This window comes from Malurus melanocephalus, unplaced genomic scaffold (genome assembly GCF_030028575.1).
Source record: "Malurus melanocephalus ecotype Western Australia unplaced genomic scaffold, MMel_1.1 scaffold_146, whole genome shotgun sequence".
In the NCBI taxonomy this organism is placed as follows: Eukaryota; Metazoa; Chordata; class Aves; order Passeriformes; family Maluridae; genus Malurus; species Malurus melanocephalus.
In genome coordinates, this window is record NW_026623378.1 from 432,654 (window position 1) to 576,832 (window position 144,179).

At 41.7% G+C, this 144,179-nt stretch overlaps 5 protein-coding genes and 1 long non-coding RNA gene across 7 annotated transcripts; 4 read left to right on the forward strand and 2 right to left on the reverse strand.

The window, feature by feature from the left end:
* Positions 1-7,402: 7,402 nt before the first annotated feature.
* On the forward strand, positions 7,403-17,352 carry GHITM (growth hormone inducible transmembrane protein). Of its 2 annotated transcripts, none has more exons than XM_057371381.1 (9): positions 7,403-7,490; positions 8,868-9,027; positions 10,555-10,654; positions 10,903-11,014; positions 12,252-12,393; positions 13,430-13,538; positions 14,398-14,586; positions 15,157-15,328; positions 16,142-17,352. In XM_057371381.1, exons 2-9 carry the CDS (start codon positions 8,899-8,901, stop codon positions 16,227-16,229), a joined length of 1,041 nt encoding a protein of 346 aa, XP_057227364.1. In that variant the 5' UTR covers positions 7,403-7,490; positions 8,868-8,898; the 3' UTR covers positions 16,230-17,352. The 2 variants fall into 2 exon arrangements, with proteins under 2 accessions (XP_057227364.1, XP_057227365.1); XM_057371382.1 differs by having other exon boundaries at positions 7,429-7,508.
* Positions 17,353-25,359: 8,007 nt separating this feature from the next.
* On the forward strand, positions 25,360-30,740 carry LOC130576602 (uncharacterized). The gene is made up of 3 exons (XR_008965678.1): positions 25,360-25,624; positions 27,656-27,718; positions 30,239-30,740. It is a non-coding gene; the product is annotated as an uncharacterized LOC130576602 (long non-coding RNA).
* Positions 30,741-41,902: 11,162 nt separating this feature from the next.
* CDHR1 (cadherin related family member 1) lies at positions 41,903-83,802 on the forward strand. The gene is made up of 17 exons (XM_057371384.1): positions 41,903-42,268; positions 43,055-43,150; positions 50,602-50,747; positions 51,573-51,623; positions 52,956-53,045; positions 53,531-53,617; positions 55,304-55,420; positions 56,965-57,108; positions 59,344-59,422; positions 62,320-62,420; positions 63,644-63,847; positions 66,902-67,054; positions 70,712-70,876; positions 72,885-72,952; positions 75,472-75,700; positions 76,578-76,832; positions 83,181-83,802. The coding sequence occupies exons 1-17, from the start codon at positions 42,208-42,210 to the stop codon at positions 83,730-83,732; spliced, it is 2,598 nt and encodes an 865-aa protein (XP_057227367.1). The 5' UTR covers positions 41,903-42,207; the 3' UTR covers positions 83,733-83,802.
* A 4,441-nt stretch (positions 83,803-88,243) lies between these two features.
* On the reverse strand, positions 88,244-91,659 carry LRIT2 (leucine rich repeat, Ig-like and transmembrane domains 2). The gene is made up of 3 exons (XM_057371419.1): positions 91,550-91,659; positions 90,376-91,157; positions 88,244-89,037 (listed from the first exon to the last, which is right to left on the reverse strand). Exons 1-3 carry the CDS (start codon positions 91,657-91,659, stop codon positions 88,244-88,246), a joined length of 1,686 nt encoding a protein of 561 aa, XP_057227402.1.
* A 6,242-nt stretch (positions 91,660-97,901) lies between these two features.
* LRIT1 (leucine rich repeat, Ig-like and transmembrane domains 1) lies at positions 97,902-108,073 on the reverse strand. The gene is made up of 4 exons (XM_057371420.1): positions 107,812-108,073; positions 104,903-105,369; positions 101,324-101,629; positions 97,902-99,099 (listed from the first exon to the last, which is right to left on the reverse strand). Exons 1-4 carry the CDS (start codon positions 107,916-107,918, stop codon positions 98,120-98,122), a joined length of 1,860 nt encoding a protein of 619 aa, XP_057227403.1. The 5' UTR covers positions 107,919-108,073; the 3' UTR covers positions 97,902-98,119.
* A 10,870-nt stretch (positions 108,074-118,943) lies between these two features.
* On the forward strand, positions 118,944-130,633 carry RGR (retinal G protein coupled receptor). The gene is made up of 7 exons (XM_057371422.1): positions 118,944-119,022; positions 121,638-121,794; positions 122,500-122,621; positions 127,560-127,713; positions 128,237-128,354; positions 129,140-129,253; positions 130,126-130,633. Exons 1-7 carry the CDS (start codon positions 118,944-118,946, stop codon positions 130,267-130,269), a joined length of 888 nt encoding a protein of 295 aa, XP_057227405.1. The 3' UTR covers positions 130,270-130,633.
* The last annotated feature ends 13,546 nt before the right edge of the window (positions 130,634-144,179 follow it).

Sequence of the window (144,179 nt, forward strand, 5' to 3'; positions counted from 1 at the left end):
TGTAGAGAGCTTTGGTCGTCTTATTTTCCCAAAATGAATGCTTCTATAGAAAACATCCATTACTGCTTACTCTTTAACTAGACGTTATTCCCAAGTGCTGTGTAATCATTAAGTGAGCTTTAATTTAACAAGTATGCTGCTCTTAGCACATTTTMACTTATGTAATAGTAAATTAACTATAACAGATTGTAACTGTTCTCCATCATTTAGCAATAAGTAAGTCTTCCCATAAATATCYTTAAAACTAAACCAAGGTATTTTTATGGCACTTGCTCACCACTCATTCTCATTTCTCATCACAGCTTAAACAATACTCATTCCAAAGAAAAGATTATTTTTCATGCTGAGATTCAAAATTTCAGTTCATTTGCTTTCTGGTTACTGGGAAGGAAACTGCACCACCTGAGGTGTGTCTCACTTGACCACCTCTGCTAGATGAGCAATGCTTGGAAAACGCGGATGGGAACACTTCAGTGGCCTAAGTGAATTTTCTGGATCAATGAGGCATCGCTGCATTTCCACTGGGATTTCTTTCAGTGTCTCATAGTGTCACACGTTTATATTGCAGATTTTGCTTTAGTAGTAATCAGCAGCAGGTTTCTGAATGGCTACAATGCTAAGGGCCAAGTCCCAGAAATACAGTAACCAAACCAGAGCCTGTTATTTAGAGGAGCTCATAACTTTTTTATCTGCAGCCTGCTGAGTTTGTATGTTACGTCAAGCTTCTATGCTTGTGTCTAAAGGGTGAAAACTCCTTCTGAAAGACTGTCCTTATATGACACTTCTTTTCTCTGTCTGCTGTCTGTAGAGATAGGGAATGACCATGATTAATTAGAATAGCTACTAAAGGAATTTCTTGAGAACAATGATGATATTTAACTTGAATATTGTTTTCTTCAGGGCTTTGCCTTGATCCTTTAGGATTGTGCACTTCAAAGGGTAAAAAAATGGATCTGGCACTTACATTCATGCTAGRCTGCCATTGTTGGTTTGCTGCCAAAGAGGCATATCACAGAGGCACCAGCTGAGGGACCTCAGCAACTGAACCTTGGTGCTAGCCTTACAAGAAATCACTTCAATGGTGACATGGAATATCTCTGTCCACTTTGTCCTTAAAGTTACAGAAATGCCMTCCCAAGTAAAGTTAAATCACAGCTTTCTCATAAAGTACATGACCGTTCAGAATCAAACTGATGCCCTCAGCTTGTTTCACACTTCACAGCCTGAAGCAAAGTCTTAGAAGATGAAAATTTTGCTTATAAAAATCCTGCTCTGGCATCACCCTCTTACTGCCCCTTGCATATCACAGACTTCTTCATAGGACATTATCCTTTCTCTGGAGTTTTCTGTATTGTGACTGTGTTTGGCTTTTTAAGGGCAAAAATAAACATGACATTAAAAATAATTGTTATTCTATTGATCTCAGGAAAAAAATATTTTTCATTTAAATATTATTAATTTTTCATATGAAAACTGTTTAACCATAATGATCTCTTGTCAGTATTCTCACTAAGAAATGTTCTTCTGATTCTTTGACAYCTCTTTCTCTCCCAGTTCATGGGGATTTCGGTCTCTAGCAGAAACTAGCAGAGAACAAAACAGCTAAAAGAGGCTAGTGGAGTTTGAGTTGAAGGGTGTTACATTATTTTTCCAGTAAGTCCATATGTTCTTCCAAATATGCAGAGTTATGCCATTACACAGATAATAATCAGTGATTTCTCTCCATTTTAGCTGAACTGTGAGACAGAATTGTTCCCTGGAAGCCTSTTTTTACTTGGCAAAAGGAAATACATTCATCCAGTCAGGCAACTGCAAAAGCAAGGCAGAAGAGAAATTTGACCAGAATTTTCAGCAGTTCCATTTTTTAACATGTAGAAACTTATCTTTTCCTTTATATACATCATCCAAACAAGGTCTTTTGGAATTTGGGATTTTTTTTTTGAGCGAGAGTGATTTGTACGTACAACAGTACTGTCTCCGCTGTTAAGGATTTTATTTCATCAATCCATGTTATTTGGGTTTTTATTATTTCAGCTCTTATATTATTCTGAAAATGGAGARAAACATTTGTAGAGCATCTTATTTTTTCAAATGTGAACATTTTTCATTTGTAAACAGTACTCCTTAGAGTCTGTAGAGAAAGGCAAATGTGAGCAAGTCTAATACCAATTGTTTCACTCCTGCATCTCCACAATGTAACCTTGTTCTCACTTCATGTGATGCCTCTGTCTTGCCCCAGCATAYTAAGCTATGTCAGCAGAGGTATGATCGATGTGTTTAAAGTTATAAAAGGGAAGTTTTTTAGGACAGGATAGTACCTATGTGTWACAAACTTCTCTCAGTAGTGATGCTTGTTTTAGAGTATTTGTTTCCTTCTCAATCTTTCRTTGATAGCCATATGTCAGGGAGCACTGCAAGCAGATAGCCCAGAGTCATTACAGCTATCCTGGTGATAAGATGCTGTTATGACTCTGATTGTAAAAACATTTGAAATTTTCATCAGATATGTAATATTAAAAGCATGCTGGTTCAATTATGGAAAGAAAACTGGAAAGTAGCTGAATTAACACCTTAAATAAAAGTAGAAAAAATAGGTAGGTCAAAGAAGACTAAAAAGCAAGTTTGTTTGCTCTTTTTTCATCAAATGTTGCTTAGATCCGGGGGGTTTCCTTTATCCAAATGGAAAGTATGGGGTTTGTTTACCAGAGTGCCAAGGCTTACACTGCAATGACAGCCAGGGCTGCCATCCCCATGGGATGGTGTAKGCAGGGACATGGGCAGAGGTGAGCTCAGGGCAGCCTCACCTTTGGCTGGGATCCTTACAAGCCCTGCTAGCACATATTCAACTCTTCACACTGTGTTTGCTCAGCACTTCATTGAGAACAGCGCCTTTGACTGCAAACCCCTTTAGCCAGCCTTTCATTTCTTGTCTGCACCACGTGGCTGCTATCAGTTTACAAATAAAGAAAAATTAAAATTGGTTTATGAACTGTTATTATAACTATTAGCTAGGTCTGAATGCTTTCATATATTCCACACCTCTATTGCCCTTTGAGATTTTTAACTGTTGTTTTCTTGTACATTAATAATTTCCTTGTATAATTGTTCCCAAGAGAATGAGCTGTAAGAATTATGAATTAATTTGCATCTTTCAATGTACTAATAAACTTTGCAAGAAGAAAGTTTCACTTCATCCAGGTGGAAACCAATCTCTTTAAATCAAAGCTTACTGAATTTCAAATAGGGGTTTTTTTTTCAAGAAGTTGCAGAAGAACAGTGCTCTGCGTGTTAAAAGCAATTAAAAAGCATAAACAGCAATTTCAGAAAAAGCTCWGTGTCTTTTTTTGCTGCAGCATAGAGTTCACAGGCATTTAGGAAAATGAGTATTTATTTTATTTAAACAAAATGAATAGCAATTTCTTGGAGGTTGAGAGGTGTCAGGCTGTAAATGTAGATTTCATCTTTTCATTGAAAAATATTTTTAAATTCTTTTAGCTTTTTTGTCATCTGATGTAAATAAATAGTTAATGCTATAGCCTGTAAAACAGGGTTCAAGAAAAAGAAATGTCCTTTTATGTACTATTTATTCAAATAGAATCTTGAGTGAACAAAATGTTCTATCTTATCTATTCATTTATAACCAAACAATGTCAGGTCCTTGTTCACCAAAGCACTCATTTTCATTTATCTCTGAGCACTTGAGAAACACAAGCTCTTCTCCCRAGTAACTAAAGAAACAAGTTTTGAGCATCTACTCTAAGTTTAATATATGAGGGTGTTACTCACATAGTTACTCACAAGCTTAAGCTATTTACTGAACTGCTGATTGGCATCTAAGTTTGTTTACCATCATGTATTTTAACCTAAGCTAAAATTGAGAATAGGAATGAATACTCTAGGCCCCATTTTTGAAATGAGACACAAAATATATCATTGATGGACAAGATAGGTCTTGATATCAAGCTTCTGATTTTGGAAGTTTATTTTAGTAGTTCCTGAAGTTTAGCATTATCAAATTTCAGTGCAATGCTTTTTAAAACTACCAGGTGCAAACTTCATGACAGAAAGGAGGGAAGACACCTCAGAGTCAGCAGAGTTCAGTACCACTGAAATGAAGCTACTGTCTATTTGAAATGTTCTGAGTTTTGGCCAAACAGTCCAAAACCCTGAAAATGACCACACCTGTAGAAAATATGGACACTGCTTCACTTCTGGCACATCCCAGCCTGCCCTTGCTGCCCAAATTCCTGCATGGAAGGAGTTATTCTTCCATGGTAAAGTAATACTTTATTTAATGGCATTCTTTTCTTGCCAGGCTTTAAGAAAGTCACCAGTACAGTCTCCCCAAATTTCCTCCACATTGCAGTGTTTAATGATACCTAATCTAGAGTAAGAACATGTTRCTTAATGAATATGCATTTGTCACATGAATACCAGCAACAGCTTAAGTCCAAAAGTCCCCTCTATTCTGCTGGGAGAGATATGTGGAGTGCTGGAGTCAGCACAGTCAGAAAACCTTCAAAATATTTTTCTTCTGCTCTAATTTGAAAACTTCAATGGCAAAGTTTACCCTGAGGAGAAATGGTGCTAAGCACAGATTTATTTATTTCCTGCTGATGAACAGAGCYGTATGAACAACGTGAGATGTTTTTTTCTTGCAGGGGGGTGCCAGAGCTGCTGAGTTAAAAGCTTAAGCTTCAAAATTGACATTGACCCTATTTAATAGCATAATAAGGGGCTTGTGGTGGCTCCCGTGGCTTTCCAGGATTGCAGAGGGCTATAGGGAAGTGTGGTTTTGCTGACTTCCMAATGAAGGTGGCTGTCAAGGCAGGGTGCATGGTTGAAAATACACCCCGAGGTGTCTCCTGGAARATGACTGCATTGCTCATGATCCTCATTTTTAGGGCAAGGAAACAAAATCCCTTCAAAGCTATCTATCTCTAAGAACAGGCTGACTTTATTTTTGAAAATACATGATGTTTCTCATACAGGACGTGGGGAGCAGAGCTTGGACGAGTCTCCTTTGGAGTCAGGCAGTCTGTTCAGCTTTCCCTTTGGGCAGGGCAGCTGGAGAGCACCATCCCTGAAGCCCTGGCATCAGCCATTTATGGGAATGTCACTGCTGGGAACTGGCAGGGCTGGGAAGCAGGGGAGGAGGAGCTGTTCCTCACCTGGAAGAGAGGCAGGGCTTGGAGTTTGAAATTCCCTTCAGGATACTCAAACCCCTTCACAACGGCATTTTCTGATCTTGCAGAATTTCTTATTAGATTTTAACTCTCTAATATCAAATTGTATTTGATCTTGTCTAGAGAAATGTAAGATTTCCAACACATGCAAAACATGCTGGAAACGTGGTCTTATTGAAAAAAAGATTGTAAAAAAATATTTTGTCAGTATAAATTTTCCTGTTTACACTTTGGATTACTGAGGAATTGTTCATCTATTTTCAAAAAACAGTATCTTCATGCAATCTTTCTTTTCTATTATTATTATTATTTTTGCTGCTCTGAAAATAATTTTTTTTTACAAACTGTTTTCCAAGCACCTCTTATTGGGGCATATCAGTCTCAAAAAACCAAAAGCACTTCAGATCTTTTAGGAATCATCAATACTTCACAGACTCACAGAATAGCTGAGGTTGRCAGGGACCTCTGGAAATCGTTTAGGCTAAGCTTCCTGCGTTCCTGACTATGTCCAGTCAGCTTTTGAAAGTCTCCAAAGAAAGACACCACAATGCTCTGACCAACCTGCTCTACTGCTCAACCACTCTTACAGTAAAAAAAGAAAACAAAACACAAAAAAATTCTTACTTTTTAAAAATTGTATTTCAGTTCAGGTAGATTGGGGTTGCTTCTGACAAAATTACCTATTTAAGAAACAGTTTGGGGAAAAGCTGAGATAAGTATCTTATTTGAAAGTCTCAGGAGAGTTCTTTACATAATTATATGCTGTAGTAAAAGAGATAAGTTKGATTCCTTGCATAAATTATTACTATTAATAACTTAATTATAAATTTAAATATTAATTATTATAATGAATCCTTTAGTACCTAACAATTACAGAGTGTTACAAACTCTGAAATAAGCACTACAAATCTCTAAATAAACAACATATTCATGGCCCAAAACTGACTTTTTTTTTTTTTCTTGTATTGTAAGAAACCTTGGTGCAATAGACACCAAAACTCTGGATTTTCACTTACTCCAACAGAAAGCAAGCAAGTGTCAAAGTAAGAATCAGATCTCAAATCCCAGTAGACCTAGCCTCCTCTGATGGAATTTCTACCCTTCTGTCATGTATTCTTCTGYTTCATTCTTCTACATTCAAATTCTTCTTTGTGATCTTATATGCTGGTGCACTTTCAGACCTCTTCCATATCTGATCTCTCTTATCTTAACTTTCATTTTRTGAACTAGCAGGTCGTTGTATTTCCTTTCTGACCATTAAACAAGGAGGCTCCGAGATACAGAAAGGCTAATCTTCCAATTCTCAAAAGCCTATCTGTAAGTCTCGTTCTATTTCTGGACTTAATTCTAAATTCAACACATCTTTTTTATTGTATTTGTCTTTGATCCTGCTCAATTCTCACAGTCTGTTTTACTTGGCAGCGAAGAACCATGGCCRTATGTAGCATTAAGGTTGAAAGAAACTACAGAGCTGTGGCTGGAGTGGAGCTGGAAAGGGGCTACCAATTCAAAATTTCCCTGAGGAATTGGCAGGCTAGGGAAGTGCTGCTCTGTCTTTCATAAGGCTCAGTTTAGGATTAGGGTTAAACTTAGAAAAAATCTGAGCTCTATTTGGATTGAGGCTGGAAGGAACCTGCCAGCAGAGAAACAGTTTAGCCCAAAGCGGAACGTTTAGCCCCTGGCAGGGCTGTGGAGTGTCCCTGCAAGGCTGGGATTTCAGCTGGCATCATCCATTTCTGTCATTTACGTACACAGCCCTGCATTTTGTGTTCATCTGGCATGTGAGTGCCAGCCTTAGACCATGTGCTATATCCACACAGAAGAGAGGCTAACAGAGGGAGAGATTTACCTCCCACTTCTAGAGTGCTGTGTTGTAAGGGAAGSAAATGCAAAGGTCCTGAGCTTTAAATTCACAGACAGCGAGTAGCCATAAGACTGGSACTTTAACATTACACTCCGAGGACRYTGMTCTAYCCKAWGGCACGGTTAYTTTGCTATATTCCTSTCGCACWAACCCAGCGGTGCCTGAGGGGCCGCACCYTCAGCTCCGGGCCCGCCCCGCGCGCGCCCCCTACCGGCCCGCCCCCCGCGCCCTTCCAGAACCTTCTCCGCCCTCCCCAAGATGGCGCCGCGCCCCGCCCCGCCGGCCAATGGCGCCCGCGGACACCCSGGTCACGTGACGAGAACGGGCCAATCGCGGGGAGAGCGCGGGGTGACCTGGCGTCACTTCCGCTGCCGGGGCCGGGCCGAGCGTGAGGGGCCGAGCGTGAAGGAGGTGGCGGGGACCGCGCGGGGCCGGGGCAGGTGCGGCAGACGGCAGACGTGGGGCCGGGGCAGGGCAGAGATGGGGCCGGGGAAGGGGCCGAGTGTGGACCGAAAGCGGGGGAGGGCCYGGCCCAGGCTGAGGCGGGCACCGGCCACCGCCCTCCGTGGGCTGGGAGGGGTTTCTGCGTGCTGTGGTACGGCAGTGATTCCGCAGCGCTGCGTTACGCTGTTGCCGGTTAACATGTGGGAATGTTGTTCTGTTTTTAGCTCTCGCCTCTCTCTCGTCCTTGCTTGAATTTATGTTGCTCTAAGTACCAGTTTTGAAAAAGAAAAGTTAAAACCACTGAGTTGGCCTTGTAACTTCTTGCAGACCGTGTCATCCCCGTGGAAGTGCTGCGTTAAGTGGCGCAGTTAGGATGTGCCTCGTAAGGTACTTCCAGTTTCAAAAGCAAGATTTTCGTAACTGCGCTGCAGAGCTAAGTGATTTCCTAGAAGGAGGATTATGTTCTCTGTCACTCCTCTGTGGTTAATGCGAGCTGTCCAGTGCTCTGCGTGCTTGTTTCTCGCCTGTGTTTAAAGCTGCCTTTCTTTAGAACACTCTTAGCACAGCTAAGATGTGACCGGTAGTTTTTAAAAAAAAAACCCTGATAGTTGGGGTGTTCCATGGTATCAGAAATTGTGTGCGATTGTAATTCAGGTACACGTACTTCCAAGGCCTTGGGGCTTTTTTTTTCTATAATGTGCACCATTTGTGGCAGTGAACTGGCAGTTTTTACATGCTGSCAGTGGAACACACAGGCTGGTTCTGCTGGTGCTGTCGATTTACCCATGAGTAATATCACTGTTTTCTGCTCAGAATTGCTCAGGATGATCTGTGACCTTGACTGAATGCTGGGCCCATAAAGCTAACCAGTTCTTTAAAAKAGGCTTAAAATTTCTCTCCAAGTATTTTCCACCACATATATTGTGCTGTTTGCTCGTTTGGCTTCCTACTTAAGTGGAGTTTTAAGTAAATTTGGAGAGCAGAGCAGTAATGCAGTGTTATGTCTCAAAACAAAAGTTAGTTGCCAAAGTAACTCAAATGTAAGTGTATAAAGGGCCTTGAAGTAATTTATATGTATGAAAAAATGGTATGTTCTCCTAGTTTTGAGTGAATTGTGAGAGAGCAGTCTCTGACAGAGCTGGCAGACAAATACAGGTAAAGTGGAGTTAAACCGTGTATTTAAGTAAGTTATATCTGCTGTTACAATACTTTAGTGATAATATGTTTTTTACTACAGGCTTTCTTTTGTTCGGTGTTTTGGGTTTCTTTTTTTTTTTTACTACTTTTTTTGCAGTTGGGAATAAGTAGTAAATGTACCTTGTCTGAAAAATCATGTAAATGGTAAAATATGTTTTTTTTTTGTGCGTTTGCAGGAACAGAGTTTATTAAATTATCTCAGCAACCATGCTGGCTGCCAGGCTGGTGTGCCTGAGGGCACTGCCATGCCAGGCTATCCGCCCCACCATTGCTCAGGCTCCCCCAGCCTTGAGGAGCTCCAATATAAAAGCATACAGGCTGTGGCAGCCTAGCCAGGTAAGGTAATTCTCTTTCTGACAAAAAAGTTCTTTCTGCCCTGTCTGAACGTACTTTGAAGAGTTAAGTGTGTTGCTGAACGAATTTGCATGGAGTATCTGCTGTGAATGAGCATAAGCCTTCTGCCTGTGCGAGGTACCTGCGCTAATTTACTGAAGGAAGAATAGTGCTCAGTCAAAACACAGGGGTTTTAGAGCAATTGAAGTGAGATCTTCTGTTCCAAGGACTGACTTGTGTCTTGAAATTAAGGGGAAAAAGAGCTTAAAAGAGGTAGTTAGAGATGGACAGGCCTTACTAAGTAGGAGGAACAGAAATTTTTGCCCTGATTCTCTGTTCTCAAGGCAGAGTCTTAAATACAACATTAAAATACTTTCTTTTCAATTAATTTAGTCCCAACATATGCTTAGAGCTGTAGCCTAGATTAGAGCAATTTCTGATTTATGGCAAGACAATCTYAGGTCTAACCAGCATTTTTAAAAAACAGGCTGTCCTTATGCCAAGACACTTTTATTCTTCACTGAGAGAAGATGTGGCAGACATGCAATTCACAACTATTAGGGACTATTGTTACTCTTCTGTCATCTTGATGAAAGCAGCAGTGGCAAAATCTTCACCTCCTTTGTGTTTTCCTCTTAAGCACTCATAAGTTTGTAGGTGCATTGTGGGATTTTTGTGAGTGGGGGCTTTCTAGCATTGGGCTGGATTCCATTAGCTGCTAAACGCAACTAAACTGAAGGGCTCTGGTGAACCTCCTGAAYTGTAGTTTGCCAATGGCTGATGAGAGCAATGCTTGTAGATTTTATATTTTAGTGTTAAACTCACAGCTTATTGTGAGTCCTTAGTTGCTCAGATGCAATTTTAGTTTAAAAATTCCTGCTAAAAATGGTCAGAAAAATTAAAAGTTGTTTTTTAACTTAAGTATGAACTTGTTCTGTGTTGCTCTTACAACTTACTAAGACTTTGAGCAGCATACTATAATTACTTAGAGCTTGTCAGCCTTAAAACCTTGAGTTTCTAGGCCTTCRTTTCAAGGTTTTTTCTATACATCTAGATTAGACTTGAAAGCAAAACATTAGTGCTGCTTTTCCAGCTTTAGTGTCTGTAAAATGTAAGTATTGTGCAAGAATGTTTTTTAATTTGGAGTGTTTGCATGAAGAGTGTTTTAATGTGGAAAGCCAAGTAGTTTTTTGAAAAATTAAAAAGTAAAGATTACATTTTTATATTTAACAAAAAGGCTTGTGGCAGTGTTTAGTACATTGGCTCTAGCGTTGAAGAAATGCAGTTTGAATATTTCAGCTTCTGGAATTCACTGCATTGGTTCTGTACTTCAAGAATATGTGAAACGTTTTTCACAAAGGTTCCTAAKATTAAATGTTCACTTGTTTTCCTTGAGCACAGTTGCTTCATATGTTTGGGGCTAAGCAGAGAATAAGAGATATGTAACAATTTTAAGTGTAGCAAGTAAGTTGATAATATATTCTACTTTATTTCATCAAATTTTTCTTTTGTTATTTCTGAATTTAACAGAGTTATTCCACCAGAGTAAGAACGGGTTCAAGGCGTGGAAAATTTGGCCAGGAAATGAAAGATGCAGCATTTGAGCCATCTGCAGAAGCTGCACTTAAAGGTAGAGTAGTTCTGCTTTAAATACTGAGATTCTTTGAACCCTAACTTAAAACTTCCACAAAGGAATAAGTTTTCTTTTCCGTTGAACCGTTGAAACTGGTAATGAACTGACTTGCAATTATGTCAGTCTTTAAGAAGAAAGACTGACATAAATCAGCTATTGCCGATAGACCAAAATTCACATGAGGATGTTGTTAACTGTCCAAGAAAAAGCATTAATGAGTGTGTATTTTTTATTTCTTTATACAGCTGATCGCCTGGGGAAGTTTGTTGCTGCGGGAGGGGCTGCTGTTGGCCTGGGAGCCCTGTGTTACTATGGAATGGGCATGTCTAGTGAGACTGGAGCTATTGAAAGGGCTGCGTAAGTAAGAGGCCTTACTTTTTAATGAAGCAAATCTCCTCCTCTTTATCCAGCTCTTCTTTAGCTGTTATCATCCAGTGTACACTCATTGTAACCTTTTCTGAGCTCTGAAGAGAAAACCCCCACCTGTGTCTGTGCAAGTTTTTAAAGCAAAATTAGAATTATTCAGCCTTGAATGCATAGTAACCTAAGTGAGTTTGTCTTGCTAAATCTAATGTGAAGAGTATGTAAACTTGTCTTACGAGGTGTGCTCCAGAAAACTTAGGAAGTGTGACCTTCTGAAAAGCATTGCTAAGGCCACTTTGCCTGGTGTTATATAGTTCCTATGAGACTGTTCATTAAACTTTATTACAACTGTTGAAAAACAGTATCCATTAAACACAGTATCTTGGTTTAAGTTTTGATCTGAGAAATGTGTTCTTCTTAAAACTTTAGTGAGTTGCTTTTTGCTCAAACAAACCCTGGCTGATGGCAAAACTGTATAGTTAGACTTAAAAGGTGGGTAGTAATAAGCATGGGCTTGGAAGAAATGTGTATTGGAGACATCTTGTTGTTCTTTGTATTTGGAAGTGGCTGTCTGCTTTTATACTGAATGTGTGCTAGTTGTGTCAATGAGAAGCTTGTCATATATAGAGCTACGTCCTGTTCTTTTCTCCACGAGCCTTGAAATAATTGGTCAAAAGAGTGAATTTAGTGTTAACAGGAGTGTGAGCAAAAGATACTGCAGAAACTCATTTACGTCTAGGTCTGTTGCTATTGTTAGAGCTCTCAAAATGACGTTTGTGTCCTGCAGTGTCAGATAATCATGCTCACTGTGACTCAGCAGTTTGTGAGCTGCTCAGCAGGCTATTTAGTGCCCAGTACACATTATGCAGACCTTTTTCCTGAAATCAGTTTGTGATCTATACACACCATTCTCTTATTTTTTTCTGTAGTTAAAAGCATTCTTTATTCTGTTTTCCATGCATGCTTCCTCATTAGACTTGAATTATAGTTAGCATTATTTGTAGTTTTCAGTTTTTCTACTGAGTTGACATTAATTAAACCAGCAAGATTGACAAGTTGAGTCCACACTGTAAAATAAACTCATGGCAGAAGTTGCTAGACCACATCACTATTATGAAACCTCCCTTATATTCATAGCTATGAGTGCATTGAACAGCTTGATTGTGTTTTTGGCTGCTCTCCATTTTGAACCAGGTAACTGCATAACTCTGTGTGACTCCTTCTTTTTCAGTATTTGGCCACAGTATGTGAAGGACAGAATTCAGTCTACGTACATGTACTTTGCGGGCAGCATTGGCATGACTGCTCTGTCTGCTGCAGTAGTGAGCAAATCTCCAGCACTTATGAACCTTATGACAAAGGGCTCCTGGCTGGTAAGCTTTGTTATAAAAATAAAAGTATTTATTGAGAAATGCCCCCAAATGTAATGGTTGATATAAAAAAAATAAGAAGTGTAAACTGCTTGGTGGAAAGTAAGGCAAAACTTGACCTTACATTAGTGTCCTGATCCATGATATTTGGGTATCTTAATGAATCTTTCTGATGTAAGATTTGGTGATTCTAATCACTTTCAAAGATGTCTTTTCTGTGCAGCTTTGATGGTTTGTCAAAGACAAACTGCATGAGCAAAAAACATCATGCTATCCTTACCAGTTGTATATATGCATGTAAGAACCTCTTACAAATCGCTACCTAAAGCTAGCAGTTTCTGTTGCTGTCTGTGAATAGAAACTGAGATCCCTATGTATTCTTACTSCTCCCTGTGCTCTCCTGTGTAGCTCTTTGAAAGCTGTCTCCTGTTTGCCAAGGGTGAAACAGCAGTGGTAGGCTTAGCACTATTTAGTGTGTTAAGTGGGATGAAACAATAACAGTTAAATGCCAACACCTACAGAACTTAAGGACATTAATTTTATAAAATTAATCACTGGTGATAACAGTTACACACTTCTGACCAATGCAGTGGCTGCTGGATGATTCTGCTCAGAATCATCCCTAAGAAGAGGCAGTGAGGTTAAAAAACCATTGGTAGCAAAAGCCTGTAAAATTTGTGTTGGCTTTGGGTGGAGAAAGGTACACAAAAAGAAGGAAGGCTAACATCTTTTAGATACTTTAATGCGAATGAGGGGCAGTACCATGGGTTTTCCTTCTCTTAATTTAAGCAGCCAAGAGATTGTTGCCAAGTTAACTGTTAAATCTGGATTTCTAGAAAACTGAGTAAAAATAAAATTAGTGTAAGCTGAGATATATAAAGATTTGACTGCAACCTTACAGGAGTAAAATCAATGAACATTCCAATTGTGAATTAGATTGCTGTTTTCAGATTTACAGTGTTGMCTTTTAGACTAGGAGATTAGAACAGAGAGCATAAGTCCATATGCTAATTTGAGCTGTGTAATGCTGTTTCTTCAGGCAATTGGTGCAACTTTTGCAGCTATGATTGGTGCTGGACTGTTGGTCAGGTCCATATCCTATGAAAACAGCCCAATAGCTAAACATGCAGCATGGATGATACATTCAGGTATGTGATTTTTAGTGTTTGTTGTAGAGATGTCTGTGCTTCAGTGTGACCAGACTCTTAACAAAACTTGCRCTTTAAAGTAAATTTTTATATATTGCTGTGGGAGAGTTTTTTTCAGATATCAGTGAGAACTCAGGGAAGGATGTCTTACGTGTCCTTAACAGAACTACAGTGTTTTTCATAATCATCTAAAAGTCATGGTCAAGTTAAACTTGAGGTCTGTTTACTCCACATTGTATGCAACCTAGATGGTTTCATAGCTGCTTTGGTTTTGTGAAAACTGTTTTGCCAGGAGTATTTTATAGTTCAGAAAAGACATGCGGAATTGAGCACTGGAATCATATTTACCACTCCAGAGCTAACATGTCTGCCAAGAAGGAATTGTGTTTATTGTAGTGATTATTATTAAGTGAAACGACCTAATATGATATTAAAGAACTAGATAGACATTTCCTATAGGACTGTAGCAAAAAATCTGACTTACTTGCCTAACTAATTGTTGTATTAGGAATTTCAGTGTTGCTTGCACCTAATGCTATTATGTAGTTGATCAGTCCCTGCTGAGTATCTCTTCTTGCCAGCTCTGTTTTGAACCAATAATCAGTATGTTTACTTTCATTAGTCTTTTTTCCCAAGATCAGCTCCTTGAAGTACTCTAGCGCTAGATAAAAGTATATAATGGAATTTAAGGTTGCTAATTTATTGTGCTCCCCTCTAGATAAGAGGACAATCAAGTGCATTGGTATTTGGCATGTGTGGATTAGTTTAAGCCATGTCATCTGACTGGAGATGAAAATATCAAGTGGCTTTGACATGCGGTGTGCCAAGTCTTACATGTGTTCTGTTTTCCTTTGCCTAGGTGTCATGGGTGCAGTGGTGGCTCCTCTAGCCTTCCTTGGTGGTCCTCTGCTGATCAGAGCTGCCTGGTACACTGCTGGAATCGTCGGGGGACTCTCAACTGTGGCCATGTGTGCTCCCAGTGAAAAATTTCTGAACATGGGAGCACCCCTTGGCATWGGCTTAGGTTTTGTTATTGCTTCTTCAATCGGTAAGATACTGTTTCTTTGCTGTCATATAAACTAGGTTATAAATTTAAGCTACTAAGTTGCAGGTCGGAGTTAGTTGCAGGCTTGTCTGAGTGGTTAAGATTGGCCTTAAATATGGCCCTTGGAACTCCCGTGCCGCAGATAATATTCTGTCATGTTTGTTGCTGGAAACAAATGTGAATTTATGGTTCTGGCAGATGTTAGTCTGGCAAACAACTGACATTGCTGCCCTGTATTATTAGTGAGTAAGGAAGGCAGTAAATGTGATCTTAGTTCTTGATCCACTTTTTTTCCTCCRTGTGTTTTGAGGCATTGTTGTAGTCACAAGGGAAAGAAGTACCTTCACCTGAAGAAAAATACACAGTTCCTTRGGGTGTTCAAAATTACTGTATCAGATTATGTATGTGCCATTTTCAGTGTGCATGTTAAAGCTCTTGGTATCAAAAACACACCACAAACTGAGAAGTGAATGCTTCCTGAAAAGTGTGTGTTCCAGCAGCTAAGTTTGACCTAACTCAAAGTAGCAGATACAGTGTTACCTTTAATCAACACTGTTGCATATTCCTKTCCAGGATCCATGTTCTTGCCTCCCACCTCTGCTTTTGGCGCTGGCCTGTACTCGGTGGCAGTCTATGGTGGCCTGGTGCTCTTTAGCATGTTCCTGCTCTATGATACTCAGCTGGTGATCAAACGGGCAGAAACTCTGCCCTTCTATGGAGTGACAAAATACGACCCCATCAATGCGTAAGTGTTCTGTGTTACCACATCTGATCTCAGTGTCTGGGAAGGAATTKGCCTGGAGTTAGATTGAGGTATGCTTTAAAAATAGCCTTTTGCTTATTGTTCAAAAGTGTATTGCTGTTAGATGTGAAGAATCATAGGGTTTGAAAGCAATGAGAAAATAGGAACTGAAGTTAAAAGTAAGATAATTTTGAGAAATAGAATGGAATATGTGGTGTCACATGCCTCCAGCAGTAGATTGTAAAATGTATTTTTGTTTTCTGAAGCATTGCTGGCAGAATTTATAGCTGCTTTCTGGAAATAACTGTCATTATTGGTTGAGACAAAAAATGTTAATTTTTCCATAGTCATTTAATATTTATTAGTCTTTGTCACTAAATAAGAAAGCTGCAGTGGTGTGATAGGGAAGGAAGGATTGACTCTCAGTGAAGACCAAATCTCACTAAAAAGTAAGTTTTTTGTAAATGTCTGATCTAGGTAAATTCTTACCTCCTTGGTTCTGTTTTATAATAATTAGAGTAATACTGACCTCCTTCAAAATTCTTGGAGATAAAGAGATCAAAGTATGATATGAAAGCAGAGACTCCTATATSAGAGTAGTGTACTGTCAGTTAGGACTTCTGTAAATAGTTCTTTCTGGTAGAGGTGGGCGAACAAAATACAGATGTTCTTTCACATACAAAGCACTGAGGACAGTCATAGCTGGGTTTTGGTACAGATGGTTCATGCAGGCTCTTAAAATGAAGTAGAATGTGTGAGACACCAGACAATACTGTGTCTGTTTAACAATACTAACTGTGATTTCTTGTTCCCTAGATGCCTGGGTATCTACACTGATACACTGAATATCTTCATTCGGGTGGCCTCCATGCTTGCAGGTGGTGGAGGTGGCAGGAAAAAGTGAACAGAGACTCATCTTTGCAACTGACTGCCTATCTRGTGCACATATTAAATAAACAGTCATGGTTAAAGCAGTAATGCTCCAAGTGAGAATTTTAAAGCATTTCAGCATATTGGTTCAGTGCAATGTGATTCAGTCTTAGTTTTTCTTCAGACACTTTCCAGCTCTATGTTTAAAATAGTCTGAACTGCTTCTAATTGTACATTATTTTGGTAAATTATTTTTAATATATGAATAAAATAGTCCTACCTGTTTTTAATGGGTTTGGCAGTTCAACTCTTACTTTCCCTTTTTTTTACTGTTGTTGCGTAGTAAAGAAAGTAATTTTTGAACTGGTATCCCATAGGCAGGTAGGAGCACAAGCCACTTCATGAAATGCTGCTTAGATGCATCAGTTTTCAGTTAAGTTTCGTAAATTTTATTTCAGTGACATCTTCAGAAGAACTGAATGAATTGAATATGCCACTAAATGCAATAATGACTTTGACCTGGGCAGAAATTTCAGAAAGGTTTAAGTAGTTGTCAGAAATGCATTGGATTTGATGGCTTAGGTGACCAAAAAGTGTAAAGGAGACAAGATGTGGAAACTATGCAGCCCTTATCCCGCATGAACTTCAGTCTCTGGAGTACACGAGAATCCCTTGCTTTAATGTTGACTGGCTATAATAGCTAGGTTATTTTGATACTAGATTTATAAAATTGTTGGATGTCAATATAGCTGTGTCTTTCTTCTGGTGGCTAGATTTCTGCAACGCAGATAAAGGCCTGTCCTTCGGAAAGGCTCCTAGTGCTCATCTCTTGGAAGCTTGTACAATTGGCACATAAACTGGGAATTGAGGATGGCATGCTGTAAACCCCAGGATGATAAATTGTGTGCTTTAAACTGTTCAACTTTACTCCAAATTGGCATGTTAAATGTGGTTTAAAAGAAATGTTCCCTCACATTGAAATTGATTAACAGTAAGAAATTTATACTTTACAAACTCCATTGCTTATGTTGGAATGAAAGGTGAGTTCTTGGGCCAAGTAAATTTTGACCTAATGTCAACAGCTCCGATTTTGAGTTTCTGGTAAATATGCTATGTTTATGTATTGACCTATGAACAATAAAATTCTAGCCTCACAAGCTGACTACTCTCACTTTCCCTGTGTTAACAGAAATATTTTAGTACCACTGCACTAAAAACTTACTAAAGAATACCTCAAATATTTTTTTTGTTATGGTTATTTACAATTTCCTTTGCAAGACAGTACATATTCCTCTAAAAATCTGCAAAGTTGATTCTCAGTTTTCACTGGCTAGCATCCTTTTGGGTGTGTTTCCCAGCTGGAAGGTACTAGCTGCACTTGACTGAAGTGGTTCCCATGGTGTAACCTGTTGGYCGCTGATTGCAGGCAATGCTGCTTTTATATGTGTCACACAGTGTAGTATTTTTTGGCTCTTCAGAGGGAAGAAAGTGGATTGTGAAGAATCTTGGTGCAACTCCCTTCTCCCAAAGATTATAAGGCAAAATGTAGTTCCTGACACTRATAGAGCTGGAGGAACATCTGTAGTTCTTAGAAGGAAGAACTTTCTGGATCATGTCAGTTGTAAGTAGCCTGTTCAGAGAGTTTTATCTTTTTAAGCAATTTACAACCTTAATTCCTACATGTAATTACAGCAGTGTGCTTGACCTCAAATTCTGAAATCTACAGGGAGCTGTATTAAAATTCTAATATTTGTGCCTTGTACAAAGGAAAATTTAGGGAAAAGACCTTTTGTCTAGATTCTGAGGATTAAGTTTTAAAGGCTGACAATGAACCAAGGGAGGGATTGCAACTCTTTGAAATAGTGAGGTGTAGAAACCATCACACTGCCTGCAGGAGGTGTTTGCATAGAAAGTGAGACCRAAGGAAATTAGTAGCTGTTTGAGCAATAATGCCTGAAGAAACATGAGCATCACTTGTGCTCAATCTTGTGGAAGGGTGTGGCTTCTGGGGATGAGATTACAGCACTAGCAGTATTTTCCAAGGGTTGGTCCTTGATGCCTAGTGTTGATCTCCAAAAAAGGAAAAACAAATCTGTTCCTTTACGTTTGAAGTCTTAAGTCAAAAATTTAGATTTATYTTAAGTAAGGCAGCTCTGTTTTGATGGGGGTGAAAACCTAAAGCCAGCATTGCAGTCAGTGCTTCTGTATTGTCAGTTGTATGTATACCAAGTGGCACCTGGCACACCTAGTTATGACTGAAACTCCGCAGGATTTTTTGCAGGTCCAGACATGGCTCATCAATATGTAATAGAATTTGGTAAAAARTTCCCCACATTTTACAGTAATTCCTTATTATGTGTGCCAAAGACATAAACATCATKTTAATCCACATTTTAATTAAATTCTGATCCTTAATACTGGTAATAGCTGGTTCCTAAGGATTTTCATGATGTCTCAAGTAATTCTCCTTTTAAATCATAATCTAAATAAGCAGCTTCATAATGTTTAATTATTTRCTTCAATTTTATCAAGAATATAAACAGTTATTTTCCTAAGGAAGTGTTCTTCACAGTTGGCTAGTATAATTAAGAAGACCAGATCTAACTGACGCACATTTTAAGTTTGCATAGCACAATGACGTTTAGATCTGACCTTGTGAAAACATTTAATGTAGTTAGCCTGCAATTTTTGTCTGGCTTGTTCCACCTCTAATGCTACTGAAAGCTGTCAGGTAATATGCACTTACTCATAAAAGCTATATAATAGCTCACCTGTAACACAGTAATGTGACCAGCCTGGTCTCTTTATGCAACTTGAATTCCTCCCAAGATTATTCCTGCTGTCATTAAAGAGCAAAACGGTTTTTTTTTTTTTTTTTTTAAGCTCTTCAATATTTGAAAATAATTTAGTAATGCAGCATWATTTTCCTTGAACTTCAGTTTATACCAAACTTGGAATTTAGAAATAATTGCCATAACTTCGCTTCAAGTTTTGAAACAGACCATCTGGAAATTAAAAAAAGGAATGYGTTTCGATAACCCCCTCAACATCGTATTGAAGTAAGAACTAGATTTTTATTTCAATATTCAGCCATCTCAATGACCATTAGTCATCGTAAGAAAGTAAGATGGGGAAAGTGAGACAGGTTCTTGCAACACAGGAAGCAATCCATCAGTCTGTGKAGCCAGGGTAGGGTGGCTGTTCAGACCTGTCACCTGGCACTGGAGGGGCAGCTGCTGCAAAGGCACATGACCTCATGGCACATCGGGTGTGACAATGGGCACTRGCCCAGCACTCGCCCACCCCGTTTTGCCAAATCCGAACTGGCACTATGGAAATACAAACCCAGCATGTCTGAGACGGATGGCTTTGAGATCTAACCACCTCTCCTGTGCCAGTGATGAATAGGAATAAGTCCAGAAAAAAACATCTTTCTAATTCCTTCACTCAGTTTTGACACCATTTGGTGTGTTCTCGCAGACATCATTAAGTTTCTGAACAAATCTAGCACTGCTGTAAGGCATTTCTTTTATGAGCTTGTGCACAGGAGCTAAGCCTTTGCTGAAATGCAGTGGTGWTTTTCAGTGTATGGATGAGCAACCTTGTAATACATTATGTATTACATAATTACATTTTATGTTCTTGCTAGTGAAGAACACCAAAAAGAACTACTGAAACTGGTTGTTTAATTGTCACAGTTTCCTTTAAAGAAAAAGCATTGTATCATGTTCTTGGAAAGCTGGTCAACAAAAGATTTAAGTGGGACAGGGGAAAAAAAAAGCTAACCACTATCAGAGAAAAAGATTACTAAAAATTTTARCTGGAAAATCCAATATAACTTTATGGAAAATGTTAACTATACATTTTTATAAATTTCATGGTGGTCTTGGTATCTATGGAAGTACCAGACTACTTCCTAGACAATAACTCAGCATCACTGTAATGGTGAGATAGCAGMGGTGTAATGTACTTGTATCCAGGTAATGGCCTTTGAGTTACAGGTCTTCCTTTACTGTGTGCAAGTCTAAAATCACTGCATCATCCCACCTAGACCAGACACAAGATGCTTCACATCTACTGACCCTATCAATTCACTTATTCCTGTCTGTATTAATGGTTTATTCAGAGWTGTGGGTCACGTATTTTCTTCCTAAGCAGTGCAGTACATCCTCACCCATCACTATCTGTTCTAAGAAAAATGCTACTACAGCTTGAAAAAAACAACCACCTGCAAAACCAAACACCAGCTGCACGTTTTATAGAACCACATTCCTTCAGGACTTCMGAAGAACTTGTAGGAGCAAGAGCCACTGATCAGATTCTTCCTCCCACCCAAGACAAGGTAAGAAAATAAGATTGCACATCTGTTTACAARTTATGCTTGAATCTGAAGGGGATGAGAGGAACTACCAGCTAAGCTGAAATGCAAAAATTTCACTCTTCTGATTTTCTGTCTCATACACAGATGGATTCAGACAAAACTTGGGCTCTTAAAAGCTTCAGTCAAGTTATCCTGTCCCATCAAACTTCTACTTAAAAGTAAAGCCATTGCTGCTGACGTCTTTTTGTTTCTACTCTTGCCTAGTCACATTTAAGTACAACTGAAATGACCCTAAATGCTTAGGGGGACAAAATGTGTTCAATGCATTGGAATGGTGCCCAGTGAACTGAATCATGGGATTTTAGCAAGCTGACACTAGGTCAACAATGTAACGTTCTMCTCAAACATCTCTCTGTAGGAGGTGGCAGGAGGAAGAAAAGTTGAAATTCATACCATTATAGAAATGGAAAGAGCTTTAGCCTCTACATTCCTTAGTTCAGGTTCTGGACTTTTTTACCAACTAGTTTTGCTTGTATTAAATGATCAGCATATCTACAATGTACAGGATAACCAGAAAGAGGTGACAGTGGCCCAGTTACCAGCATCAGGACAAAACACTCATCTCTGCAACCACCTCCTCTCTGATAGCAGAGACATGACTTATTGATGTTTTTTTTTAAGAAGGAGATGAATGTGCAGATCTCAAAATCTTTCCAAAAGCCTAGGGGCTGACATCTGCGCAGTATTTTCTGTTTTGGAGGCTTGCCAGCTGAAGTAAACACCTTATCTATTCAGGAAAAAGAAGAGATGCCTGCCCAGACATCTGTCATTGTACAACTTCCTCTTACTAAGTTTTCTGGAACTAAGCATTGGGCAACCAGGTAGTTACTTTGTACAGAAGACCAGATAGACTGGGCTACCACAAGAAAGAAGCGTTTCCATCACGGTCTGCACCCAGCGTAGTTTTTGGCCTGAACCCTTGCCTCATTTCATTACRCTGTTTAGGAGCCTTTGGCAACCAGCTAAACTTTATCACATCTGAGGCTTTGAAAAACTAGCAAGAGAACATGTTCAGTAAACAGGAGTAAAGGGAAAGCAGTGTTTTTCCACCTTTACCCCACTTCCWGCAGGAAGAAAAACCAAGCAAAATAAAAAGAACTGCAAGTTCCACTTTAATAGAACTGTGTAGGACAGTGTCTTGTGAAGAGAATGGAGTGAACACACAGAGCTTAGACACCCTGAACAGCACACATAAGATTCAGACACACCYGCTGAGACCTCTGCAGAGGCTTTACTTGCAGGCACAGTCTGAGGAGTGGCAGGACACTTGTTGAAAAAGCTGTGTCAAAGATGCTTTAAACCCTGCTCCAGGATAATGATCAAAGTGATTATATCACTCATCATAAACTGCTAGGAGAAACTATAACCTTAGTCTTGCTCTTCATTCTGATCCTTGTTACTATATCCTAGATGTCATCAGTGCCTGTCACATAGTGACATAGTGAGTACAGCCTCTACACTACATTTCCTTCTTCAAAAACAGGCCAGCACGTGCTCCCAAATAACTACATTGGTTCATCATAACTGGTCTACATTAAATTAAATTAACTTTGTATCCTGAAAGTTCTTAATGTTTCCTGCCTTCTCACAGCTCTAAAGTTAGTTTCATTTAGCTTTAAATTTAACAAGACTGTTTGCACCAACCRTATTATTCTCCTTATGTCACAAACAGCTGCTTCAACCTGGTTAGGAGAAATTTTCATATACAAAATGCAGATTCTTCTTAGAATGGCATGACCTTTAAAAAGTTATAATGAATCTTATATTACCATACTACCTCCAGAAATAATGACTCTATGAAGACTGCAAATTAAGGAATTTATCTAGTCTATTTTTGACAAGTACAAAAGGAGACTCTGGATCATGCCTTAATTTAACATTAAGAAATCWAACTGTTTTCTTTAGGATTTTGAGAGACGTCCTTTGTAGCTTTTGAACACCAGGTATTAATGCAAACATAATGCAAATCTCAGGATACATCCCTTATTTCCCTGGATGATGCAGAAATAYCTCTGCACTCAATTTCTTCCCCAGCCTTTTTCAGCTGGAAAGATCTACAACAGCTGCTGCTCCTTTCATAAAATTAATGTTTTAAAGAAGACTATCATACAGATGCCTCAGACTTCCAGCTGACAGACTCTAAGGGCACAGGTTGGCAGGTTATTTAGTAATCTGTGTTTTTATTCCATCTCCTGTCTCTAGCCACTCCCTTGACACAGTTCTGTTTTACTATTTTGTATGTTCAGCAATCTTATGTGGTAATGGCTTTTATATTCTAAAGATTATGCTACATCTTTGCTTATTGTCTTCCATTTTCAATTTGCTTAATATTTCCTGTAGCATTAGCATTTATAGAAGCATATGAAACAGGGCATTAAGAATTAGAGTCTAACCACAGCATTGATCAGCTTTTCTAGTCTGAAATTTAAGATATAAAACACCTAAATTTCTTCTGAAACTATTCCTTTTAGGAGAAAAAAACTCTTCCTCAGCTATGTTTGCTCTCAAAACTGCTAGGCAAGACATCCTGCATGGATCCCAAAAATACCTATTCAAAAGAATCTCTCAAGGTTGGTATTAGGCCTCTCAGCTGGTGAAAATAAATACATTGTTTACAATATCATCACCCCAATAATTTCTATTGACAAATCCATACAGTATTTTTGTTCAAGAAAGTTTTCAGGTTTTCTGTTTGCACTCCAAGAGCAGCTTCACAGTAAGCCAGCACAAACTCTTAAGCAATGCTGTCCTTTAAAAAATGGGCACCTGATCCTGTTCCTATCAAACCCCTCTCTGGGGCTTTTGGGTGTGCAGTGATGACTGCACTGGTTATCCCCATTTTCCATCATAGTAGCTGGAAGGCTTAGATTGTTGTAACAAGATCAAGTAGCAGCCTGCCTCTTCCACGCAGAAAACAAGTGGGGCATTCAGTTAGCACATGCTGTTTTCTTGCTTGGGGTGACTGGTAAAGTTACAGTGTAGTTATGTGTGTTTAGAAAAATAAATCTTTGTAAGTACTTTCATTGCCAATATTAAGTAGTAAATACTTCAGAAGAAACATGGGGGGTTTTGAGGTAGGTGTTGGCAGCACCTGTGGTACATTTAATGTACCAGCCCTTTTTTGTTTAAATGAGCATAATTAGAAATGTCAGTAGCCATCATCTGATGTTCTGTTACGCAAATCGTCTCCCATCTTACCTGGTTACTTTTTTCTTCTGTATTCATTTTTTATTTCTTATCAGTCACAAAGATAGAAAAGGTGRTGCTGCTAGTTAAGGTTAAAAAGATAAGAAAAATTATTTGGGCATTGTTGTCGTTTAATCCCAGCTGGCCACTAAGCCCCACACAGCTGTTCACTCACTCCCCTTGGTACAGSAGCTTGCCTAGAACTTTATCAGGAAGTGTAAAGGAGATAAAATACTGTAGTCACCAAGTGAGATACTTGCTTCAGTGCTACCATTCAGACTGCCTGGTTGAATGTTGTAGAAAAAATTACTCTCTTACCAACCCTTTCATGTGCCTTATTGACATTTCAGATCTGCAAACCTTTGTGAGTAGCTGGAGCTGACCAGYTCCAGTTTTCATGCTCAGTGTATGTTGGGATTTATGTGATTTGATTCGGTGTTAACCAGCAAAAAAAATTACTTTAGAAGTACAAGATGAGCGCACCATGTTTCAATATTCAAAACAAGCCTGAGATCATAGAAACAACCTTGCTGCTCTGTTGTCATTCATTTTGCTCTGCACCAACTGAGCAGTAAAAGTCCATTCTGAGATGCTCAGCAGGGAGGTGAACTTACTACAACAGGCTTACTACAGGCTGAACAGCTGAGGTGTGCCAGTGGTGAGGCAGGGCTTTCATAAAGCACTTTGAAGATAATCCTATCTGTAGCAAGTTTGTTAGTGATTTGATTCTTGAACCTTGCTAATGCCAGCCTTGACAAACAAAAAAGGCTGTCAGGTATTAGCAATCTTCACCATATATGGATATTGCTAGATAGGAGTGCAGAAGTAAGCTTTTGGGGTTAAGTCTGGTAGATAAAGGGGTGACCCAGTTTGGAAGACTGCTGAAGCAGTGCAAGAAACAAGCCAAATCCCAAACCTGAAATAGTAAACGTTTGAAATTGGGGCTGGGGGCAATATATGTGCACCAGAGTGCCTATGTAGCCTTCTATCCTGTCATTCCAAGTCTGGGTGGCTTGCAGATACTGCTCCTACCTTTTAAGGCTATAATAGCTTGTAACATATTCTGCTATTACAGACCCAAATATTATCAGAAGAAGCTGTGAGAATTGGATTCTGACAAATCTGAACATTTTGCCTTTTTGAGGAGACTCAGCTCTGCAGTTTATTCTTCCTTGAAGGTTTTTTTTTTTAAAGTAAGTCTGTGAACCTTGATACTATGTTGAATCTGATGACATCTTAACTGTTAGCTGGAATCTCCATGRCTTAATTATTCAGATATAATAGATACCGAGAAGTAAATAATAAACTCAGAAAACTGCTGTTTAACCAGCTGTCTTGTTGATTATGTTAATCATGCACTGGCAATTGCGTTGATTAAAACAGCCTGGGTTTGGTTTGCCTTTTCAGGCCCCATCATTGTCCAGATTGAGTTCAGCTGTGCTCTCTGCCTTTCCAAGCATGCAGAGGAGCACACCAGGTCCCCTGAAGAGGCTGCTCAGGACAAGGACTCGGCATTGGAGCATCCCTGAGTACTTTAATACTCCAAACCACCTGCTCCTGTATAACTGGTAGGACACTCTCTAAGCTGCCTGATTCTGAGTAAATTGCTTCTTGAAATAGAAAGTGCTATTACTTTTCATCTGTTGAAGTGCAATACAAAGGCCAAATCTCCACCCATTCTGATGAACGTAACATTCCTTCGGCTCTATCTTATAAAAAGGTGAGGTTGTGCTGGAGGAGATCAGGACACTCCTTCAGCCTCCTTGGAAACATCTCGTGACTGGCTGGAAGGATGAAGCTCCTGACKCTTTGTGGTTTTTTGTTCGTCTGTCTTTTGTTCCTCAGTGTCTTCACTGCAGAAGGTACAGTCTTCTAACACAGCTTTCTCTTTTCCTGTTCGTTCCTTTTTTGTTATAAAACGCATGTTGGTATGCATACATTGATTTTCATAAAAGGAAACAAACAGAGCTTGACAACTGAAAAGGAGGATTGAACTTAGAAAAGGACTTAGACTGCAGAATGTGGTAGCAAATCAGTGCTTTGGTTTGTACAGTAGTGTTTCCTCTGTTATTGCCTCTTGCCTGTAGTACAGCATGATTAACTTTACTTTAATCTGTTCTGAAACCTGCTCTTCTGAAAATACTTCCTATCTACTAATGTAAGAATATTTTCATTTTCTCAATGGTGGAAAATATTTTAATGGAAAAAGTTTCTTCCCTTATGAAACAAGGGAACAAGGGAAACATGAAACAGTCAACAGAAATATGAGAAGTTCTTTATAGAACAGTGAAACAGGTGAGAGTAACTCTTCTGACCTTCAATCAGTCTACACCTTTTTTTCCTTTGTTTTTTTTTTTGGTTGGGTTTTTACCACTAATGTTCCACACTTCAATTGTATTACCTTGAGGCACTTGGTTASCATTTTGCAGTATTCCAAATTCACAGAGCAGTTGAAATCTTAGGAGCTGAGAATTTTCCATTTGTCAATAGCCACATCTCTGTAGGTGTCATTCTACAGGAGGGCAGTTCAGTACAGCTTTTAAATTGAGAGGTGCAATCTAGAGTTACCTGTGCAGATTTGAAGTTCGGTATTGTAAATCTCAGAGACTTACCATGATTTTTTGCAGTGTGTATTTTATAGAGAATAAATGTGWGATAAGGAAAAACAGATAAGCTAAATGTTCAAAGGTCAGGAACAGCAGACTTGCCATGCTTGCTACTTTCTAGAAACCTTGAAAGAATCGCTTTCTGTGTAAAATGAGCATGGAGAAACATATGGAAGCTGTCTTTCTAATTGGTTTAGTCAGCTTCCAAGTTCTCTTATTTACTGGATTCTGTTCTGAATGCTAGAGCTATTTGACAGAGCAGTGGCACCTGAAGTCCTTCTGCTCCTTTTGCCTTTTCCACTTCTTTTTATTCAGCTTTTTCYGTGACCCCTGAGGAACAGTGCAAAGGGAGCTGGAGAATTTCTAGATGTGTCTTCAGGAGCATAACGGAAGCCTGTCCAGGAAGGACAGGAGATGGCAATATCTCAGTAACACAAATGAATACCCACAAGATCCCCTAATAGCACTCCCTTTTTTATGTGCATGGTTCTTCAGTGAGTCAGAAGGTGAGGAGGAAGCATGCAACGGACACTGTTCCTTATCTGTAAGCACTGATATGAAAGTAAAAGTGTCTGGGTGTGCAAAATAAGTGTACTTTGCATGTTAAACCTGTTACATCACACTAAATTATAGTGACAAGGACAGCTCAGCCACCATCACTAGCTTTGGCTGTAAACTGTGCCTCAGGGATTTCCAGAAACATTGGCCATGTTTTAGATTTTGAGGTAGATGAGAAATCCTCTACCTCTGTCCTTTCTTCTACACCTCATTTCCAGAGTCAACCTTTCTTTTCCCTTTATTGTGTCCAGCACATACTATGTCAACTRCAATCAACAGCTCACTTATTTAGTGGTGGTAGGGAGAGAATAATTAAGTGACTCTGCATATCCAAAGCAATTTCTTCCACACTCCTKTGCATCTGGACACAGAGAGGCTGTTTTTTTCCTCTTGGTAATTTTTTTAATATTTTCATTAAGTGGTGTAACTATAATTGTATTGCCTGCCAATGTGGCATTTCAAAGGATAAAAAAATCTTCACRACGTATCTGGTGTATTTATGAGTAATGATGAAAAAGAGTTCTTCCTGTTCCACACTAGAGACAAAGCTATTTAAATCGATTTAAATCTCTGTCATGATAATCCTTTGTTTTACAGATCTCTCCATACAAGAATGTCAGTGGTAAATACAGTAATCACAATGTCTGTGGACTCTAACACATTTCATGTATATGAATAATTACTTGCATTATCTGCCTTCACTGATAATGTATTATTTTTCACCYGTAGGCCAGAAGGTTAGAAGAGTCTGCTGCTCAAAGGGACCCAATCAGAAGAAAAAAATTCATAAAGGTAAAAAGRTTTACAGTTTCATTACATGAATTAGGTAATCTTTAGAGATAAATCACAGCACTTTGAGATTTTTCCATCTTCAAACTTCATAGAATTTTTCATATAGGTAAATACTATTTTCATTGTATCACTGAGAAATTGTTCTCCTTTCTCAGGAAATTTACTGAGTATTTGGATTGTTAAGAAGTAAGATTAGAACAGAATCTATGCCCACAGTATAAAACAATCAAGAGAAATATGATCTAGTTTGATTAAAGGAGTATCAGTGAGTAGWTCCTTATTGGTAAGAAAGAGTTGCAAAAGTGAAATATTATCCTGGCTTTGCCTTGTTGTATGCCATCACCACCAGTCTGTGGCTGCATTCATCTTCATGCTTTGAGAGATCAATAGAAGTGTGATTCTGTAAGTTCCCAAAAATCCACTTTTTGAAACCACAGCTCTATCAGGGACAAGAATTAACTGAGATTGAATTTGCCCTAARTATGTGTCTAAAGACTGCACAAGTCAAAGTCCATAATATCCCTGGTTTCAGTAGACCCCAGTGAAAAAAAAAAAAAAGCTAAACCATGAACAAGTCTAGGATAAAAGGATTAGTATGCTCTTTAGAATCTTAGCATCTTAAATCTTAATGTTTCTAAATTCAATAAAATGTCTGGCTGATAACTTTTGTTAGACTCTAAAGATAAAAAAATGATCTAAAATAGTCTGTTTCTTATTTCTAATCTTTTAATCATAAAATGACTAATTTGAAGTTCCAAGCAAATTCATTCTAGMTGATAAAATATCTTAAATGCTTTATTACTTTTTGCATTTAGATAACTTAAGTGGAAATCCTTGGTTATTCTAGTTTTCCTTTAACTGGAGCCTTTCCTTCCTGTCCAGGCTCCCAGTGCTGAATCATGGGCTCTGTTTTATGGGCAGAGTCCCATTGGTACCAGGAGCAGTGAACAAAATGCAGAATGAYTGTGGGTCAGGGGTTTGTAGCTGCCTGGGGTTCCTCATTTTAWCAGAGGTGTAGTAGCACTGAGGACCTGAGCAATGGTTTGCCAGCCCACCCACAAGGCCTGGGGAGTGCAGTGCCAGAGGCACAGAGGTGGCTTCTGTCACTCCTGGGTCACAAGTGCTGCTGCCTGCCTGAACTTGCACCCTTTCCACATTACTGAGGCTTTGTGTGATGAGCACAGCTGTTAATTTTCAATCTGAGTACCTTCTGCTGGCTGACAAAATAAGGGGGCATTTTAGGCTTCTTTACATGCAACAGGCATGAAAACTGTCTGATAATAGTGCTTGCAAAGAGAACGTTCMTTTGAAAGCTGTTTCCCATGGATGAAGCACAGTAATGCTGGTCTCACGGAGCTATGGAAAATACTACGCTGAGGGGGAGAAAGGAGTACAAAGGAAGCACTCCATTAAAACCTGTAAATTCACCACAGAGTTTTCCTACAAAGGGAATCTGAAATGCAGCTCTGTTGTAAGCACAGTAATACTTTATGATCTTTGCGTGTCCTGTTAGGCTCTGCCCTAGTTCTCAGAGCATTCCAATATGCTTACTGTAACCATCTCCTGTCCTTACCTGCAGCCAAATGTTTTTTAGGTCAAGGATTGTTGTTTATTAGCTTCCATATAGGGTGCACTTCTATTCTGCAAATGACTTCCTCAGATCTGCTTGTATCAAAATGCTTGATCTGRATTGGTTTCTCTCTTGCTGAGAGGCAGTTGTTAAAACTTGGGCCTAATGCAGCAACTGCCCAAAACAGAACTCCTCTGTGCAGTTCTGGATTGGAGTTGTACAGTGTTGGTTTTGTTTTGTGTTGTTGCCATGAGATTTCTGGGTCACTTGTACTGACTTTTTTCGAGGGATGTTCCTTGCTTTACAGTGTGCAGGCGAAGCATAGGGACTGTTTTTTAGCATTGCCCTTAACTGTTCTTGGTGCTGGTGTGTGCCATGGGGAAGCTGCAAAGCCACTTGGAGGCCAACTCAGTGTGGCTTAAGGAGAGAGGTAATGAACCATGCCAGCCACTTCTTTTGAAACAAAACCACTGATTTTCTAAAATGTAATCATTCCACCAGAAGCAATTTCTGTCCCAGAAAGCAAATATTTCAAGCCAATGTTAGGCTGTGGCTTCTGTCCAGGAAACAGGGAGAATGTGATGATAGTATGGGGAAAATAGTGTTTAATACATCAATTGCAGAATTCAAGCTCTGGAGAGATAGTAGTGCTATCCTGTGTCTATGAAGACCTTTACCTGACTGTGGAAACTTCCATCAGCAGCAAACTTTCAGTGATTGTGTGCCTGCACTAAAGGGAAAATAGGTTGTTGAGTATATCCGTGACCTCCAGCATCCTAATGAAAAGAAAAAAATTGCCATTACATACCTTTTTATTTTCAGATCACTGCTAATCTAAACCTGCCCAAAAAACATGGCTGAACTTCAGGTATTAAAGTTTTGTGCCATTCTCCACTCTCCCAATTAAACAAATCTCTCCATGTTCTCTCTTTTCCATATTTGTTTTGCAGGTGTAAATTTCAAAAGGATTCCAATGGAAACAAGGAAACACTGCMGGCCTTGTCGTCAGCAAGCCCCTCCGTTTTCTGGACCCCTTCCATAGTTAAAATAGAAGACAGCAGACTGAGAAGAGGGTGGAAAGCATCTGCCTACACGCACAACTCAAGTGCTTCATTTGTTTGGTGGCCCTCTTTTCACAGATTGSACAGGAGTGTATATTGCTTTTTGTTTGGGGAAAGACTTCAGTACTGTTGATTCATTCCTTCACTCAGGCACCTTTGTTGGTATTAACCTGGCAGAAAGAGTAGGTAAAGTTGTCTGGCTGCCACCAGACTTCGTGTCAGTTGAATATTCCTCTGCACCAAACAGGAATTTAGCTCCTTCAGTGAGAGGAGAGCTGGTTGAAGAGGTGGCTGAATTGTGTTGGTGTGCATTTCTAGATTGCCTAAAAGGTGTAAAGGGGATGATGCTATTGTTTCTGGTTATCAGTATACATACATATTTAATCTTTTTTTTTWAWKRWTTWTTTTATATTAACAAAGGTGTTTGTTTGTAGCTAGGTGTGTGATCATTTTTCCTGCAGCCTTTGTTCTTGGTGCTTGCAATCCACTTGGAAGTAGATTTCAACAAATGACAAAAATCTCATCATTTAGAAGGSGCTGAGAAACTAGATAAGCAGGTTGTTGTGATGGGCCAGATTCAAGCAAGCTTTTCAATATGTTGTCTGAGGAGGCTGAATCTGACTTTAAAATCCAAGTGGCCTGGTTTTTAACTTCCTTCAGAGTGTCACCAGGTGTTATTAAAGAGTATACTGACAAGATATTAAACCTAATCAGATTTCATCTGTTCCTCTGAAGCCAGAAGGCAGCTGTTCTTCCAAGACACCGGAGTTGTGTGATCACCTCAATAAACAAAGCTTACTGGAGCATGAAATAAATGCTAAGAATAATACCAAAGGGCTGAATAACAGAGAAACTGAAGCACCTGCTGGTACTTCACCCATGTATCTTCTGTCCTTTCCTAACTGTGCTCTGCATTGCTGCTCTTTCTCTGCCTGCGGGAGAGTCCTTAAAACTGAATTACTTGGTTGTTCATAAATTTAGTTTTCCTTCTAGTGAATATGAGGATGAATATAAACCTCTGCTGCTGCTGGGCAAATTGCAAATAGTAATTTTTTCCTCAGCATTCATAGTACTACTCTTTTTCTTAACATAATTGTCAGCATGATAGAAATGGTCTCAGTGCCCTTCACAATTTGGGGGAGCAGAATGGGAACAGTCTGAGGTCTGTTGTAACACAGCCAGGCAAATGCAATTGCAAAAGGTCAACTTTATGGGCATTTACTTGTRTTGCTGCTTTTACTTGGAATGTTTCTATTGTACTGAGCAATTGAGCCTATATCTGGTTCTTCTTCTTCTTCCTATTTTTGAAGACCTGAACATGCATAGCACTTTTAAATCAAGTATAAAGGATCTGCCAGTGCTCCTTGCAAGACCTCTGAATCAGGAGGCTGGTGAAGGAACTGTGTCTCATTGTCCTGTTGCTGTTCATGGGACCAACATATTTTATTTCTATTGTCTTGTGGAGCTCACAAWACAAATCTGTAGAATATAAATTGCAAGTAAATGTAGAAAGCATTTTTTGTATTAAATGTGCTTGCAACAGGGTTTTACTCGGTAAAATATGGCCATGTGTTTACAACTTTGTATAAAATCACTAAAAGGCTGGAAGATTATGTTCTCTCGTGAGTGTAAGCCCTTTTCTTTTATATCTGAAAAATGCTGTAAAAGACCTCTCTGGCTTACACCCTCTAAGCAGCACGCTCTAAACTCTCCAACTCTCCTTCAGGCAAAATGTTCCCTCTGGTAACAAAACCATAAGCCCCAGAGACCATTAATAAATTATTATAGAAATACTCTGGATATCTGGAGAGTTCCAAACAATTTAATGCACTTGAGTATTTGTACTTACTAAGTTTCCCGGACTGGCCTCCATCCCTGGTTAGGGKCTATTCAAATTAAAGAGGCCATTTGTGTGAGGTCCTAGTCTTGGCTGAGCAGCCTAAAGCAGGAAGCTCCAAATTATTTCAGCATGGATKGTGATTGCTGCCCAAATGCTTTTTTGCTTCATACAGAATTATCTGAATGTTTTGTGTCCTCTTGAAAGTAATTCCTCAACAGAATTTGACTCTTATGTCCCTGGCCATTTCCCCATGTGTAGAACAGAGCTACCATCTGATCATGGTTWCACTTACAGGCATCTGTTCTTCCTTTTGTTTTCCTTTCACTTCTAYATCTATTTGTTTGGCATTACCAGAGGAGAAACGTATTTTTTCAGTGGCTTCTCAAAATACACAAGCTGTATGCTTATATAAAGCAGTAAATTCATCTTGTCCAAGCTGACAAATGCATTTTTTGTATCTTGTGTTTTTGTGTGCATTCGGCTGTCGAGCAAGAAAATTGCACTGCTCTTAAATTRCAATAAAGATGTTTCTGAAGTGTCTCTATGCCTGACAGAACAGATGTTGCATCCTGGTCTGACCTTGTCAATTGAGTGAGCCAGGTGGCTCCTCACTTTGTTTACAGCTTAATACCACCAGCTAACACCAAATCAGTCTCTCTTTGGCACTATGACAGTGAATTGGCAGGAGCACAGGAGCAATGATCCCTGCTGGCAGGGAGTTTTGGTGTAGAGGCAAGTTTTGGRATCTCTTTTTTCTGAGTGGGTGGTAGAAGAAATAAAAATATGTATTCTTTGTATAAAATATTATCCCAAAACATGTAATGGAGGTTCTTGAGGTTGGCTATTCAGCCCTCTAGACTGTGTGCAAGGGCCCAGGGATCCACTAGGAATTCAGGATTTTGGCTCTGGAGAAATTCTGTTTATCCGAAGTGTGGACTATGGGAGCAACTTCTTGTGATTCCATTTGCTGAGGAAAACTAAATCCTCCATGAACAGCATCATCTCAAATRATAAACTCAGCTGAAATATAAAAGCAGAAGGATAAATACTTCCTGTGTAGAGACACAGCTAACTCTTGCCAAAACTGAATAGAAGACTCATGGTGGCTTCAGTAGTCGTTGGATCAAGTCTGAGGACCTGTTGCCTCACTGTTTTGTCTGTGGTTATTGCTAACTACTCCCTCAGGAATATTGTCAGATGGTACCAGCAGGTCACATGCATATGCACTTTTTACTGATATTCTGAGAAGAATTTACCCAAAGCTTGTCTTTATTCCACTCTTGTAGGCTGAAGGTTAGGGGACAACCCTCTTATACTTCTTTTGCCTCAGATCAGGCAGTTGTTATCAGATGTGAKCAGTTATCTTCACCATAGCTAATTGCTCTYTAGGACTTATTTTTTAATTACTGTTGGGAAGCAAAGGGAGCTCCCTAGTRCTACATTAAATGGCAGGTGCAAGGSTGCTGGTTGCAATGAATGTCTGCYTGTGGTTCCCAGTAGCCTTCRGTAWTATAGGACTTGCAGCAGCCTTTGGATAATCTGCMTTGGTTTTGAACACATAACTGTTCCACCATGCTTTGTCTTCTGATCTTAGAGCAGGGCCATCGGCACAGAACGAATTCCCAAAAGTTACTTCTGTTTTCAATGTCTCAGTACTGGGGTCCCTGCTGGAAAAGTTCAGTATCTGGATAGGCATTTGTTCAAGTAGGCATTCAACCTTTGTGTGTGCTTTTCTGATGTACTGACTGTGAATAACTTCAAGTGTGAGGGATTTCGTCCCACATTTTCAGGCTGATGCTCCACGAGGAAGTTAAGGACAGATTTCCTATAGGATAAGCACCTTACACTCACAATGCCATCTGGTCAGGCTCTGAACACGTTATCAGAGAAATCAGGTCACTATGTGCTGCGAGCAGCTGAACGTGACTGGTCTGCCTTCTGCAGCCTGACACAGCCACAACAATCTCAGTCATACCAAGAAGCTCCCTTAGCAAGCCCGGTTTCTGTCGGGCATTCAGGCTGTATTTGGAATGTTCCTTTAAGAGCTGATTGTTCCCAGCTACTCAGGGCTGATGATCCAYACTGCTCTAGGTGGCGTTTGAGCCCCAGCAGAGGTTCCAGCACACAAAAACACCTGTTCRTTAGCAGCCCACGAGGCACATGTACAATCATTTAATTATTGCTGTGCACGTCCTTTTGTGATATGTGTGCAGTCACAGCAATGGATACTTCCTGGCTAAAGGATCTCAGGGTGCAAAAGCCAAATAGCAGCAGGGCTTCCCTCAAGCACCTGACAAGTAAGATGCTGCTTAGGTCAGTGAAGAAGAGTGCTTTTCGGCTGGATTTTGTCATCTTGATTGGTCTTCAGCACTGATGCCAACCTCAGGGGCTAAAGGACATACTCCTGAGGCACCATTTGGTGCTTGCCTGGTCTCTGAAAATCAGATCTCTGTAGCATGTGCTTCAAACTGTTTCCCATAACTGAAGTGCACTGGAAAATGCTCTGTTTGCTAGGTGGGTCCTCCACACAAACTTTCCTGTTTGCATGATCCCAGAACCCTGTGTCACAATCAGTGCCAGTTGTGTGGCCTGTTCACTGAGCAGTTCTAAAACATATTTGCATCACAGAACTTTTCCCCAAGGGGTCAGTAGGCCTGTAAAGGAAGATGTTTTTATGGCAAAAAAGAAAGTGTGAAGAAGTCCATCTGTSTACGAATGCTATTGGAGAAACAGTGAGATGGCTAAAAACAAGATTCTGTATGAGCTGAGATAATGCAGCAGTGTCTTCAAGCCCCCCTTTAAAGTGTTCTTTTTGACTCATTGGCTTTCCAGTTAACTTCAATTTCTTGGGAAACAACAAATTATTGCAATTATCACTGAGCTCTTACCTTGACATTGTTTGAATGTACCAAGGTTAAACCATTCAGCATTTGCCTTTTACTTAGTTAAATATATACCAATACTGCTGCTTTAGTCTGCACACATCTTCAGGTGTGTGGTTGACAAAAAGAGAGAAAGCACTGTATGTGTTGACCTTTAGCTCATAAGCTTCACCTTTGATAGTCTTTGAAAGGAACTCCTCTTAAATTTCCATTTAAGTCAAGACTCAGCAGTTTTTAAAACAGATCCTTGAGTCTGAGAAGTCAATCTGATCTTTATAATTTTATTATAAAATGTGCTTTGCAGTTTTTCTTGTCTCCTGAACAGAACTTTCTATTGCCTTCCTCAATATTGTTTTCATTCTTCCTTTTGTTCCTAAACATGTCAAGTCTTCCTCCTTGTCTATTTTCGCAGAGTAGAAAAGTAATATTTTTGTCTCTTGGCATGGTGGTCCCTACCCATTCTTTGTCTATGTGGGATCTCAAATTATTCTTTTGTCTGAATTTCCCTAAGTGCTGAACTATGTTAATTTGTCTCCATGAATTTTTGTCTATGAGACTAACTGGAGTGTACCTTTTCAAAGAGCTATATTATAAAATGGTGCTGAATTGCCTCTTTTGTTTTCAGACAATAATTTCGTACAAAGAACACTTATGGGATTTGAACATCTCCATTTCAAGGCACCATATAATCATCTTAAAACCACAGTATGGGAAGGATTTTTCTGTCATTTAATTTGTATTTCAGCATTCACTGTGATAACTTTGGATCATGTAATCTTAGCAGATGTTGAAGTCCCTTCTCAGGTATTTTATTCATTCCTCAACTTAACATCTATTGTTAAGATTCTTGCTTAGTTCTCTCAATTTATCTTATTGATAGACTGTTTTAAAAAGAAAAGGGCAAGTAAGTACAGCATTTTGAGATAAAGTACTAGAAAGTGTGAGGAGAGAACACAGTGCTCATAGGTAGAGCTAATAATAATGAAGAGATAATCTTTGGGCTCTTGCCAGGTTAAAGTATGTTTTGAGAATCATCATATACACATTGATTGTAGAAATCTCTCCAGGCCAAGAGTAGATAGTGGATGGMAATGTAAGTTGGAATAGAGTGATAGTCCCATGTGTTTCAGAGGTAAATCATTTCAAAGCTGAGTATTTAATACTCTTGTAATGGAAAATTCATTGAAATGCATCTTTTTTCTAGGTTAAGGACAAGCACTGCTTTGGTGTAAGGCTGCCTGGATACTCAGGTTTCCTCTGAATACAGCAATCCAAGGGAAAGGCTGAGGTGTGCCCTGGCCAGTGGGATCTCCCATATCCTAACAAAGTAAGTACTTCGTCACTTAGTCCAGTGTGAGAGTTGAGTGATGCATTTACCTGAGTAAAATCCAGGGATTGCATCTGCCCCTGTGGCCAAAGTGCTGCTGTGGCCCAGAGCTGATCTCCAGTGAGGGCTTTAGTTCACCTGTTGTCTTTGCATTCATGCCATTCCTGTGCTGAATAGTTGGGTTTGATTGCACATGGCAGTAAAAGAAGTATGTTTAATTTTCACACATCCCCTGGTTCAGTATGTCATGTTACAGTCTTGTAGGCTGTGGATGTCCACAGCATTCACACCAGCCAGGATATTTATTGGGAGAACACAAGCATTTCTTTGCTCTGCCTAAACAAGTCTTCTTATTTTTCTCAGCCACACTGAGTAAACTATAAAATCTTGATTTATTCATTATTCACACCCCAACTCTGAGTTATATGTATAATTTTTACAGGCAAAACAATGAACTATGCTAGTTCTTTCATAAATAACTTGGACTGCCTGTCTGCTGTTAAATGGCATCCTTCAGACAGATCTGTGTCATGCTCCACAGCACCACATCCATCACAGATCGTGCTGCTGAAGTGAATATAGGCTATCTAAATATACCTGGATATTCTGGGGACTATTTGTTCATCTTCTATCCTTGTCAAAAGAAAACCAGGAGAGCGATTTGTAGCTTCGAAAGAAGTTATTGAATTGTAAATGGATTTTGCAGTGGTCTTTAAAAGCCTCTAAGCTAGTGAAATGGATAGCAGGAACTTTAATTAAAAATGTTCCCCTTTCCTCAGTTACCTGCAGCACCTTTTTGCAAGTGCTATAAAATACTTTTTGGCAGACTAAAACCAAGAGAAGCTGTAACTGAGATGAAGTTACTTCTTTTTCCCAGGAATTCCCCAAACCTCTGCTACCACCCTGTCTTGGTTTGAAAGACAGGTGTTTGCCAATGAAGGCAGGGACCCCCCTTGGAGTGGTAGATATGACCCCCCCTTCCCTCTGAATTATTATAGCTTTGAAAATCACAGGTTTTCAGGCAACARCATGGGTAAAAGGGAATAACAGTTTTTACTAATATGTATAACAAGGTGAAACTGCTGAGGTTTCACATAGCTGCTTAGTGGAGCTCCAATATAAAAAATGTGTAGACAGCCAAGTTACAACTCATGTTTTCCTTTAAATTCCTTAAAGCAAACTGTACAGTGTCACTTTCAGCCTGGAATGACTGAGCTAAGAGAGGTTTGTAAATTTGACCAAGATCACAAGTAATCTTTTGATTACTTTTACATGAATTTAATGATCTTAGGCTGATTATTTATAGACTGTCTGTGCTAGATATGAAAACTGAACTTAGACCCCCATGAGTCAGAACTTATTTTCCTTTTAGAATGTTAAACTCTAAATTAGTAACAAGAGAATAACAGTGAGAGGGAGAAAGAGGTATTTATTGGTTTGCATTTTAATCTGTCATGACCACCAAAAATTCCATGTCATTTTAACAAATTCACATAGCCCAAGTGATGAGAGTGGGCTGTGGAGAGATGCATAAACTCTTACATAGGAGGTGGCATATTTGTTCTGGCAACAGGGGGTATCAGAATTTTGTGATTGTGGCCAAGGACTCCAGCACACATCTCTGATTAGATTTAACCACCAAAACACAGGACTGATTCTCTTTCGTAGTTCCTACTGAGCAATGGTATTACAAGTCTATTTCTCTCCTGTAGCTGGTAATTCAAAATGTAAAGGTGGGCACTGAAGACTTCTGAGGGACTTTTATTTTTTTCTCCTGTCTACAGACTGGCCCAGGCTCCTGCAGATTCCCCATTTCCTGGAGTTTCTGCCAGTAGCCAGACAGAAAGTATGGTGCTGTGCTAGGAAATGTAAAATCTAGGTCATGTAAAATGCTTCACCACCAATACCAGTCATCTGAAATGTCATCATTTGTTGACAGTTGTTCCTGGATTTTCAGCATCATCTGTGCTCTGTATTAATGGAAATTGATGGAGTGATGACATGCCCTACTATKAGTCGTCTCTCAGTCCTTTGCAGGGAGATTTTGAGGGGGCAGGCAGGAATGTTTTGTTTGGTTTGTGGTGGGAGCCATGCATTTAACTGTGTCTCAGCTCTGTTGGAACAAGAGTGCTGTGATCCTTCCCAGGTGCCAGCCAGGGAGAAACACCCAGGCAACAATGGTTGTTATATCTATGTTAGCTCAGTGTGTCCTGCTGCTCTGAAGGTGTTTGGAGACCAGCTTGGAGGACAATTGTTCACACCATGCTGTGGGACTTGCTGCTGAACTGACCCTTTGGTGTGCAAGGARCAGCCCAGCTGGGGCCAGGGATGTTAGGGTGTATGTCACAGCTCCATCCTACTCCCCTTCCTTTATTTTCAAGCTAAAAGAGAACGTCCCAATCACTTCCAAACAAGTGAGAATAGGAAGAGTTTTGAGAGAATTTAACTGAGGCTCCACTTCTCTCCTTCATGGAATTGCATGAGGAATTCTGAGTGAATTGTGCTGTGTATAATGCCTTCAGGTATCGATGGTAACTCCCACAGCCCCTCTTAGCATGTGATAAACAAAGAGAAAGCCAGAGTGTGATTTGGTGTCTTTCTGCACACGCTGAGGTTTATATGAAGTGTGCAGCACTTTTTATGTTGAATTTATTTACACGCAGAAATGTGCACATAAAAAATGCTGAATACTTCTCTCCAAGGTAATGCCTAATGTCATATACACACAGAATTTGAGGACAAGCAGATAAAAAAACTAGCTTGAATTATTGTTATTTGAGTGTGAACTTCATTACTTATCAATACTGTCCAGAGCCTAGAAAAGAGGAAAATGGAAACATAAAATCTGAAGACAGAAAGTAGTTATTAAAAGGCAAAGCAGGACTGTGGAAAACAATATCTGTTATTTCTTTCATTTTATTTTTCTCACTATTTTTGAATTGCAAATGCATGTAAGCATCCATAAACTGATTGAAATGCAACTCATGAAAGCCTCCCATGTCTAAAAAATTCAGATTGTCTAACTGTCTTAAGCTCCAGTAGGTATTGCTAATCAGTGACCCAAACCTAGAACTTCTTTTCTGAAGATATTGAATATTTTCTGGATGTTTTTCATACTGAATTGTAAACAAACAGCACCCTGGGAGACCAATTGTTTCAGCTCAGGTGGGTATATTTGAGATCAGGTAAGTATATTTAATTCTTCTTTTATGTTTCTTGCTTCTCAATGTGGCAAAAATGTATTAAATAGAAAGTTTCTTCTACATAGAGAGGGATCCTTCCATTCCCAAAAACGTTGGGACAGAAGGTATGCTTTCCTGGAACCCACTTCTGCTCCTTTTCTTCCCAAGRAGAAAATTCATCAAAATAAGCCTGGATCCATGAGCTGTGTTGGCTTTGATCAAAGTATATTTTCAGAAAAAAATAGTCTGTCGAATATTGCTGTGTTAGATATGGATCTGACTGTGCATAGACACACATTAGCTAGGTTTTCAAACTGTAAGGGGATTAAGAGCTCAAACTCATTGAAATTCAGGAGGGAGACATTTTGCTTCATCGGAGATGCAGGCCCTAGAGATTCAGATCCCCAGGGGATGCAGCCAGGGGAACAGACAGCTATTAACTTTGACAAGAGCTCTCCATCACTTGTTCTAGGAAACTACTGTATAGAAAAAAGTATGTGGTTAGTTGTGGATTGAGGAGGCAGGTGAGAGGACATTTAGGTGCTATTTATGTTTTATTTTGGGTGCCATGCAGGGCTATTTCTGTGATTTTGTCAGTGGTTTAATACTACTTTTGACAGAGGTGGCATGATTAAATTTGCAGCAGAGACTAAATTTATATCCATCTTCTATATATATATGTATCTGCTCCCACACATTTTTCAGCTTTGGATCCTCATATCATGAATTTAAATGCACTAAAAATACATTTGTGTTTCTTAGTTCAGGTTTGCCTGAGCTTTACAGGCCACTGCTGCAGTCACAGATTGGTTCAACATGGAGCTTTTGCAAATAGTGCTCTACAGGAATAGTCTTATGTAGTCAGAACAAGGTCTAACCTCATAGGAGGTGGTTAGAAAGAGAGCAAGGTGACAAAGAGTTTCCCCCCTTGGTTTAAATTCCAAGCTTCTGGCAGGTAATGTAGTGCTGTACTGAACCAGGGTTTGCATCTATAGGGTTTTGCATCTTCTACAGTGGCTTTATTCTGCAGGCAGAGGTGTCCCTCCAGCAGCTCTCTGGATCCCAGGGGATGTGCAGGCACACCAGCCCTGTCCCCAGCATGGGAGCAGCACAACCCTGTGTCTGCAGCAAGGGCCTCTCCCATGGTGCCCTCCATCATTTGTTCCCCTGCCAAAACCAGGGTAGGGTACACTGATAATGTGTGATGGGATCTGATTGCCAGCTCCCTCTGTAGGAAAAACACACACAGGAGCTGCCCAGCCTGTCCCTGCCCTCCATCAGTGATGGAAGCTGGCCCTGAGTGCTGCCCGTCTTCAGCCCTGCACCCCTSTGTCTGTGGGGCTATGTCTAGTGAACAATGACCTGCTCTCTTCTGAAACTTTAGCAAATAGGGATAAAAAATGTGGATGAATGAGGAGAAAATTTTCTTCCCCCAMAAATCTTTGCTGTTGCCCTGTGTGGCTCTGCTCTTGCTTTCAGTGTGTCCACTGCATGTACCATCTCATCACTGCCAGGCTGTATATGCAGCTTCTGCCACTTTTTAAAGCATTACAATGGGGAACTCTTTGACTGATTAACTTCTCAGACATTTCTTTTGCTGTGGCTGTTAATTAAATAACCCTGCAAACTCCATTAGCACATCCTTAAAGGGCAAGTGCTTTTGCGGCAGGTCAGGTTTAAGCTCCAATGTAAACAYCTCCGTGCTTGGCAGCCAAGCATTGCAGAATCACAGTCACAGAATCATCGAGTCATATGTATTGTCACTGATGGAGCTCCTTTCAWGCAGGTTTACCTGTGAACTTCCTCCCAGAGCGGCTGATTTTTAACCTTATAGTGTATAGGATGGTATCTATTTTAAGTTAGTGCAAACACCTTCAATATGTCAAAACAAGCAATTAAAAAAAAGCCACTCTGTTAACTTTATCGATGTGTTGATATTTAAACACAACTTTTAGTATGTCGAAAATTGCCTGCTGAAAGTAAAAGTTGCTTTCAGCAATTCATGCAGTTTAAGAATTAAATGATCAGGCCAGCTCATCAAAAGAACATATTGACTTCTACATTTKTAATATGCCATGTTGTGTATTTTTTGCTATCACAAGTGTTTTCTTTAAAAYGGTAACAGTCATTTCTGTTATTTTTGCTAATATTAGGTTTTCTTCTCTTGTAGTTTCTCAAGATTACCAAACCTAAAATAAAAATAAACTTATTTCAGCTCTCAAACCAGAAAACTGGCTTAGAGAATTAAAGATAGAGTTCAGAAAGAAAACARATTTCTACTTTACCTTCTCCCTTACTTGTATGTTTGGACAGTACAAATACAGTACCAACAGCAAAACCTATGAGAGTTACACTGATTCCTCCAAATCTTGTCTCAGAGATGAGTCCCACAGCTCCCTGCAAAGTAATTGGTCTAATTAGGTGGTAGGAAGGAGCTTCTTTAAATTCCACAGAAATTAAGACGTGTCATCCGCTTAACATCTTAGCATCTGTTACTGCCTCTTCCCCATTTCTCTGCTACATCAGTCTGAAGGGCACTTTCCTGGACATTTCAGAGAGAAAAAAAAAATACCAAACAAAACCCAAGCCCTTAAAACACGGACGAAAGGGTCTCTTTCTTCAGTGGGATGAAGCATGTAAGGCATTTCACCCCCTCCTTGTTTCTCAGTTTGGTGCATGTTTGCCTGGGTGAGTACAATAATCACTTTGCTAWGTAAAAATATAGGAAAATACAAGCAGAACCTTAAATCCTGTAGTAATCCTTGCTGATGTGGTAATGCTGTTCAGAAATATTTTCTTTGGCAACTGGTCCTAGTGCAAATGTTACCCTCTGTGTTCATATACTTGCAGTTTTGTTTCAAATGGGCTGTTTTGAATCTCTAGCAGTCAGTCGGTAAAATGACAACTAATTTGTTTCTTGTTTTGTTCTGTTTTTTTTTTTTTTAACTTTGCTGTTGTCTGGCAGCAAGTAAGTAACTATTTAATTATGGCTAATTGCTCATGTAGTAGGCATAATTTTAAGGCAGGATGTGCTTAGAACACTGGGTAAGAATACTGGGTAAGGTACTGAGGCACTGGGAAAGTTTCAGACCTGTATGTGTAGATTAGGAGAGAGGTGTTCAATCATTGCAAGCTGGAAAGGTTAATTTTTCAGTGAAGATGTCTGGAACTTGCTGAGRTTTTTTTTTAGGGAGATCCTACTACTTGCTTTGTTTCTGTTGGTTTGGAGGTTTTTTWATATACTTCCTCTATTTTCTGCTTTGTGAATACTGACACAGTGGCATGTAAAAGTAATTTTATTAAAAATCTCCGTACGGATGCAGTTCTGAAAGTCCATTGCAGCAAATGGGTGTGTTATGCATTCATAGTATTCCCAAAACAGCTCCTGTTTACTGAGAGTCAGGTAACTGAGCCAGYCAAATAACTGCCACCACAAAATGCTTTTGTTTGGATTCTGTTTTGTTTTAATTGCAGTTCAGGCAAATTATGCCCCCTATTTCTTTGATAATGGAGCCAGAAGCACGAACGGGAATATGGCACTTCTCAGCCTTTCGGAGGACACGCCTGTTGGTCAGTATGAAAATTTCTGTGTTTAAACTGTGAAACTGGAGTTGCTTGCTCTTATGGTTAACATGTACATTTTCATATAAGTTGTTGTTACATACTGTGATCTTACATGTTTCTCTCTCAAGCTTCTAATTGGCCTCAATTTAAAATGACTTGTTTGAATTGTAGCTGCAATTTAAAATAGGAATTCTAGCTGCCTTTTATTTGGTCTACCAATCTATTCACAGCTTCAGAGCACAGACCTTTGGGGTCAAAAAGAAATTCATGGTGGTGAGAGGCTTCTTTACCAATTCTGTAATGTTTATAAGAAGAAAGCCTAGTTGCTCGTAATTTTATCAGACTTGATAAAAGCAAGCTGTACACTGAAAARTAAGAGCATGTTTTCCTTTAAACACATTTTTTGTGTTTACGTACAAATGGTAGAAAATGTTTCCACTTGCAGTGAAAATTTCTTTGTGTAAATAGTGGATTTTTTTTTAAAAAAGGTTTCATTTTGTTTTATTAAAAGTCCAAAAATTGATACAGTTTCTAGATGTCAGCACTTTGAAGCAGGTCTATTTATGCTTCTTTTAACTGCWGTTGCACTAAGAAAAGTTAAATTAGAACAAAAGGTGATTTAAAGTCAATATTTTCTGTKGGAAAAAAATAATCTCCTAACACCTAAACAATTGTATAAAAATATATTAAGTGATGAACATCACTTTTTCTTCAAACTTTGTGCTGAGATTTTATTTAGGATTTTCTTCTGTTTGTCTGTAGCTTTTGCAGGCTAAATCAGAAAAATATTTATTTGAATCAGACTGGGTACTGAAGCATCCCTTTACTCATGCCTCATGCAGGGAGGAGAGATGTGGCTGCACAGGAGGGCCACCCAAACACCCYTCCCAGGGCTTTGGCAGCTGAGGAAGGGCAGGATGAGGGAAGGATCAGAGGGCACAGCCTGCTCTGAAAGCCTGACACTGCCACCCACRCCTTCTTAAACCAGCACAAGGTCACTCTCTGCTCTGGGAAGCAGCTGCCTGGRTTTGCTCAAAGTCTCCATTTCTGACTCAGTGTCATCCAAGATCCACAGTGGTCCTTCTAAAGGGTGGGGAGAGGGGCAAATCAGAAGCAGAAAATTCTYCTTTATCTGCTCAGCTTGAGTAGGGGAGGCGGAGAAGGCAGCACATAGTTTAGAAGTGACCCATCTTGATGATGAAGTTAAAAGGAGCTTGCTTATGATGCAGCAGGAATCTTCTATAATCTTGGTCAAGTTTAAGTGGAAACCTCAGTTTGAAGGCCAGCAGTAATGTGGTAATGTAGTGGCACTTGCAAAAGTCAGAAGCAGATCAAGGAGCTGCAATTTTTGCTGTACTTCTGCCTGGATTCACATGGAAACCACACTTAGCTCAGTCTTGGCAATCCCTACAGTTCTGCTGATTGCTGGAGTTAGATCAGCCAGTGGAATCRCTTGTCCAAGTGTAGATAAGGCTTGTAATGCCAGACAGCCCCAAAATGGGACCCCAGCTCAGTTTGTTTGGSGTGGTGCTTGCCAGCTCCAGCACTGAAACTGCAGGCACTACAAATCACTCGCCATCCAGCTCTCGCTGCCTGGTGTGGTGCCAGCATTCACAGAGCAACAGCCTCTCCCTGCCACACTGGAAGCCTCCAGGCACCTGCGTGGGGATGAGGAGCTACAGATGGCACAGAGCCACAACATGGGCAAAAATGCCCTTCCTGTCAGGACTGCAACACCACATGGTCTCTCAGCTGAGCATTCCCTGCAGCAGTGAAGTACAGCAGTAATTCCCACTGAATGTGATCTGGTGTTCCAGCAGCCAAAAAATGTGCCTCAACAGCTAAACAGCAGTGTGAGGGAGCAGAGCCTGTGTCAGTGCTCTCCTAATTAGCCTGAATAAGAATAATGAGATATGTGTGATGAGCTTCTGTATGTGCTTTGGTAACACTAGCAACCAGACTAAGTACAYAGAGGTCTCTGGAGAGTCGGTGCTTTTCTTGCAGCAGTTGTAAAGCTCAGGCTGCTCTGTCTTTAGTGCTTCTGCACCTCCTGCCTACTGGCTTCATCCAAAATGTGCTTACATGTGTTTAAATTGGCTGGCTTGTTCTTCTAGTTTGATGTATAAATGTGCTTTAAAAGACAAGAGAGAAGCAGCTTCTCTCTGAAAGCTCCAAAAGACCCAGAGAAACCCTTGAGGAGGAGAGATAAAACCTTACTTTTGAGAAGTGCAAATGTGGTTGCTTTGTCACACAGCTGCCAGTGCTCCTTTGRGCTAATTCCCAGAATACCTTGACAAACAGCTCTAAGTAGTGCAAGGTTCTCTCTTCTTTTGGAAAAAGCACTTTTGGAAGTCCCACTGGAAGATGGTTGCTTGGGATTTGCTTAATGCAAACTGCTGTGRCCCATGTCAGCACAGCCACTCCTCAGGGAGGCTTTGGCAGARAGACTTGCAGAGAAGGGCACAAAGAGCACTGACCCTTCAGTGCTGCAGTGCAGGGTGTGGTTTGTACTGGGCAAGAGAACCACAGTTCATCTCAGAGCACAGCCAGAACTTTGTGCCAGAGCTCAGTGCTGCATGGCTACAGGCTGGCCCTTTCTGTGGCCCTGGTGATGGATGTTGCACAGCAGAGGAGGATATTGTTCTTCATCACTTGCTCTGATCTCCTCCAGAAGCAGGAGAAGCAATCTGGTCTGCCATGTCCATGTGAGGTCCCAAGCATCCACACTCCAACTGTTGTCTTTCAGGTGGAGCAAGATGACCAGTGACAAAACAAGGGAATTGAAAGTTGCATGTTTGATTGTGGATGGATTCACTCAGGTTTATGTGCTGCAAAAATGGGCAGGTTGCTGTTAGGTCTTCCCTGTCCTTACTTAAAGTTTGGAGTCATGGGTAGGACGCTTTTCTTGGCAGCAGCTGATGTCTGATCCATGCAATACCATGGACAGCAGCTTTAATAAACCCCCAGGAATTTTACAGTCTTTGGCCCTGCTGAGATTGCAAGTGGTTGGCAAAGTAGCAYGTGTTAGTTATATTGTCAGGCATGCATAGGAAGGGACATGCAGCATTTTRGAACACCGAAACGAGACCATGGCTTCTCTGTGTGACTGTAGAAAGAAAAATTGCAGTGCTGCAGCTGTGTGAGCACATCAGATTCATTACCATTTTCATATCATCCTTGACCTTCTTTTCCCTTGTCCAGTTTTGCTTATTTACAGATAGTTGTAACTTGTCTACCAAGTTGCATTGTACCAAAGTTATAATAAAAAAAGCAAATACTATTTCTGCATGAATGCTTGCAAGAATCTGCAGATTCCCAGATCCTGTTTATTGCTGCCAGAGCAGGAGACCCTGCAAGGCAAGAGAGGTGAGAACAGCAGCCCCTTTCAGTGCCAGATTCAAGAAAATGGGAGGAGCGATGAACTGAAATAACAGTTGGGGTTTGTGGTCTGCAGGGCAGGTGGGTAATTAGCTCTTTGCCTGTGTACACAAAAATGTGCGTGTGCTCCTAATCAAGGTCTTAAGGCAGGAGTGGGATGCTATTTCAGGTTGTTTGTTTCATCTTACYTCATAATCCCTGTAAGCCTCATAGTGGGGACAGAGTGGGGCTGGGAACAGCTGCAGAGCGGGGGATTGAAGCAGACTCAGAAGGCCTAAGTTCATTACTCTCCCAAAGCCCAAACATCGTCAGTGCTCTGGAGATCTCTTTGGGATATCCTTGCATTTTCCTTTATGTTTTTCCCCTTATCCCCCAAGCAGGCACTCCTCCCATTAAAAGCCAGTTTGCAGTGGYAATTTTTTGATCAAAGCTACAGCTGCCAGCTACCCACCACTGGGTGACTGACCYCTTCAGATCCTTCCACCCTCCAAGATTCCCCTGTTCCTACACACTCCTGGTTTCACTTCTTCCCATCATTTGCAGCTGACTGTGGAGAACCTTCTTGTCCCCTCTGGTACCTGTCATTCTTTCCATATTTCTGTCACCCTGGTCCAGCTCTAGGAAAGCTGGGAGCYACCAGAACAGCAGTGTTAAACACAGCCTGCCTTCTGCACCCCTGCAGCAGAGCCAGCAGTGCACAGAACAAAGCCCCCTGCCAAGCTGAGCACTGCACAGATGCTCTGAGGGCTCACAGGTGTTRCAGCCTGCGATTTTGTTTTAATTCTTCTGACAGAGACTGCAGATACATCAGAAAATTGCACTCAGATGGCTTTTSCTTTGATTGGTTGCTGTGGGTGCCACAGGGGCACATTGCTGCTGTCCTTGGGGTGATGTTCTGAGCCCTGTGCCCCTGAGCCCTTGCTGCCATATCGCCTCTCTCCACGACAGGCACTGGCAGCTGCTCATCCTGCCAGCCGTTTTGGCTGCTGCTCATCCTGCCACATCTCTGCTTTGCCAGCTTGTCCACCAGGGTGCAGGGAGGGAGCAGGAGTCACTTGGGCATGGTTCAGAAGGAGCAGTAGCAGGCAGTGAATGGGAAAAGAGCTGGCTTTGGGGTAGTTGTGGTGTGTGGCTCATGTCCTTCAGGATCCTGAGCTCCCCTCTATGCTTGGGGTGAGCTTGGACTGTAAAACAGCTTTGTGATAACTCTTCATCTCCTTTTCTGCTGGGGAGATGGGCCCTTGGCTGAGACAGGTGGAGAGCAGACATGTGACCCCGGCAAGGTGGCATTTGCTGTGACATTTGGAACAGAGGTGTTTTGTTCTGGGAGCATGGCCATGCATGTCCCTCTCAGCATCTTGTTAACAGATGTCACWGTGGTGGCAAAGGACAAGGCGGGGCTGAGCATGAATCCAAAATGTGCTTGGCTTGTGTAAGTGACAGGGAAGGGATCTGATTGCTGAGTGCTGCACAGCAGAGGGAGAGCGTGCCTTCAATGAGAAGGCAAACCCAGCCCCAGAGCCCAGGGCAGACACTGGGTCTGGTTAAATCTGAGTCAAAAGTGAAGTAAAACTGAGCAATGGCAGCATGAGACAGCCATTCAGCTCAAGTGGTAGGAGCAGAGAGCCAATGAATAGGAAAACAGTGACAGCCTGGCATGGTTCCTGGGAGGAACCCAAAGCAGGAAGCAGGAGCACAATCCCCAGGATTCCCCTCTCCCAGCCTGCTGCATCATCCCTTGGGCACTCAAGAGTTTCCAGCTCTTTTAACTATGGCATTTGCCATAGTAAGTAAAGTAAAGACTCTTCTATTCCCATATTTTTCTGACWAGGAGAGGATGTTTACTTGGTATTCTCTGACAAGATTTTAGCTGTCTTTTTCACTTATTTCCTTTTCAGCAAGTAGAGGCAGCACACTGAGAACAGATTTTTAATTGGCATTAACACAGTGCTGAGAARTGTTCCCGGGGGTGTTAATGATATGGAGAGTTCTGTGCAGTGAAATTACAATTTGGAAAAAATAAGGAATTATAATGAGTTAGAAAATAAATTTTGATCCTCAGTCTAATTTCAAGGGCATGCAAGTGTTCTGTATTATGAAAAATGAAGTAYCAGCTTTAACTAAAAAACAAACAGTCCAGTGTAAAGATGAATGAAGTCCRTCATTACTTGCTCAGAAACCTCAGTAATCTCAGTCTGTACCAAAATCAACATTTGTTCTCCCATTTAGCAGCAAGAAAGCTCCTGTCTTCCTTATAGGAAAAGACATATAAGAAAATGTAGGAAAGAAACCTGYGAGATTGAAAGAACAAGCCCAGGTTCAAATGTGTTCACATGAACTTCCACAGTGAGATGCTGACAACTGACAYCTTAATTCTCCAATTGGACCCAGCTGTGATATTAAGGCAGCGCCTTTGAAAAACAAGACTAAATGAGTCGGTGCTGCAGAAACCTCAGCAGTTTTCAAATTTCAGTCTCTTATATAGATAGTTTTGTCAGGAAGCAGGTGTCCTTTCAGGATACTATTTTCTGTCAGTCCCAGTTAATTCCTCTCCTTTCATTTCCTTGTACTTAAGACTACTGTTATGGTCAGAAGTATCTTGTCATACCACTCATTGTTTTCCCCTAATAATTTTTGGGGATCACAGTTAACAGATGTGTTGTGATTTTGTACACTGTTTTGTGGAAAAGTACAAGAAAAATGTGAAAAATKTTTTGTAGTTTTGAGAACTGTTTTGCAGGTCTTGGTTATTTGTTGGCTTGCTGAACCAGCTCATAACAGGGTGCTCTGGTGGGCACACTGGTTTTTGCAATGTGAACATTGTTCTGTATAAATTTGTCCCAATATTGCCCTGGTAATTATCAGAAGAGAGTTTTCTCATTAGTGAGCACAAGTTCCACGTGGTTTGGTATAATCTCTTGCTATGACAAGAAGACAGTCACGCTTTTTAAATATCACCATGGATGGCTGGATATTGCATGTCCATTAAGCCCCCTTCCATCCTMTATTTGGGTTGCATGCACGAGCAAAACTCCATACGAATAAGTGAGTCACTTGGCTGCAGTATTTCCTGGGCAGAGGACTTGGTTAGATGCACAGCACAGTTTCTGTGCTTAACCTCTACAACCTCAAGTAACTTACCCAAGGCACAGCAGACTGGAAGTAAACAGCAACTGGCTCAGTTAACTGGTGTTTGTAAACTGCTTGAAGTTATTTGGATGAAGGTATTAAATCACAGTAGAATGACAGACGTGTAAGTTTAAAAAAATAATACTATAAACACTCTCACCATGCTTTGAAAACATGGGTCTTATAACTCCCCCAGGAATTATAATTTATAATACACAAAGTCAGTTTACTGGAAAAACAGGCACCAGCTTCTCAATGTTTAAAAATAGAAATAACAATCTCTTTCTCCAGCTTCTGAAGGAAACAAACTGATGAGTTTGAAAAATTTATTACTTGGCATGAGCATGAGTGGGTGTGTCAAGTAAAGAATTTAATGAGAAAGAGCTAATGAGTGGGAGTGAAGTAGGAAAGAAGACTTTTGCATCAATTAATTCTGGAAATGGGAAAGTATGAAAATGTCCTTGCACCTCCTGAGTTCCAGAGATTGAGTCCAGTCCTGCAGGAGCTCTCCCTGAAGGGAGATTGCCAGATTCTCTGCCTKCTAGTTTTCAATTCTGCTGTTCCCACAAACAAGAGGTCTGTGGGAACCTTTTGGTGCTGTTTAGATTGTCATCCAGCTGTACAACAGCATTGTGTCTGGCTCACCTACCTGGGCTGAGAGCTGGTCAGGAGCTTGTCACCTCTGTAAACCYTTGGATATGAACAGTATTGACCTGAGTGCAGTTCCACAGGAAAGGGCCTGAGGTGACAGAGAGCAGCACTGCTGAACTYGCTTTAACCAGCTGGTTAAACAGCTGCCATCAGGGCTATTGAACGCCTGCTTATCCATATTTCCCAGTAAATGGGTTTGACTGACGAAACCTTTGCCTGCTGCAGGYAGGAGCAGACCAGTGAAATACTCACGGACTGAAGTAACCACAGGGAAATGCTGTTGAATATCATTTTTTCAGGTACCCATGTGTACACTCTGAATGGAACTGATCCCGAAGGAGATCCTGTGACGTATGACCTGACCTATGAAGCTGGATCAAGACGCTACTTTTCTGTTGACAAGAATCWTGGAAATGTTACTCTGATCGAGGAGCTTGACAGAGAGGTACAATCAAATGGCACTACTCCAGGTGTTTGTGGGATTTCTTTCAGTTTAATTTGATCTGAGGCTTTGAGGGACAATGCCAGTTTCTTTGCCCCTGAAGCATGAAGCATATTTTGCAATTCTAAGACATTACACTTCACTCAACGTGTTGCTTTCCAGTTGACTTGTRCCACTGACGTTGCTGTCAAATTTTTCAGCTGCTGTCTGTTCAGCTTTTGTCAAAAGAGTATTTCGATCTTGGCCCACCCAGACCTTATCAAGAGTTATGAAGCAGTTATAATTGTCAAATGCTCACACAGGGGACTCTTCTGTCATTAGAAGAAGTAGGGATTTGTGAAAGCAGTTTTCCAGGACCCTTCTAGAACATTAAAGCCCTTTAGCCAATATAACCACATTGGTTAAGGATGTTCCCAGCAATAGCAGCCTAAAGGCAGTCTTATTCTGGCACCACAGGCATTGAACCCTTCAGTCTCCTCACAGAGAAGCTTACACAATATTTCACAAACCCTTCTGTATACTGAGAAAGAAGACTTTTGAACCACAGTGCCATTTTAGGGAACATTTCCTGAAAAAGGTGACTGGTTTTTATTAGCACTTTAWGAAGCAGCAGGGATTACCAGAGCARCCTTCTYCTGACAGTAGCCACAGAAAGTTCAAGGAGCCTGTGGCTGTGCTTCTGAGGGGTCTTCCTGGCCTTTGCTGGGATTGCTTTGTGGTGTTAGTCGTTATTTTCATCTGCCTGCCTAGACACATTTAAATCTGCAGTCCCTTTTCCAATCAGGGCAAACACCCACTCTCTAACAAAAGAATTTTCTTTATTTACAGAAGGAAGATGAGATTGAAGTTATTGTCAGTATTTCAGATGGCCTGAGTACTGTAAGTATTTAATTATGCTGTAGCTTGTCAAACTGCCTGTCCTCACAAATATCTCCTCCTATTAAATTACATTAGAGGGGCCATYTCATTTGATCAGAAAACATAATCTCATTAGAATCTTACCTCCTGTTTCAAGAGCCACTGAACTCACAGTAACTCAAGTCTCACTTCATCTCCTTGCTCAGCTGTTTGAGGATAATTACAATGTAGTGTGAGCTGAAATACTGACTTAGCAGCCTGCAGAATTACAGCAGCTTCCTATGTAGTTTCACTGCCAGCACAGTAGGATTCRTGCCTAAGATCTGGAGGCTTTTTGGAGAATTGTGACATTATAGGAGCTAGTCTTGGGCACCAAGAGCTGCCTGTCCCCCACCCCCACAGTGTTTCTCTAGCATGACATTAAGAAGATTTGCTTAGGCTAAGGTGGTGGGGGTTTTCTAGTCTGCTGCTAGATAAAGCTTTGTTCACATCTAATCGTTAAGGACTTGTCTGAGGTACTGAGCATCCAGTCCTACTTTCACAAGTTTTCTTGGCATTTTCAATTTATGGATTGATTCTGTCACAGTCAGGATAGCAGTCTGCCAGTAGGAGGATGTGGRTTTCGTCACTAGAAGTACCACAAAAATGGGACCCTCTTCTTATCCACAACACTGGATCAATCTAGAACTCTTCCTCAGCTCAAAAAAAAATTAATTGAGATTATTACAAGAAATGTTTGGGAGGTGCCAGCATCCTACAGGCACAACTACCCTGGAAACCTCTGTAAACAAGAAATAATGGGACGCCATCCACATGTCCATTTGAAAAGAACTGGGAAATTTTGTTGGTCACATTGCTTCTGAATTTTTACAAAAAAAAACCCCACACACTTTGTTCAAGAGGAATTATTACATATTAGCAGCATGTATTCACACATCCAGATTATTCATGCTATTAATGTAGTATCATGATCTCAAAGAAGGATTAATGAATGCTCTTGGCTGTAAAAGCACCAACTTTTACAGTCTTCTATGCATTATTATAAAATGCATCACAGCATCTTGAATGTYATAAAGAATTTTTTAAAAAATGGAAAATCAACCTTAACCTGTAATTTATAAAATATTCTGAGATTCTTTCTTTAGTGTGGAGATATCTGTGTGTTCCCCACAAGCAACTCCTTCTGAATTATATTTTTTTCTGTATTTTCTTATATGTGCCCAGTTTTGCTAGTTCACAGTTCTATTGCCACAGAGTTTGTCATTGCCTTTAACTACACCTTGCTAGACAAATGAATGGGTGCATGTTAAAAACCAGCTTGAATCATAAAATGTTCTTCATACTCCACTCCAGGTTTCTGAAAAAGTCAGGATCCTTGTAATGGATGCCAATGATGAGAGCCCTGAGTTCATCAATACACCTTACATTGTYGAAGTCCCAGAGGTTGGTGAAGTTCCTTTGCATACTAGAAATAGATTTTTGTAGGATGTAAAGAGGGGATAATATGTTGTCAATAAAATAACAAGTTGTGCAGGACAAACTTGCATTCTTTTGGTTTAGGGCTTGTGTAAATATTTAATATTCATTGCAAACCTGGGGAATAAGTCTGTTGGTACTTAAAGTGTGCTGGTTTTGGGGTTAGCTCCAAGAGGTTGTGAATTTTTAGAATTGACTACAATGGGAATAGGATACACTCTGTTTCAGCTAAAATTTTCTGTTCTTTTTATTCCACAAAACATTTCTTTCTTCTTGTTTTCCATTTTAAACTCCTTCCCTCTGTTCTTTCTGCTCTTTGGTTCCCTCAGTAATTTTGCATTCTTTCTATCATCACTCTCTTTTTCTGCCTCCTCGCATGCTCATTTTTCATCTCTTTTAAGTCCCCTGGTTTTCAATTTCTGTGTGACTCTGGTAACTCTCTCTGGTCACAGAACACTCCCTCGGGCAGCAGCATCTTTAAGATTGAGGCAATAGACAAAGACACKGGTTCTGGAGGAAGCATCACCTACTTCTTGCAGGTAAAGTATTGTCTGTACCTTCACAATCATCTCTCATTTACTGASATTTCAGACAGCAGATTTAAAAAAGATTTTGAGATTTCAGCCTGCTGCTAGTGCCTATGGGACCAATTTTGTACCGTGCACAAGAAAACAAGTGTTGGCARAAGGGAAGCTGTCTGATTGAAGCAGCCAAGGGCAGAGCATCAGGCAGGAAGGGGAGCTGGACTTGTCACTGACACTGCAGTGCTTGCCAGCAGGACCCCTCATGGCAGGGCTCTTACTGGCCCTTCATTTGGAGTGACAGGGAGAGCAAGATTAGCCGGTAATCTTGTATGCTTATGGGATTTCTAAAGCATGGAATAGCTTTATTTTGGAACCAAAATGTATTGGAAACCCAAATGTGCCCTTTAGTGTATCAGGCTGGTGCATAATTGATTCCTGGATCACAGTGGGAAATGAGAGGTCCTAAATCTGCTCCCTGACAAAGCAGTGACTGCCTGAAACCAGCCTTTCAGATGCTCTGAAGAACTGAAATGGTTCCAGATTTAAAGCTGAACTTCTGTATTACACATCTGCTGTATGCCAAAAGGGCATTTTTTGCATTATATCCTTCAAATTCTTTCTTCCTACTGGCATTTCATCCAGATTAGCTGCAGTTCCCCTTATTCAAGAGGAAACGTGCAAAAAAGCAAACAAAAAACCAGAGCAAAATTGTTGCAATGTTTAATGTTGGCTATGAATGCAGAAATAAATTAGAAGATATTTACATAGCACTAAAGCTGATCCTGTTAAGAGCTTGGGCACACTGTGAAAGAACACCTTGAGTGCCTTGYTGAAATTTAGCTTTGATTTCACAAATTATGATCCATGTGCAGGATTCAATTTTGTACACGGCTTTTTCCAGAGAGCTGATAGTCTATGAACCAAGGGACAGCAATTTCAAAATGTCTACTTTATAGTGCATTTTTGTGGCAAAAAGGACACTAAATATGTGTATTTGTTGAAAAAATCTTGCCATGTCTCTGGGCACAGTCTCTGAGCATTCTCAAGTTACACAGAAAAAACCTCTCCACAATTTTTATATAGGCAAGTGGAGATGTCTGAGGAAATGGCTAAGATTGTCTGACTGTCCATTGYGTCTGGATACAGGAACACAAGTGTTTGTACAGATATCTCCAGTTCAAAAGAATGGGGAGAAGCATTTTTTTAGGCCTCTTTTAAAATGAGGTGTCTTTTAGATTTTATTTTTCTGWTATCAGAAAAATCACCAGACAACCACTGTGTTCACAATATCTGTACGTGCAACCTTCCTGCTTTTTTTTTTTTAACCAGTAGAACTTTGAAATACTAAGATGTGACACCTTTTCTTTTTTTCTTCCTTTTCCCTTCATCTTTTTTTCTGTTAAGTCTCCCTACCTCTTTCCATGCAATTAGCTGTGTTAAGCAAAGTTTAAGTTTTCACAATGAAATACTAAAAGATTAAAAATATCTACATTAGAAGTAACTGATTTATTCTGAATAATGAGAGACTTGTGGATGGTTCATGAATTGTTCATAAACACAYAGAAGTGAAATTCATCAAATACATTATTCACCCAAACCGTATCATTATTCTACTCTTCTCCCTTAGCAGATGAAATAAAAGATGACTCCCTATGGCAATCTTATTTCCATACCTGTAATCTCTCTTTCCTTTTCTTCTAGAACATCCATTCTAATAAGTTTACAATAGACCGTCACAGTGGTGTCCTGCGCATCAAAACAGGGGTCACCCTGGACTACGAGAAATCAAGAACACATTTTGTTGTCATTGTAGCCAAGGTAAAAAGCTTTTATCTGGAGGAGGTGGGGTGTCGTGTTTGAGTGGGACCAATTAGTTCGAATTCAAGCACTGCTGAAAGATGAAAGCAGCAGAGTTACCCCTGCTGGAGGTGTGGGGGTTAACACGGAAAAGTGAGGGAGGAAAGGTAATCGGTGTCTGCTGCGGGATTTGGGAGTGGGTTTTCCACATTTTGTTCATGTTAACTGTGTCATGAGACTCACCTAGAAGTGAAGGATTGGTGGATCTAGCCCTGGATTCAAGAAGCATCAGCCTGTGAGCTCAGGGCTCCTGGTGCTGCCCAGGGCACAGCCCCACCACCACAAGAACAAACCCGTGGCAGGCAGACAGTCACAGTGAGACACAGGGCACAGCCAGACCCAGCACAGCATAAATGATGGATTTCTTTCCTGGAAATACCTGTGGGTGTTTCTTTCTTTCATCTCTCTGCTGCCTCATGGCAGGAGCTTATTTAAATCCTGCAAATATTGCTGCACATCCCTTCTTGCCACCATCATTCCCAGCAGTGCTGTGCCTGTGACTTGGCTGAGGATTCATAACAGGTATTAAAAGTTTATAGATTCTAGATTCTCAGAATACTTGGGGACCTGACACAGAGACTCACATGGGTGGAAAGAGGACAATTTTGCTGTTAGTTATGGGGACTTCGAGTTTCTCATACTTTTTGAAAATGTATGGACCTTTTCATGTATTTATGTCGCCAACGTTCTTTAGAGGAGAAGTAACAAAATTTGGCTTAAATTCTGCCTTTGGGGAATTTGGGGCAGTAAGGAAGAAAAAAAAAACAGTTTATCTTTAAAAAATAGGAATTTTTAGAATTGGTAGTGCAGACATGTTGAACAATTCACACTYTTACACACCAGCATGACTACTGACCTACAGCTGGTGCTCTGAGACTGAGGGTGTTAAAAGCTTCTGAAATAGTGAGTTGTCTTCCTAATTGGCTCTGCTGTATCAGAGGTACAGAGCTGGTTGTAGCCAAGTCCCCAGAGACTGTTTACACCGTGTGGCTGTCTCACACTTTTTGGCTGCACAGCTCCTCTGTGCTTGCACTTTATCACATAGGAGTTCCTGGGAGATTTTGAGCATGTGCACTGTTTATTTCCCCCTAGAGATGCACTACTGAGCACCTTCCTGTGTTCATGACAAGGCTAGATGTGGGATGAAAAGTTGCAGACCTTGGTTGTTAACTTTTTGCATCAGTTTCTARCATTCTCTTTTCCTGAAAAAACCCTCAAATTCCCTGCCCCGTCTCTAAAGATCATTTATGACTGCATATATTGGCTCAATCACTTTTAATATAAGAAATTACTTATGAGGYACTGCAAGCTGTCTTCCTAATCAGAGAGAGAGCAGGAAAAATGGAAAAGAGAAGGGAATAGGGCAGCACAGATTAATCAGTGTGTTCAGAGAGAGAAAGAATTCCTGGAACTGTGCTTCTGAAGGCTCACAAGGTCCAAGCAATACCTAAGCTGATTTGCAGGCATGCTTCAGAAGAACCATCTGACCATGACTTCTTTTCTAGGATGGTGGTGGGAAGCTCAGGGGAGACAACAARGTCTTTTCAGCCACAACAACAGTCACTATCAATGTGGAGGATGTTCAGGACACTCCTCCTATGTTCATCGGGACTCCCTACTATGGATATGTCTATGAGGACACGCTCGCAGTAAGTTCTGGTTTTTCATCTGGGGGAGAACAAGTGCAGCCTTTCCCACCACAGTCAGGATGGCCCTATGGTTTCTAACACAGCCTTTACTGAAAGTGGGACCTCAACTCTGATTTGACTCCTACAGGAAATGAGCTGACCAGACCTCAGACTTGTTCTTACTTATGTCTACTGCAAATCTGCCGTGCAAGGCTTCCTGCTGTTTTCATTAAAGTCAAAAAGGATTCTGCCCATTTACACTGGTTTAAGCCCAGACAGTGCCTAAAAGCTCTCCTGCAGCTCAGACCTCTGGAGGCACCTGGCTGAAGGCTKAAGCAGGTTGCCAGTCCCCTCACCTGAACACATCATACTAGAAGCCTTTGTGTGTCTGCTAGCTGTGTGGTCTCACGGTGCTTTTATTTTCTAGTTGTGATCAGTCTGGTACCAGCAGTTGGTTGTACAAGGTGTGGACAGAATTTGTGCCCAAATACTCCAGACCCTCTGTGTTGTCCCATTGACATCACCTGGGGAGAAAAAACACATCCCCAAAATGCACTGAGCTTTCTGCTCAGTGATGGCTGGTTAGACAGAAAGGGCCAGGGAGACCTCCTAGGCCTAAACCCAACCAGATTATCAGTCAGGCAGGGACATACTTAGGAGAACCAGTTCTTTTCAGCCATGAATTCTTGAAGCTGAAAACTAAAGCGTTTTCTCTATTTTTGAGTAGTGACATGACTATGCATGGATCGGCTTTCACCATGATACATTAAATTTAATTAAAATTTTCTTCATATATAGGACAAGAAATAGTATCTAGCCACAAAATTACCCAACATTAGGATATTGATCAGTTTAGCAGCGTGATTGCACTCTGTTCATCTGACCTTCCCTTGAGTTTCAGGAAAGATYGTGTCTTACCTTTCTGTCCAGAAATGTACACTGCAGCCCATGCCTGACTATGCACTGCAGTTCATTGCAGAGGCTTGTGCATTCCATCAGGGCAGAGAAGTGATGTTTGTGTACTTTGCAGATGTTTAGAATGAGTGATATTATGTACATTGATTTATTCTGCATAGTTACATATAGATCTYGAAATAACTATCAGGTGCACACAGGAGTTAGTGTTTACTGTGGAAATGGGAATCAATAAATGTTAATTACATCCAGCTTGAGCTCATAACTTACTCCATTATGATATAATGATGTAAGMACGAATCAGTCCTTCCCAGTGTGGGTTTTGCCATTAGAACGAGCTCCACAGAGAAAGGCAATAGCTGATTTTAGTGGTGTTTGCACATTTGGTGTTAATTTTGTAAACTTGCTTCTTTTCTCCTTGGTGGATCTGTCAGGATTTACAAATACTCTGTCACCTTCAAAGGGACTGCACTGCATTTTGCCCAGTAGGCAGATTTTATTGCTGCTTCCAGCACAAACGATAATAAATACAGTTCTGTATTTCCAGTTGCTCTAACAGAGCCTTGCTCTTGTTTGAAAAATTCACTCAAGGGTTGTCATGAAAATGTTCCTTGTTGCCATTTGATTCACTGACAGTTACTTCAATGTTCCCTGKTTTTGCTGCCCCAAATGGTAGCACTTGTTTGAGAGGCCTGAATTGCACAGCTCATTGCCACTCGGGTGAGCATTTTAACGTGACACTCATCATCCCTCTGAGCTGATAGGAGCAGTCACATGAACAAACCCTGTACGCAAATCCTGTACGTATGGCCCACGGCCAYGTTACTTGTGAAGAAAGACAGACAAAGAAGATTTAAGGATAGTTAAATCACCATCATTTTCATCACAATTTTATGCCCTAGATGTTCTGTGGGCCGAGTTGCTTTGTGATCTCAGTTTGCTTCTACTRCCCGTCTGAACTTAATTAGGAAGGACCAAAGTGACTCTGTGGTTGCTGCCTGTGTCCCAGCACACTGTGTGGCCATGGGGAGCCTACACAGAAGCAACCAGAGGGAATCTTGGTCCCAAAATAAACCTTGTGTTTCAGATTGGCTGCTCCRAATCCTCTGTCCATACCTGTGGCTCCAGGCAGGTGTCCTTGACCATGCCTTCCAAATGCTCTGCAGCCATTTCACACTCAGAGCATAGGGCACTGGCCCTTTTTGTGCTCCCCATATTCCCCAAGTACCCACTCTGCCCCCAGCACTTCACTGCAGAAAGACTCACAGGAGTTCAATTTATTAATGTGCAATTTCACTGCTCTGATCTTGGCATATAGATTGAATTGCCATTTCTCCCCAGGGCTCTGAGGTCCTTACTGTTGTTGCTCTTGATGGAGACAGAGGAAAGCCTAACAGTATTCATTACTGCATCRTGAATGGTGAGTAGACTTATATGAAATTTGTCTTATATGAAATTTGAAGGGCATTCAAAACTWGATCTGGCATTAAATTAGAATAGAATATGCTAGAGTTTAATAAACCTGAGACAAAATCTCAGGAAATAATGTCAGGTGCCTCAAACAATTTCAGGACCCTGTCTACCAGAGAATAGCCAAGATTAAATTCAGGGAATTTCAGTATCTTCTTCACAGAACTGTGCTTGGAGCTGTTAATGCTGCTGATTTGTTAGGCATCAGTWGCCTGCTTGTCATTTCAGAAAGGCTAAAGGGAGATGCATTTACTCTTCTGAGCATCTCTATCACTTCATCTGTGAGGTAATTCATTGGGAGACCCAGACATGCCATTTAGAGGGATATTGTTATTAACACAGTGATTAAAGTGGCTAAACAGTCAAACCTCTGATTTCTTGGAAGAAATTCTATTTACCAGTGAAGAGACACTGTCTGTACACTGAAGTGGAAGAAAACAGATGTTATCAGAACATTAATGCTTTCCATCAGCTATTCTGAGAGTGTCTGTCGCATGTCTTTTAATAGCATAAATGTGCAACTTTGCTGAATTGATGATTCATTGGGYGGTGAAGACAACAACTTAGAGCATCTAAACTCCAGACTACAACTTTAGGTTTTTTGGCTTCTCTCTTCCTCCAAAACAAGGCTTCTGTAGCAGCTGGGCCCCAGTTCACAGGTGTGAAAGATCCCAAAACTTCCTTCTCCCTAGATGAGAAATCTGAGGTGTCATTCAGTTATGGGGTAAACGCTTCATTGTGTTATGTRATCTAAACAGCCAGAGCAGAGAGACTCACTGCTGAATTTGTGTGTTGGTGTGGGATTCTTTATCTGAGGGAATAGACAGGCAAAATAAAGGTAGAAATATTGAGGAAAAAAGGGTTGCAGAAGAAAATAGATGGAGAATGAGAAAAGTTAAAAAAAAGGTGTAGAAAGAGGAKCAAAAACAAATAAATGGGATGAAAATATGCTAAACAAGGGAGAAATTAAATAAGGAGAATAAGTGAAGGCAGAAGAACAGGGAAAATGTCAAAGGGAAATAAGATTAATGAGGAAAGGTTCTGGATTTCCAAAGAAAATAGAGAAGGATCAAAAGGGCTCTCTGGGATAAAAAAAAAAAAAAAAAAAAAAAAAAGTGTTTAAGAAAGAGGGGGAAAGGAAGATGGANAAAAAAAAAAAAAAAAAGAAGTGTTTAAGAAAGAGGGGGAAAGGAAGATGGATGGAGATGACAGATAAGTAGAACAAAATATGACTTAATGGGGAGCAGGTTTTTCTCATGCACATTAACAAAGGATTTTGTTTGTGTGAAATGGAAAAGAGGGGAAGGGAATAGGCTTTTAGTGCATAGAAAGTTGAAAAACAAAGAACAAAAGATCGCAACAGGTTTCTGCCCCTGCACCTCAGACACTGGTATTATTTTTGACAAGCCATTATTCCAATAACTGCAGGCTGGGATGTCAAAGGACAAGAAAATACTAACAGCAAATCATTTGATCTTAATAAGCATTTCTTATCCAGGGAGTGTGGGATGATAATARTAGGAAATGCTCCAATCCTCTGAACATGCTGTATGGAGGAACAYACACACTGCTGCACATATCCAGGCTACCAATTTCCCTGGGATAACTGGACAATAACATGAAGTATGGTGGTTTGAAACTACTATTGACTTAAGCTTCTTCTCAGTCAGAACATACTTTGCAGGCCAATGTATCTTAATAATTGGGTATTGTGAGTCAATATCTGCTCARTGTTGTGTCCAGAATGCTTTAATGAAGTTGCGGTTATTGTAGGTATAAGCAAAAGAGGATACTATCAGATGGTTTAAAAATCAACATTGGAAATGAGTTTGAGAAAAAGAAAAATGATTGGGCTTTCAGGTCATCATCTTTAATTTCTGAAGGCTTGATCTCCTTCATTTAAAGGGATTTCCTCTCATTTCCTTTCAATGGTGTGCTCTGCCATAAAGCACAGGAGGTGGCCAATGCTTTCCATGAGGTGGTGTGCAGGACTGCCCTTCCTGGGCACCAGCCTGCCCTTGGCAGTGCTGTGAGATGATTTCTGACATCCTGGTGAGATGCTGCTGCCTCTCTGCAAGCTGGCATTCCCTTCAGCACAAATTTACCTGTCTAAGGCCTGGTACTGGTATTGTCTCCAGATCAGTGGAAGCTGGGTGGCACTAGCAAAGCCAAACTGCAGCCCTGTCCTGCCTGTGTCAGACTCTGCCTCAGAGCAGAAACCTTGGAGTTTGCTCCAGATATTAAAAAAAAACCCTTTTTTGTTCAGGACAGGCTTGCAACAGGCTGAAAGCTTTTTCAACCATTAAATATTTAAGGCCAGAGGATTCTTCTCCAGAGATGCTGTTTGCAGAGAGTGATTATGTTTCTTTGAGACAGATTGTCAGATTTCTCACCTTGGCTGRTATTAGTGAGAGAAGTGTTCCTGTTTCTCAGAGACTTAATTATGCATTTGCTAATTACAATGACAAATGTCTATTTTAGTCTAAATCAGCATAGAAAGAAGACAGCATAAAAAAAAAATGAATATTCAATTTGCATGCCTGGTTGCTGAGGCTTTAGGGGAGCCTGACCAGGATGGGAAAAGGGAGGTGCTGGTGGCTGCCCTTAAGAATTTCACTGAGCCATTCCTAGGGGAGGAAACCCTTTTTGGCCCTCATCTGTGTTTTTGTCTCACTGTGACCAGTCACAGAAATGCTTCATTTTTGAAGAGTGGCTTCAGATCTACTGATAGATATGGATACACATATGGACAAAGATATGCTTAATGAAGGGTATAGCTCATTTGCTCATACTTGTTCAGAGAAAAAAAGTGTGGCACATAACCAGAGCATCTTGGTTTCATTGCAGGAAGTGAAGGTTCATTTGAAATCAACAAYGCAACTGGAGCCATTTCTGTGATAAAAAGCCCAAATCAGCTCAAGAAAGAAGTGTATGAACTAAAAGTTAAGGTAGGTATGGTGGCCACTTTAAGACTAATGGTCTTAAATGCAACACTTGTCTAAAATTGTTTCATTTACAGCTGACTTTACCTGAGTGTAAAGCAGAGCGCCTGATAATATAAAGCAGAACTAATTGCTTTTGTGGTGAGGTTGGGATATGATTGTTGGGACATTCATATCTCAAATTACTTCTTTCAAATGAAATCATCTTGTCCTAATTCCATYTCTGAGGCTAGAGAATCAATGTCCTTTGCAATCTGTAGATACCTTTTCTCTGTGTTTCCAGATTTTGTTGCTAAACTCGGAGTTAATTTCTTGCAACCTCCATGTTATGAGATAGGTAACTCATATCTAGCATTGGTAATAGGACTGGGACAGATCATGCAGTATCACATCAGCATCCACTCCTGACCCAGAGCTCATGCAAGCTGCAAAATCTATGTATGCTATTACCCAGCATATGTATTGACAGGCAGCTCAGTTGCCAGACTAGCATMTTCAGAGAAAGTGCCTTTGGTTTTTAGCCCTTGGAGCAAAAAGGCATGTTAGATATAGTTGTTGTTACAAAAATACCACTTTCTGTTCTGTCAGAAGAAATGTCTTAGGTTCTATGCAGTGAATCAGGCTGCATGTTGCAGTTGTTGAAACCCAGACAGATTTGATCTTTTGGTTCAGAAAAATACCAGCTAGGTTTGCCTGTCTGTCTAAACTATGTCCACTCTAAATTTAGCTCATCTAAACATCACAGCAGAATYGTGAATCAGAGACTGAATCTGAAAAAAGTATGTGTTTTTTCAAATATTTACCTAAATSCCACAAGCACAGTTTTTCTTGCTATGCAAGGCTGCAGTCCTGCAGCAAAGAGACAATGAACTGTCTGTGGTACCACAGCAAATTTAAACACTATTCTATCAACACTTTAAGCAAGCAATTACCTTGCCTCTATTGGATTATTTGTTTTTAGAGAACTGTTTTCACCTAGTGAATTACTACCATCACAAAATTAGAAGGAGAATCAACTGGGGCTTTATTGGGACTGGTTTATTACCATAATCCTCTAATGATTAACTTCAGTGTGAAATGGACTGAGGTTTTAGAGAAWTCTAAGTCTGTGAATCTTTCTACAAGTTAGCGTGTTAGAGTGATTTGTACATGTGGAATAATACCTGAACTGGAACCTGAAGAAAGATAAAACACTCTCATCATTCTTTTCTCCCTCCTGCCTCCTGTAGGCATCAGAAATCAGTCAGGAAGGTAAAATTTCTGAGGACACATTTGCCATGGTGACCATACGGGTGGTCGACCTCAACAACCATCCACCAACGTTCTACGGAGAAAATGGTCCCCAGAACAAGTTTGAACTGACCATGTATGAGCATCCCCCAGAGGGTGAGATTTTAAGGGGACTGAAGATTACAGTCAATGATTCAGATCAGGTAAATGGAAACTACGCGGGCTTTCAGTTTTCCTGTTCTATTTTCCCAAAGACTAGAAAGAGCTGGCCAATGGGGAAATGTCATTGTAGAGACTCAGCTGTTTTGCCTGGGTTCCCTAAAAGCCTAGAACAGACAAAGCAGATGTAGGGTCCAATGCCACAGAGAGCCTGGACCTAGGAGCACAGTTACTCTGTCACATCCTGTTATTCAGTGGGAAGGGTGGTCCTAAACCCACAGCCCAGTTCTTGTGGCAGCTGAAGCTGAACAGTCCCTATGAACTTCCCTAACTACTGGTGCTGTTCACTTGTTGCCAGTGTATTGTCCRAGAACATACTCCCTTTGAACATTTTCTTGGAGGTTCCAAGCCCTTTAGYAACTTCAGCTGCCATTGCTGTCTGTATCTTCTGCAGCCCCTAAAGGAAACAATACTGTCAATGGCCTTTTATTACAATATGCTGCCCTTCTGGCCCTTATGTTACTGTCAGGGTYTGCAGTGCATGCTTTGATAAATCATTTCCACTGGAGTGATATTGTTAGGTAGTCTTAAAAATTATGCCAGAGCCAAACTAACTCTAACCAGATAAAGGAAAAGGAAAGAAGATTCCATCCATCTCAGCCTGGTGTCTGACTGACCTGTGATGCTGGTAGGTACTATKGCAGTGGTTGCTATAGGGACCCCTAAGCTAAATACTGTATGAATGACATCCATCTGAGTTAGCCTCAGGTTAGGCAGTGACAAGAAAAAAGCTTAATGCATCTGAGAATTGTATTACTATTGGAAAGAGCTCTTTCCTGAAACTGTGCTCAGCATTGTGCTGGTTTGATGGTATTGTGCTTTATCAAACCCACTGGCTTCTTCCCCCTCCCTCCTGCTGCTCTGCAGCGGGCAGATAAATGACTGCTTTCAAAGCAGTGCTATGTCTATCCTGCTATTGTCACAGGGGATGGTGCTGCAGAAGGGGAGAAACAAAACCCATCTCTTCTCTTTAGAGACAAAATATATATCTAGGCTGACAAAATATTCAGGCTGCAAGTTAGGCTATAAAATAAGCAGAAAAACATTGATAAATACACTGTATAGATTTCTCAAGAAGCTTCCTAGTACAGTGTAAGGCATCACTCCAGGGGGGATGGGTTGCTTTTCTTTTGAGGCAGAGAATGCAATGTTTCCCTTTCCAAGCAAGATGACTATGTAGAGAAGAGAATTAAACATGTGCCTGTTTCTGTTATAGCTGCTAGAGACTCTTTTGGGGGAGCAGATGATAYAGTGAGGAAGAAGAAGCTCTGGGCAAGGTCTGGTTTCGACCTACAGTTTGATGGAAATGCCATCCTTACTTGCAAGAAAATGATAYGGAAATTTCTCTCCCAGACCTCTTTGACAGGGTTTAAGGCACAGTGCTGCTGTTCCTCCAGTGATTCCTGTGTCCCATGGCTGTCTGCTTGGAGACATGCTGCAGCATGGCTTGYTCCAAGCAGATCTGGCTCCACTGGACATCACTGGCAGAAATCACTCAGCTGTTGGAGTGGGGCACTTCTCTCCCCATCCCATGCCACCCTTCTACTCAACTACAGTCCCATGTGCGGAGGATACTGTATTGTCACTGTCCAGTCTTCCCATCAGGATTATTTTCCATAGTCCAGCAGTTCTGGCTTCATGTGTTTGGCTTCACTATCCAGCAAAAGAGAGCTTGTTATCATCTCTGTAGCTGGGGGGTGGGCTTGTGTGACCAAACAACACACACCACTGAGTCTGGATCCAAGGTCTTTCTGTTTCCCTTAAGGGACTACTGCTGAATGCTTTTTCTCTTGCCATGAGCTAGGGCTGCATCAAGAACTGCTCACAACAAGCCCTCCAGGGATACAGCTGAAAGTAAAGTTGTCCTGTTTGGAAGTTATTATTAGAAATTCTTCATCGCAAGATTCATGCTRCAGAGAGAATGTGGCACCAGGCAGGCGGTGAATCTGGCTGTTTGTCACCATGTAAACATGACATTGAGAAACTGGCAAACCCAGAGTTTGGTGAGGTAGACTCAGCTCATTTTCACACCTTCCCTTTAAGGCAGAAATATGAGAATCCTCATTTCATGTTTTCCTGACATGCTCCAGTTTGGTTTAAAATAATTAGCCCTGGCCAGCTCGTTCTGCCTCACTCTTCCCAACTTGCACACAAGTGGTGGTAACCTTTTAGACACTGCTGCTTCCCATGTTCTCCCTGGCTAGAAGGTTTATCTGTGTAATGGGATTGCCTTCTAACATCACCTGGAGCTGTCAAGTGTGTGWCCGATGTATTTTTCACAAGTGGAGCTCCTCTCTCCCCACAAGTGTATCAACTTCCAAAAGGTTTAATGTTTGCTTCTCTGGGACAGCTTAATCCAGTCARTACAAAATGTGGAGTACCACCTCTGCTAGGAAATTGCATATTTTTGTGATTCAACTTCCTCATTCCAGACTGTGAGTTCTTAGGACACAGCCTGGACATTGGAATTATTCAAGGCCAGGCCAGATGGAGCTTTGGGCAACCTGGTCTGGTGGAAGGTGTCCCTGCCTGTGGGAGGGAGGCTGAATTAYGGTGATGTTAAAGGKCCCTTCCGACCCAAACCATTCTGTGAGATCAGGTTTGTGAGGGTTGTGTACTCRAGCAGTTCAGTTGTYTTTYCTTGGGAGGAAGCAGGAAGAGGCAGGATTTACCTGCCCACAGGCACGTGGTGTCACCTGTGTCCAGTTMACAGTGCGTGGCACGAAGCCCAAGGCTGCTTGCCACAAAGATTCCTCTCTCAGCCAGGCCAGCTGCAGGGTTTTTCCATTATGASTGAAAGAATAACCAAGCTTGTCAATCTATTTTAAGAAAAGCTGTGTCTGTCTTGTGACTAGGGCTGGAGGGATTATAGAACTAAGCTTCTTAGCAGTCTCCTGCCCAGGGGATGCGGAGCAGAGGGCTCTAGGCAGGAACACTCATTCTCATTTTTTATARTTTGAAGAAACAGAGCAATGTAGGCTATAAGAAATGTGTCATTCACTGAAAACAATCAATGCCATATCTGCTTTTATTCACAGGGAGCCAATGCTAAATTCAACCTCCGTCTTGTTGGACCTGGTGGCATTTTCCGAGTGGTTCCTCAGACTGTCCTCAATGAGGCTCAGGTTACAATAATAGTGGAAAATTCTGCTGCTATTGACTATGAAAGCTTCAAGGTGTTAACCTTCAAGGTACTTCTGCTTTCCAGGTCCTCTTTTTCAGTGTATACACTATGTGTAAGATGGCTTTTGTATCTGATGTGATTTAGCTTCTTAATCTACCTAAAACTGTCTGATGCATTATCAGTGACATGATATTCCATGTGAGGGAAACTCATTCTTGCCTCTGGTTCACCACCTTCACAAGGTATAATGGATGCATCTGTGGACTGATTTAGTCCAGACAGTGCAAAATGTTGATTTTTATCTCCCTCTGGAAACTGTACATGGTGGCTCTGAATCATTCTAGACTTAGCCCTGAGGGTGTTATTTCTGCTCTTGCAATGATAAATTCACAGGATGAAATCTAATTTCTCTGCAGCTAGAACTTTACCTGCTTAGTGCRAAGTAATTTGATTCATGATCATGCTTTTGAATGTTGGCAGCCTGAAGACCCCAGCTGACTGGAAGATAATTCCCCRGAATTGCTCACTGCCTTTGTCAGAGTCTATCTATCTACATGGCCATTTGCAGCCTGACCTGAGGCTCACCCATGCTCTAAGCCAGCCATACAAGAACCAGTTCCATCCAAAAGCTGGAACCTTGCATTATCCCCCTTCCCTGATGGATTCTGTGCCTCATCAACARGATAATTAAGTAGTCTGGTTTTCTGTCAGCTGCCTCTGAACACAAGTATAGATGTTTCAGTTCTGACTGCAAAGAATTGCATATACAATCCCTGTAATATTTTTTTTTAATTGCCCAAACTATCTAGTTGAGCATTAACATATGCTTGTTTTGTACAGAGAGTGGCATTTTTTGCACAGTCCAAAAGCCACAACTCCTCAATTTTGTTCTCCTCCTTGCCATATGGTTTGCTTTATGTCCTCAGCAAGTTTCACTCCGGTTTGTTTCAGGTTTCTCCCTGTAATGTTCCTAAGCCATTTTGAGCTTCATAGGTTATAGATGCTACAAAAATATGAGGCATCATTACTGTATTACAGTGGAAGATTCTGAAAGGGCCRTAAAGTGCTATAGAAAGTAATTATAATAAGCACACATTTATTCAGGTTAAACTATCAAAAGACCAGTAAAGGAGTTACACGTGGCCTCCTCATGAATACCAATAGAAATCAAAATAGTTAATGTGATTGCTGTGAACACCAAAAGAATTAATTACCAGGAAAAAGGATATATATGTTTATAGCTTCAGCAGTTATTCACCTTTTGTTTGTGTGTGTGTGTGTGTGTGTGTGTGTGTGTGTGTGTGTATGTGTATGTGTGTGACATTATTTCTACTGGAGAAAGACTTTCCAAAATTATTTCTACTGGAGACCATAAGACTGCTTAAAAAGTGCAGCCTTTGTCTAGACTCCAAATGGAAAAGGTGCAGCTGGATGATATGGCAGCAATATATGGCAGCAAATACTTTACAAAGACCTCATTGCTGCCTTCATTTTCCTGCAAAGTTCAAATAACTTCCTACTCASTTTTAGTTGTCAGTGTATCATTCTGGTTAGATTTTCAGTTGAAATATATTTCTATTTAATGTGTATCTCACAGCAGCTTGGAGAAGTTATTTTCAGTTTTTTGGGGTTTTTTCTGTAAGCAATGATCCCTCTCCTCTGGTTTGTTTTTGAAGAGTAAAATGCCAGAGAGTAATTTGTTTGGAAGATGCACTGAAAAACTTTCTGAAGCAAAGCTTCTAGAGAAATCTATCTTACATTTGGTGCTGGCTCTTAAATGTAGTTGGTAGTCTAGACTTCCTACATTTTTAGCTGTCCAAGAGCTCAAATGGGTTTCCCAAAGTGTGGCAGCTGTGGTGATTCACACACCTCTCAGTTGCTTCCCACTTTGTTATGGGCTGCCATGCCTTGGGGACAAACCTCCTGCCTCCACATACTGCAGCTCAGAGCACATCTGCCTTGACAGGAGCCTGGACACGCTGCAGACACATCTGCAGACTGGGACCAGGTGAGGCTGCAATTATCTTCAGTTRCCAAAATCAGACTCTGTTTGAGGAGGTTTTTGTTGATGTCCCTTCAAAAATTTCTTCGAGACTCSAAATACAAAAGCACAGATATGGTTCCAGGCTCCCCTTTTAGGGCAGATGTGTCCTGCAGTAACTGCAAGCAATCCTTTGAGATTAATTTCTTCTCTTTATTTCCAGCCATTATCAATGTTCACACAGCAGGAACAGCTCTGGGAGATGACACTGAGATAGCCTTTTCCCTGTCTACTTAAACAGCTCCCCAGCTTCCCCTTTCACCTCGAGGTGACACAAATGTTTGCAGATCTGGCAGAGCAGAGGCTTGAGCACAGCATGTGCCCCCCAGGCAGCTGGCAGTGCCACTGCTGGTGAGTGTCACTGTCCTGCCCCRTGGGGACGTGTGGCACACAGAGGATGAGCTCCCACAGCCACGGCACACTGGAGCAGGGGATGCTGGGCCAGCCCTGCTTTGCTTCCAAAGCTCACTGAGGCTTTCACCCCTTTTTGTGGGAGCTCCTGGGACACATCCAGTAATTAAAACCCATGCAGCCTGATTTTTCTTATATCTAATGTCATGTCCTGCTCAGTAGAGTATTAGCGGTGTGCTGTCTTCCTAAAGCCCTCCTGCTTTGTGTTAACTAGATCTATGCCCAAGCAGGAAAACCAAACATTAGCTACTGCTCCTGGTGTTGGCCACTTGGGCTCAGCTCCTACAGAGCCCCAAATTGATGTCCCAGTGCTGCTCCTGTGTGATGCAGCCACCCATGGGACAAACACCTGGGACAGATGCTGTGAACAGATGCTGTGAAGATCCCAGTGTCTCTCAGTACCTGCTGCTGAAACTGCTCTTTYTTGCTCAGCCTCACACCACCTGAGCTTGTTGCTTTACCAGCTGAGGCATCCTACTGATACTCCCCAAATCCAGCAGATTTTGTTCATGAAGGAGCAAATAGAGACAGTAGAGACTCATTTTGCTTTGTGTGGTTGCCTGGCCTTTCAGRTTATAAGAGCAGTTATAAGAACGTGTGATACCAGAGCTCTCTGTTCTCCTCACAGTGAGGCGATTCAAAAGCCCCCGTGGATATCTGAATAAGTCCTAATCACTATGAGGCAATGAGGGTAGAAGTCCCACAAAGTCTGGTAGTAGGAGTTCTCACAATCTTTGGGAAATGGGATTGTGYTCTACATGCCTGATGCCTGACCGTTCACCATTTGGGGTGGGGGTAATGCTGCTTCAAAACACCTGGTTCTCTTGCCTATTTAGCCTGTTTGGTGCCATTTATTGTTCCTGGCTTCTTTCTTGATGAAGAACTTCCTCTACAAAAGATCACGATTAAATTTATGTGGTTATTCAAACTAGTTCAGTGCTTATGTTTCCCAGAGTTCTAGGAGCTGCCCAGGAGTGATTGTCTGTCGGCTTCTCTATGGCTTTTGGATGTGTGCTGGTCAGTTATGCCTGTCGCATCTGTCACATGAGATCTAGTATGGACACACAGCTTTGAAGTCCCCTTCCCACAGCTTGACTGCACATCACAAGCAGACACAAATAAACCCAGGCTGCACGTTGACCTGGCTCATCATCTCCCTGCTTCTGAACTGTCTGGTCTAACCAGACTAAAATGCACCAATGTGCCATGGAGGGTAGAGAAAGCTCCTTTAAGAGAAGTAATAGTAGTGATTTCCTGTTTTTCTCTTCTTAGCTTCTTGCAATAGAGGTGAACACACCGGAGAAATTCAGCTCGACGGCTGACATAGTGATTCGCTTGCTGGATACMAATGACAATGTCCCCAAGTTCTCCTCTGACTACTACATTGCAAGGATCCCCGAGAACTCCCCAGGGGGCTCAAATGTAGTTGCTGTTACAGTAAGTTTCATTCAACTCTTAAGAAATGTTCTCTTTTCTGGGTGGCTGCAGAGACAGTTCAAGTACCTTAAAAATAGTGGACAGGTGCAAGTAGCAGATATTACTCACCATTCAGCTTCTGGATCAAATTCCAATTCCTTTCCAGAATCAATAGGAAAAAACACTTTGGGAAAAAATAAAATTTTAGGCAAACATTTTTCAGAACAAGGGCCATCTGCTTTTAAGACAAATCACATGGCCTTTGAGTATTAAGAATGCCCCAGCCAAATCTGTGTCCAGTGGGAAGATTCAGTTATAGCTAAGTGGAATTGGATTTACTGGATTTGCTCACTTAAGTATGAGTAAAAAGAAAMCAAGATGGCTCCTTAGCAGGTATTAGTCTCCTCCTCTTGGGAGGAACCTGGCTGTTAAAGGCATAATTAAACAGTTCATGAWGGCAAGAATATAAAATTCAAATGCTTAGGGCTGGAGAAGAAATTTGCCTATAGATTTTCCATTATCTCGCATTTTCACAGCAAGAAAGTCATGGTATTACACGGGCCCTGAGTGCTGGGGGAGCATTTCCAGCTGTCTGAAATGCAACTGCTGGGACTGGAAACAGCCCTCATGTCACAAAGCCAAGACAGCTCCTGGCCACAAGGGCTCAGTGGGTGATGCAGGTCACCTTGCACAGGCCCCACAAGTAAGGATGGTTGGAGGCAGGTTGCCASAGATTTTCAGCACAAACTGGCAAACAAGAAAATTAAGTAATCAGAATAATAAAGCGCTGAAAGCACATTTTAGGGGTGGAGGAATCAAAGAAGTGAAACATAACAGAGAAAAGGTTATTACATGAAACTAATAGGAAAGCTGCTAGAGACTCTTGAATGCTACTATCTTTGAGGTATGAGAAATAAAAAAAATCTAGGAGGTGGATGCCAAAAAAAAAAATAAATTTAAAAATGTTTGCAGAAGTAACAAAACTTCTGAGCCAAAGTGCACAGGATAGCTGAGGAGCCCATGCAAAATTTAGTCATGTGCTGTCAACTCAGTACTTGACCCAGATTCACAACTGTATGTGAAAAACTAAAATGTTTCAAGTACTCAGAATGGCAATTCTGGAGGAAGTCCCAGGTATGCAAAATGTTTTTAAAAAAGTTAAATGGTGCAAAAGTAGGCTTTGGTCAAAATCATGGGGTGAAAGAATCTGACAAGACAAAGAACAAAACACCAGCTATCAGTAGGGCTGCAGGTGTGTTATGTTAATGGTGCAGGAATCAAAGACATTGTTCCAGTWCTCAAATATTTAAACAGGAAGCTGAATGAATCAGCCAGAGCCACCATGAATTTTGATGGCCAGATACAAGGGTACAACACCTCCTCAGAGCTATGAGAAAAGCAGGAGCTTATGGAAATAGCTGCTACCAAATCAATAGCTTTCCTAATCCTGAGCTAAGAAAGGAAGACAAGAGCATGAAACAAAGATATCATCTGCCGTAGTATTTGCATTATTAAAAGTCACACAGGCACAAGAGTGATTAAAATATAAACAAAGCTGAAATACAATGTATAGATTGAAACATTTGTTATTCATTACTTTAAATTGAATCAATTAAACAAGCAGAAGCTTAAAAATACTCTATAAAAAGTAAATAATTTTGTCTAGGGAATATTCATTAATGTTTAACTGATAATTATGAAGGTTTGAGAGCGGCAGTGTGTTCATGTCATTGRGATTATCTCCATCTCTATCAAAGGAGGATGCGGTAACTGTGGATGGATGGAGCCATCTAGCGTCGCTCTCGCTGCCAGAGCCCTGGGGCACCGGGGACAGCGTTCCTGGGACTGGCAGTGACATTTCCCGGCGTTAGGTTGTGCACTTTGTAGGTGCATATTTGCTCATGCAATTTCCCCTAAAAATGTAACGGCAATGAGAGTGAAAAGCATTTGGGCCTGTGGTTAAAAGAAAAACAAAAYATCGATTTTTGCACTTTAGTAAAGTAAAACTCCTTTTTTTTCTTTTCTTAAGGCTACGGACCCAGATTCAGGGCTTTGGGGAGAAATCAAGTACTCCATCTACGGAACAGGAGCAGATCTGTAAGTAACAAATAAATAAAATTACATAACCTCTCAGCAGAGTTCTAAAAGAATTTMAAAAGAAAGCTATGAGGCTCATTCTTGATCTGCTCCTTTTCAAGGACACTTATGCCATGTTCTTTGTGAGTTCTGTGAACACAACAACACTAAAACCGGTGCGATCATTAAACATCTGCGTTGTGAACTCAAGGAATTCTACACAAACCCTCAAAGAGGTATAAGGCAGCTGAAGTATCAATATACAGGATTYGTTCAATCACCATTTGAAAAGCACTTGTAAGAGAAAGAGAGGTTTTGGTCTAGTTGTGGAAAGTCAGTTCTACAGAAAAAGAATCTCTTGTTCTTTCCCCTTCCCTTTCCATATGGCTGTACAAAGAGGTCTTGTCAAAATAAATCAAGGAAGACAAGACATTCAAGGATATAAACTCCAGTTTTGGAGGTCAGCTGCACTGGGTGTTAAAAGCCTTTCATATATTTAAACATAATAGTTCCACATCAGGAAAAAAGGGAATCTGATGCTTCCTTGATTTGGGAATAATGTCTCCCTCCCTCACCCTGTCTTTGGGGACAGGGCTGGGGGTCGAACATCTTGAAACACTGTCACACCATGTCTGTCCCAGCTCCCAAACATGACTGTGGGGTCAGTGAYATGGCTGTCACAGGTATTCCTGCTGCAGCCTGCACCTGCTGGATGTGGCAGGGCTGCAGGCAGAATGCTGGAAATTAATGAGCTTTTCAGGCACTCATCCCCAGAATCTGTTTTTCTCTGTATGTTATCCACCTGGAGCTAAAGCTGAACTCTTCTTGTTAAGGTGAAAGCCGTTTAGAAGGCACAATCAAAGTCCAAAATCCAAGATGTTAAGGGTGAGCCTCTTCTGTAGCCAGAAGGATACACATATGGGAGCATTTCCACCATGGATTATTTTGAGCTCTGCGCTAAGTCTTTAAGCTAGCTGCTAACTGCACAGAGAGAAGCAAGAAAAGGTCATGTCATGTAGGCAGACCTCTTAGGTTTAGAATGTAGCAGCTGGTGGAAAGAAGCTTGAGAAGGTTGTTGACAAAAGATTTAGGGGAAAACAAATGTAAGCACAACTTTATTCTGATTGGCATTATGGGGATGATCACACTCAATGTTCTTATGCTGTTGAATGAAGAAATGATGATGTGARCTTTCCTTTTCCTTCTTAAGAATTTTTGTTTGTTTTCCTCGAGCCAGAATGGCTTAGCTCTGTAAGGCTGGATTAATTTTCTAGCCCAAGTACCTCCCAATCTGCAGAGCACACAGTTTGATACTGATAGGAGTATTTCAACTAGAAGCATGATGTTTCTGTCTTGGATATTACATCAGGGGGTGTGCAGTTTTGTGGGCAGAAAGATRAGTTGCACTGGGGTAAGAAAAAGAGTGTTAACTGTTGAAGATGAAATCAATAATGGTAATCCTGGTTTGGYAATCAAAGATGCCAGTGAGAGTGCTTCTATTCTTCCACTAAAATGGGAATGAAGAGAGTGCTCTCTGCATGGTTAGGCTGGGTYGGGTGCTAAGGAGACCCTTAGCACAGATGCTGTCTCCTACACAGCTATTTCCACCTCCAGATCTGGGATTTTATCAAAGCTTGTATTTGTATCTAACAGGGTTCTGAGAACAATTGAATATTCTGGATTGCTAGATGCCCCTTTTATAATSACTCTCAGTTACATTCACAGTAGGAATACTGAAAATATTTTGTTACCCTGTACATTGATCAAAGGTTATAAAAAAACTTTCACCTGTTAAAAGTTCTACTTCTTGGAGCCTACACTGTCAGTCCGTTGTAAAAAGACACTGTGTTGGTATCTTCTCTATAAATCCAAACTTTGGGCTGACACTTTTGACAGTGTCTCTGTAATTACAGATGTGTAGAATTGAACTTGCAACAGATAAACCTGAATACCCACTCCATCCCAGTGTCAGTTTATGGAAAAATGGTTCCTTTTGGAGAAGATAATTTGCCCTATAGTTTGGGAGATTTGAGAGCAGAYTTTTTCCTACCCATTCTGAAGAGTGAAGAGCTTAAACATGATAGGCATCSCACTTCCTTTAGCTAGTTAGGTGATATAAATCAATCTTAATTTAGGCAGCACATAATCTATTACATTGTACTTTTTAAACTGGAAAAAAAAGGTAAAGATGGGTTTAATGCTGTTCCTTTTAATGCAAGCAAATCACTCTGGGAGAAGGCCATCACACTGAGCATTTACTGAGGACAAAGACTTTAAATRGAAAGTGCGGCTAAAATGGCTAAGGCACAAGAGCTAGAAAAATATGAGACATTGATAGTTCTCTCGTTTTCAAGCCTAAAGGAACTAGACAAAAACTAGGTAGAGTGAAGGATTTGGAAATATCAGCCAGAGAGGAACTGGATGAAGAGTACCAGTGTCTGGGCACATCATTTCAGTGTTTATAGCCTGAAGCAAAAGCGAGCTCTAACTCACATTCAGTGACCAAAACAACCAAAAGTCTTCTCCTGCTTCTTGTCCAGGTTCCTAATCCACCCATCAACAGGTATCATTTACACYCAGCCCTGGGCTGTGCTGGATGCTGAGGTGAACTCGAAGTATAATTTCTATGTGAAAGCAGAGGACACAGATGGGAAATACAGCTTGGCTGAAGTGTTTATCACCGTGCTAGATGTCAATGACCACTCTCCAGAGTTCAATGAAAACATCCAGGAAAAGACCATGATCATCGGGTCACCCGTGAAGATAGAGGTGAGAGATGGCACCATGTGTCACAAAACAGAGTGCTCTGGAAAAGCCCTGGCTCTGCTGTTTGGTCTCAGGGGTCACGATCAATGGTGCCTTTTCCTGCAGCTTTATTTTGCACATCCATTTGGATGTAACAAATGGATTAAAGTGTGAATCATAGCATTTACTGACTGCTGAAAAGGAAAAATAAAGTCTAGAGGCAGAATACAAAAWTCTGTTATAGTGTTTGAACAATCAGCTGGTGGACAATCCAGGATTATGCAGTGATCACAAGAAGCCCAAATAAGATCAGTGAATGAAAGTACAGAGTTTGGAATACTTAACCTTCCTGACACCCCTTTGTGTTCAATCACACAACTTAGTTCCCTTCATTTTTTCATTGATCCTGTGTGGAAAAGAAGGTGAAAAAATGCAGTAACAATTCCCAGGCAAAGGAGCAGAACTTCCTATSTTACACACATTGGAATGCATATCATGAAGTCTCATCACGTAATACCTAATGTTAGCAGAATAACTACCACAGCACAAAAATTAAGGCAGCTATAGTTTATGGCATGGAGCTAATCCCGTCGTTCTTTATCACTTCACATTTGTCCCCCACACTGTGTGAGGACCCAGCTGAGGACCATTGCATTCAGCAGATTAGGTTACAGTTCAGTTTTTCCTCTGATTTTATTTCTTCTCAAATAGAAATCACTTGTAACAAAAGAAGCCTAGTCCTGCTGTTTTTCACTAGAAAATGTAGCAGAGCTTCCAAGATGAAATGAAAGCAGCCCAGTCATGGCACAGATGCTATCAAAAGTGAATTCTCTGAACCTTTTTGTCCTCAGGCAAAGATACAAACARTAACACCTTTTTTTTTTTACACTTCCCCTACCAGGCTATAGATCAAGATGCAGAAGAACCCAACAATATTGTGGATTATTCCATCATGCAAGCAGATCCGGCCAATGTGTTCGACATAGACCAAAGCACTGGGGAAATCAAGCTGAAATCCTACATCCGTTCTCTGGACATCATCCACAACATCACAAAAAACAAAGATTGCATATGGTCATTGGTGGTCCAGGCCAAAGACCGAGGCTCCCCGTCCTTCAGCACCACAGCAGTTCTGAAGATTGATATCACAGAAGAGGTAAGCAAATGTTTTAGGAAAATCCTTACAGGAAATGATGCCTGAAAGGCACCAAAGGGTAGACATTGCTTGCTCCATTTCTAAGACTTTCTTGCCAGCTCAGTTTTGTCRTGTCTTTCTAGAGCCTTGTGGTGAAGCTGGGTTCTACAGCCACAAATGTAAAAGGTATCTCAATCAGAAATATTGCAAAGGTACAAAGCTAGGAGCAAAATGGGATTGGGAGACGAGTTTCTTTTTGGATTGAGGACTATAGGACTGGGAGTAAGGTAAATCACTTCAGTGCTAAATTTCCRCTTTTTTGTTTTCATGCAGGAGAAGAAAAAAATCTTTTTGCCTTACAAAAAGTGAGCGGAAAGTAGTTGGGGTCAGAATGAAATAAATCAGACAAGTCAAYCTAAGTGACATGGGAAAAGCAAGAAATGCTTTAAAGTACATAGAACTTGGGATGTGCAGTATTATATTACTGCAGTAATTGCAGTGTTATTCACAGATGAAAAAAGAAAACTCTAAAAGAGTCCTGCACATGTAGGTTGAGATTTTCCTTGGTCCAGCTTTTACGTCAGCTGAAGAACAAGCAGCGATTTATGGTGCGCAGCACATGCTTGCACGATTCTTATTTATTGTAACTGCCTTGCCGTGCCTTTAAATAGGTACCAGTAGGGAAGAAATGGGCTTTAAAGTAGATGAGAAACACATCATTAGCCTGACAGTCTCTGGACCACACACATACTGGGCAAAGATGCAAATCTCAWCCCGCAGACAGCAGCTGGCCTTCTTTTTGTTTCGTTACAATGCTCTTACTGCTTTTCTGTCTGTTACAATCTTTCTGTGTTTTCTGTCTCTCATTCACTGATACTCCTTATGGGGCACATTCATATGATAGTTCTTGTACACAGCTCAGAGCTTTCTGGACTGCCAGGGCACTTGCTGGCCCTAGCAGGGCAGTACCTGGCCTGGGGCTGTCTGTTGGGGCCAGCATGGGCTGGGTTTGCTGCTGCAGGGCTCTGCCATGTGGAGCTGGGGGACTCTGCATGCTGGGTGTCTGTGGTACGTTTAGAGACCTAGCCATTCTTACAGATAGAAASGAAATGAAGTGCTTAACACTTGGATTTCCCATGGAAATTAAGTTTTGGTGGGTTTTATACAACAAATAAGATTGGCTGCCCACAGCCAGCAGTGGGAGTACTTAGCCTGCAGCTGTGTGTGGCAGCAGGTAGACCCAGGCACTGTCCTCAGGCACTGTCCCCAGACACTGTCCCTGCTGGTGGCCACCGTGTCCCTGAAACRGCTGATGAAGGGCAACTGGAAGGAAAACAAAAGTAGCTGATACTCTGGGATATGGAGTTTCCTGAATTTCCTTCTAGTGCTTGAAGCAATATCAGTACCTGATAAAAGATGATGTCTTGTTTGAAGTCCCCTGCCTGCTTCCTTTTCTCCCCCTCCAGGGGTATATATTTACACAAACTAAGGAGACCCCTCCTCATAAAGTCTAAAGGAGAAGCAGAGAGGGCTGTGATGACATGGATTTCCTCACACACACAGTTTTTTCTTTCTTCCCATGCTCTTCTTGATGCCAAGTCCCAACAAGATAGCAACAGCATCTTCTTTCTTCAAGCAGATCTCTTCAACAGGATATGGGCTACTAATCCAGTGTCACATCCTCCATAAGTTTTTGTATAGGTCTCCCCTACTTCTTCCATTGCTTGCAGTAATTTGGGTTGGTTGGGTTGACTTTTTTTTAATCCAGTAGCATCACATATTTTTTTTTCAGAAACAGATTTCAGTTTGCTTGTATATGAGATGAAGCGGCAGCATCCAAAACCGTTGGTCACTCCCTGTGTCCCAGGGACAGCACAGTCACTGATAACACTTKGTCAAGAAAAGCAATCTCTTGGTGTAGGGATATTGCACACACATACTCTCTCCCTTTCTCTGAGGCTGTTAYAAATGTGCATTTCATCCCTCTGTGCTCCAGCCATACAAAGGGTCTTATTTTGCTGTTTGGTGGGTATTTATGTATTACCAATTTTGGATAAGGAGGATATTTTTGAATGCATCCTCTAGAGGTTTCCTGCAGTGTTAATCACAGTAAGTAATTAAACAGGCATATTTTCTGATTAASGTTTACCATTGCAATTAGCACAAGTCTGTGCCCTTTGAGATGGATGCCTTGTGGCTAAGTTCAGCAATACTGCACATCAAAAGGACCTTCTTCTCTTGGAAAAATACATTGCTAAAATAATCTGAAGGCCTTTATATTTAACTSAGTCTGATTTTATGAAAATTGGTATTGAGGGGCATCTGTTGATATCCTATCCTTTCAAAACAAAATAAAAAACATATGCTGGAAAAGCCAGTCTTTTCCCATCCATATGTCTCACTCAGAAATCTATTCCTGCTGCCTGATATTTTCAGAGAAGGCTGATTCCCATTCCTCATCCTGAAGGTTGGCCTGATGGTGGCATCCCTCGCCCTCTTGAAGAGGGATGCAAATGTAGAGGGGGCATTTATTTACACCTCTTTATGGGCTGAGGCTTAAGTCCATTTTTAGACAGCATAATCTGTAGTTCTTAATAGCTTTGGCCACTCATTTAGACTTCTAAATATAGCTGGTGACTCTCAGTTTTAGATTATCCTAACTGAAAGGTTCAACAAAAATCTTTGAAGTAGCATGGTGATCTTTCTCATACTAACCGCAACCATRGGAACTGTGCTTCATGGCACCGAACAGCCCTTGCCACATTTGCACAGCAGTTAGCCTCTTCTTTCCACASTTTCATGGATGTGAAAAAAAGATCTGTTTGATTTGAGAAGTCTTGCCCTGTGCTGGTGTTTGTACTGCAAAGTGGTGCAAGCACAGCATTCATATACAGTGATAGCACTGAGCTTTGGGTTAAGCTTGTGTTCTGCCTCGGATCAGGAGTCACTTCCAAAGCAAATCTCCCCACGTACAGTGGGATGGCCTGTGCCTCACACGGCTCCAAACACACAAAGTGGACTTCTTTCAGATGAAAATGTGTTTGGGGAGCACACTTAGCATGCCTGGGCACCAACAGGCAGTGCCTCCCTGCAACCTAGAACAAAAGCCCAGATATACTGAATGTATTCTCCTCAGAACCAGATGGTTCACTGATTGTACAGATCCACTTGCTCAAGTCAACACAGCCCGAGTGTCTGTAACACAATTGTTGAATTATTTAGGCTGGTAAAGACCTTTAATAACAAGTCCAAATGTTAACCCAGCACTGCCAAGTGCATCACAAAACCACATCCCTTAAGTGCCAGATCTTCAAATAATCTGCAATAGCTTGGGCTCTTAATAGGTTCGCCTACTTACTTGGACYCCTAAATATAGCTGGTGAGCCTCAGCTGCTCTTGTGGTTGAACAGCTCAGYCACACTCCTGTTGGGTCCAGCTTTTGGATTGGCCCACATGCTCTGCTCACTGCAACCCATGCATTAGGAAAAGCTCTTGAGAAGCTGCTGCAGCAAAATAAACCAGCAGAGCATTATCTTCTGTGAGCAGTGGTATTTTAACTCCTTTGACGGCTGTTGAAAAAGTGGGTATTTCTTCCAGGTCCAGGCCCACAGAGACAGGACACCTTTCATTTTATCATGTATCTGCTTTTATGTRGACAGGAAAAAAAAACAGTACTCTTCAAAATGCAGCATGCCTTTTAGGAAAAAAAACAGCTTCAGCAATTGCAGAATGGCACTATTTGTTGACCCAGCAGCATGGCACTGCTGGTAATCCAYAGAAGGATTTGAAGATGTTTTAAATGTGCAATTCCCATAAGCCTCTCTAGAGCTTGGCTAAGATGATGACATTCCTGGCTGGTTTTGTGAGTTATTCCTCCTGTTTATCCTGTGAGTGACATGACCATGACAAACAGAAACTCTCTCAACTTATATGCTTACAGAACACCTATTTTTACACAGAACAGTTGTTGTCCAAGGCTAATTCCAGGCAAAGCTTTGTAAAGTAGAGATCAAGTAACCAGAATGCTGAACCAGCTAGCTCTTAATGGGTTTACTTTTGGTATTAATCATCTCTTCATCACTGAAAGCTCTGAACAGATGCCACACTTGCTTCCAGGGACCAGGGKATTGAATGAAGCCAAATGCCGAAACTCTCCATGCAAGTTTTATCTGTTCTTACCTCTGCAGCTGTAGTACACTGGCAACATGTACTTCTGTCTAATSTCATTTATTCCAGGTTTTTAAATGCCTAGTCAGATACTCTTCAGCCATCAGTGCCTTCCCATAAAATAGATCTTGACAAAACTCGTAACAGGTGGACTCAGGTCATGTACTACTTAGCAGGGTTTATCTGACACTTAATTCATCTGACTTTCACACAAAGTTAAGTAACCCAGGGTAGAACTTCTATCATCTGATGGGATTTAGGTACAAAAAAAATCCATGTAATGCAGAACAGCAAAGCGGATGTGAATCTAAGCTCCACCAAAATCATGGGCTGCTTTGCTTTAGATTTCTAGTTCAGGTCCACTCCTAATTAAATACTGGAAAAACTGTGCACAACAAAATGACAAAAATTTGTCCCCACCTACCTGATGACATGGTTTGTGAGTTTCACTAGAATTTTTTTACCTCTTTGGCAATATGAAACATTCAGGGTAAGAGAARAGTGGGCTTGATAATGCGTTTGAGATAGCTTACGAAAACACAGAAATGAAGACAATGAGGTGTTTATTAGTTAATTTACATGTCCTGAGTTTATGGATGTGACATAAATGACAAGAGGTACTCTGAAGTACACTCTGGGGATACTCTTAGTCATCTTCCTCCACAGCCTCRGGAGGGCAAAGAGATGGGCATTCTAGTTTAGAGCATACAGAGAAATCTATCTGATCTACAAGTTGAGGCTCAAGTCCAAGCTAGTCACAAAGCTCTCTTTATGTACACCCTTTGATACCTATTTTAGCATGTGGTGACTGCTGCTCCAGAGAGGTCCTTTTGTCCCCGTTCACCAAAGGTTGGGAGCTCAGACCACTAACTGACACACAGATCACTGGATATACAAAGTTTTGGTGAGGATTTCCTCATGGAGTCAAGGCAGGGRACTGGGGCACAGAGAGCAGCCCTGTCTTTCTGCAGCCACACATCACTTTATGACCAGCTCTCAGTAAACAAACCTTCATGTGAATGTGCCATTTCTGAAGGATCTCCTGGCCTTGCCCAGCACTCCTGCCTCTTCAGATACCACCTGTATTCACTATCAACTTCTCTTGGAAATGTAGTCCAAGGATGGACTACAATGCCGTGGATAAGGTGATCTATGTGCCAAGCTGCTACCCTTTATTCCCCAATCAGCCAGGTGCTTATATGTGCTTCCTAACTTCTTTTACTGTTTCTGGACTCAGTTCAACATCATTGCAGCTGCCTCCTCTCCTGTGCCTAGTTCAACACTTACCTCCCTTTATTTTATAGGCTYTCTATCCTGTACACATTTCAGCCTAGCTCCCCAGCTGTATTTATAATAGATACTGGCCTCTTTCAAATATAATCGTGTGAGGGTTGACCATTTCTCTTATTTTTAATATTTCCAGATCAAGTCCAGGGTAAAATCCTATATTTTAGGCCTCAAGAAGCGTCCATGGACAATATATGGAATATGCATGAGTGGCGTCCTTTCCACCATTTCTGTTACAATGGTGATCTCCACCATCATGTACTGGAAAAGTGTGAAAAGATCCAAGCTCCACCCACAGGGCAAAATCCGCAAAATTATACGGGGACCTCCAAGACGCACAGTGTGCTAAGCTGGAAAGTGAACTGGCCATTCATTTGTCCTTAATATGCCATATGTAGTTTATGTAATTGCTGATTTCTTTTCTTTCTACAAACAAAGCTCTTTAGCTCCACTCATATCCCCTACCTCAAAGAGTTTTGTTATGTCTGTAAAAGAGTACTTGAAAACAGAATGCACCACATACCTGCTAACGACTCATTTGTACACTGACGTTTTATAAAAAAAAGTTTTCTCCTAATCCTTTTCAATGCCTGCTCAATAATTGAGCCAATTATTTTCTGCTCCATTCTTGCAAGTTAAACACTATGGTGACATGCAGGAATTGTTCTAATTTGGTGGCAATACTTCTGYAAGCTTTTGTGTTCAAGTCATCTACCTCACAGTACTATAATGTTTGCCCAGTCTCTGGCCCYGTCTAAATTCTCCACCCCTGGATTGTCTCTGTGACGCTCAGTTTTTTCAGAGACAACTTCCATCAACCAGCTCTGCTTGTAACATATTTTGGACAAATGAAATTTCTGGGTCACTGTCTGTCCCCTAGAGTAAGTCATGTGTTTTCTTTGTACTCCTTTACAGACTCTTCACAAAGGGCCTATGGCCGCCTTTTTGATGCAAACTAAAGATAACCCCATGAAAGCCTTAGGAGTGCTAGCTGGTGTCATGGGCATAATGGTGCTGATAACTATTATGATCTCTACGGCCATGTTCTGGCGCAACAAGCGGTCCAACAAAGTCATGCCGGTGAGAAGGATCATAAAAAAGAGGCAGATGCCGCCACCCCGGACAGTCAGGATGGAGTGGCTGAAGTTCAAGAGGCCCAGCAACGCCGCGGACAAGTTTGTCGTCGAGGAGGACGTCAAGAGCCTACACAACGAGAACAGCAACAACAACATCCAGGTTGTCCCCGTGCCACCGACAGCACCCCTGCCCCCACCACCCCCAGCCCTGGCTCCCAGGAGCGATGCCCCAGGGTGGCGGGTGCCAACCGTGTCGGGCTCCCTCACTCCCAAGCATATAATCAAGCCACCGAAGAAGAAAGGTCATGGCAGCACCCACAATGCCCTCGTGTCAGAGCTCAAAATGAGGTTTGAGAAGAGAAACGCAGCTTACGGGGAGCCCCACATCTAGGTGCTCTCAGCAGACCCAGAGACTGCAGACTGTGGCTGGGCATGGATGTTTTTATGTGCTGTCTCTTCCCTGTGTCAGCACCCTGTGAACCAGAGCCACTGTGATAGCCACTCCTCACCTCCTGCAAGTACCACGTGCTACAGTCACCCCACCCACAGAAGCTCTGCGGGCCRTGTCCAGTTGCGACTGCAGTTCCTTTGGACGTGTCCCGTGGTCCCTCCCTGCAGCTGTGTCTGACCACGGTGCTCAGTGCACTGGCCATGGTCTCCCCACGTGAACGGGGATTCAGTTGCCCATGGTTTGGAGGTCTCTACCCAGAGCTTGTGYTTTCAAACACAAATCTCTGCAGCCAAGGCCCTGGAGCATGCTGCTTCTGACCTGGTCTGGCAGATGGGTTTGAGGTGTCCAAAAAYCCATCTCTTCAAATCCAGACCCACTTTTGAAGATGCTGGCGTGGCTGTGGCAGCAGCCCTGAGTCGAGGTGCAGCAGTGCATTCCCCTACAGCAGTGCCACTGCCCTGTCCCCAGAGCACAGTGTGCTTTGCAACAGCTGGCGGAACAATGCGCTCATGGCCTGAGTACCTTCATTTCCAACAGACAGGCGGGCAGGCTTGGAGAATTCTTCATTTCCCYGCAGCTTATGCCGGGTTTTGCCAGAGCACATTGGCATGATGCTGTGCTATRCTTCTGCTCTGGACTTGCCTGCTGAGGAGCGGCAGGAGGGGCACTTCAGCCTTCCCTACACCAGCAGGGGAAAGATTTGAGCACTGAAGTTCAACAGCAGCGCTCACTCAGTACTGCCTGCTGCCAACACTGAGACCCAAAAGAGCAGGAGCCCAGAAGGACAAGGACATTAATAAAGCCACAGGGAAGACAAGGTAAAACTGAAAGTCAAATGATAGGTGGAAAACAGAGACAAGTGCTGGAAAGTTGCATATGTTGGTCAGGGAAGTGTCTGGCAAGATCATGTGGTGTTGTACACTGCTAGCAKAAGGTGTCAAGGAATATATTTCATCACCTCTCCTGGCTTCTTTCAGGGACTGGTGAGTGCAAAAGGAGGTTTCTATTAAATATTCTGGGTTTTCCTATCAGTATTTTTGAGTGAATTAAGCAGCAGTTAATGGTAGGGCATTGGGAGGGCAGCTGACAGTTTTTTTCCTTTTTGTRACAGTAAAAAGGCACTGAGAGCAGAGCATTTTTTTCAGTGGATCTACCCCACGGATTCTCCCTCATGTTTGTTTCTGAGGAGATGTTTTCCAGCTGAGCCAGGCTGTTTCCCATCCTCTGGGGAGAAAGCAGCATGGACCAGGCAGTTTGGGAAGCAGCACCCTGCACCCTCTTTCTGAAGCCCTCAACCTTCAGAGAAGCTGTGCAGTCAGGGRGTGGTTCCAGGAACATCAAGATGGSGAGCAAACCTGACATGTGTTAATTCAAGGGATTCATGAGAGTTCTCCAGCTGTCATTTCAGTTGTACCAGCATACCTGGCCCTCAGGATCTCCTCTCACTCCAGTAGCTGAAATAAWTCCATTTTTTGCACCAGGATTTCATCAGTTTAGGGGATAGCTGGTTAAATAAGAAATTACTAACTTACAAGGAAAATCTTGTCTTTTTTAACTTCAGTTCAATCTGCCTAGAAGCCAGAGGGCTCATGGCTCATGTCAGGGTGAGCTGAGCCAGCAGCTGTAGCCAAGAGGTGCAGCAGGGTCCCAGCTGGGGGCCGTGGCTGCAGCACTGCTCCCAGAGCCCTTCCTGTCACATCTCTCCTTTTCTTTGCTGTTTTCTTGCTTATCCCTCCTGCTGGGGCAGTGTGGCATAAGGCCCAGGTTGTCACCTGAGCAATCACCTAGTCCTTGTCCCCTGGCCATAAGTTGGTCAGAGGGAGGGGACATGCAGCCCCCAACCCCACTCCTGCTGCCCTGCGCCAGCACCCACCTTCTGCTGGCTGAGTGTTGTGCAATGGTGGCCAGATTCTGCAATGTTCCCTGAAGTTCGTGATTTGTTCCCCATACCACTGTCTTCCCAGTGTTGTGTTATTGCCAGTGTTCAGTGTTCATTCTCTAATGAGGAAAGCCTATAAAGACCATTCAATTAAGTGAGATTTAACAGGAATTACAGGCTTATAGTCTTAGAGATTATATTTAAAAGGCAATAAAGATGTTTTATTACTATGTTGTGAGACTCTTTCCCAGTTACTCTGTATTTCAACTTCAAGGAGTTTTTTAATAAAGAAAAAAAATCTGCAAAAGGTGGTTCTGAGTGTGGTGTGCTTCTGCTGGCAAAGATGCCTTGTTACGTGACTAGAGAGACTCTTTAGGATGACAAATGCACCCTCCTGCAGACTGTGAGTCAGGCTGTGTGGATTCTGGACACCAACAGGCTGGAAGGAGAGAAGAGGTGAGAAGCAGGATGCCAGGTGGCACAGGCCAYGGGCAGGGTCACAGAGAGCCCCTGGCCGAGCAGCAGCTTTGGTCTGACGCCAGTGCCCACTGGCTCTGCGATTTGTCATGAACTTCCTCCATGTGCTCAGGGGATGTTTTGTCTTTTCCTGGCTGTTTCCTCACTGTGGTTCAGCAGCCCTCTCCCGTCTCTACGCTGTGCTGTTGTCCCTCCCTGTTGACTGGTGTGGAAGAAGGCCAGTCATTACCRACTGTGCTTTGTTTTTTATTCCACCTCACCCACGGCCCCACGCTGATCTTCAGCCAGCATCAGCTCATGCCTCACTCTGGCATGAGGCAACCTCTGGACAAGGTTTTCCTGCTTGGCCAGCTGCTTCTGCCCCTTCCTCACCATTCCAGACCTGCCGTGATGTGTGCTGCAACTGCCTGGCCTCCCCCATCCTCCTGCAGCCAAACCCCAGAGCTCCTTGGCATCCAGGCTTCTTTGCAATTTGTAACTGTAAAAGGCCAGAGATGAAGCAGAGGACATCTGTGTATTCTGCAAATCTGTCGTGTTTATTGCTTTGACACTAAAAGACTGACAAGACTAAGAAGTCCTGTGAAGTATTAACAGAAAGAGTCAGCAGTGACAAAACAGAGATCTGTTCAAAAGCTGTGCAGTACATTACAGCAGAAGGAAGTGCTGGGAGAGGAAACACAGGGCCTGAAGAGAGACAGCGTGGAAAACACACACTAAAAACCAAAATACAATTAGAAAGCCAAGCTACCACAGCATGAAGCTCACATATCTGCTTACAACTGGGGTGTCTACTCTAGATTTTTCTTTCTGAGACAATCTATAACAAYAGATATTACAAGGGCTGTGGGTCTATGGGCCGCATGCTTTGGTTGTGCTGGAAAGCATGAGGTCAGAAAAAGAAAAATAATAAGTCACATATACTCAGACCCCTGAGAATCACAGCATTGGGCTGCTCCACAAGCGGGAGGCAGTCRCTTTTACATGCAATTTTGTGCTTCTTTGCCTCTAGCAAGAAGGTGAGCTTTGGTTTCAAAGCAGAAGGATGGGCAGGCACCTGGCTGCCTTTAGAGAACACGTCTGCACCTTCAGCTGCCAACCCCCTGCTCCACCATGCTCTCTGCCCCATCCACTCGTCCCGCCAGCCTGGTTCAGGCTCAGCATCCCCTGCAGCCACAGCACTGTCCTGAGAAAAGGGATGGGGTGGGGAGGGTGCAAAGGGAAACAGCAGTTCAGTGTTTGTCTCCAAAAGACAGTGGCGGGGAGGAATGTTAGTGTGACACTAAAATGATCCCCTAAAATGTCTGCACACAAGTAAAGCTCACCCCTTCTCCCTAATACAAAAAAGCCAAAATACTTAAAACATCCTCAACCCTAGTGTTGTGGCTGTGTTACACTGGGGTGTTCTGTAAGCACTTGCACTTTTCCTGTTTGTGGTACAACCAAAGCTGTGCATCTCTTAGGGCTGCGTAAACCTTAAGGAGGAGTAAGAAAACCAAACCAAACAAACAAAAAACGAAAACCAAACAAAAAACACCCTGTAGCAAAACAAAAAAAACCACCCCTAAAACCAACATATCTGGTCAAAACAGTTTTTCTCCAAGTTCTTCTCTCTCCATCATGCATCACGTTGACCTAATCCTCCCCACCACTCCTGTTGCTGGGCTGTGACCACAGCTCCCCTGTGTTCCCAGGAGCCGGCACACAGGAGAAGCTGGCACCTGGCACTGRGCAGAGCTGCGGACAAGAATAACTCGTAAAAGACACAGCCGTGTGGATGAGTGAGAGGACACTTTTGGCCACAAGCCAGTTGGTCCGGGGGTCGGTTTTTTGTCAGCGCTGGTTTTCTTGGTGTGTCGGTGTGCGTTGCTCCATGACAGTGCTGCAGGGGCAGCCCGGGGCCGCGGAGGCGCAGCTCCACACGCGTGGCCGGCCAGCCCGGGCACCTCCATCGCCAAACCCGCCGCAAAMGCCGTGCCCCGATGGCCCGCAGCGCGGAGCCGCCCCGGCGCGGTCCTTGGGGCCAACCGGCACCCGGAGCGGGCCCAGGGTGCTGTGGCGGCGCCCGCGGCCACGCCCTCAGGGCGGCAGGCCCGGGCTAGTAGAGGTCGGCGCTGTTCCTGTGCGGCGCCCGGGCCTTGCCGGGCTCTTCGCGGGCCGGGGGCCGCTTGGGGCGGCAGAGCCCGTCCTCGCTGCCGCCGGGCAGGCTGTCCAGCGTGCTCTCCTTGCTGCCCGCGTTCTGCGCCGGGCTCCCGCGGCGGCGGCGCGGACAGGCGCTGGGGCAGCGCGCCAGGCAGCCGGGCAGCGCCTCAGCCGTGCAGGCGTACATGCCGGCCGGCACGGCCAGCACCATGGCGCACACGATGACCACGATGTGGATGAGCTTCTCGCGCTGCTCCATCTGGCTGACATCGCTGCCCGTGACGAACACGACGCACTGGCCCTTGCGGGGCGCCTGGTTGCGCACGGCCACGCACACCTCGTACTTGGTGGCGGGCAGCAGGTCGGTCACCGAGTAGGTGTTGACGCCGGGCCCGATGTAGATGGTGTCCTTCTGGGCGGCGTCGTAGCGGCCCACCAGGAGCGTGTACCAGGTCTCGCCCGGCTCGGCCGCCGCCGCCGCCGCCGCGAACCACTCGAGGGTGATGCCGTAGACCGTCTGCTTGGCGATGCGCACCTCGACGTGAGCGCCCGGCTCCGCCGCGCCCGCGCCCGCCCAGCCCCGGGGGGTGGTGGATGCCCACGGGGCCACCACGCGCAGGTTGATGGCCACCGACGTGTTGCCCAAGAAGTTGGCGGCCGTGCAGGTGTAGTTGCCGGCGTCTGCCGGCCKTGCCGCCGGGATCAGCAGCTCCGAGCGGACAGTCTCCTCGCCGATGGGCTCCGTGGTCACTGCGGGCAGAGGGGAGCGGGTCAGGAGGGAGACACCGTGCCCTGAGGGCGGCCGCAAGGTGCAAAACCCCACCGAGCTGACAGCAACAACCCCGAGCGTGGGAGGAATGCAGTGTGTCCGACCTCTGTCTCAGCACAAGCGGCCGAGCTGCCCATCTGCCATCGACATTCTTGGTCAGGGCAAACCAGGAGAGCCATTGAGGAGGCACAGCTACATTTTAGACACATGCCTCATCCTCTGTTTAAAAATGTCAGTCTCAAGAAACTCAGGCCAAAATAAGTGTATGAAGCCAAGCAGCGTTGGGCTGGAAGTGAAATGCAGTTTCAAGAGCGGTGTGAAACCCTGTCATCTGCTCAAACAGGGGCTTGTGTCTGTGGTTGAGAAAAACCTATATGTAATTAATCAGCATGTGCTTGTGGAAAGACACAMGAGTGCTGCTACAGTGCTGCAATTGAAGCAAAAAGCAGCCCAGTATTAAGGGCTAATGCTATCCTATTTAGCTAGATGGTTTAGTAGGAACACACAGAACCTGTGTGCTGGCTGCCTGTATGCCTTATTACCTTACCTGATGAAAATAGCAACTTGTCCTATTGAAGGCTCTTGATAAAAATAAATATGAGGGAGGACAGATTGGGATGTAGAGGAACAGGTCTCCTATTACAATGCCTTTACTACAGAATATAAATAAGCAAGACTCGGAGAACAACCACCTCTGTTTCAGGTGGAAGAACATGAATGGACCCAGCCAGGAAACAGGGCTGCACAGTTTTGTGGTTTGTATGGTATTAATTGAGGAAATACATGGGAATAGTRTGGGAATGTACAMRTCTGTGTRTATGTGTGTGKGCTCATACAAACACATGTACACACAAATACAATTGTGTGGAGTGTGTGCAGATATATATATAGTATATATAGTAAGAATATGTAGTATGTAATATATGGCAAATATACATGCATATTTGGATAACTACGTATTTATTAAATATGTACAACTAATATAGTGTTAATAGCTCCTACATCATGTCTCACGAGGAAAGAGCTGCTGCTTAAAATCCACAAGTAAGATAATTGTGTAAAAATGAGGCCATGCTTCTTTCATCTTTGACTGATACCCTGCATGAAGCAGTTTTTTTTTAAGCTGGTCAGATGTGCTTAGATGCACAGGATGGTTAAGATCGTTTGGATTRTTGCCACCACAATAACTGTGATGCTCTAAAGGGGCTGAGTTGCTGTGGTGACTGGGATGGCCTGCAGACCTATGTAAGTAGGATAGCACAGCATAAATTTTTAATGAGAAAAAAAAAAGAAAGGAAGGAAAAAAAATCTTTGCTTACCATTAAATGCCCTTAAAAGTTTGAGTGCATAGGTCCACCAGACAGCCGGGGAAGGGCTGGCTTGCACAAAGCAGGTCAGGGTGATGTTTAACCCTGCTGGGACTGTCAGGTTGGTGTCAAGGGCTGAGGTCAGGGGCTTTGTGCAGCTGTTAAGTTCCACTTCATGAAAATACTTCCCTGTCCTGAATTTTGGGCCTGAGCAAGTTAAATAGGAATTCATCAGAATAATAGGTGGGCCAATGGACTTGATAAACTGGACAAATCCCCGCAGGCGACAGTCACAAATCCAGGGGTTGTCATGGAGGGCCAGGACGGCGTTGGAAATGGCTTCCAGTGGCCCCTCCGTCCTCTGGCTTCTCTGGTAGACAGGCCAATTGTAGAAGACATCCTTGGATATGATGGTAAGCTGATTTGAGGATAGATCTAAATAGGTCAGGTTGGGCAGATAGCGGAGCGCATGTTCTGGAAGGACATCCAGCCGGTTGTGCTTCAGATCCAGGATTTTCAGAGTCGGGGTGTCTTGAAATGCTGTCCATGGCACCGAACTTAATTTGTTCCCTTGCAAGCGCAGCTCCTTCAGAGCTGGCAGATATTCCAGGCTCTTGATGTGCATCACTGTGATGTTGTTAAAATTGAGCCAGAGGTACTCCAAGGCACTGACATTCTCAAAAGACCCACGAGGCAATTCTGTTAGGTGAGAATTTTCTATTCTAATTTTCCGGATGTCCGGAGGGATGTTTGGGGGGATCTGCCTCAGCAGTGCAGACATGCAGAGCAAACTCCTAGGGGGGGGAATCAGAAAATTTTCCAGGTCACACACCACCATGTTTGAGGCTAATAAATCAGTTCCCTATGCAGGTCTACAAGCACTTGAATAATTATAAGGWATTGTATATAGGGCATGCGTAAGCTGCCCATCCATCTTTCCCTGGGGTTTACACTAATTTTCCCATAAAAAATGCAATTAAGTTATAAGAATGGCTATGTATGTAACTACATATCTGAGAAAATCAGAGAAATCTTGTTCTATGCTCAAGATAGTACAATTCAAGTATTAGAGGTGGCACTCTATGCATTAGTCTGTTTGGTTTTGGTGCTCACATCGTCAGCAAGCTCCTACTGGGGCTGTCTGAGCCACTTCACTGGTGCTACAGCGGGGTAACAGTGTTCTTACCTTCCAAAGCTGTCCTGAGAACAAGAGCATCCTGTGATGCAAGATGAAACAGATGGGTTTATCTTGTGGAAGGCCAGAAGAAGAAGCAAAATATGACAGACARGGTCCATATTCTCCTTTAAGAAAGCACTGTGCAGGGGTTTGCACCAAACACGCCAACAGCCTCCAGGAGGTAAATCCTATTAGCTGTAATCTTCCTTGACGCAGAAATAAATCCTGCTGGGGACYCAGCCCTAAGGAAGACATGTAGCATGGTTCACAGCCTGTGTCCAAGTGCTAAAAATCACCCTGGCACCTCTTTTAGCATTTCTCCTCCAGCTGAGGGGATTCCAACAGACATATTTATTTGGTTGGGAATACAAAGATTGAGCTGAAACCAATTCTGTTGCCAAGCCATTGCAAGTAATTACCCAGGCCTATCTTTGGGATTTTTTTTTTCTTTTTCTAGTTTATTTTTTTTTAAATTGAGTTTTTTGATTGGTTTTTTGGTTTTTAGGGGGGACATTGGTTTGGTTTTTTGTTCTTTGTTTTGGTTTGGGTTTTTTTTTTTTTTTTTTTTTTTTTTTTTTTTTTTTTTTTTTTTTTTTTGTTACAGGGGGTCTATCTGATGTGTTTTAATGGCATTTGTCAAGGCAGGAAGCCACAGTAAGGGGCAGACCTTGCAGTTGTACATTGCACAATTCCCTAAGCCCTGCCCACAGCTCTGTGCAGGGTGTATTCTGCTCATGGTGAGCACAAAACCTGCTCCCCAGACTAGGATGTTATGGCATGGAAGCATGAATATGGCACCTTTTTCCTCGGAAATCACTCCTCCTCCCCATAGTAGCTCAATTCTTATACCTTGGTAGTGAAAATATCAACATAGCTGTGGCCAATCTATGAGTTTCTCTAAGGAAAAGGTATCTTGGAAGTCAAACTCTTTTGTATAAATATAWTTTTTTAGTGCTATTCTCTGGCTTCCCTCACAAGATACATGCCAACTRCCTTTCAGTCATCTTGGAAAACTAAACCATTCTCTGAGAAGAGGTTTTGAGTAACCAAAGTAATTGATCTCTTTTAATCCAAAATAGCAGGTTTCGGCTGGGCTTTCCAAGGATTTCTGCGTTCTCCTGGGGCCATCTAGTGTGGATGGGCTTCACTACAGCCTGCACGGGAGCACGCCTGGGAAAGGGCTGCACCTCACCCGGTGTGTGTGACGCCGGGTCACAAAGCAAGATTAGCCTGAACCTACTTAACCTCTAACCTGTGGGGCCAGGATAGAAAAATATTTATAGTGTGGCGGCTTAGAGCTATGTGTGGCTCTCAGGACGTGGGCTGCTGTCAGCCTAGAGAAGACATAGGCTTGATTCTGCAGTGTTTGAAACAACAAGAGCTTTTATTTCATGGCAAATCAGTGAAATGAACTGATAGGGCAGAAACAGAGGGCTCTGTTTGTGTTCCCCCACGTATAAGGAGTGGGCCTGTGGGGATGCTTTTGCTGGCAGTGCCTCACATCTAACCACAAACATATGGGATTTTTATAGTTTGGGGGTTTTAACCGAAGTATTGTTTACTTTGCCATGGTGCAATATTTGATTTTTCAGCAAGTGCCCTACATTTAGACATGTCAGTGAGGAGGAGCGGAGGGGAAGCTGCTGCTCTGTAGCACAGCAGATGTGGCAGCAATAAATCCCCCAGCGGGGGGGTGGTGGCTGATCAGGACTTGGAGTGCCTTTGGTCTTCTTCTGTAGTCTGCCATGAAAATATTCCATAAAAARAAMCTATATTATTATTTTAAAATGTTCRATTTTATTTTTTACACTTTAATAATTATATTATTTTACAATAACAAAATAATACTATATAAGTCAATAGTACAAGACTACTCTGTAGTCTACCATGAAAATATTCCATAATAAAAACAATTATATAATTATTGAAGTGTAAAAAATAAAATTAAAATTTAAAAATAATAATATATACAATATATATTGTTTATGTAAATATTATTTACAATAATAAATATACATTTTATATTATAAAATAATATAATATAAAAAATAAGTAACATAATTCAATATATTGCAATATTTAAATATATAACAATATAATAAATCATGTAGAATAATTTTACTATAATAAAATAATTTTACAATAGGCAATAACAGTAGCAAGCTGCTTATAATGTAGTTAGTTAGAAAACTCCAGGATGTTGGGAGCAAATTCTGGAGTTTGCCCGTGTGTGAGCTGCAAGGCCTGGRAGAAAAAGGCTTTCAGCAGAGGCAGAAGAAAATCAGTGTCTTGATGTGTTCKGCTTTGGAGGTGATGGGACCATCCCTGTGATGGGATAAATGTCTGAAGTSCCCCCAGATCATTGGCTTTTCAGTCATGCTGGACAGGTGGGAACCACGAAGGATAGAGACACCCATCAGTGCCTGGGGTTTGAGGCAGATGGGATAGAAAACTGCTCACATGGCACCAGGGAGGCTCTGGATTGGGATGCTTTGGCTCTCCCAATGGCACCTGGAGGGWCAGCAGGAAGAATTCACCACTTTTAAGGCCCAAAACCTCCTTTGCTTGAAGCCTTCTTTGCCACATTCACACCCCTCCTCCATGGCCCATAGGGAGGGTTTTAAAGTATGTGGCAGCTAAGTCACATCTTRAAATCTTTAATGAAAAGTGCAGTGTTATTTATTTATTTACAGGTTTATATACAGAGTGCAAACTACTGGAGTTTCCCTCTATGTACGTCTTCTGCATGGGACTGAATGCCCAATGTCCTGGGATGCTGGAAGCAAAATTATATCCAGGGTTCTCTGTTGGAAATACATTATTTTAAATAAATKACTTGCTTAGCAGAAAAAAATAATTAAAAATTATGGCAGTTGTTTTGTTTTTCCCACATGAGAATTCCTGCCAGTCCCACCTATCTTCTGTAGGACTGGAAAATGGCCTTTCAAAGCATGATGTTAGTCAGTACCATGGGCCAATGCCCTGGCTGTTTCTAGGCTGATATTTATTTACTTATTTGCTGCTTGAGAGGCCATTTATCTAAATATATCCAAACTCCAAGTGTACTCAAAAGGTTCAGTATTAACCTGAGAGTCCAGTGGTGAATTACTTATCAAAGTCAGATGAATTAGGATAGAGAGAAAGGGGAGGAGAAAGGGGGAGAGGGGGAAGTAAAGGAAAAAAATCCCCCAGTGTTAGCCACAGCCATTATGCTTATGTTCCCTACTGGAGGGGGATTTTGCTGCCTTTTTAATTCCGYCCAGTTTATGCCTGCTTGTAAATTTAATGGTCACTATTGTGACAGCAGATGTCCACTCAKTTCAGCTGCTCTTTAACATCATGTGGCATACTGGCTGAAGCCAAAATGCAGAACAAGCTATCTGAAACTCAAGCTGTCAAAATAAATCTCCATAGAGACAGTGTCTGCTAGTCCATGGGAAGTGGAGTTAAAGAGACTGCACTGATTGCCGAAGCAAATACCAAGAGAACACCCATTGTGTGCTCCCAGCTATGGCCAGGGAGTCAAACTCCATCTTGAAGTGACATTTCTTCTTGTAAGGAATCAAGTCTGGGCTGATGCTTTTCAGTTAGTCCCTCTGCCAGGGCTTTCAGTGTTAGAAATCACTGCTAGGCAGGATGTAAGGGTTGAAGGCTGCAGTTGGGTGTTTCAGACATAGTGCATCTATCAAAGTGTTTAAAAAATGAGTTGACGTATAATATGGTTTAGTGGGYGTGGTGATACTCAGTCCAAGCCTGTTAAAAGGAAGTGCAATAGCAAATGATTGCTTTGCTTCTCACAGCACATCTTGAGAATTGACTTGAACCACGAAGTTGTTTGCAGCGAAAAAATTCTCCTTTCTCTGCTGAAACTGTGTGCCTAACAGCCCTTCCTTTACAAACCAGAAATTCTAGTGAGGTATCTATCTTTACATGGCTGATACCACTGAAAATCTGACCCAGAGCCTTGAAGTCACATCAGCTTMCTTAATGGTTTGAAATTTCACTCACAGTTTAGCAAGAACAGGGTTTCTTCTCTGAACAATACCCAACAAGACAGACCTTGTACAAGTTTTTAGGCCCACACTGTACCCCTGTATGAGCCACCAGTGCAGCAGAGAAAGGCTTGTCTTGAACATCAGCAGCTGAGATGATAAACTGYGATGCCTCATCTATGAGACAGTGAGAAAGACCACAGGAGTAAGAAAAAAATTATATTTATTCTATTTGGGATCGCTATTTATTCAAAGTACAAAAAATGTCGAGTAGAGTCTGTAAAATGTAACACATCAGTCTGTAAAATTGAACACATCCACAGTGAATGTCCCTGGGTGATCCTTCCAATCTCCCCTCCTCACAAGTAAAGAGTGCCAGTGCTGGCCCCGCTGGTGCCTTTTCCACAGCCATCTCACAGACCGAGGTGAGAGCAGCTGAGAGCAGCTTCTCAACAGAGCTGGGTGCCACAAATATCTCCAGTCAGTTGAAAAGTGAACCTCTGGTTTCCAGTCAGCTTCCTGACTTACAGGAAAGTCCTTGGGCAGTAGGTGCAYTCCGCTTACCACAGGAAAACTTTAGGACAGTCTTGGTTCTTCAATTTACCCATCCAGGGCCGTGGCAGGCTGAGTTCTGCACAKCCCAGTGCTCCTGCTGCATATTTGGGCAGCACCCAGGCTTACACACAGCAATCCTTGCAACTCAGCACAAAAACTGCTACTGAAAGGACAGTTTTTTCCTGACTCTAATAATCAGGCCGAGACGAATGTTATAAGAAGGGAATAGATCAATTGTGTACCATGTTTCATCAGTTAATTTGTCACATTAAAATATATAATTTTACAAAACTTTATTTGTAAACCTACACAGTTCTTAGCACAAATTATTTTATACAGGGATTGACAAATTCTCTCAGTACAAAAGAAGTTCCTTATCATTAATGTAAGGAATACAGGGAATCATATCAGAAACTGTTGTGATGTACCCTTGTTGGTGGTATTTATGTTGAGATCAAATAACTTGCTTTTTCCACCAGGCCAAGCAAYCTGACAAAACTGAAGCCTTTCTGCACAATGAGGACTGGCAAAATCCATGCAAGGTTCCATTCAAACTAGTGAATTTTGTTAACCCACACTGTATATACGCATCCAGAATGAGAATGGAAATCCTTCCAATATATTTACAAACACATTTCAACACAATTCAGCAAGCTTTATCCATTAGCATTTCAACTTGGCTAGATCTTTCCCATTCAACATTTGGCAGAACATATGTAATTTTCTTCATGAATAATACTTATTAAAAAGAGAAAAATGTTACATACAGTAGTACTACATGAGGGWCTTGAGAGAAAAATTATAAATCTGGGAAGTATTTTGAGATAAGCACTCAGATCCAGATTCCAGTGAAGCCACAGAACTTAAATGATTGATCAGTTCATCCTGACTGTGAAAGTACATTTGGACAAAGACAGGATTTTTTCAGGGTCCTTGAACTTGTGAAATGTTTGAAACCCAAAATTCTGCACTGAGTCACTGTCACCAAAGAGACCATAGTCAGGTATGGMTGATGTGTGCATGGCTGRTGGTCATCACTTTTTCCTGCTCYGCACAGARCAGCTTATTTTCATGACCAAGTCACAAGTGCCTGGCTGATCRTGTGGRTCTTCACCATCAGTTTTKCCAGGAGCACAGGCAGCAATGACAGGGCTGGTTTGGGAGATTTTTGCAAAACTGTTCTATGTAGGTTTTCCAATGTGATTACAAAGCATTACAACACACACAATGTACAAAGCAGGTTACTGGATTTTTATCTAGCACAGCCGATAAAAACATATTCTACTAATTATAATGCAGATACAAAATGCCAGCTAGAACTGATACCTTTGCTCTTGTTCCATAATATCTTAAAAAGAGAGTTTAGGGCCAAAATGCAGTAAGAAAATKCTCTCTATTATGCATTCTTAGGATTAGATTGGGTTTTGTCTCTTGATTTCTATCTCTTTTGCACATTGCTCTGAATTCAGAGCATAGAGTTGTGATTATGTTGGACGTATTAGGAAGGGTTTCTGTACATCTGTATTGAGTGATCTATGAAGCATCAAGCTGGATGTTTCATGCAAACTTGGGGCATATAAAAGGTGACACTCTCAATTTTCACCTTCATAGATATTTTTATTAAAATTACGAAACATTCCCCTGTTTGTCAACCAAAAGAATATGAAAAGAGCTGAGAAGTAAAATACTTAGAATATTGCAGAGCAGGTCCTAAACAACACCAAACAGAGTACACTCAGAAACATTGCTTAATGTCCTCACACTTAGTGTGCACACTTGTTTTACAGGAAAAAAGAAAAAAAAAAGTGGTCCAGAAGAATGAGGCCATTATCACAGAAGCTTTTGACCAGCTACAAAGCAGCAAASCCAAGTGGTGTGAGCAACATGTTTCTTAAAGCTTGGGCACCATCCACCCTGTGGAACCTCTTCCAGAACATGTCAGCGACAGAAGCATGGCCAGGGTGGCCTGCAGTGCTGGAGCAGTGTCACAGATACAGCATGAGCTTTCCATCAGGTGAGCTGACGGTTCCTATCAGCAGAAGTATTCATTAGGCTGTCCCTCTATCTTTGGTATGGCCTCCGAGTCCACGCTGGAGCGAGCRGACAGCAGCCTGTTGGACTCATCAGGGGTGTGTCTAGTCAARTATTCTCCTTCCACACCTTTGGCCTTGGCCCCAGGGGACAGGCTTTCAAAGGTGACGTAGGATTCCTGAATTTCCTTGGGTTTTCGCACAAAGCATTTTTTGCAGCGCCGTTTCAGCGCTCCACAGCAGACCACCAGYGTCAGAGGAACAGCAATGACGCAGGCCACGCTGATGACAACCACATTGATGAGCTTCTGCGTCCCTCCCGCGCTGGCGACTTCRTCTGTGGAAAATATGATGCACTGCTCCTTCCTGGGGATCAGCCCTTTCACACAGACACACACGATGTATTTGGTTTTTGGCAGCAGCCCATAAACAGTGACCTTGGTCTTGCCCGGCTCTACGTTGATCCGCCGCATGTCCCTCTCCCCAAAGATGGCGTAGAGGACACTGAACACCGTGGTGTTCTTTGCCATCGGYGCCTTCCAGGCCAGGGTGATGCTCTGGTCGCTGTCCCCTATCACCCTGACAGACCTCACCATTCTCTCTGGCTCCTGGCCCGGGGTGGGGCTCACCAGCAGGTTCTGGGGGTTGCTGTCTTGTGCCACGTCCGGGAGGAGTAGGCCATCTCCAGTGCCCGCTCCAGAACCCAGGGTGGGCACAGTGGAGGTGGTGATGACGTACCTTGCCACTAGCTTGTCATTGTAGGCAGCTGCCTCCATCCCGCTGGCCTTCCCATTCCATGTGCCTTTAGCAGAGTTAGGGTCATCTGTGCTCTCTGAGTCTGTGATGATGAGAGAGATGAACGCCTCTGTTGCCCCCAGGAAATTCTTGGCTTTACAGATGTACTCTCCAGAGTCAAGGTAAGAGACTACAGGCAGGCCCAGGATAGACCAGCTCATCCCATCACTGGAAATCTCTTGGTGAACTGCAAGGCAGGAAAAATGTTAAATAAATAGGCAATAATAAATGGAATTAATTCCATGTTTTTAAAATGTTGAGACTCCATCAGCCAATATCTGCTCGATAAAGTACAATCATCATTTCTCCTTGCCACCAAGAACAAATCAAAGTAAATCTRAAGAAAAGGACAGTAACACTGTAATTAGATTATGTCAGAATTTAAACTGCTTCAAAATGAATATATGTGAAACATTTGATGCTCKTTCCTCCAAAGTGATGTACAGCTTGAAAACATATCAGGAAATGTTATTCCATTAAAAATAAAATCTTGAAAATTATTATGTAGGTACAATACTTAAGAGTGGAAGGAGCAGGCAGTAACATGATTGATTAGAGCATTAGATGCAGACCTTGGAGGCAAAGAAAATACAAATTCCACAAAAGTTGAGATTTTATTGTAATAAACACACATGGACTAGCCTAGACTATATGGGAAAATAGTCAAAAGATATTATCCCTTCTATTGCTTAATTATTGCAGTGTTTATCCTTACACAGGTGTGATCACTTACCACCAAATGATATGTRCACAGCTGAGACCTGGAGGCTAAAATTAGCTTTTTTACCTTTTTCTATTTGTACAGGAAAAAAAAAAAAAAAGTTGTGATCTCATGGAAGGGCAAAGCACCCTCTTCATTATATAACCAGCCTCCTTAGGATGGGCACCCTCTGTCTAAACCGTTTCCCACTGAAAGGTAAACCAGGGAGAAAGAGAAAGGTGAGAGGATGCAAACTTCTCCCAAGSCCTCCTGGGGTCAGGATCTAACCTTGGCAATCAGGCCCCTTCCAAAGGGGTGAAATACGAGGCAGCAGAAGTTACTTTTTCAGTTTAATTATTTACTTAATTAGTGTATTAAAAACCATAAAGCTATGGGTCTAGCTATGGCAGTTACCTGTACATACAGGGCTGTTTCTCATTCAAACAGTCACATCCTGGCATTGGCACAGAAGCTGCCATTGCTGAGAAATAACCTWTATTTTCAGCCAACTTTTTACTGAAAGGTGCTAGCATCTGATTTAATGGGGCACAAAATACGTCATTCTCACTTGTGGCTCAAAACAAACTCAACATAGGCTTTYGGGAAATGATCCCATTTTATTTTTTGTGGTGGAGGGATGTTTGCAGCATTATCATTATGAGGAGCAGCTCTACTACATCCTGCACATCGTGCACAACAGAGCAATGACTTGTGCAGGTGCCAAAAGATGGTATTTATTACAAATGGTTCTACTGCTGTGAAAGAAAATTGCTCTCTTCCCATTCTGTGCACTGAGGAGCCCTGYAACCCTTTGAAGATCAGAGCCCATAGTTAGCAATTTATCTGCTGAGTTTAGATCCTCTATGAAAGGCGGGGCAGAACTAGAACTCAGGGCAAGTTGGAGGCAAGAAGATCCTGACTGAAAACCTCTGGGACACAAAGCTAAGGACAGCTGTTTTCAGTGGGGCAAAGGCTTCTTCCCTGAATTCCCCACATACTAAAGGACCAACACTGCATGTATAGCTCCAAACTTTCTTGTGAATGGAAATGAAAACATGATCAGTCACAAAACTGGTGTCTGAAGGCTTTCCCCAGAAGAGGTGCTCAGAGCAGGTGGTTAGGATTTCTTTCACAGAGCTTTTTCCCCAAGAAACCTTGTCAATCTCTCAGAGGGAATGATTCTTCAGAGACATTCCCACCAAAGTATTGTACCCTTCAGCAGTTTAGTGGCTTTTTTTGTCTTTTGATATATCAGTAAGGTATGTTTGCAACCCATTCTTCTACAGCAGATCTGAATCCCAGTCGAATTCACATCAGACATCTCTCTGCCAGAGGTGTTTGCTAATTGATTAGCAGCAGAATGAAATGAGAATATAGAATAAAAGAATAATAGAGTRCTTCAATGGGAAGCCTTTTCAGTGACTGAATAACTAAGTGAAAACAGCTTATTGCTACAGTTGGAAATATTTCATTTCTTCAGCTCTAACAGATGTGCAGAAAATCCCTTGACTTGTCTCACCCCCACAATTGCTATGAAACACAGCAAAGCCAACATTTTACTCATGATAATATACATTTATCTGATAGTATTTAGGTCAAYGTGTAAGTAATTTTATTGTCTATAGAAAATCACAGCGCAAGAGTGGATTACTCACGGTACCAGAGTGCCTCACCCATTCCACGTGTACAGCAAAGCTCAAACCCCACGCACCTGTGCCGTTCAGCTGAGCCCCATCCGCTCTCCTCCAGCTGAGCTCGGGGATGGGCACGCCCGTGGTGCCGCAGCGCAGCAGCACCGTGCTGCCCAGGATGGTCTTCACCTTGGCCACAGACGTGTGCACCACGGGGCTCTGGCACTTCCTCAGCTCCACCTGGCTGAAGAACACTCCGGCGAGGCTCCGCGGGGTGAAGCATTTCAGCCTGGGCTCAATGAAGGCTATGTTAGGAGACTGGAAATTTAGGAAGTGGACCATTTCATACAGGCTGCAGTCACACACCCAAGGATTGTCCTGCAAGCCTGTCAAAARGAAATCAGGGCATCAAGTCACTTCAACAGCCACTTTTGTTTCTGTTTTTCAGCAGGATAAAGTGTGATAGCCTCCCAGTCTGCTCTGCAAGAACTGCCTGTGCAGGAATATGTGGGGCAGGGATTGTCCCCCCCCCCACTGCTGTTGGCTGAACCTGATGGATCCCACAGTTGCCAGAATGGAATAAATGTGGCTTGCTAAAGTATCTCAAAGTCTGGATCTGAAATCATATTCTTTAAGTCCAAAGCAGGATATTCATACAGTGAAAAATTGTGATTCATGCACACAAAGAAGCAAAGCAAGAAGTTACTATGAACACATTTAGTTCTAGAATGAAAAAAACAATTGGGACTAGGGGTGTGGATTCTGTTGGCATGAGAAGACTGTGAAGTTTCTTCCTTAGATAAGCCATAAAATTCTTCTCACTGGACATTATTAAAATATTAGCCTGACAGTCATGCCAGTTTTCACACCTGCACTAGGTGTAGCTGATCCTACTTGCCTATCTTCCAGCCCTGCTGTTCTAAGTTTTTTTCACTAATTTGGTAATCAGTTGTTTTTCCTAAAATGCTAATTTATCCTTGATAAGATGAAAGAATTGTTTTAAGGATTAAATTGAAGATTATGCCTGTTATGGTATATTAAAGAACATAGACCATAACTATRTTAAGGCTACACACACAGAAAGGGGTATATTGAAAAACACACTCCTCTTTCAGAGTCTTAGAATGTTTCTTTTTTGCTTTTTTCTGCTCTCCCAGTTTGCACCTATTGAATTCAAATTCTGAAAAAAAAATGAGACATTATTATAAATAGACATGTGAAGATAGTACTGAAAAAGCAAATTTGGAATGAGAGCAGGGCATATCAATGAACAGAAGTTGCTGTATTCTGATTAAATCTGYGTCATCCTACTTACAGATGTTCACATCCAGCTGTCCTGTGGACAGGTTGTGGTCTCTAATGATTTTAGCTAGCAGAATTGTCCCTAGGGATATGAATACCAYCCAACCCCAGGCACACATTTGAAGCATGCCAGGAGCTCCCAGGCCTCCTGCCTGCCACAGGGGTGAGCTCTGCTCCCTCCAAGGGGGCTTTGCCTCCTCTTTTCCATGCACAGCCCAAGGATGTGCCTTGGGGCTGGCACCTGCCTGAAAGTAAAGATATTCCCTCAAACTGTCTTAAAGAYGCTGCTGGAAAATTTCTTCTGAGTGCATTCCATATCTTCTTCTCTGGGCTTACAAGAGGATCTGAAAGGGATGGGCAGGAGGCAAATTCTTATAAATTAATATGTTAAAGTGAGGGGGACTAAGTAAATAATGAACGTTCAGCTTGGCTCTGTTGTTTWGTGAGATTTTTGCTAGCAGCTTACTCCTAATTCAAGCACTAGATAACAATTGATCCCAGATTCCCTGGCAGAGCTGAAGCTGCAGCAGCCTCAAAGCCCCAGGGAGCCCTTTGGTGCCCTGCACAGCACAGTTGCATGGCTCACGTGGGCAGTCCTCATRTGGAAAAGCCGGGACCCTTGGCACAGACTACGAGCCAGCAACTTAGCAAAGGAATTACTTCTTCTTGAAGGAGTCTGCGAGCAGGGGCTCTGAGGAGGAGTCACAGTGATGCACTGCAGACAAAGGAAGGGATTGGGCTGGCTCCTTTTATTATTCATGGGTTTTTTATGCCTCCATGAGGAACAGTCATGAGCAGAGTGAAACAGAAACATGCAATGTTTTCCCAGCTGCTCCTGTGAGGGACATGCATTTTATCTACCTGGTTCCTGTGGGTGTCCACGGGATWGGACCTAAAAGCTGGAGTGTCTATACATTACTGCATTAATTTTAGCATTATACTCATATGCCTACATGAATTTTTTAGCATCCTGGCACAATCAACCTGTGCACAGCTGGATACTTAAAAACTCAATTTGGCCATGTGTATCAAGGCATGATCTGTTCTTCTTGATAAAAGTCTCCTAATCTATATTGAATGGAATAACATTTTTACATGTAACTTGACTCTAAAAATAAAAAGGGAAAAGTATGATCTAGGCAGTCTTGCCACAGATGAAATGGGCAATCCCAAACTGCCAGTTTTGCCTTAAAGAACTTGTAACTGCATCTGGCGAAACAGGRTAATGAAACACCTGCTCCTCTCCTGATGCTAATGAAACCTTAAACAACATCTGCTAAGGACACTAAAAGCTTTGTAGGTGGCATTTGGTATATTTTTAAAGTCTTGTATCTCTCTCCTCTGCAGTCTGGTTTTAAAAACTTTACCTCTCTAAAAAATGTATCARGGGAACAAAGAGCAGCAGGTGCTTGCCAGAGTGAGAGGAATCTTGTGATGCCTCTGCTGAGGTTATCAGCAGGTKCCTGAACTCACCCCCCTGGCTGCAGAGGCTGTACATGCAGATGGCCACACCTCAGGGACCAAACACAGTCTGTGGGGCTGGCTCAGTGCACAGCAAGGGAAAACAGCAGATGGCAACAGCTCTGAGCCATCATCAACCTGCCATGGGTTTGAACAAGTGAACAATAGCTATTGTTTGTAATAATCATAATAGTCCCCAGAACTGGAAAATGTGGTCAAAACCTCACCTGGGGATCCTGCAACTGAGAGTCAGCGGTGAGATTCCTTGACACAAAAATGGACAACTGCCCCAAAGCCAGACCTCTGAGGAGCCTAGAACTGCCACCAAAAAGGGTATTCCTGGAGCTTCATAGCTGCCCTTCAAGGCTGTCCTGGTGGGTTTGGGTAGACTAAGCTTTAATTCTGTGTGAACAGATAAAAAAGGCTCTGGGAAGAGACAAACTGGCAGCTCTGACCCAGATTTTATGTTCAGTCATGGCATTATTCCTCTTTAATTTGGGCATAATAAATTATCCATCCTTAGTTCKGCTTAAAATGGGTCAATTCCATATGCAGTGTTATTAGAAAAGAGCACACAAATGGTGAAGAGCTGTAAATGTATTTGTATTTCTACCCAAAATGGCAGTGGCAATAACTAAAAAGCCTTGAGCAAGTCACCAATTTTGTGCTACAAAGATTCAAGCCAGTGATTAAATTTATGGATAATAAGCTGGATGTGATGAGCCTGAGGTTTATTAATACGMAGATGAATTTACACACATTATTTAGGGTATTAAATTGTATACACGTAATAGAAGTGCACTTGCTGTGGTAACTACAATGGGTGAAAATGCTGCAATAAAATGAGGAACCCTTGACATTTGTGCCCCCTGTGAAATGACAGACACTTCTCTTACCTAGGATGATCTTGGAGTTGTCATTGGGGAAGTAGGGAACAGCCTGGAGGTTGGCCCAGGTGGCAATGAGAGCCTGAGGAAGAGTCATCAGCTTATTGCTYGACAGGTCCAGGTATGTGATGTTCTTGACATAGCGGGCAGCTTCGGCAGGGACTGAGGTGAGCTCGTTGTTGTGCAGATCCAGCAGCCTCAGCTGGGGCATGCCAGCCAGGCTTTCCCAGGGGAACGATATTAGGTTGTTYCCATCCAGCCTCAGCTCCTGCAGACGGCGAAGGCCCTTGAGGGTGATCCCACTGAGGCTGGCCAGGGAGTTATAGGGCATCCAGAGGTACTCCAGGTTGTGAAGGAGGTGGAAAGCTTCTCCTGGCACCCTGCGGATGGCTGTTTTCTCTATACGCAGCTTGGTTGTATCAACAGGGATGTTCACAGGAGGGAGGGTCATCTCTGGGTCATTACACAGAACTGTCCTGGTGGGGAAGGACAAACAAAAGTGACTTCCTTTTACTTTGAAAAGATTTTGAAACTTCATTTCAATGCAAGATTTCKATCTGCCTTTCTTATTTCACAAGATTTCTTCTTGTCATTTTTTACTTGCTGCTGAACATCCTCACTGTAAATACATCAACTTGCAGTAATTCATATGTACCTTCTGACTGCAGAGATGACAGTGTTGTGGCTCTCCTGGAGTGGTGCAAGTCTGAATCTGGCCCATGTTGGTTTTTACTTTCAGTTTTTTTAAAGTACTTAATGACAGACAGCAGTGACAACATTCACGCACAACAGAGGATTCAGTGCAAACTAAAAGGATCCATAAACTGAATGATAAAAGCCATACAAAAAGAAGCCTTATTGACATGTGGGAGGGAAAGAAGTTATATAAATTAAATATAATGCAGGAGCTCTGGTTTGAGAAATGAGGATAAGAAAGTCAGTTCACTGGAAACACTCTCTGGAGTAAGCTCTGCTTTACTGTGGAAGGTGTGTAGAGATGGCAGCACTCACTGCACCACATGCAATATAGTCATGAGAGTGAAAGCATAGAAAATTAACTCCTTGGGAAATGCTATACTGAAAGCAAGGCAGATTTATGTGTTTTAATCATTCCTCCACATTTCTAATCTCTAGAGGTCAAAGCATGGAAAGCCCATGCTGCATTTGTGCAGCTTTCATATGAAAAATTGTGACTTGGGATTGTAGATAGCCATGAGAAATGAAGGGAGACAAAACAGGTCTCTAAGACAGAATTTTAATKTGCCTATCAGCAAGTAGGGAAAGGCAAGTTCTTAGCAAAATACAAAGCCACCTGCAAAAGGTAACAGGTTAGAGATAGGGTGTGTTCTGCTCCACATGCTGAACAAGACACCACAAGAAATGTAATGTGATCAGTCAAGTAACATTTTCTTATCACACTGCCTCTATAAACAGAATATTACAAAGCTGTCAAAACCAGATGGGTGTTGGCTGACAGCAATTATTCCTCTACTATCAATAAAAACATGTAAATTTGCTGAACCAGTCATGCAAACTTCCCAGATTTAAATGCTGTTTGAGCCTACAGTTAAATTTTTAATTTATAATCAAAACACAGTACATTACTCTCATCCAGCAATTTTATTGTGGCATTAGATCCAGACCACTCTTAGCTGAAGCTTGAGATTTTGAAAAAGATAAAAATCTATCAAATAAGCAAAATCCAGAAATCTTTCAATAAAACATTTTCATTTTGTAGTCATGCCACAAAATGTTTGCTAACAAAAACATCATGGCAGTAAAACAGCATGCTTCTCATAGCATCCCTAAACTATGTCAGTGAGCACTAAATATTAATCTGTGGGATAATCTCCTTCTAGTGAGAAATATGAATCATAATGCAGAAAAAAAAGGTGACATTATGCTCCTTAAGGGACTAACGGATATTTGCTTTATTATGTATCTTACTAAAATGCACAACAGCTTTTTCCAGTCACTGAGAGGAAATTCCCCTGGGAACTGTGACATTTATGGAGCAATAATTGGCTCTCACGCYGTTGCACTCCCTTTTAACAGTTGCAGGCTACTTGTGTCTCTACCATGCTTCTGACTGGGAAAGTTCCTAGTATTAAATCTATAGCAACATAAAACAGATAAGAAAGTAGAGCTGTTTCATGGGGCTCCAAAATATTTCATTTTGGTAATGAAAAAATTTATTACAAAGGATTATGCAAATACTGCTTCTCTGTAAAAAGACAAAACCTCCTCTACTATGAACCACACCTTCTGAAAATAGGGCCTTTATTTTCTTTAAGTCAGATACCTTGTGGTTACCCTTCAGAAGGACTCTTTTATAACAGTCCTCCAGAGAAATGTACGTCAAATGGCTTTGCATTCAAAGATGGATGTCCTTCTGGTCTTCTCTTCTTTTTTAATGAAAAGCTTCCAGTCTGAGAATGACTTTTTTTTTTTTGTTTGTTACTGTGTGGTTTTTTTTAGTTCATTCTCATACAGAGTCTATTGCTTTGCCTAAAATCTCCAGTTGAAGGATTTTTTTAAGTAAAGGTTGAAGGTTTTGGTACCACAACATGAATCAAATCTGGTTACACTTTAGCAACAAACCAGTAGAGCAGAATAAAACATCTTAGAACCAGAATTTTCAGTATAAAGGTAAAATAAAATAAAATGTTGTTTAGAAATTATTCTCTTTTTGCCATTAACACCAGCAATAATTATATCACTTCTGTTCTCACAGAGGAGATACCCAAACGCTTTCTCTGAAATCAGCTTACTGTGTTTTCAGAAGCTAATCCTCTGCAAACACAGCTAGAGCGCAGAGCAACTGGAAAAATAATGTCCCCAAAGTGCAGAGAGAATATTTCCCCTGGGAGCATCCCCGCAGAGGAGCAGAAGCACCCCCCGTCCCCTCTCGGCCGTACCTGGCTTTGGAGCCCTCGGCGGGGCTGTGGAAGGCGCAGCTGCACTGCGAGGGGCACGATGCTCGGGCCAGCGCCGAGCAGCACAGCAGAGTCACGGCGATCCACATGGCTACCGGGCATGCAGCTCACCTGGCCCTAGCACATCGCCACCGCCGCKCCTGGTGTTCCAGACATCGGCCGCTCACATCTTGCTCGCTCCCTTTTGTTTTCAGCCACGCTGTGATCTTCCAGCCCTCGCTGAGTCCATCAGATAAAAAAGGATAGGCAGGGATTAAGGATGGGGACTTGAGTTATTTTCATGAAGGTGCTTATTGCTTCCTGGAACCATACGAACAGCGTTTCTTCCTTCTTCAAAACACCCTCCTCAGGCAATGGCTCTTGAGCAAGAAAAAAAACACAAATATATTTTTTGGGGACATTCATCACAGGCAAGATAATCTGACCAGGAATTAGCAATAATTTACTTYCTCACAGAGGGATTGGGAAGATTTAAAATAGTTATTTGTGCTAATGGACTGCAAGCCTTCTATCTAATACTAAAATATATGTAGTGGTGCTATTACAAGGCTTTACTATCTTTTAAAAAGGCCTAGTTGATAAAGCAGTTATTGAACTGTTGGCAACATGCCCGATATTGACAAACAGTTAATAAACCAGTAAATACGTGCATATTTCAATTTCACAGATCTGCAGGAGTGACCACTCTGCTCTGACTTGCTGACACAGCAGGGCTCAGGWAAGGGACCCTTTTGGGGAGTGCCACCTGATGCAGCACTGTGTGGCAGCTTCAGGAATGCTGAGAAAAGCTCAGCTCTGTGTAAAGGTCAGCCAAAGACCAAGTGTCAAATTATTTTGTCCTCTCCCCTCTAAGCCATTTGTTTCCCATGTATTAGCAAAGGCAGCCATAGACCACCCATGTTTTCAGCACTCTTCATCTCCAAAGAACACAATACATGTGAGAAAAGTGGAGCACAACAAACATGCACAAAGTTTACGAAGTTGCTGCTTGATTCAGAGCAGAATTCTGTTCATTCCAACAAGGACGTATTATGCTTATAAAGACTATTATAAAGGCTATTATTTTCTGATGAGTGTGAAAGTATATAAATTATTTACACCACAAATGCCCAACACTCTCATAAAAGTAGAGCTTTGGAGCTGACTACTTTCAACCTGATCAGATTGCTACTCCCCACTTTCCAGACATACATCATTACAGTTTTAACAGAAAAACTGACCCCTGTGCCAGACACAAAACCAAAAATATGAGTTAAAAGTTGAGGGAGGGAATGAATGGAGCTGGGAAAAAAAAAATAAAAAAAAAAAAAAAAAAGAGAGAAAAAACCCTCACCACCAACCATTCAACATGGAAAGCTTCCACCTGCAAATGCTGTGAGAGACAGACAGATTTTGAAGACCTGCTATGAACATTACTCCTCATAACACAAATCTCTTCTGTGCCTATGCATCCATGCCAGATCCCTGACAACAGACTGTCAAGATAGACAGGATGTTCCAAACTAAGCATATCTTGAGTTGCCTGTTGCTGAAGCTGGTCTCTTTTCCTGTTGGAACAGAGGCAATTAAGGGACTCCAGTTCTCCAGCAAAGCTGCATGCCAAAGTCTACATGGTGTAGCCACCCTCACACCTCCACTGCTTCCCCATTGCCTCCTGTCAAGGCTGAGGAACCACCTTTGTGAGAGAATACTTGTAGGACATGTGGCTGAGGTGGCTTCAGACCCAGAGTTCACCATTTCTCACCTCACTTTTCCAGCATTCCTCCCTGTTGGTGGACCTGCTGGTTGTGCTTTTTCTTTCAAATATGTAACCAGAAGTTACTACTCAGAAGTGCAGCCACCTATCTATGTACAAACTGCCGGAAGGTCAATGACTGCACTACAGCAATGTTGTTCCTAACAAAGATTGCTCACCAGGATTTCTGGTGTGGAGCTGTTCTCATGCAGAATTCATCCTAGGGTTTTCAGAATGAAATTACACTGGCAATTTTTCAATAATTCTGGGTAATGAACTTTCAAAGTTTCAAGGKAATCTAGATGTGGTTGGGGCTAACTATTAAACAGACATTTTATGGTGCCATAGTTTCACATAAGCTTGTTTCACATGAACTTGTTTCACAAGTTACTCTGATAATTAATTAAGGCTTGAAGATAACATTTATTGAGAGGATGGCACAAAGGATTACTTTTCCCCTGCTTTTTTCACATTCTACATTTATTGTAGTTTAAAGACAAATTCAAGTATCTCATTTTTTATTTCGGAAGAGATGAGACATTATACAGTGACGATTATTAAATAGCCATAGTTGTTCCCTCATTGACTTCCATTAGGTCCCATTCCTGGATTTAACGATTTCTCAGTTCCCTTAATGATTTCCGAGCTAAGACCAAGCTTATTGGTTTTTTTAGTGTATTCATTGGTCAACTTGCCTTGCTGCCCAGACTCTGCCTCAGCTCAATACTCACAATATTGACTGAAACATCTGAAGTTAAATTCTACTTGAAAAAGCAATACAACATAATTAACATCTTGCATCTGGTTTTTATTTTTCAATGSATCTGATAAAGTAGTTTCCCTCCATTGGAGCTCTTGGATAATAAACTTGTAGAAAGCAGAACTGTATTGTAAGGTTTGCTTTTATGAACYTCAATTTTGCCTCACTAATGAAACATCTAAGTTACAACTAAGTGCCAGGAGCAGTAGAAGTAAACTTAATTTGTAAAAATCAACAGCAATCAATAAAGCATGCCTTAGCAGCAGCTAATGCTCTGCRCTTTGTCAAGAAAGCTGCTATTTACTTAACATGACAAAGTCGCTTCTGAACAAGAAAGAGAAAGACCCAGAGGTAGGCTGAGGGATTAATAAAACCAGATAAATAAAAGAGATAACATTAACAGGTTTCATAGCTTGGAGTGTATTGACAAGTGTGTCTCTGAAATGAGGAAAAGGGAGGGAAAAGGACCAGTCAGCCAATAATCCAGTTATCAGCACTCACATGTTGGAGTTTTCTCTCCCTGTTKATTATTTTATCTTTGAATCCTTCATCAATACATCACCACCAAATGATGCAAACGGTGGGCTAAGTCTCAGATACACCCATTAGGCTTGATCTGAATGGTCAAGGGAGTAGGATTGCCCTCACCCTGAAAAAACTTGACAACATCAGGAGGTGTGGAAACCAGCTCAGGTRGGCTTTGGACATTAGGAACTGGAGGAGGAAGARGAGGAGGAGGAGACCTTGGTGYRYTGGGAGCAGCCATGYCCACCTTCTGTGGGSATCCTGTGCCAGWGCCTGACCACGTTCACAGCAAAGAATTTCTTCCTAACACATAATCTAAACCTGTCCTCTGCCAGTTGMAAGTGACTCCTTCATGTCCTTTCACTACACACTCTTGTGCTGAGTCTCTCCAGCTTTCTTGTAGGCTCCCTTTAGGTGCTGGAAAGCTGCTCCAAGGCCTCCCTGGAACTTTCTCTTCTCCAAGCTACAACTCCAACTTTCTCAGCCTGTCTTCCCAKGAGATGAGCTCCAGCCTCTGATCATCCTCTGCACTTGCTGCAGAAGCTCCATTGGCTACTCACGTTGGAGGTCCCTGAACAGGATACAATACTCGAGGTGAAGTCTYAGAATGGAGCAAGCAGAAGAAAACAGAGAGAATTAGTGAAACAAAGGCAATGAAATCAGATGCTTCAAACTGTAAGGGTAGATGCCAGTAGCTGCACTCCAAGGACTGCATGAAGCAGCATTGGTGAGTGGGCTGCAAGAAAAAGCTTCTTCTGCTTACACTCATGCTCCCTCCCTAATTCAGGGAGATGGAAGAAGTAAAACTGGAAGCAAAAGCTGGTTACTGTGTTCAACAGATGATGAATTCACTTCTACACACAATTCTGGTTTGTCTTAAGCATTCTTTGCAGTGCAACAGCTTTCTAGGTTTCCACAGTATTTTTAAATGTATTACTCCTCCCAATAATACATCCCAGTTCAGTTACTGAACAGTTATTCACTTATTATGCGATTTAATGTAAAATGAACACTCATTAGATAATTTTCTTGTAAGTGCAGGTGATATTTATTTGAGACTTAAAAATCAATACTACTATTTTGTGTGCAGAGTAAAACCATTTTTTTTCATGACAGACAATTCCATTCCATAATGAAACTAGTGRGAGTTAAGTTTTTCACTTACAATCCTGCACTCCATATCATAAAAATTGTGCTCCCTTGCTGTTTACTTAGGAAGGAAAGTAAACAGTTTCTTCTCTGCACCAAACTAAAAATATCAGTTGTAGGAAAAAACATACAGAGAAGCAGTCAGCAAGTGTCATTCATCTGAAATGTAAGAATTTGTTTTGCATTCTCTGAGAATAAGCAGCTCCCCTGTTTATATTTTTGGTGTAAGCAAATGCAAAGCAAATGGGGTCAAAGTCTACTGTCAGCAAAGTTCAGCACATGGCAGTCTTTCTTTTCTTTCTTAGGTGAGATATAGTTCAGAGAAAAATTTTTGCTTTGTACTTAATAAGATTAAYTTAATCACTTGACATCATCATTTTCATATTTTTTCCTATATAGATATATTGGAGCCAGAAAGGTTTTAATAGAAGATTCTCCTCATAAGCTCTAAAGTGCAACTTGAGCGACACAGACAGCATGACTAAGTCATTCATTTTTAATATGGCAATTGGACAGARTTTATTTTTATTTCTTTTCTCCAGATACTTAGAAAAAACGTGGCATAAAGCAAATCAAACTTATTTTAGCATCAATTAAAGCCATAAAATACCTTATTATCATTATTTTGTATGGAAGGTTTTATTAGCAACACAGGCCAGACACTAAATCAATTTCATTAGGTAAATGCATCTCCAAGAAGCTTCTGGCAGGACACATCTTGTAAAGTGGAAAATCCTTCCGCCTGATGCAAGTGGAGAGCACGTTAATGCATTACGTCATTCTAAATTGGATCTTGCACTTAATGCTGATGAAGGCAGCTCCAGAGCAACAGGACCAAAGCCATTAACAGACCTCTAGAATGAAGAAATAAAACAAAYCCACAGAGGTTTTGGCAAGGAACGTCCAAAGTCTGTCAGTGGTAATTCTACTGTGCACACATTGCCCAGTGCAGAGCAGCAGAGGTGAGGGCAGACCTCTGACCCTCGGGGGACAGAATCTCACACCCTTCCCTCACGAGGCCGTGCTTGGCCCCTTTCTGTCCACGAGCAGGAGCCACCCCACCCCACAAGGCCCCACTGGGGTCAGCAGTGCCCAGCGAGCTGGCAGAGGATGGAGGGGTGTAAACCAGCCTGCCTGGTGTCTCCCTATCTGCTGCCTTGGGCTCAGGCACCCAGAGACACCTCGTGATGCAAATGTGAAGTGCTGGGCATCGGTGGCACTGTCACAGAACCTCCAGGTCCAGTGGCAGAGTGACCCCAGAGTAAGACAAGTCAGACACTAACTCTCACCTCACCTTAGGGGACGAGTGGACCAGCCACCATGGCCAGAGCTCTTCTACTCTTCTTCTACAAAGGCCCCACAGCAACAGGCAAATTCCATCAGGAYTGGACATTCAGGATCTCTGAATTCTCTGGGACAAACCCTTTGTGCACTCCTCTGCAGAGGGAAAGCAGCAGAGGAACTGATTATCATGAAGTTACCTAAACATGCACCTAGAACAGAATAAACATCTGTCCAGCAGCAYCATTCTAACTGGAAACAAAGTGCTATCCTCTGAGATGCCTCAGCCACGTACAAATCCGTGACAGTCCAATTTAATGACTGAACATACCATGGTCATATCTGACATATTTTAAATGAGTGAAGCTTCCTTAGGTTTATATTCCTGGCCCCATATCTCCATTGTACCWTCATTGCCTAAAATACATTATAATTCCCTCAGTTCAACAAAACCTAACTTTGGGCTTAGCATCCTCAGCTGCAKGACAGAGGGGGTCATGCAGTAATATTGCTGACTGCAACCACCTTTTCTGATTTGGACCTTAATAGTATTAGTCTAAGCCCTGCAGAGTCACCTCTGCTTAGAAACAGTGGCTGTTTTATATTGCTCCTTCAGGCATGCCAGAAGAACTTCCAGCATTGCTTATCTGGCACCTGAATGCAAATGCAGCAGAGTGTTTTATGCAGCAGCCCTCTGCCCTCTTTCCAGTCTGACAATCACCRGCTTTCCTATTCTGATTTATCTCAATACGGCCCTGAGAATTTGCAGGCCGACAACATATCTTTGTGGCAGTTCTATTAAACTTCTTGGAAGCTGCAAGTTTTACAGGGACAAAGAAATTTTGGAAAAAAAAAAAAAAACAAACAGAAAAAGGAGAAAAAAGGAGAAAATGTGGAAAGAACAAGAAGAGGAAATATTTTACCTTGTATATTTTTATTTTCTTAATGTTATCTTCTCTGCCCATTCCATCCAATAACAGTAAACAAAGCCTAGCTTAAACAAGATCATCAATACATTTGGGTTTTAGATGAGGAAAAATTTAGATGTGATTAATCCCTCTAAAGGTAAACAGATCTTAAATGAAGTTAAGGAAAGCTATGCAGAATTCAGACTTAAGTAATGTTTGTATGGGAAGTATCATCAGGAAATGCGGGGACACAGAGATGCTGATAGAAGACTGCTAGAGAACCAATATATACAATACCACAGTGACAGGAAAAAAGATGTGCTTACATCATACATGGGCTAGAAGTTCATTTACATACATGSTCAGTAGCACAGACTCACTGAGGAATGGTTCAGAGAGAATCACATTGGTTACTTACAGGAGCAATAATAAACAGGAGGGCTGGTGTGCAAATCCTCTCTTAATACAACTAAAACCCCTCTTGAAAGCAATGGGTTTTTTGATAAGTGGGCACTGGTCTTTGAACTGTAATCCCTGGAGGAGTTAATTCTTCTAGCAGGAAGGTCTCAACCCCAAGGGGAAATACACTAACAGTATTAGGTATATCCTGCATTCTGTAGGACTGTCTTCTCTTCCAAAGTCCTGAAATATGTCCATGTTCAGCAGAGAGAGATGGCATATTTCATTATATTGTGAATATGGTACATGGCCCTAAAACTAGTAGGCTAACTGAAAGCAAAACACATTTATAGGTGTCTCAAATGCATTTTGAGAGATGAGTAACAGATCAAGACAACAATGATACATATTTGGTTATGATCATGATTGGTACATCCAGCAAAGGCTAAATCTAGGCTGCAATTCATGTTCTAGTAACTTTATTAATTTTCTAGCCTGGGTGGATATACAAATATTTATCAAATATATATCCAATTTACTGTGAATTAAGCTACCTGTGTCTAGAGAGGTAACTCAAACAGTAGAAGCAATTCTTCTCAGCTCTACAGCTGAGTTCTGACTGATACAGAACATCTACAGCAAGTTCTGACTCCAAAGACTGAGGTGCAGCAGCGTGCAGGGAAGCCAGTCCCAACATTTCCTGGTCCCAGGCATTGCATCCTCAGGGAGCCAATCACAGGGCTAAAATGTCACATTTGGGAAGCAGGTGATGGATCTCTGTCCTTTTTTGAAGAGACTTTCACACAGTACTGCACTGGCTCTGACTCTGAAGTTGCCCCTCCTGGCATTCTTACATCCCATTGAATTTACAGCTCCTTCATTTTTGCTCAGCGTGGCCAAGGAGCTTTTCCCAAATATTATCCCTGTTCTTGATGCTGTGTACTTGCAAGTGAKCCCTTTCCTCTACCTTCCTCTGCACAGAGAGCACCTCCACCCCTGGTTCCAACCTGCTCTGGGTCCCTCACATCCTCCCCAGCACACCCAGGGCTGCAATCCTCACTCCCCAAAAGCACAGCCACTGACCCTRCCCAGGCCTTCACCACTGCATCTTCCTCCAACAACTCTGAGGCAACTGCAGAGAAAATCAGACTGAGGAGAGCGTTACGCTGCCAGACTGTGGAGGAGAAGGGTTATAATGTGACTGCAGGCATTTCCAAAGGGGTGATGCCTGTCCACGTGCTGGTGTGATGACTTTTTCCCTGCATCATCTCTCCTATGGCCAACACCAGGTGCCTATTTACAATCTGGGTCATATTCCCAATCACTCCTACCAAACTGAAACAAATTTACACAACTGTAACCAGAAGGTCTCCAGACAATAGGCTTTCTGTTCCTTTCCTTGGCAAGAAGCCTTTCCCATGAGGACCAAGACTACCACTCATTTCAGTGATACCAAACTGCAGTTCTGCGTGGCTGCATTCCCAGCCCGCTTCTGCTGAAATGCTGCAGTTTGTCATTTAAAGGCATATTTTGACATAAAAAGTCAAATTTGGCTAAACCTAAGTCAGAAGAAAGGATTAAGAAGGGAGAGGAATAATAATACACCAATTTAGCAAAGTTCTTGCTGTGAATATAAAACACTGTGTAGGTAATCTGCATTGATTGCTCGAAGAAAATTCCAATTGTGTGAGCACTCTGTTATCTTCACACTGCACCTTTTTTTGTTGTGCTTGTACCAATGCATATTTTACTAAGACTAATATGCTCCCATCAAATCCATACAGTTCTATGAAATCCATAGGGACATCTGGCAAGAACCTGTATCTATTTTCTGTGTATTCCTTCCAAACAGATTAGTAATCAGTGAAATATTCTTAAGTGAGAGGGTAAAAGGAAATGGATGTGTTATTGATGCAGAAAGATCAGTGGAATCCAAAACATGAACTTGCAGGATAACATCAGGTTGAGCAAAAACCTTTCCCCTGAATCTGAAAGGAGCAAGCAGCTRTTGAAAGGGTGCATAAAGTAGAAAGGGGTTACTAAAAACTTCATCATTTAAGRAGTTAGTAAATGTCTTTGGCGAACCTGTTATCATTTGCATGTTTTCCCTGACTTCACAGGAATACATGATGTGAGGTGATGTCTTACATAAAAAGGAGGGAAAGGGAATGAACATGGCTTTGTTTTACCAGCTGGAAGAAACCTATCGTTAGAAGATTCTGTCAAAGTCAATAATTTATTCCTTATTTGCACCTCCTCTTTGCTTGAAGAAAACGATTTATAACCTAAACTTACAAGTGAACATAGCAACCATATTGGACCATATATCATTTTGTGTTATCTCCATGTTCCATTAGGAAGTCAGCTTCAAACAGCATCAAAAAAGGTATTAAGAGACTGATGCATAAATTTTCTGTTGACATGAATTTCACTTGAATCAGATGCTGAACCACCACTGGAAAATTTGCCTGTGACAGACTTGTGTAATTAAATGCTGCATAGGTAAATTAAAAGAGATTTAGACATGGAAATCATTAAGGTACTTGAAGAAAGGCAGTCAACAAGTTAATCATTCTACTAAATGTCTGTTAAATCCAAGGGGGCTGGGGTAGTATCCTACTATCTCGGAAGAAATAGTTTTGGAATGAGCAAAGTCTGCCCCACAAACTTTAATACATGGCACAAGCAGTTACAGCAGTGTAACACATTTGGGAGATTTGCTTGGGAGCGAAGTGGCAGGCAACCAAAATTACCTGACAGCCCTCACAAGGGCAGGTAACATATCTGTGTCCTTTATCCCCAGTCCAGAAGAGCTGTGCAGCTTYATGTTGACAAGGATTACAATGAGTCATCCATTTTCAGAGCTATCCCACCAGAAAGATTTACAGCACATTTACAAGATCTAACACTAAGTTTTTGCAAGAACATACAATGGATCACTGTTAAAACACAGATTTAGATTTTTCCTGCTAGGATGCAGGACTGCCACCTTCTTTGTTATCAAGACATGTAGGTGAGTGAAAGACAAACATAACAATGGATTTATGTGGTGCAATGTCATTTACTTTGCTTAAACCAAACATCTGTATAGACTAACAAATATTATGCCCTCCTGAATTCTACTTCAAAATCCAAGAGCATATCCATCAAGGCAATTACCTACATCAAAAAGAGCTGTAAATTGAACACCAGAGATGAAAAAGCCACAGCAAGATAGTTTTGCAACAGCCTTGGAGCTCTAATCASTTCTCCTGGGCATCACAGGCTGAAAGCACAGTTTTCAGGAAAATTGGAAAAAAATCCACCACTATCTTCAACCAACACCACTGACTGTAAATGCCCCTTCACCATGTAGTCAGGAGAACTGAACAAGCTCTGGTGGCATCTGGAGCAAATTCACACTGCCTGACCTCAGTCACCTGGGAGCCAGGTCAGCACTGTGTAGGGCCTAAGCTGGGGGACGCTAATATCCTTTGTGCTTCAGCTCCCTTTTTGCTCCCATTTTGCAGTGGGATTATCAGGATGAAGRAAGTTATATATCTAAGTAGCAACTATCATGCCAGTGACACCTTGTTAAGGCAATGAGCTGGAGGTTGGACAAGCTGCATGCTGCATAAACTCCAGAGCCACTGTTGAGCCAGACTTCAGTCCTCAAACATCTCCCAAAGGMCAGGAAGGTAATTCCTGTGAGTGCTCACTGCTCAACAACTCCCATCCTTGTATGCTTAGGGCCCCAAATCAGTAATTTCGGTTGGACTCTAATCAGGCTGTGCCAGTGTGCACATTAATTTAAGCCTCAGTTACAAAGAGGAAATATGTTAATATAGAGAACAATCATTGCCAGAAAAATACACTGTCCAGTTTCTAACAAATGGGTGAGGGGAAAACCTACAAGCTGCAGAAATTATTGGTTCATACTTTCCCTCTAATTATCAACTCAATGAGTGCCCCTTTGTTTTTCAGGTCACTCCCCAATTATATATTTCCTTTGTTCCACAACATTTAATTCTTCTCCAGTGTTGCAAAATTAACTGGACAGGTTTCTTAATCTTGTGTCCACAAAGAACTTGTTGTAATTGCAATGAATGCTTTCATTCTGCTGGTGTCTGAAATACGATTTGCAGGGGAAGGGGGAGTGCGGGCTGATGCTAGTCCCATCATTAATAACATTCCTGCAAGGATTGTAGTGGTGGGAGTAAAAACCCCAAAGCTTTTATATAATAACAGCATGTGTTTGCACGTGAGCTGCTCCTTTAAGAAGCCTTGGGCTTCTGGAAGTAGAGGGATCCAGAGAAAAGGCAGCCCTACAGCCACACAGAGGGCAGAGGTTAAATCTTTTGGCATATTTACCATAAGAATGGTCACTGCACACCCTCTCCCTGAAGGCTTCACTGAAATAGAAGTGTTTGCCATTGGCACTGCCCTGCTGGTAGAAGGTAAGTTCAGTGTGGGACCTCAGCAGCAGTACCATTTTTTTTTCCCCTATTATCCCAGGTGAGAGGGGGGAAAGAAAATTGAAGTAAACAGCAGTATTTGTAGTATGCTGACCCTGGTTACTGTGGCTACATCACCAGTAATTCTGCTGAGTAAATCAGGGTGAGCACAAGCTMTTTGCCGTGCAGATCTGCACTCTGTGCTTAGCTGTGGCAGTGAAGTGCTTGCTGCTTAGCTTTCTTCTCAGTAATCTGGGATGTAACATTTTGGTGATGACTTTTAAAGGCAATTTCATCTTTCTCTGGGGAAAAATGTTGAAACTACTGATAATCTCTCAATAAAATTGGACTGCTTGTTTTGTGGGTTGTGATGGCTGTTTTATAATCACATGATGGTGCCAAAAGAGCCTGTAAACTGTTAGCATACATCCAGACCGCATTGGCTGCTCTGCAATTAATGGCTGCTGGGCAAAAGCAATAAACCATATCAATTTAATTTAGCCAATGTGATCTTTCATCAAAGGGATATGCCATTTGTTGAAAGACTGCAACAAAACGGTGAATTTGTATCTACCTGGCCGCTAGCAAAGGCTTGTAGCTGRGATTATGTTGGTGTCAATCCTGGTTTCTGGGATCCCATTCCTGTAAAGTGCAACTCATCAGGCAGGGGATGTGGGAATTGTTGGGCCCAAGAGCAGAGGGGGAGAAGCTTTAGCACCATCAGAATGGAATAAATGCTCCTTAGCTCACCCCACGAACACGGAGCATGGGTGCTCACCTTCTCCTTGCAGCCAAGCTCATACCTGGCTGCAAAGGAAAGCTGGAAATGCTGTCAGACACTCCTCCTCGGAAGRGAGAGGGAAAAGCTTCTACCTCTTTGCCCAGGTGTTGGCTGGTGCCTAAGCAGAGTCCAAGGCTAAGCTGACAGCCCCTGAGCCATGTGCACAGCCTAGCTAGGCAGAATTAGCCCACTAGATTGGCAACAAAACTTTATCATAGCCATTTGACTCAGAATATCAAGCTAAATAATGAAAGATTAATTCACTTTCTGAAACACTCTGAGACAAAGGCAATGAAGACCTCTCCTTTTTTTTTATGGCAGTTCCTAAATGCACATTGCAAAAAAAGGTTGTATTGAAGAGTTGCATTCACTTTATTAAGTGGACACATTTGTTGATCTAAAAATGAAAATTCAAAGCTTTTTTTTTTTTTTTTAATTTAGTATATTCTCTATTTGTACACTCACGCTGACCTTCAAGAAAGCAGAATCTGGTAAAGCCTGAGGCTTCCAAAAACAGGGGAAAGATAGAAAAAAAAAAAAAGCTGATATAGTAATAACTCTTCTGCTCTATTCTAAATATGCTCAGAACACATCTCTCCTAAAGGCTTCTCTGCATTTGGGAGAGTCGACAGCAGATTTACCCTGTGGGTGGGAGGTAATCTGACAGGGAGGAAATAAAAACAGCAGATCTCAAATGGTTCCAAATATTTCTCCTGGAAATATTTTGTTRTATGTTGTGTAATGATAGACACACATCAGCTGTTACTATGGTTATGCCATCAGCCATTAATGCAATTAAGGTAGAAGCAGGATTTCTGACTAGAAAAAAATCATCCATCTTATGTAAYTGCAGAATTAAGACAATAAGCATAAGTAACTACATTACTTTACAGAATTAGGGGATATGGATTTTTTCTGTGCTACATCATTTCTTTTTCCAAGAACACAAAGGAAAAGACACAGTGCCTCTCATCTAAGTGAAACTTAGAGATTGGATGTTGAGTCACGGCCTCATCAGAGATAAAACAATTCAGGTCGCCTTGAAAAGGGCATTRCAGGACAAAGCTTGAGTTTAAACCAGTGAAGGATGGGTTTCAGGGTGGCACAGCTCTGTGCTGGGTGAATAGCTCAGATTGCTTGGATACTCCTCTCATTAACATTAACTAATGTTTAGTTAGGACCAACATTAACTAATTTTTTTTTAAGTCTATCAGTGACTGCTTTTCATAATTAGATTATTCCTTTCCATGTATAGTCTATTGACGAGGGGCAGTAATAAGATTGAGCTGGTGTGAGTCAAGCACTGTGTAGGCTACCCTGAGACAGCAGCCCAAAGGGAGGCAGGCTGTCTGAAACACGACTGAGGGATTTCTGTGCTTAAACAACAAAGAATGTTATAATTTGTATTAAATACAAACTATTTCTCTATCAAAGTCAGGCCTGGACATGTGTGCAGCAGCAGCATGTGSTGGCTGTCAGCCCTCCTGAAACTGCTCCTCTGCATTTCCCTTGCTCTGAACCCCGAATCCTGAACCATGTCCCTGCATGGAGCCTGACTATCCAGCTTCTTTTATTATAACAAACAGCAGAATTGCAAATAAGATCAAATTATTTCTGCTCCACATGACTGATGAAMTCCAAAGCACTGGCTTGAGCTGTCACCTACAACTTCTCTTCTGAAAGCCTCTGTAACTTGCCTGMAGACTGACCACTACTGATATATTCCTGTGCGTAAGATTCCACTGTAACTATTGTCCTCTCATCAAAGAAAACAGCAGTACCATTGTAGATATTTTCCATTTCCAKTTGAATCACACCAAACAATTCTGTCTTTCAGCCCTGCTTGGTTTCTGTCTGAATGGCTTGACAATTCTTTCTTTCCGAAAAATCAAGGAGCTCCGGACACCCAGCAATCTGCTGGTTCTCAGCATTGCCCTGGCCGACTGCGGGATCTGCATCAACGCATTCATCGCTGCCTTTTCCAGTTTCCTCAGGTATGGCAGAAAGCTTTTCCTAAAGCATGCTTGGAAGAACCACACGAAAAATAACAGCTTAAATTCTAGGAGGTCAAACTAATTAAATGGCTCTCTTTCTACCATAACTCATAGCCTCATTCCCTCAATCTGAAACAGCAAAACAAAACTCTACATGGTTCTACCAGGCAAGCAGAAAAGCAGATTTTACTGCATATAATCACTGACAGATTGTAAGACTGACTAGAGAAGACATTTAACCAGATAGATTTACCAATGRTTATAGAAGCTAATTGAATATCAAAATACCATTTCACTAAACCTCCAGATTGATCCCAAACTTGTCTGCAAGTTCTTTACCTGTTGTGTTGCACTGACTTGCCCACATTGACAAATTGGCTCCTCACAAAGGAGGCAAATCCTGAAGATCAGGATAATTGGATGAAATGCAGATTTCAAATTTAAAAACCCTAACTTTTCAATACACAGATGCAAGGTTAGACTTTCTCCTCAGTATATGAATAGCTGTTGTCCTGTAAAAGACAGCACAGCAATAAAAATGCTGGCAAATACCCAAAGGTAGGAGCACAGTGRCATCTTTCACAGCGTTTCTCAGACAGATTGCACGAGCACAGGCTATCATTTTGCGCTCTCCGTTAATGCCATTTCCAAGCATGTCTTCAACTTTTTCTATAGTTTTCTTAACATATCCTTATTTGTTGACAGATACTGGCCTTATGGCTCTGATGGCTGTCAAATSCATGGATTCCATGGCTTCCTGACAGCCCTAGCCAGCATTGGCTCCAGCGCTGCTGTCGCCTGGGACCGATACCATCACTACTGCACAAGTAAGGGCTGCAATTTACCTCACAGCCTTACCCACATCCTGCTAAAGGCMGCTTGCTTACGTTTCTGAGAATCAAAGCAAGCACATATTTATTATTTGTGTATCTTATATATGTTTGCTTATTTTGCACATTAGATAGAGCAAATATAAATAGTTTCAAAAGGTATGTTTCCTGTACAGGGGGCAATCAGCAATGACTGTCAGGASATATTTTCATCCAGATCACATCCAGTTTGTGACCCTCTTGCCATGCTTTCTCTTAATCCATAAGTAACCTTTAAAACAAAATCCCAAACAAATTCTGACTCCTCATGTTGAAGAAAAATCTAGTCATCTTGGGCTTTTATCAAACATCCTCTGCAGAGCCAGCRGCTGGAACAGAGCCCGTGCAGAGGCATGACGGGGCAAACAGAGCTCAGCAGCCTTTCTGTGCAACACACAGGCATTTCGGGTGCAAAGAGACATCTGCACCCACACAGCCCTTCAAGCACAGCATCCATGGGATTACAGCAGCAAATGGCAAAACACACAGGGAGTGTGTTCAATCAAAACACACAGGGAGTACGTTCAATCAAAACACACAGGGAGTACGTTCAATCTGATGATTCTGTTGAGGGTGGAAAGGCTGCCAACTTTGTTTTGTTCTGCAATTTTTGCAGAAATTCATCTCAGGCAAACGAATTTGTTTTTTCATGTCTAGACAAAGGTCCCAMATAATGCAGGCTGTGAGCTAAATCCATACTAACATCCTTTGGACACTGAAATGCATTTGAAGCTGGAAGAGTAGCATCTGTATTTTACAAGAGAGAGCCTGAAAACAAGCATGTCTGGTAAAGACATTTTACTCTCTGCCACATTGGCTTCAATGCTTTKTTGTCATGCACTCCTCTAGTCAAGAGCTTACACTACATTAAGAGCACAGGCAGAAGGACCCTCGGGGCACAATTTCTTTACTTTGCTCAAGTTGTTACTTCCTGATGGCCAAACATAGCTCCTATAGTGAACATTTTGAGCAACAAAACAAAACCAAAAACCCAGAAGGTTCTCRTGCCCTGTGGTTATTCCAGTAAAACCAGCCCCTTCTAGTTCAATTCTTCACATGCTGATTGCAAGGAAGTCATGTTTCATAGATATGCTACACCAAGCCTGCAGGCTATTTTGTGYTCTCAATCCATACATTAAACTCCTGTTGACACTGGTGCAACTTGCATGTCTGTACAAAAGGTACAAAATACCCTTACCTAAAAACAAAGCTCTTTCCAGACCCAATTTCGTCATCCCCAGATTTTTTGTTATGTCCTAACAGTTTCCCAAGAAAACTTTTKCTTTGGCATTCCCCAGCTTGGCACTTGATTATACACTATCCATATTTCTGAGGAAGACAAATTGGATGAGAATGTGAGAGATGACAGGAAAACTTGGGACTTTACAGCCATTCTAATAACACAAATTAGAATAATAGCACAAATTTTTCACCAACATTCTGAAAATTGGCCAGGTTTTTAAATCTGGGAGTCAGCATAAYCCTCAAAGCACTACCTTTAAAGTGTATTGATAACTAGACAAGTCAGTCAACAGAAATCAGGCTGATACTGCTTGGCATGTGGAAGAAAATAGTATTATCACCCCMCATGACAGAGAAAGTCGAGGTATTTCACCCTCCCCTCTCTTGTTTTTTACTTTCCAGGCAACAGCAAGGGACAGCTTTTTTGCACTGTAGATCTAGTATGTGCTAACACCTATTTTACTTATGACTGATACTTATTTTTGCTTATAAGACTTTCAGATATTTCTGTCTTTGACAAATTTAGCTTTTTTTAAATGATACATTCCATAAAGTTTGATACAAACCATACTGTCCTGGAATATATTGTAACTTAATATTATACAGATATTATAACTATTTGCAAGGATGAGGAAAAAGGACTTCTTTTTCACTTCATCACGGAAAATCCTGTTGACTTCTTGTTTGAGATGCTCTTTTTGAACAGCAGACTGAAATGCAGATGAAAGGCAGCCACTGTGTCAGAGATGTATTTTTCACTTTGTGAAATCAGCTAAATGTTTGAATGATAAATCTTTAAAAAAKACATTCATAAATGTTTCCACAAACTAAACACAGAGATATAGYTTATGCCTATATCACTAAAAACTGRCCATCATAATCAAAAGGATTACGTTCTCATGCTCTCTCTARTATTTCCTAAAATTTCAGCTTTTGGCATCACAATTTCAGTAATCTTTGAATGACGGGGGCGCAGTCTTTCTCTTCCAAAGCAATTACAGAAATAGTTTAAAATTCCCTGTATTAATATTTCCCTGTGTGGAAAAGAGAAGCTTCCCTTTTGCTTTTCAAAGAGAGGAAASCAGAGCACAAGAGTGATTAGACTTAATAGGACCGAACTGCCAGCACTGGGCCCTAATTAGGAATTATATCTGTWAGCATATGCTGAACTCCTTGCATATGCATTTTATTGAATTAAGGCCTACATGGCTTTTACATTAAATTTTATCTGGCCCAAAAAAGGCACTTAAGGTAAAGCAATGGCCTGCTGTGCACAAAAATAATTGAACTGCTCTCAGCTTGTACTCTTGCTGTTGGCCATCTCAGGGGAGGACATTTTTGCCATGTGAACATAGCACAATTCATTCCCTCTCCTTGTGCTGAAAGTGTTTTTTTCTGGGTAAAACTAAAATTATCTCAAGTTTATTTAATTTTACATTTATATATTTTTAAGTACTTCTGATGTGTAAATATTTTCTGGAGGGTCAACAAGTAGCTGGTTTCACCAAGTCTGCTTCACCATTAATCTCATTTTRCAAAATGTCAAAGCAAGAAGGAAAAATTTAATTTTGTTGGTTCCAATTCTCTCCTGTTCCAGTGTCCAAAGTGGAGCCCCTTAAGTGTGAGGAGAGAGAACAGATGAGCTCAGCCCCAGAAATGAGCTTTCCAAAGGCAGACTGTTGAGACTTGCCTGGTGCCGAACTCCATTATTGCACAGCTCTTTTATTCTACATCTAATAAGAAAACAGTAATCCCTAATTCCCATAGAAAAGTAACAAAAACAAACTTCTCCTTACACTTTTTCACAGAAAAGCCACAGAAAAGTTGAAATTTTAGGCCACTAAAGTAAAAAGTTGCTTAGGCTACRTTGCTTCTTTGGACTGGGAGTTTAAGAATAATTACAAATTACTAAACAGTTGTGCTTGTATTTCTAGTCCCCTAAATCAAAAACTATTATTTTATTTTCATCTATGTCATTCTAGAGTCATATTATATCAGTACTACAAAGCAATATTTAAGCCTTTACAGCCAAAATATATCTTCTATGTAGTATTCATATAAAAGACGGCTATTAGTCCTTATTAATAATTCKTCATTAGTAATTATTACCAAATAATGTTTTCAAGTACTAAAAMAATCAAAAATTTYTTGCAACTACCAAATATAAAGCCTRGAGTGTTTCACACAAAGTATTTACTTTCATTTTCCTTGGTATTTAAATTGCAATATGTGCAACTGTCTTTTCCCATGAATTATTTTTGAACACCTGCCCCAAATTAATTTTCCAAATTGATTTTCAATGCAATTCAAACTCTAATTTTTTTTCCCTGARGGACTTCTGGAAAATAAGAAAAAGGAGAGGGATAGAACCAGAATTCCTGTAAAAGAGCAGTTTCACTAACACCTTTTATTTTCCTTTTTTAAAAATAATACAAGAACAGTACAACACCAAATAGCTACTGTAGGGTTTGTGGWTCTTCCTGGAGCTGCTGCCTTATGGGGACCTCCAGCCTATATGGRCCCCACACGCCCTTCACCCACAAATCAGAAATGTCTGATCCCATGGCAGGGAYTCACCTTGTGCACCTCATCCCCAATCCTTCACCTGCCAGGGAAAGATCAGAATTGGCCTGAATGTCCCTGCCTGCTGTCTAAGGGCAGACARAAATCCTGCTTGCCAGCCTCAGTGAAAATTACATAATTACTGGGCGCTAATGGGAGATTTGATTAGGAAGGAGTGCTGGGGAAAGTCACTGCTCTCSTTGCCAGTGCTGCTGGCGTCACGGGCTGCTCAGCATGGGCATGGCAACAGACATTGGCCCCTGTAACCAAATTATCCAGACCTTTTCACATGCAAGCACTGAGGCCAGCACAATATCCTGAAGCMGCAAGGAAGCCTGCCTGCCTTCTCCACAAAGAAATACTTCCTGTGTCTTCTGAAGTTTCCAATCTTTCATTTCATTTCTAAGGATGAAATAGGCACAAAGCGAATCATTTTTATTATAAAATTAGAAAAAAAAAATACAAATGCTGAGCTTCACATTTCCTACTATAGGCTAAGTGATGATCTTAAGGGCAAAATTAATTGTTCAGTAGTATTTTTAGAACAAGCTGTGTTGTCAGGTTATATATATATATACACATAAATATTGATGACCACTAATTTTAGAACCGGGTGTATTAGACATACACACATGCCCTGAACTCCTGGCCAGGCAGGATGTAGGCAGGGGCTGGGGAGTGTGTGCACACTCACATTTCTGATCTGACCCACACTTTGCAACASGACTCTGTTTCTCCAAACACTATTTCTTGCATCACCCTGCTCATTGCACTCTCTGCCTCGTCTGCACTTTCAATCACATTCCCAAAACACAAGAATATTATGTTTGTAATGGCAGCTGTGTCTCCAGCGTGTACAAAGCTGAGCAGCAATACAGCGTTTGTCTCAGTAAAACAAAAGGGAAGCACAGTTTGCTGTTTCCTAAAGTCTAAAAGCTTCCTTCATATTTGATGCAAGACTGATTCCTCCAGGGGTAGCTTGAGGATACAAAACCCAGACAACTGCTTGCTTCTGCCTGAGGCCCCTGGGCCTGCCAGCTGTTTCCAGTGGTTTTGTTCGGGGCATGGAGCCCCCCTTTTCTCTTCCCACAGGGAGCAGGCTGCAGTGGAGCACGGCTGTCTCCATGATGGTGTTTGCATGGCTGTTCGCCGCCTTCTGGGCCGTGATGCCCTTAGTGGGGTGGGGAGAATACGACTACGAACCCCTGCGAACCTGCTGCACCCTGGACTACAGCAAAGGGGACAGGTGAGRGCCAGGGCCAGCTCCCACAGGAGCAGAGTGAAGCCTGCCATCCCCTGGGATGGCCTTGGTGGCACACACAGCCACGTGCCCATCACTGTTTTTGGGGGAGATGTCCCTCCCCAGCAGCTGGGACCAGTGGGCATCACCCAARGCTGCCTGGGCTCGCAGGGTGGCAATGGAACAGCTAAAGTCAGCTTCCTCCATGGGACTCAGCTTTCTGCTACTCCCTCACTCACTATAARCTGCACCTTTTCTATGTTTAGGGCTCAAAACTCTTTCAGAAGGCTTTTGGCTTTATGCAGTCCTGTCTGAGTAGCAATGTTTGGGTTTAGAATACAAACAGCTGTTGTGATTTCCTACAATAATACCCTTCCCACACACAACAGCGTGGCACAGCTTAATTGSCCTTCAGCAAATGCTGCACCTAAAACGCATTGACAAAAATTGTAGCAGTTTTAAAAATACAAGTTGGTAAATAAGAGGAATTAACACCCTCTTTTTTTTTTTCCCTTCTCAACTTTTCCAGAAACTATGTCACATTCCTTTTTGCTCTGTCCACTTTCAATTTCATGATCCCGGGCTTCATCATGATGACAGCCTATCAGTCCATACACCAAAAGTTCCGGAAAACTGGGAATGTTAAGGTAAGAAAGCTCCCTCAGCCCCTGCAATCACCTTGCCAAAATAGAGCTGCAGCCAGTAGAGACACAGTCCTTGAAAGWAAACAATTTCTTTCACAAAGATGATGGCTCAGCTCTTTCTGTGCWAACTCCCCAGAGCTACTTGAGTAGGAGGGTAGAGGTAAACAGGCTGGGGCCATTCAGAAAGTTCATGGAAACACCATCCTTGGAAATTTCAACATTTTATCAGATGGCCACATCTGGCCCACCCTAGTGCTGTAAACTGTTCCCCATCAAAGAGGGATTTGGACAGYGATCCTGAAGATTTCCCTTCTTTGACACTGGTCCAACTCTCCTCACAAAACAAACACAGAGCATACAGAATATTTGCCAATGGCATATCAGTATTTATCCAGAGATATTTATCTCAGGAAGGATTGCTATTTCCTGCTCTGCTACAGGCTGCTGCACTGCCATAGCACTGGCTTCACACAGTTTGTCTGCAAGACCATCTGAGAAGTCAGCAAAATACCATTTCTTTTTATCTGTTTTTAAATTTTCGCATTGCTCTCTCCCCTCAGCACTGATTACTGGCTGTGGCTTCTCTCTCTAGCACACACTCTGATTTATCTGATCTACCAAAGGGTGTTTTGCCACCTCTGCCCCTCCCTACCCACAYCTGGGAGCAGTGCTGTGTCCCATATCCTGTTGGCTGATCCTCTCCTGATGGCCTCACAGGACCTCTGCCATCCATTTGTTGCAGCATGTGGCTGTGAAACACACAGAAACCCATTGCTCTTGTATTTCAGTTCAACACTGGTTTACCACTGAAGACGCTGGTCATTTGCTGGGGTCCCTATTGCCTCCTGTGCTCCTAYGCAGCAGTGGAAAATGTGATGTTCATTCCAGCAAAATACCGCATGGTACGTCTGTTCTGCCAAGCCCTGACAGTCTCCTCACTCTCCTCTCTCTGCCCCTAAGGAGCAAGGCCAATTTACTCACACCTGGGTTCACTTGTAAAAACACATATGAGAAGTAGACATTTTCCCCAAAGCATTCTGTTCCTCCTCCATTTTAAGTGAAAACAGGTAAGCACAGTGAWATAACAGACATTGCATTACCGCTTGGATCAAGCAAAAATTTAGGAAGTCACTGGTATTTTTCTTCAGGAGTGAGTTAGGGGTCTATAGCCTGTGCTGTTCTATGGCATGTAGGAGCTTTTTGTGTCCTTCCCAGTATGAGGTACCAGCCCAGAATTTTCAGTTATAAAGAGACTGTCTCATTCATATATCTAAAAATTCTCTCTTCTCAAGGAAGCTGTAATTGATCACTCCTATGCTTGTGCTGCCTTCTTTTCCCCCTTTCTTCCCTGAATCTTGGCTCCRAAACCACTTCTGAGACTCAATACTATCACATCAAACCTTTCAACTTTCTTTCAATGCCCCAAAATCCACACAGTTTCAGGTCACCAAATGCATTAGAGTATTCAGTATCCCTTACAAAATGTGTTAGCAGCATCAGCATGTTTATCCATCAGAAGGTGTCCATGGCATACCTTTCACTCATCCTGAGTGTTGGTATTTACTCTCAGCTAAATTATCCCTGTCTCAGGCAATGCCAACCTAAATTCTTTCTCCTGGAGACTATAATTTCCTGAGTACCCTCTCTGGGGATAGGAAGCTATTGCCATTGGAGACAGGAACTTTTTGGTAAAGGGAAACTGAACACGGGCTGCAAGCAGCCCATTGGTTTTTTGGTGTGTTTTCCTAATAATAAATATTGTGTCTTTTGACAGATTCCTGCCCTTATTGCCAAGACTGTGCCAACAGTGGATGCCTTTGTATATGCCCTGGGGAATGAGAACTACAGAGGAGGAATATGGCAGTTCCTCACAGGACAGAAGATTGAGAAAGCAGAGGTTGATAACAAAACTAAATAACCCATTATGGCATTAAACAAAATTACTGCGGGTACATCACCGAAAGCAAAATTTAAGAGAAAACTGAGTGCATTCTCTGATATGTATGTGCACAGGTGGTTCCACATTGGAAAGGCTGTGCATTGGCTACAAATAATGAAATATGGAAAGAAAACCCTCCAGATAACTGTCCAAACCATCACAAGCTGCTTGTCAAACAAGCTGCCTTAAACCTGTGTTGATTGTCATCAGTCTCATTTTATATGTCACTGCAAATAAACTATGTGCTGGAAAGCAATTTTTTTTCTCCTGATAAAAGCTAACAAATATTCAGCAAATTAACTGAAGCAGGATATTCATTTATCCAGTGAGGCCTCATCAGATCAATCTGTGCAGTTTGTCCATATGGTAATGTCTGGATTACTAAAAGATTAAACCAGTATCCAGTATTAACCACATGTCTTTGTAAATAGCTTGTTCATCTGAACAACTCATTTTCAATTGCACCCAAAACAKGAGTTTCCAAATTTCCATCATGAATCTGACATCCTAGTTTCATAAAAACATTTTAGTGAACATGTTTCCCCAGTAAGGAATATTAGCTTGGCTCCTATTCAGATGAATTACTGCCTGACATTCTGCTTTGTCACACACTAAACTGCATCAGATTTTGCAGCTGCTGCTTAGMAGGATAATCAAAAGCTTATAGTCCATCATAAAAAAAAATTCAACTTTTTGTTGAACATTGAGCAAAAACTAAAGGGAGGTTTGAGTCAGATTCTGTTCCAAAATTGTTATAGGAATAAAAATTAACTTCACATCTTCCATTAAATTCCCCGTGTTCTACATAAGTAAGAGCAATCACTGAAACAGTTGTGGTTAAAGACTCTGAGCAATTAAAATGTGATCTTTATAATTATCAGAATTTTTATGTATTCTAAACTATCAGAAATGTCCGTTTTAAACACTTGAATTTGCTCATGTTGCTCATATTGTCTATGGGATGAAAAACTGTCAGTTGATGTAGCCTGTTATTACAAGATGTGCCTCAGAATTGCCCATTTGTAAAAAAATATGTGCACAACACGGATTAGGAGAGATTGTGTGTACAAAAAAATGMAAACCTAATCGATACTTACCGGGATCATATGGTTCATTTCCAAGCATTGACAGTGAAAGGGTTTTTGAAACTAACCAAAGAAAAAGTTGATCCATCCTTTTGATGCCTTCCAGCATATTAAAAGGGAAACCAGTTGTTTATGAGTTACAAAAGTATCTCATGGTAGATGGTACAGTCCTGGAATCTAAACAATCAGTGGGTAGAAAGGACATTCCTTTTATGTCTGRAAACAGGGAATAAATGTCATTTTGTCAGCAGCTAACCAGCAGGATCCCATTCAGAGATGCTCTTTGGGACAAACTACCTGACAGAGCACTGAATAAAGCCATGACAAAATTATGCAGAATAATGGCTTCTAAAGCTGGCAGATAAGACTTACATCTTAGGTACACATAATAAAAGGTGAGCAGATGACAAAATGTTTGCACTGATAAGTGCAAAATAATGTGTCTGGGCACAAAATTATCTTTAAGTGTGTATCTACAGTGACAGGATTTGGATGTGTAATTATCTCTTTCTCAGGAAAAAGGCTTGGGTAGGTCTTGCAATCACCAGCTTGCTTGTCAATGAGGCCACACTGACAAATCCCAGCAGAATGCTAAAAAACACTAAAAAAGGAATAGGTAACAAAAGAGGACACACAGTCATACCATTAGAAAGCCAATTATTCAGACTTATTCAAAAGAGTGCATAGTTTGGGTCATTCCAATCAGAAAGGATAAACTAGAAAAGGGCCACAGAGCTGATCAAACACAGGGAGAAGCTTGAACAGAGTAGGGATGAAATGAAGGAGAGTGTTGGCTCAGGTGKCAGGTGAGGAGAACACAGACAGCCTTATTGAACCTGGGATTCAGGGGATGGAATGATGGTTTGCTGCTCCCAGCAGCACAAGAGCAATTTTACTGGGACATCCAGTAAAATTAATTTGAGATGTGCATTTTCTGGAGTTCATAGTTTGAGGAGTGTTTGTCATGTCTGCCTACTGAAACATATTGTGGCTTACATAAAAAGACTGTAATAATSTAATAAATAACACCTAAAGGCATTTGGTTAGGGACTGAGTCCCTTTGGCTTGAAGGAAACATATATCAGGAGCTCATCTCAGGCTTTGACTCTTAGTCCACTTGCAGATTGATTTTTGACTTGCTCTTACTRCAAACTCTCTAATGTGGGAGTAGAAAGCAGCAGAGCTGTTTCTTCATTCTGTTGGACAGCTACAAATCTAAATGTGCCTCTGCTTTATGTATTTTTATTSATAYTGATTACTGAAARCTAGTGATGGGTAAAGATGAAAATCATGACTTAGTGARCATAACATTGGTAAGTGGTATTCAAGCCTTGAGGCAAATGGGGCCACWGTCCCAAGCAGCAACCAAAGCAGTTCTCTACAGCCTCACTGAAGAAATGCAAGGTAAGAAAACCACTGAAATYTCTCAGACCTAAGGATGGTGGAAAACTTACCAAAAAAACCCCATGGAAATAAATGACAGTTTCCAGGGACTGGTCACCAAGATCTAGCAGTGCCTAATAACTGGTCACTCTTCTCCCTATGACCAGTTCTCACCACTGGTTTATCCACACTAAGAAGTGGCTGATGACCACYAATAAGGGCACCTCAGTTTATGTCACATTGGCCACTGCGACCCTTTGTTGAGGAAGTTTTGAACATAACCAAAACAGAAGAGAAAGGTGGATCTCTCCTTAGGGTTCAATCACCTCATTCGGCATCCAACCACTCTTAACACCTGGTGATCTGCAGTATTATATCCAAAATCACTTTATCAACCTACTATCCCTCTTACAGGCAAACTAATTCTGCTCATTTGTGTCAGAGTGAGCATTCTGATGCACTGATGAAAAACAGACTTTCAAAGAAAAAGCAGAAGGCCATTTTTTTTCCTTATCTCTGGACACAAACGGTAATTTCTTCAGGTTTTTTTTCAGCAGACAGAAATGCCTCACACCTTAAAYAGCATTTCTTGCAGATCTCTATTTTCAAGGTTATTAAATGCCCACAACTCCAAGTTACTATGTCCTCAATAATGCTGCAAATCCAGAGCTTGCTGACTCAGYTTTCCCACACTGCCCACAGCTCAATAAAAGGGAGTCAGGTTTTCCTGCAGTGCCCATTCTTCATGTGCTTCACACACTTTCTGATACGTTTTTCCCAGCACCCTCATACAGCTGATGGGGGCATTACACAACAATTCAGCAGCWGGGTCAGAGGAGGAACCTGCACTAYTCCCAATCTATCATYRTGCCACTTTGAATTGCATTACTGTAAAACAATGCAGTGAGCTGGATTTGTCACCATGGAGGAAAAAAGGACTTCCAAATTCTTAAACACGGACCCAGGCGCTAATGGTTGGTCTGGTTCAAAAAGGTGGGATGCAAAGATGAAATGTGGAATGTAAGATCCTTATTATATGATGATGGCAAGTATTAGTCACAAGTACTTATCCTGCCTGTTACATCTCACTTAAATTTCTGTTCATGTTTCACCTGTGAGGATGACAAAGTAGAGGCTCAYACCTCAGCCTATGACAGTGAGGTTTTGGAGTTAAACTGCAAAAATATTTGGTACCATCTGCCTTTATATATTCACACTTGAGACTGAATGTCAGAGGATTACAGTCAATGGTCTATATGGTCAATGAGTTACCCTGGCCAGGCTAACACAGTAAATACTCAGAAGGGTTTTTGGTGTGAAAACAGGCACTCCATTTTTTGCAGAGTAAAAAGGAGGATGGACCTGGTGCATTAAGGTTACGCAAAATAACAAGAAATTCCAAATGGTGAACACACATGCCTACACATCTATATTAGGTGTTTGGAAGTTTACTAATATAATCTTTTGTGTATATCATTAAAAGACAAAAGGATCTAATAATAGCACCAGAAAGCACAAAATGCACCTCAACGAGATGCAAATCTGAATGATTATTAATAAAATTGAAACTGTACATGTAAGATTGAAAAATTGTTTTTTTTTTTTTTTAACACTTTGAGACCCTTGAATTTCTGCAGATTATACTTTCTTCCAGTGTTAGCCATGTATGAAATTTTCCAAAGCAGGTTTCAGTCAGAACAGACCATCAGATCATGGAACTGTCAGAAGAGGAGGGCTGGTGCTGTGGAAAGGGGCTGTGCTGGGCTGCAGGATTTCAGAAGAGGCAGGAGACAAACACAGAGTTCACTGCTGAGGGATAACACCCCCAAGAAGTGCCAGAGAGGTGAGGCAAAGGGAGCTGCAGAGATCTGCTACCTTGAGACTCTGACCCACAGAAAWGGTCAATACTATTAAGATTTTGCCGTTGATTTGATGCTGAGAAGTCTTTCAGATACAAATTCAATTACTTGTTTTAAAGGAATCTCATTTTCATTAACCCAGGTCTCAAATTAATGTAAACTAATTAAACACTGTTTAGAAATATGTTTCAGAGGACAATACCTAGTTCAGTAGGTCTCTAATGGTAGAAAATGTGCTTTCTTTAGTAATAATTTGSTCTTGGGAATTGGAAAAATAATTGTGTAGATATAAAGCAATGTCTAATACCTTTTCACAGTACTATCAAAAGTCAAGTTTTAAAAATAATTATTTCAAATTGGTAAAACAAGAATGTGACTCTGGGAAGACAAATACTTGTGGTCTACAAATATATTTTTAAAGAAAAGACTGAAATGGTGACAGCAATAGCTCATTTACATATAGACCAGGTTTGATGGGGCTCTGCTAATTAAAGGTCATTGCCCATTTCAGAGGCATTGGAACTAGATTATCTTTAAGGTCCCTTCCAAAAAAATCAAACCATTCTATTATATAAAAAACAGCAAAGAATATCACGTAAGTGGAAGCAGAGAGCAAACTTTCAAGTGCTACAGCAAGAGTGCTAAATTTTCAATGTGCTCTAGGTCTTGACAGTGAAAACAAACTGTATTTTGAGTGGCGACAGTTGGAGGCTTTAATTACTGGAGAGGCCACTCTTTAAATTTTCTTGGTGATTAGTGAGAAAACAGATCTTTTTCATGGTGTTCATTGATTTGTGTCCACTGCCCAAAGGTTTCTCCCACTGAACTACACTGTGAGGTGCTACAGCAACATTCTTGATTTCTCTATCAATAAGCTGACCCATCATYCAAAGACAAGCAGTTTTGCAAGAARATTGTGTCACACTGGATGAGAGACCATTGTGCTGAAAATCACCTGTGGAAGCAACAGCTTTTAAGGATGCTGTTAACTACAGATGGGGCAGGGAAAATGCCATTAAACAGAAGGAAGGCAAACCCAGTGCTTTGACGGGAATATTCAGCTCTTTCACTACTGAACTGAAGTCAGTTCAAACTCAGAAGCATAACTGGTCAACTTCAGTCTCAGCAACTCAYTGAGTTACAGCATATCCTAGATATCACAAGGAATGGCACCTCTGATGTGTAGATTAAATGTATTTGCCAGAGGACTTTGAAGCCTTTCCTTCAGTAGGAAGGTTTCAACTTTCTTGAAATAGATAACAAACAAAAATTGTACTGGAGAGAAGACAGTAAGCTGATTTACTGAGTTAACCCTTTATCTGCAATGAACTATTGAGATACCTGGCATAGACATGTGATATATCAGCTCCTGGAGACAATGGTCCCCAAGCCTAAATTTGCTTCACAAGCTCTCCCTAAATGTGGAATCCACACAGAAGGTGGGAAAAGCACCTTAAACAGATTCTAAGTCTGAAAAGAGGGGGTATTTTTTTTTCATTTCCTTTGTCACCACATTGAGTTGCTTCACTGCAGCCTGTTTTCAGCAAGGACTCAAAACCTGGACTAGGGAATCACTGAATCATTTAAGCCAGAAAAGACCTTCCTAGGATCACGTTCTTGTACCACCAATTAGAAATAATTATTTTTAATTAATGGTTGGACTAGGTTTTCTCAACCTAATGAGAGCAAGCAATTTGGAATTTATTTGACTTGACTAGATGTGAAGAAATTTAGATTATGKTTTTTTCCCCGGACAAAATGCTAAGGTTCATGTTTTGCTAATGAAACCTTGAATTTAGGGAGGATTCTTGTAAGGACAAATAAAATGCAATTAATGATGCTCTTATGGAATTATCCCATAGTGTTCTATGAACTGAATACCAGGATACTGGTATACTTAAAATAGAATTCATAGGCAGATACCACTGAATGGGGATGTTTTTAACCAAATTTTTGGTTTTGCTTGTCTATACTATAATCATCTATTTAGGTGACATAAAACTGTGTGGAGTAATAACYAAGAGACAGCTGGGTTATCATTAGAGAATGACCTGAGCCATCAGGGTACATAGTTGTAACCTACAAAAATGTATTTTGGTAAGATCAAGTGYTTGAGATCCAAGAATGGCAGTTGCTTATATTTACATGACAGAAGACTTTGCTTTGAGRAACAGAGCTCAGAAAAGGGTTTAGGGGTTATTATAGATAATCGCCTCCATGTAAGCTGTCTGGGCAATGCTGTTGCAAAAAGGACTAATGAGATTCTTGAATATGGGTGGGGGAGAATAATATGAAGCAGAAATAATGAAGGATTTCAGCATCATTTGGCAGCACTGCCAAGACCCTTACTAGGTTACTGAATYCTGTCCTAGTGTCTGCATTTTAAGAGGATTTGAAGACATTGGACAGAGTTCAAGTGAGTGTCACAAATGAATTCTCTGGCTTTGACAAAAAAGCCCATGCYTTCTGACGTGATGGGTAAGAAGTTCAACGTATTCAGCTCATTGAAGAGAAAGCRTAGAAATACTTTCATCACACCGTGGAGGTAATTGCTCTTGGGGAAGGCATACGTGAGGAGCTTTCCAATCTGGCTGACAAAGATCCAATGAATAAAAAGTTGAAGTCAGAAAAATTCAACCTTGAAATCAGGGGAAATTTCCCAGCAGCAAAGTAATGAAAGACAGAAACAGCTTATCAGGGGAACCAGTGAAACACCATCACTTGCAGCCTTTAAGACAAAGACAGATAGCTCTGAAGATACACTTTTGGCCTAGTTTCAAGCTAGATGATTATGGTTGTCCTTCCTAGCTCACTAAGCTGTGACCCCTTAGTTCTCTGATGCACAGCTTTATTTCCCCAGCCCTCAGTGAAACAGGACTGCCTACACTGTAACGAACACTCCTGCAATGCTCCAGGGGTTGTGACTGCCAAGGATGCAGGGTTAGCACAGCAGGGCCACCTTGGCCTCATGGGCAGGGAGAAGGGGCAGCCTTATGTCCTGTCCTGACTGTTAGGYAARATYTTGACAGTTTTAGAGGTCATAATCYATTCCAAASGATGAAAACCAAGTGTAGAATCTTCTTCTTCGGTAGCAGCAGAGCACGATCAACCCTTGTGAAGCTCCAAATGCTTTCCTTTACATTAAGGCCAAAACTATTTTGAAAATTTTCCACTGCTTTCTCCACAGTCATCCACACAGCACTTGGAAAGTGGAGCASATCACRGACATGGTGAGATCTGATCCYRGTGTGCTTGCTGAAGGGAGTCACAYTAGCCAACTTCACTGGTCCAAAAATCYAGAAGGCACCAGGTGCTTATTGAGAGGCAGGATCCTCCAGGGGAAGCTGCACACTGGAGGGCATTGCAGACAGACACCCCTGCTGTGGGATAGGCAGATGGGGAGAGCAGAGTATCAGCACCTCTGACACAATGACCTAAAGATGGCCTCGAAATCAAATGCATGTAGCACCCATTATAAATACAACACATGAAGCAGCAAAGAGTTTTGATCAGAAGCATCAGTGAAACAAAAAGTTTTTGACTCCAGTGAAAACCTACTCAGCAGCTGAAATTAGAAACGTTAATCCCATGGCATTGCCCATAATTAAAGGCTCCATCTACCACCAACAGCTGTATAATTACTGCTGGCTGAACCTCAGGGCTTTGAAATAGGATTAGGAGGAAATTAAAAGARAAGCAAGCTTGCAAGCATCAGTAAGGCAAGCAATACCTTAGTTTGCCTTTTATTACATGGACTAAATGATAAAACTGGTGTCCTTTTGCAGTTACTCTTTCTTAGAACTGATTACCAGCAAAAATGAGAATATCAGAAACAAAACTAAGGAGTTCAGGACTAGAGGCATGTCAGAATCCTATCACCCAATAGTCTATACCTACACTGACCATTTATGAACTTTTTTTTGGCTATAACATTTCAGAGGTTGTAACATTTCTGAGCTTGCCACTTGTGCTGGTTTTGGCTGTATTAGAATTAATTATCTTCATAGCAGCTGGAATACAGCAATGTTTGGGATTCAGTGTTTGTAATACAGGGCTGTTTTCCTTATTGCTGAKCAGCACTTACACAGTCAAGGCTTTTTCTGTTCCTCACCCCAGCACTGGGGAGACTGAGGGTGCACAGGGAGTTRGGARRGGACACAGCCAGGACAGSTGRCCCCAAATRACCTAAGGGATAGCCCAGACAGTATTACATCACACTCAGTATATAAAAAGGGAAAAGAAAGAAGAGGGGGACATTCAGAGCAATGGTATTTTTCTTCCCAAGTAACTGTGACATGTGGTGAAGCTCAGCTTTCCTGGGGATGGCTGAACATCTGCCTGCCCATGGGATGTGGCGAATKAATTCCTTGTTTTGCTCTGCTTGTGGGCATGGCTTTTGTTTTACCTATTAAAGTCTCTTTATCTCCACCCACGAGTTTTCTCACTTTTACTCTTCCGATTCCTCCCCACCCCACTGCGGGGGCAGTGAGTGAGCAGCTGTGTGGGGCTTAGTTGCCAGCCAGGGTTAAACCAGGACACCACTGAAATCTACTCCACTGATTTACCACCACAAGAGAACAAAACACCTCAGACAAATATTTACAAATAATTATCCAAAGGGATGCTGTTCTCTCCTTGGGTGTCTTTAAACCGTGCCTGTTGTTTTTCTGGCTGAAAACTATTTGCAGATATGGACAAATRACAGGATAGCAACAAGAAAGAGTCATCCTGTGAGAAAGGTGCCATATGGTACACAAATCCCATTAAGAGGGTTTAATTGTTATTTAAAAGCCTACAGACAAGCTGGAATAAAAGGAAGCCCAGTTTAGATATTCTCTGGATGCTGATTTTGCTTATGTTTGGGTTGCAGTCAGAATGCAAGATCCGTCCCTCCTCCTGCTGRTASCTGTTAAATAYGACTGGRAAAAYATGGAATAACCCCAGTAAGCYGGTGCTGTGCATTATATCTCACCARTCAGCAGGCTCCTGCASTGCCTGGGTGCTGGCAGCCAGTCCTTTCTCAATGATTTCACTCAGTGATAGGAATTCCATGGTTTAAAATATTTTGTGTCTCTTTTCAGAAGCAACCCGCCCTCCTACCAGAGCCATAAGGCCATAGCTGGAAACAACATTATTTATCAGTCGTTTACTTCTTTTTTCCCTTTTTTCCTGTCCAGGTGATGGAAAAAAACATACCTGGGAGGTCATTTCAGGCAAGGTGGCTGTTCTGTGWCCAGGGGGCAGTACTGGAGCTGCAGAGCTGCAATCTGCACTGGTYCTTCACATCCCAGGCTGGGCTTTCCTGTCATGGAGGAAAGAATACAGATGAGGGGCTGACTAACTGCAGCCTCCAGCAATCAAAAATAATGGCACACTGCTGCCTTGCCAAACTTCAGGCAGTGGAAAAAACTGACCTCTGAAAATGTATCCTGGCTGYTCCATCAAGGAAATAACTGAAGTGTCTAGTTTGATTTTATTAAATTGGTGTATGGAAATAGTATGTAATTTAGAATCATAAGCTTTGGTTAAAGCTATGATTGCAAGGTTTTAAGCAGGTCAGAGGCCCAATTAAAAAAAAATAAGTCCACAAAATTTAATCCATCTTTACCTTTTTGCTTCAATGTGACTCTTGTTAACTCCCTAAAATTAGATTTTTAATCTCAGATTGGCATCCCATTCTCTGCCACTCAAGTAACACAAGCAGTGAGAAGATTATGGCCACTTATGTAGTATCTGTTTTCCTATAATCCTTTTAGCACCATAAATGCTAAATATAGCATGCAGTTTAAATTAGCTTTAACCTCAAGTTGACTCCAGTTGACCAGGCAGGAAGAGTCACCAGAAAAAAAAAAAAAAAAAAAAAAAAAAAAAAAAAAAAAAAAAAAAAAAAAAAAAAAAAAAACAAAAAAACAAAAACAAACCACACCCCAAAGAAAGCTAGAAAGAGCTAGAAATATTTCCATACTTAAATATATATATATATAGTAAGCTGTTCAGCTGTGCATTTTACCTTGGACATTTATGGCTTACATCCTTACTTTGCAGAGATGCAAATTAAAATAAATCTGTCTGTGTCTGCCCGTCGGTTTTGCTTCAGTTTGTTAGGAACAATTAAACAATTAAACAGATGCCTAATGCTGAGCAGTAAAATGAGTGCCCAAGAACTCTTCCCACAGTTTTCCTCCTTCACTTGGAGGACTGCCACATACACAGATTGCAACATTCTCAAATGTTCATTACTGAGATACACTCATCTGTTAAATACAGATTAGAAGGAGAGGATAGACAGAGCTGGTCAAAGGAGAAATAATGAAGCAGGAAATGTTTGTGTGYATTGTCACAGCCACTACCAAAACAYGYGGTGAGMTTCTGTTTAAAAACTATGAAATCCCAGCAAAATAAACAAGCACRTTGATAAAATAGAATTGGGGTTCTACAGCAAAAGCAGAATCAAACTGGCTGTAGGCAGGAACCTTGGAGCCCAGGGTACCCTCATGCTGCTCCCAGAATATTTTCTCTTAAGAAGCATTATATTTCTTTTATTTTCTGGAAAAGTTGCATAATATAGGAGTAAACAAAACATTTTTAGTTACAGCTGGCTACATAACCAAGAAGCAATAAGATAGCAACCAGTATAGGACATATCTGGGGAAATATAAACTCCAGGCATTTATTTGGAGCCTCCTGAGGTGAGAYTGAGCCCCTCATGGACCACAGCTGAGGCACTCAGTCTCACTGAGCCATGAGGGGAGAAGCAGCACCATAGAGACAGAGGGGGAATACAAAGGTAAAAGACAAGGACACAGTGGTASAATCACATATTTAGATGAAAAAATTATTCAGTTTTGCCAGATAACATTTACAAACCTATTCAACTCTTGACTTCAGCAACCTCTTTCACTGGGGACCAAACCCCCTACAGTAGGTGATGGACAGATGGTCCATGCAGGTTACTCAAGAAGTCACCTGGCTTTCATAAACTTGGCCCTTTGGAATAAAACCTTTCTGATCACTTTCATTCTGCAGAATTTTTTAAACTTGCTCACTGGTACTTGTAAAGTGATTAACAAGTTAAGCAATTATCTAAGCTCTCATTTCCTCCTGAAATACAGGTTAAATCTTCTTAGGCTTTGTAATGGTACTGTGGGACATAGTTATAGTATGAAATAACAAGTCACTCCAGATGGAGGAGGTTGTAAAGCTTTTGCTTTCCTCTTTATTTATTCTTAAAAACAAATAAAAACCAAGGCCTCATCATTACATAAGAAAGCCCAATCTTTGAAATCGGAAGAAAGAGATTAATGTTGTTATGCAAGTGGGAACACTGCCTGTAATAGTGAAGAGTCAGCATAGCTTAGACACATATCCCAGGTTAGGACAATAAATACACTCTGTGTGTGACAGTGACAGCAATCACTTGCTGTAGCAGTTGAGTCAGAGGGGTGCTGGGTTGCAGAGCACAGGTGTGGTGAAAGGATTTGGGGCCAGTATCCACAAGGCACAGCAGAGTCAGTTACTTGTCTCAGGAACTGCATCCAATGCCCATGTTAATGTTTGAGACCATCATTGCTTACCCAGTGCAGCAGCTCAGGCAGCATTGTCCAAGTATGCCAAGAGAAAAGCCCTTTTCTCCTGCCATGGCAGCCGTGGAAGGGAAAGGCACTGGCAGTCTGTTGTTGTAGTTTTCCAGGCTGTGTCTCACTCCAGAAACACATGCATGTAGGGATGGGAGCCAAAGACAGGGAGTTGTACCCACTCAGCTGTTCCCAACTCAAGTGTGTCTCCATTCACTAGCAAGCACCATCCTCCCAGCCCTGGAGATGTGTTAAACCTCTCAGCAACCTCTCTAACCAGGTCTCTGTCATTACTGCCACRTAATGATAAAATAATTTCTCCAATAAACTATTTCCAGTAAGAGCAAAGTGCTGGAGAGAGAACAGTGCCTGCATCTCTCACTGAGGGGATCTGATGTGCTGAGTACACGCCAGTCCATTTAATACAATGACCTGTCTTCATTTGCTGAATTGATTTGGCATATGAATGTTTACACTGCTGAGTGTATTTAAACTAATGGCTGCTAAAGCAGCTTATGTGACTTTTTAATCTAGCTTTTCCATGGAGTCATTTGTGGAATGACTATTTGAAAGGGAAACACAAGAAATTGGGGCAAAACTTACGCTGACAGACACTGCAAATGGGATGATGTGGCCACAGCAGTTACACAGGCAGATTTGGCTGTGTACACAATGGCTCATTCATTGCCATTGGACTGGTTCCTACAGCTGGGCTTTTCWACAGGCCACCTTACCAGAGGCACAGCCTGCTCCCTGGGAGCAGACCTCAGGCAAAAGAGCCACTGGTCACTGGAAGAGTTTCAAGGGTCTGCTGCAATGTACAGAGTGGCTCTGATCACAGGTTACCTGATTTATTGAGCTGGTGTCATATTCTGTGTCACTGTACGGTGGAATTCTCTTTGTGCTGTTTTCCCTTAGAGAAAATCATACTGATCTCTTACAAATCACTAAGATCTGTTGGTCTGTCACCAAATATATCTGTATTATACTATTTTCCTTTTCAAATCTTCCATGCCTTTTTATGGTAATGAAGCACACCACATCAAAAATCAAACCAGTGGAAAATCATACTGACCCTCCAACATGTCAGATGATTCATTTGTTTCAGCATATGATTGAAAAAGCTAATCAAGGCACAGCAAACAGTCTTTGCAAGAGTAATAATTAGGTTTACTTCTCCTAATTCCTTGCACATGACCTGCAGACAACACAGGACCAGGTCTAGGTWCTCCATGTAACCTATAACTTCTTCACAGGCCTTATTGTAGGCATTGCCACTGCTGTTTGAGAYRTRATCAATAAATCAATGTAATGCTCAKTTTAAAAATGAGCAYTGTCTAAGCCTGCTATTCTGACACTGATGTATCCTTACCARCACTGGTACAAAGATGGCTTCAAAACTAGGGATAAAAACCCAAAAAAAATCCTTCAATGGGATTGGTGGTCCCTGTCCCATCAAACATCCCCATCTGCACATGCCCCCTCAGARCCAGGAGCAAGGGCTGCTCTCACAATCCAGACCCCTGGTGACTGCTCCACTCCACTCACAACAGCCAAAAAGCACGATTTGAGAGCCCCTGCTCAGAGCAGAGTTGGTGATCCAAGATGYAGATATAAGAAAATTAGATAGGAAAGGATACATTACACAATTATGGTTCCCATTTTTAGTTTCCAGAAGAAAACCCTATCCTTTGTAGTGACTTCAAAGGTGAAGAGTCAGTTCCAGTCACCTGTCATAGCAAAAAAAAAGAAAAAAAAATCACCTTTGGGTAATCTCATCCTGGGGATAATCATGTTAGCTCAGCCTGCAGATCTGAGAAGCAGGAGGAGCAGATGCAGCACGATGTGGCCAGCCCAACTCTTTACAAAAGCTGCCTTCACTCCTGGGTGGTTGAAACCACGCCCTGGGCAGGGCTCTCCGGTTTTCTGGGCATCCCAGCTCCACCCGGCAATGCAGCACCTGACTTTTGCTGCAGCATCCTAAACTA